The 120,008-nt window shown below is 32.9% G+C and overlaps 5 protein-coding genes and 1 pseudogene across 11 annotated transcripts; 3 read left to right on the top strand and 3 right to left on the bottom strand.

Moving 5' to 3' along the window:
* The first annotated feature begins 1,071 nt into the window (after window positions 1-1,071).
* Window positions 1,072-4,728, top strand: LOC148623978 (uncharacterized; annotated as a pseudogene).
* Window positions 4,729-18,036: 13,308 nt separating this feature from the next.
* LOC148623977 (uncharacterized) lies at window positions 18,037-22,277 on the bottom strand. Of its 2 annotated transcripts, XM_088566359.1 has the most exons (3): window positions 21,930-22,277; window positions 20,471-20,586; window positions 18,037-18,412 (listed from the first exon to the last, which is right to left on the bottom strand). In XM_088566359.1, the coding sequence occupies exons 1-3, from the start codon at window positions 22,003-22,005 to the stop codon at window positions 18,335-18,337; spliced, it is 270 nt and encodes an 89-aa protein (XP_088422485.1). In that variant the 5' UTR covers window positions 22,006-22,277; the 3' UTR covers window positions 18,037-18,334. The 2 variants fall into 2 exon arrangements, with proteins under 2 accessions (XP_088422485.1, XP_088422484.1); XM_088566358.1 differs by having other exon boundaries at window positions 18,037-20,586; window positions 21,930-22,242.
* Window positions 22,278-37,540: 15,263 nt separating this feature from the next.
* On the bottom strand, window positions 37,541-40,859 carry LOC148623976 (uncharacterized). The gene is made up of 4 exons (XM_088567476.1): window positions 40,664-40,859; window positions 39,730-39,929; window positions 39,072-39,165; window positions 37,541-38,938 (listed from the first exon to the last, which is right to left on the bottom strand). Exons 1-4 carry the CDS (start codon window positions 40,857-40,859, stop codon window positions 38,109-38,111), a joined length of 1,320 nt encoding a protein of 439 aa, XP_088423602.1. The 3' UTR covers window positions 37,541-38,108.
* Window positions 40,860-55,253: 14,394 nt separating this feature from the next.
* LOC148623975 (uncharacterized) lies at window positions 55,254-66,947 on the top strand. Its single transcript, XM_088566350.1, has 15 exons — window positions 55,254-55,420; window positions 58,011-58,122; window positions 59,132-59,243; window positions 59,700-59,782; window positions 60,249-60,369; window positions 60,669-60,738; window positions 61,193-61,396; window positions 61,608-61,752; window positions 61,968-62,075; window positions 63,659-63,808; window positions 64,099-64,260; window positions 64,968-65,255; window positions 65,707-65,880; window positions 66,377-66,499; window positions 66,820-66,947. Exons 1-15 carry the CDS (start codon window positions 55,400-55,402, stop codon window positions 66,933-66,935), a joined length of 1,989 nt encoding a protein of 662 aa, XP_088422476.1. The 5' UTR covers window positions 55,254-55,399; the 3' UTR covers window positions 66,936-66,947.
* Window positions 66,948-67,014: 67 nt separating this feature from the next.
* Window positions 67,015-96,175, bottom strand: LOC148623974 (uncharacterized). The gene is made up of 11 exons (XM_088566352.1): window positions 96,042-96,175; window positions 89,338-90,034; window positions 86,353-86,590; window positions 80,966-81,054; window positions 78,603-78,688; window positions 78,187-78,270; window positions 77,666-77,817; window positions 75,681-75,767; window positions 74,931-75,075; window positions 69,978-70,072; window positions 67,015-68,608 (listed from the first exon to the last, which is right to left on the bottom strand). Exons 1-11 carry the CDS (start codon window positions 96,060-96,062, stop codon window positions 68,377-68,379), a joined length of 1,926 nt encoding a protein of 641 aa, XP_088422478.1. The 5' UTR covers window positions 96,063-96,175; the 3' UTR covers window positions 67,015-68,376.
* Window positions 96,176-96,485: 310 nt separating this feature from the next.
* On the top strand, window positions 96,486-115,492 carry LOC148623973 (agmatinase, mitochondrial-like). Of its 6 annotated transcripts, none has more exons than XR_015919587.1 (10): window positions 97,117-97,339; window positions 98,556-98,626; window positions 99,519-99,636; window positions 100,280-100,464; window positions 101,788-101,885; window positions 104,757-104,859; window positions 105,293-105,437; window positions 106,900-106,994; window positions 110,349-112,295; window positions 112,331-115,492. XR_015919587.1 is itself a non-coding variant. In XM_088566357.1 (10 exons), the coding sequence occupies exons 3-10, from the start codon at window positions 98,612-98,614 to the stop codon at window positions 110,445-110,447; spliced, it is 858 nt and encodes a 285-aa protein (XP_088422483.1). In that variant the 5' UTR covers window positions 97,161-97,285; window positions 97,946-97,993; window positions 98,556-98,611; the 3' UTR covers window positions 110,448-115,492. The 6 variants fall into 6 exon arrangements, 5 of the variants coding, with proteins under 5 accessions (XP_088422481.1, XP_088422480.1, XP_088422479.1 ...); XM_088566357.1 differs by adding an exon at window positions 97,946-97,993 and having other exon boundaries at window positions 97,161-97,285; window positions 110,349-115,492; XM_088566356.1 differs by adding an exon at window positions 97,955-97,993 and having other exon boundaries at window positions 97,164-97,339; window positions 110,349-115,492.
* The last annotated feature ends 4,516 nt before the right edge of the window (window positions 115,493-120,008 follow it).

Below are 120,008 nucleotides of genomic sequence, written 5' to 3'. Positions count from 1 at the left end.
AAATCATGGCTGATGCAGGATTTAATTTTCGAATTGGACATCAAACGTAGCAAATTTTAAACGAGTTAGAGTCAGATACTCTAATGTAAGAAAAAAAAGATGTTGAAACACAACACATAAAACACGAAACAAAGAGAGAGATTTTTAAAATTTTGTCCAGAATTTATGACCCGCTTGAATATTAAGTCCGGTAACAATATGAGCGAAATCGCTTATACAGGAGCTTTGGAAATAAAATCTAACATGGGATGAACCAGTACCAGAAATGTTTAGAAACGCCTGGATCAATTCAACATCAGACTTGAGTAAAGCTACTCAGATTAAGTTGCCGATATATTACTTTGTTGTCAACACAACAAACGACATCGTTTAACATGTATTTTGCGATGCAAGCCCTATAAACTACGGAGCAACAGCATACATATGCAACGGAGAGATAAGCATCTCAGTAATGGTTAAAACAAGAGTAGCAGTGAAGAAATTAACCATCCCATCCCACAATTAGAACTTATAGCTGCAGTAATCGGATCGAGGCTATTGACACACATTAAAGCAACACTGAGTTGCAAGCAATTATTTTTCTGGCCAGATAGCCGCATAGTATTGAATTGGCTAAAATCGACAAAATCGCTTAAACTATTCATTTCAAACAGAATCAGAGAAATAAAAGAAACCACAGAATCACACGAATAGCGATAAATGGCCTACAGATGATAACCATGCTGATCTGATTACCCGAGGACAGTTTGTAGACGGTGACACATAGAAGAAAGGATCGTGCGAAATGGCCAGAAACGATACCTAGACATAATACCATAATGTCTGTTGTAGGAGAGGACGACTAAAATGATGAAAATGATGAGCCACAAGTCGATAATCAAAGGAGTATTGAGAGTATAATAGACGAAATACGAATCACCCAGGAAAATAATGCGTGTGATTGGGTAGTTCTTGTTTAATTGCCTACAATAAAAGACACAGCAAAGATCTGGTCAATTAACGACTGGCGAGTTAAATAGTGCTTTGCATAAGTTTATATTAGACTGCCATGAATCGGCATACGCAACGGAGATGGCGATACGTGAACAAGATACTTCGGAAGTGCGTGACATGCAGAAAAGTAATCGGAATACCGTACAGCTCACCCGTGTCAACAGCATTACTGGAAGTCACCGTTTTCCGTCACGGGAGTTGATTACACAGGTGCGTTATTCGTAAGAGATCATGATGAAATTTTGACAAAAGCGCATGTTCTGTCTATTTACATGCCCATCGACCACAGCATTTGAAAGTCGTTCAAAATAGGAGTGAACATTCATTCGTCCTTACATTTCGTCGGTTTGTAAGTCGCAAATCTCTTCCTAGAATACATATATCCGACAATGTAACAACATTCATCGCTGGATCAGAGGAAATTCGACGAGTCTGTGAATCCGAAACCATATGAGAGACTCTATCAACACACGGCGTGAAATAAAATTTATACCGAAGCTTGCCCATTGTTCGGGGGATTTTTGGAGCGGTCAATCGGACTTACTAAGACAAGTTTGAAAACAGTGCTTGGTCGAACTCAAATGAATATAGAGAGTTTACAAACAATCGTCACAGAATTAGAGATAATCAATATATTGCTTACATATCCATCTTACCGTATCCACGTTTCGACAAAGATCCGACGTACATGGAATACCAGTGCCAAAGACAATCGCGGTTAATTGAACATTTCTGGAAACTTCGGCGATCCGAGTACTTGACGCCTCTACGACAATTTCACAGAACAGCAGGACACAATGAACAATGTATTAGTGTAGGAGATTTCGTTCAAATTCATAATGAATCGCGACAGACCAACTGGAAAATCTGGATCATAACTGAATTGGTGCGCGGAAACGATGAATATGTGAGATCGGCGCGAATCCGCACAAGCACTGGCGAAACGTCGAGACCAATCGCAAAATTGTATCCATTGGAAGTGACACATATTTTATAGTTAGGTTATACGCTGATGCATTTTTACGTAGTACTATATCTATTTCTTTTCTATAACTATGACACTTATACTTCTCTGATTTGGGCGTTTTATCTACTCCTTGGATGGCTAGATATTTTCGATATCACACCATTGACGATACAATCGTTTTCAATGGCTTAGGTGTGCCTATGAATATTTCTTTATTATGTTGGCCTTGGAAGATAAAACATGATGATCTTTGATATTCAGTTCAATGTGACTTGTTGAAAAGTAATATGGAATAGGCATTGGCTATAAGCGAGCAAAGCGTTTCTTTTTTACTAGATACCAATATTATTAAGTGACAAATCGTAGCAGAGAACGTTTATTCTCTATGTTTTGGTCGTTTTACCGGTATCTTCTTGGACGGCTAGACATTTGCGATATCACATTATGAACGATCTGATATGAACTAGTGATAAAAAATTCGCCGTTATGATATTGTGTATCATTTCATATAAAATCTGATTGGTCAAAAGCGACGTTGTGTTGTTTCTAACAAGATTTTTTTTCAAGATTTCAAGATTTGTATTCAAGTTAACTCAGACATATTATATATGTAACATGAGCGTATGAGATGCAATAATAACATATTGGAATCATAAAAGAAAAGAAAATTAGAAAATAAATAAATAAATAAAATGATATAAAAAAAATTAAATATTCATATTACAGCAGTTATCAAAACATAATAGCAACTTTCATAATAAAAATTGCGAGTCTGATATAAACCTCAAATGATAATTTGGTAATAGCTAATTTCGATAATTTACGAAGACTTCGTGCTGACAAAAAAATGAAATTCATCACCAATACCGTTCCCACATAAGGTACAAACTCTGTTTTGTTTTGGAATATCTATATTTCTATAGGTATACGTACATTAGAAACTCTTAATTTGGCCAACCATATCGCATTATTAAAATTTAATCGGAGTAAGTATTTTTCCACACAAAATTCCCTTTAAAAATGTTGCAAAAAATTGTCCCTTAGAGAAATCAGAGATAGAGCTGTTCCAATTTGAAATAAATCTAACTGATGAAACTTGTTTCAAATACACTTTCTTAGGGATCATATCAGTTTGGTTCAAAATTATGTACCAAAGACCAGTATTGTTCAATAAAGATTTGATGCTCTTGAGCAATCTTGAATCGATCACTTATTATAACATAGACATATGTCTATACAATAAGCTATTGAGTTTTGTATCATAATTCAAGATTCTATTCCAATAGGACAGCATTTTTATAAAGTTGTTCTCCCAGCACTAGACGGACGATCGCTTGACATTCCGCCAAGACAGATACAGAATGACTAGCGACCAAAATATTCCAAATGCATTATAGAGAAAAAATGTTTAATAATTCATGAAATGTGCAAATTACCGACTCTATTTAATTTCAACATCATAACAAACAAGTCTGTTAAAATTGATATTTTGTGATATTCAACTTGCCGATACAATTCGTTTCGGTCATACTACCACCTCGACCCTAGTCACTTCGGCCATAGTTATCTCGGCCACAGTACATTTCGTACATTTTAAAATATTGATCTCTGCTTTAAATATCACACCAATTTGTATAAAAAAACTCATTTAAGTAAAATAAAGATTGGAATAAAGTAAAAATTTATAAAATAAATGGAATAATCATAAAAAGAAAAACGGTATAATTATAGATAATGAGCTGATTTATTATCACTTAATATCATTTATGTCTTTGATGAACATTAACAGATAATTAATGAATTGTTATAAACTAATGAGGAAACACCAATTATATTAATGAAACAAAGCAGAAAATTTATGGACCAATAAATACCCACACTCGAAGAGCAAGTACAGCAAAGTAGCGATAGAAGACACACCTTATAAACAATAATGGTAACAATATTTATAGCAATTCATATCATGTGCTTTTATAAAGTATTGTTTTACGGTAAAACCACATTACAATAAAAAATATATATTTTATTGATATAACTTATATTGAGGGCCTTTTTTTATTGTTAAGGTATTTGACAGACTTAAGCAGTTGGTTACAGATTTACGTGTACAAGCCTTCTGTCTGGACTTTGAATCAGGTAGGTGTTTTAATACAGGTTTTTAGCAACTTCTTGTTCAAATTTAATTGATAAGGACTATCGTAAAGGAATTAAAAAGAAAGAAAGAACTTAGGCTTAAGGCAACTGTATACGAGAATACGTTCTTGATATATTTCGCCTATTTCAGGTTGACACAGACGCTTTAATGGTAAAGCAGGTGGCACCCACCTTCACTTTTACAAGATTGTGCCACTTTTTTTTCAGAAAGAAGCTAAGACTGTCACCATGTTGCACCAACTTGTAGGTGAACAGCAAGTGTCTCGCTACTAGAGAGATACTTACAAGAACCTTCAAGGCCGCCTGTCATCTCGTTGGACCAATAAACAGCATCAACACCAGAGACTTTCTCAGGGCAGTGGGGAATTTGTATTCTCCAGCCGTTCCGAATCCAGACCACTTTCCGATTCAGACTAAAGACTTGACTTTGACGTAGTTGTGTACAATATGACATTGTTGAATTAATTATTGCAAGTTTAAGACTTGTTGGAATGTAGTCAATAACACTAGTATATGTTTATTAAGAAAGTATACCTGTGCCAACTATGACCTCTTGTATTATAGTGCTTAAATCTGTTTTTGTATGGTTCGAGTCTGCGAATGGGTTTTTGAGCATGTGCATTTTTGTTCTCAAATTGTGCCTAATATAGTGCTGAAAAGAGCGAGTGCTGTTTGTGTGTTTTTTTTCGTCATTGTTGTATTCACTTTATGATGATTAAAATACAAGAAAATTTGAATGTTCTTACTTAAATATTAGTATATTATTCCTGCCCTTCGATCACTAAAACATTGGTTATGCTATAGCATAGACCTGTAATTTAATATGATACAGTTCAATAAATGCACCGAAAACCGTACATCTGAAATCAGTTTTACCTAATTTCAGCCCAGTCTACAATAAAAATTCTTGAAATCACCAACAAAAACTTTTAAAATCAACATACAGGGTCCTCTTAAATATGTGCAAGAGGTATATTATTTTACTCCACATATCATTCTTTACAAAGATTTACCGTTTGTATTTCATCGATTCCGTATAACATAAGACACTTTTTAACTCTAATAAAACTACTTCACCACTCAAAAAAAGACGACAATCATAAATGTATTACATAATGAAACCAATTAAATGTTAATTAACCAATGATATATTAATTGAATACATATTGAAAACCATGGCTGAAACGACAATGGCCGAAATGACTAGAAAGCCAACTTGCTAACCTGGCAGTCCGGGTAATATTTTCGTTCCACAAATTTCTCTTAAATATATTTTTAACGATCCTAGGGTCGCTTATGATTTTGACCAAGGAACCAGATTAGCCAACTTGCATGCATGCAATCGGAACTGCTCGGCATTTCCTCTACACTAAATCAAAGTGCCGAGGTACTGAGTCAATGAAGACCTCAAAGTAATCAAAAATATTCATGTAACCAAATTGTAAGCTGAATAAGCCGATCAAAACGAGTCCTTTTAAAGAATAATAATTTATTTTAATGCATTGCATATTTATGCAGCCCGTTTATCAATGTATTTTTGGATCTTCTTTTATATTATTGCTTTTGGTATTTCTGGCCGTGTACAACTATGACCTCAAATTTCTTAACACTTTACACTAAATCAGCATTTCTTACAAAATATGAATTTCACTGAGAATCACTGACTATCAATATTCGATGAATTTTCAAAGTAAGAATGGATCCACTCTTTAAAATTTCGGTTTGGAGATGCATGGAGTAGAAATGAATCCCGCAGACTGGAAGAAGTTGAACATGGGTCTAATCTTAAGGGAGAAATGAGCAAAAAACTTCTTCTTGTTTGTGCTCATTTTGATGTGGAATTTTGTTGTAATATATTGAAACTAAAATTTATCTTTGCCATTTATGTTTAGATTTAGCCCTGGGTTTAACTCGTCGAAACTGTGCAAGTATTTAAAATAAATGATTACCATTCTCTATGATTTTTTTTCAATTCACACAAGTATACAAAGTCTTGTTGTAAAAACTAATATGCAGTTTAAAGATCTTTAAAATAAAAACAACAGTTGCTAATAGATTTGAGCAATGTAAGATTCCAATTAAGTTGGAAAGTCAATGATATAGAGATGTGGAGATACAGGGAATATGATGTCTTTATCACAAATGCACTTTGAGCTTAAATCCATCTTTTTTTCTCTCTAAAACAAAAAAGTTACTGGTTAACCCATACCACTTTATATGATGAATCACTAATGCGCTAAAGCTGAGTGTTTAGCCTCCAATAATGCTTGTGCATTTCTTTTATTTTTTTCTGCATGATTGTTTCACAAATATATATAAGAACTCTTATGTTTTGCAAGTATGTAAGTGCTAGGAAATCAGGCTTCATGTTTGTAGTTTTTTATTAAGAGATGTTGACATATAAATTTATAACTGCTTCATGCTACACATACATGCAACAGCACTTGAGATTCATTAAAATTTTTTCATGCTTAAATAGTGTCCAAGTAAAGAAATGGTCTGTTTTACTTTTGCCTTCTTCTCACTTCCTCTAGTGAAACTTCTAAGCGATAACCACTGAAAAGAAATCAAGGAAAAAAAATCATAACCGTGTCTGATCTATGCAAAATGTTACAAAGTAAATTCATTAAACTATGCGTATATTTTAACCATATGATATGGAGAAACCTCCTCTTGTTGGGAAATATTGTTACATGTAAATATAATTTTCTGCAAATCAGGCAAAAATAAATATTGGGTGGTTATAACAGTCCAAGGTTTTTACTGGTTTTTAAACCACCTGGTCAATATTCCCCCAGTGGTCAATACTGTAAACAATATTTCTGTCATTATTCACAGTTTTTGTCCTACTTTAAGAACTATAACTATAGTATATATCTACTATATTTCAGTGTTCTAAGGTTTTGTTCTTAAAATATCTCTATCAGCTGTATTAATTAAAAAAATAGACATTTCTTCCTCAAAAATAATTCAAATTTATCTGAAATAATAACACAACATACTATGTACAATGTATTTCAAGAGCACATCTTTGTTTCAATAACTATTAATAACAGGTAACACAAGTAAAAGTAGAACAGATTACTTTTCACCTGTCGTTGTTAAAACAAACATCCCCTCATAACCAGGAAGATCATAAAAAGTGGTTTGAAGTGATCAGTTTAAAGCAATAAATTATAAAGTCATTTCATTTACATGACAAAAATCTTTTAAATACAGAAAATGGAAAGCTTGCTAAGGATATTGCTTTACTGCTTCTTCCATGTATGATTTTAGCTAACTGTTGATTTAGAATGATGTTTGGACCCCCATTTCAAAATTATTGTATTACTATATTACAAATATCATAATTTCATGCATGAAATCCTTAAGTTAACTGATACTGTACTGCATATGCCAGTAACCATAGTTAGAGTACATGCACATGTATTTTTGCAGTTTTCAGTGTACAAATTTCTTGTTCACAGACATACAAATATTAACTGCAAATTTTGCTAAGAAATATGACTACACTGTTCTACACTAGCAATAAAAAAACAGTATACCTATCACTAGTTCTGAAAATTTTAAATAACTGTGTAAATATAAAGTATATGAATAAATAATACCTACAACACTTACCTAGTACTTTGAACATGTAGAAATGTCCCTGAAAATCAGCTCTTAGGAAAGGTCTACTTTTGGTAGCCTTGATATCCAACACATTTTCAACACAGGTACTTGGGGTCCGGATTTTTTTGCAATATAAGAAAAAAATACGACATCATACATTATAACAGCTGATATTGCACTTATACTATCCATATGAAGTGTTCTGGTATATAGGACGTAGAAGGTTCGCAACTCCGTCATCAAGTATTCTGTTTTCATCACAACATCGATGGGGTAACCCATCATTTATATATTATTAAAGCATTTGCGTGGTCTAACTATCGCCTAAGAACACTGAAAAAATCCCTTTGAATTGAGTACAGCCCCATTTCAGTGCCAATTACACATTTTCACTTTCGGAATTTGAACAGCTTAGAAATTTCAACATGCTAAAGTGTTTGTAATCTGAGACTACTTTAGGAAGTTTGCAGTCATAGTCTGGTGTTAAATGCAATTATTTCAGCTTTTTCTAAATCACGCATCGAGCATGAAAAGTAACCCGGTATGGAAGTATTTGGAAGTTCCCAACAGAGTTAGTTTCAATCCATATATTCAATTAAAAATGTCTAAAAAATTATGTAACTAGGTTATAATAAAAAGAAGAAGAGATATTTTCGTCAAAATATTCCTCTTGCACTCATCTGTAACAGAATGACTTTTAAGCCAAAGTGGACAAAAAAAATATTAACTATTTTATTTTCTTATATCAGAAAACTATGCCTTAGTATTAGCATAAACCTGTAATTTTATATACAGGTCTATGGAATTAGAAATTCATTTTTATTACAAGAAATTCATTTTCATATTAGAAATTGATTCTTTAATATTAGAATTTCTGTATAATATATAGGTTTTTGTACACTTTAGCTCACTACGCACAATGAAAATGTTCTTGTAATATAGAACCATCACCATGCAGTGCATATCTGTCTTGAATAACATGAAATACATTCTATGTTGCTGATTGTTTTACGTTTTGTCCAATACTGGTATCTTTTGAAAAAAAAATCAAAGTGAAGAATGAAACCACCAAGAAATAAACCCTCTATTATAATAACATAAACAAATAAGTAAATTGAGATGCATGCATGCATGCATACACCAAGACACACATACCACTGTGTCTATAACTAAAAAAAAATACAAAGAACGTATTTCCTGTCTTAAATGGATGGGACTAAGTGGACTGACAAGGAATTTCCAAAGTTTGTTCACAACATCTTAACACTGACTGAGGAAGGAGATTATCAAATAATTTTCTAAAATAGAAAATAAAATTATTTCTTTGAAATATCATAACTTGACAGATAAAATACCTCTAGTGGCATGTGCATGTATTCATTATCTAGATTCTAACGGGTGGAAATATTCTTCCCAGACAATTTATTCTCTTGGTATTTTTTATTGCTTTAAAATACAACAAAAAATGAACAAGGTGTTTTACAAAAAAAGAAAAAAAAAAGAATTTAAAGTAGACACTTGCCAATTGATATCTTGTGACTGATTTTGCTAGTCAATACATATCAATATTAAATAAAGAACTGCTGTATAAGTGGTTTACAATTTTATTATTTATTACTAACTTAATTATTCAACATATTAATTTGCTGAAACTTACCATTTTTACTGCCTGTTAATTGTTTTCCAATGGGATGTAGGGTAAAAATGGGGAAATTTGGACGTGGATGACAAAAGAAGAAATGATTTTACAGGATGGCACGAAAATAATTTTGTTTTGAAATTATTCTTCATTTTATATTTGTTTTATGAAAACTTCCTAAAAATATTTTGTCCTATTTCCCCTTTGTCCGGATTTCAAATCATTTCCCCATGTTTACCCTACCCTTAATGACAAAATAGAAGGGATAACATACATTTTTGTATGTACATACCAGTTGTTGAAGGTATATTACAATGTAGGTAAGGTATAAATCGTAGCAGGACATGAATACACAATAAGTATCATGGAAAACATTCTTACTTGTATTTCCATGTGCAGTTTCTGAGCAAATGAAAAAATATAATTACTAAAAAATGCTAGGTTAACTGAGGAGAGAAAGGTTGAGGTATTGTTTTTGAATAAATATGCATGCTCTGAAGTCTAACTTTTGGCAAAAAAAAAAAAAAAAAATAGTAATGCACAACACAAATGTAAAATTATAACCCAAAATTTAATAATCTTAAAACTATCACTTACCCCAAAGTCTTTCAAAATTGCAAATACAGTTTACAGCTATCATGGCTATGTCAGGATAAATCTTTGTATGGTATTTCACATTGGATTAAAGGAGAAAGTCCATAATGTTTCTATTCTGTGTAAAATATTGTCATGTTTTCTCAAAGCAAAACAAATAGATGGGCAAAAAAGGGGAGGGGTAATTTAAATACTTCCAAAAACCTACTCAGGATAACCAAGTTAGATTGGAGTGAATAATATGTAACTCATTTCCAACTCTAAGTTTACCATACAAAGCCGATTCAGTGGAATTAGAGTGCAAATACACGAGAAATTTTAATGACAACATGCTTTTGGGTAACTTCAGAAGCATTCCCTTTCAGATCTTTAAGTTCATTGGTCTAGCTATCCGGAAAACCCCTCTTTTAATAGATACGACATGTGCAATTCTGTCAGCTTTTCCATTGGCTCAAAATCAAAACAATGAAATCTCGTTCTTTGACAGGGGGACTTTCTATGCGTTCTTTTTCCTCATTGGTCCGTCTGAAATGTTTTCCGTCACGTCATTTAGCTGAAGAATTTATTTTCGTATATGATTCATTTTTTTTTGTTTACCTATTTTCTAATTGATTTTGATTAATTTAATGATTCTTTGAAGCAGGGGAAACGTCAAATTTTCCCGGAAATTTATCGCCGTCATTTTTAGAGTTATCTACTAATGGGTCACTGCAAATGAGATAAAAGCATTTCGGGGTCACGGAGGCACTTTGGTATTCGACTGAAATATTAAAACTATAATTTTAGAATCGGATCAATCAAATTCCAGACAGCTTCTTTCGCCTAGTGCCTCCGAGGTTTTTCTTTTGTGTAACTAAAAAGCCTGATGAGTTCCGATTGGCATGCATCGCATGCGAGGCTAACCGAAATAAGTATCAGATAGGCCTGCAGAAATTGGTCTAGAAAGTTAATTCAAAGTGAAAAAAGCCTTTAAATTGATTTAAAATTAATGAAGTTTATAAACCAAGAAAAAAATTTTAGGTACAGACCATTTTCTTCTCGGGGGTGGGGGGAGTGACTGGAATTTTATTTTGAGTTAGAAATTTTTTTCAGCGAAAGTTATAATTTTTATTTGAAAATCTACATTAATAAGTAATAGGGGAAGGGGAACTACAAAAGCTTATTCGGGCCACGTGTTCTTAAAAAAAAGATAAAATAATTATTGCGTTAATAGAAAAACTTTGCAATTAAACGAAATATCTATTGCTTTTAAACGCAAAACTTTTTGCATTTATTTGAAATGTCTTGCATTTAAACGCAACAGATATTGCATTTAACTGCAAAGGACATATAAAATATGTCATTGTCTTATCTTTAGATAACACAATTAATTTCATTATGGTACAGACAAATCTTATGTTAAATAATATTTCTAAGACCAAGAATCATAGAGGACATATAAAAATACCATGGTTTTATTTGTAGTAACCTTGAAAAAGACCTTGAAAAAAGTCTTAATTAGGAATACAAAAGACGTCTTGATCTGAAAATTCCCTACAGAATATATATATACTGTACTGAATCAATTTATATCGACCGTTTGAATTTTAAGGCCTCAAAAAATCGTCAAATTGCAAAAATATGTGGAAAAAGCATGAATAAAAGGAAACTATAGGGATCGAATTCAAACGTATCTAAACACAAGCTTATTGTTGTAAATGGTTAATATTGAACTCTGATTTATTTTTCAATTCACCATTCTGATTACGGTCAGACATTGAATAAACAAATAACAAAATTCGCGATGCATCGTAGCATGCACTGCATCAGTTTGCAAAATATTCAGGTTCAATGATTGTTTGTTTACATGGAACACATAGATGAATTAACGCTAAACACCCAACATACTGCATAATTGAACTACAAACTATTAGTTGGCCTTTCCCAGTTTCTAAATTGTCGAAACTGTCTATCAAATCATTCAAACTTAAGCCACAATCATTGAAATAAGCCGTGCCCTTAGATACATGTCCCTCTCAACTAGCTTCATTTCATAGTTGATAAGCTATATAGCTCAAGTCTACAAGTTATCGCATAGACACATATGTGTCCTGTAAAATTGCTTACTTTCTGGGCACCTGGTTTCAGAAACACGTATATTAACATAAACACCAGTCAGAATAAAATTTCAACAATTTTGGTGCAGGAAACACTCGCCATGCACTTTTAAGGCCCCGAAGCACCAACAGCTCTATCATTATAAGACGTGGCCATATAGCCAAACAGAATAACTATAATTACAAAAAAGCAATATCACCAGACCACAGACTAACGCCATTCCTGAGAAATGCATTATCGAAATTCCTATGCCATCATCTAAAAGCGAAATTTCATTTTCAGTGGGTGATAGATCAGGATGGTTTCGGAGGTTATGCTACCCTTTTGTTAAAAGTTTAGCAAAAAATGAGCGGTAAATATTAGCTTGGAACAGGGAGTGTAGTCCTTGCCTGCCGCCTGAAACCTCTTTCTTTATATAAGTTTCTTGAACGGAACCACTGCCCCCTTTTGGTAAATTCTAGTATATGGATCCGTCAGGTCCTGCATGAATTTATGTCACATATGAAGACAACCCTTCCAATTGGCACTCTTTTTCATTTCCATGAGCGATGACTATTAATAATCTCGCATGGTTTTTATTTCTAGCTGAACATCAAATAGTTCATTATGCGTCTAAGAATTTTGTACTTCTAGGCGACATATTGAATATGATATAATAAACGATTGGTTTATTCGGGTAAATGCATAGAAATTAACAGATACTGGTGAGGTGAGAGGTCAACTATTTTTAGTTGGATCTTTGCTAATGCAAACCAAATTAATCATCATATTTAGTTCGCAGTAAAAGTTGTTTATTGGGTTTGTTTATTGGCGTAAATAACATAGAATTAAATATGATAAATTAAAAATTCCTGTTAAGTGGATCTATCTATCTGCATAGGAACCTTAATGGGGTATGCCAGTGGAACTATTTTCCTGTGGCAGTGTAAGGTAATTTCAGATGCTAACAGGCTTTACAAATCCAAAGGCTCTTCGATCTAAATTGTTAAAAATGTTGTAAAAACGCCTATATTAAAGTTCAATTATCTCGAAATTAAGTTCGGTGACCTATATTTTTATCTTTAATTTTACAGTTTGTTCGTTGAAAGGTCATTTTTGAGAACAAAAATAGAAAAAAATCTATCAACACAAAGTATTAGGTATAATCTACCCTAATAAGACAATAAGCGTCTACGTTGCATGGTCTTCAGGAAGTGTTACTACAAAAATAAGACCATGGCGTCTACGTTGCATGGTCTTCAGAAAGTGTTACTACAAAAAATAAGACCATGTCATCTTTTGTATGTCATATGAAGTTCATGGTCTTATGGAAATATAAGTAAAAACGAGACAATACGTCATTTGTAAGTCCCATAAAGTTCAAAGGTAAACGGAAATATTAGAAAAGATAAGGCAATGGTATTTTTTGTAAAAGAAGCCATGCTCTTATATTTAGTAATATACCTTTAAGACCAAGAACCTCCAAGGACATACACAACATACCATGGTCTTATCTTTAGTAATATTTCCTTAAGACTGTGTACTGAAAAAGACATAAACAAAGGGTCACAGTCTAATATTAATATTTCCATAAGACCGCAACCTTATAATACATACAAAAGAAGTCTTGATTCTTTTCTTTAGTGATATTTCAAATAGACCATGAATCTTAGTTACATACAAAAGAGGCCCTGGTCTTACATTTTGTTATTAATCCTTTATGGGCAGATATATAAACACAAAACGCCATAGTTTTATCTTAAGTAATAACAACTGATACTGTGCAAGCAAAACACAAAAGTCACCAAAACCGGTAAATGGTCGGTTTCAGTCAACTACTGAAGCTTTAATGTAATGTTTATTTTAGAAATCAGTTTTCATTGAAATTCATCAATTTTGAAATTTTGCCGATTTTGGCGGCCATTTTGAAAAAAATGGCGGCTTTCTAAAAAATCGTTTTTTACACCTTTAATGTCATATAATTAATGCGTATCACTAATTTTTTTAGAATTTATTTTCATTTTTCCGGGTTTTGTTTTGGTGGCCATTTTGAAATCGGCGGCCATTTTGAATTTCCGGAAGTTGTTTGCACATTCCCGGAGCATGCTTGATTTTTGAGCCAAGTTTGGTATGAATCTAATAAACGGTCTCCGAGTAATCGTCCGGAAATCGTCCGGACATCTTTACGTTCAGAAGAAGAAAAAAGTAAAAAACAAGAAGTTTTGCGACTTTATCATACATTTTATTGCACACAGGAAAGTCGATATGGTATTATTTTTTTTTATAATTCCATTACATCATAAGCCTTGCATGACATAAAAGACGACATGGTTTTAACTTTAGCAGATTGTCTTATCTTTAGTAATTCTCATCATTTTACAGATTAGTACCCATCATTTTGAATATTGGTTTCCACAAACGCTTCAAACCCCTTCAATCAATACAAAACAAAGTATTGTCAGAGGAGTCTAACCCATCAGCTCTTTAAATGAAGCCAGAGATAATATACCAGATGAAACTATTAATATTTGAATATTTTTATGGTGACAGTACCATCTCTAGGTGGGCAACAGTTCAAATTTATACACATGTATCATGTTGCGCAATCCGTTACCGGGTTTTACAACATTCTATATTAATCATTAAAATAACTTCGATTGACATAAAATTTTCCATTTTTTTCTGCTCTCTAGTGGTGCATGTAATTTCCAATGACGTATGTGTTGTTTTATATTTGACCCTGTTGGATCCATTTATGAGACCTGTACTCAGGTCAATATTATCGACATTAGCAAATCTTTATCTTGGTGAGTGTTATATATACTGTCCTGCTGAAATAATCAATTGAATCGATCGGTACCCTGATGAATTTTCAATACAAGTTACGGTATACCACCATTATGAAACATGTGTCGCGGTGAATGCCATTGATTAGAACCAGTTGCTCGAATTCATTAGACTGGAGAAATTATAAACTAGGTCCCGTAAACATAAACTCTGCTAAATGTTGTGTACTTTTGTATATCAAGTCCTAGTGAAACCATTTATTACACCAGTACCCTGGTGAATAGTGTATTCTAGGTCCCGTTAAATCCATTTAATAGACCTGTAATCTAAATTGTTGACGTAACCCCCTCCATTTCTTTATACTTCCATTTTTACGAGAGATAAGACTTCGTTGATAAAATGTGTTTATCAAGTTTTCAAGTTTTATCATATATTTAGATTAAAATATAACTATTTTGTTTAAGCATTACAAGTCTTTGTTGAAATCCTATATTGTCTACCCTATATCGCATACCCTATATCACACCTCCAGACCTAAATCGCATACCCTATATCACACCTCCAGACCTAAATCGCATACCCTATATTGTACTCCTTCATAGACCTGAAGTATAATGGTTAAAATATATGATATCATGAACATGACATGTTAAAATCTGTATCACATGCTGTATGATTTAATCCTCATAAAACGGATGCAATGTTGATAACACGTAAAAATGCCAGACAAAACCACCCTCTTTTACAGATGAATAATTCTGTTTTTCAAGAGGTCAGCAGTCACAAGCATCTCGGTATCTACTTCTTCGACGACGGTTCCTCGAATAATCATGTAGATTATATCATTAAAAAGGCATACAATAGGATTATATCCTACGACGTGAGCGATTGGTTCTGGATCGTTTTACACTAGAAAAAATATATATGTCGTTTATCAGACCGATCTTAGAATACTGAGACATTGTGTTGGGTAACGATTACAAATCTTGATTAACAACATCGAGGGAGTTCAAGTAGAAGCCATGCGAATTGTTACAGCTGGTACCAAATTAACATCGGTGGACGAGTCATATTACGAAACCGGTTGGAAAAAACTCTCCGATAGGAGAAAAAAACAAACTTGTGATGATGTATTGGATGGTGAATGGTGATACCCCCGAGTATTTGAGTACCCTTGGTGCCCATTGCGCGGGCTAACATCCATGACCACTTTACCGGCAATCACATAACTCAAACGAGTGACGTACAAGGACGTCATTATACTCCAATTATTTTCTGCTGTCCACTATCAAAATGTGGAACGACCTTCCAGTCACCACTCATGATTCTAGGTCTTTGAATGTATTCAAAACGCGAATTAATATTTCGAACGATCGTAAAAAACCAATGTACTATGATATTGGTAGTAGATCCGGTCTAGCACGCCAGCAGTCCTCTAAATGAGCATCTATACAGGCGAGGTCTGGTGGGCAGTCCGAACTATATCTCTGGACAAAGAGGAACAAACAGCCATTTCTTACTCGAATGTTACAATTACTCAGAGATTCGACGTAACACTATACATACTTTGAATTTTCATATCGATAATGACATTCTTCTCAAAGGGTCTGATGCATTTACTTAAGAACAAAAAAAAAAAAAAAAAAAAAAGAAACAGATTTATTCTTAAAGGTGCAAACTTACGTTTTATAAAGTAAACGATATGTCAATGCTTAATTGTATATTTCCATATATCTCTTTGTATTGTGTGTTATCTTCTGTGCATTTCAACTCCTAAATATCCTTTTTGTATACTTTCCTATCTATCCCTTTTCAATTTCAATACACATTCTTCATTCAACCCTTACATCTCCAATAAATAGTTGGATTAAAGATACATATATAAGAGCATGCTATTATTGTCTTATGATAGTTCGTTGTTTTTAGGAGACGGATTAGCATAAGCTTCAGTTTGTTTCCGAATCCTTGTATTGTATTATAATATCGTTATTTCATATATTGATCTTTGAAATAAAATATGTTTAAACTGACTCTTTCATAATACTTTAAGTTTACGTACCATTTTTTTGGGGGGTTTAATTTTCGATTTATAGAAAACCATCACATTATGACTTTAAGTACATGTTATTGTGTGTAAATAGTTTATGAACTGTACGACGGGTCCGTGAAGTCTACATTTGTAAAATCAGGTATGTTTTATTCATGTACAAAAGTACATAAAGGGTAACCCGGTCAACTGGCTTTTGAAATCAAAACACTTGTATAAACATGAAAAAAATCTTAACTTGACAAACCTTTGATTATTTTATTCAGGTTTCTGTGTATATGTGCATGTACCTGTATTACTCAAGATTCTCCCTCAGTATTATTTCTACATTGGAAATGGTAAAATTTGATTTTCAACGTTTGATCTTTAGCATAAGTGGAGAAATAGTTTAGGAAGTAGAAATGAGGTTGTACTAATCTTCTTTTCTCAGCTCGTTTTATTATGATATTGTACACATATGTGCATATAAGTTAAAATACATTGCACATGCAATGTTCTTTAAAAATAATTGTTTTATAGCCATAGTGATGTCAGATGATGTTTTCCTTAGAATATTCAATAGACATTGATTTTGAATTACACAGTTAGATTTACTGTATGATCATAGATATACGAGTAACAACGTACATTCAATCAACAAATGCGGGCATAATATACAACAATGTAAAAAAAACCAAAACATTTTTGATGATTTTTGTAAAGTATTAAAATAAATGTCTACTAAAGTGAAATGGTCAATTCTTAACGTGACATATCAAGTTCAAAGCGTCCATGCAAGTACACCTTCAAGAAAGAAGCATTGTAATATGTATATGACTTGTCTTATGGTTATGGCAAGCCATTGTGGAATTTGTTCAACTTGTGTAACATTATAACATTTTTTTGCGGTAGTCAACAATAGTCCGTTCATAAAGAACATCTTCAGAACGCTGATTACGTGTTCATATCTTGAACAGTCTACAAGGAAAAGGAAACAAATTATGATCTGAAGATAATGTCACCCGCTGTAGAAGCAAAAGCTTTATCTGTATTACAGTAGGCTGCTATTCACCTTTAACTTAGGAGGAAGGACATTATTTTAGGAAACTTTAGGATGTGATAGAGTTAGCATTAAACTTTACACATTTTTTGGTTATCGGCGTATCCTACAAAAGTACAAGTCAGTCGGCCAGCGTCTCCATTGGATATCTTTTATTTCCAATAAAAGGAAAATTCAAAAAGCATGACAACAAAATACACATGATAAACATAATTGTGAAACATAATAAAAAGATATTGGTAAAATATGAATATTATTATCACCAGTAATACATATGCCAAACACAGCGGAACAAGATAACGGACAGTGTAGTCCATACAACATAAAGTAAATATACACGAAACCCTAAAAACAACACATTTAATATATTTTACTTTGATACTCTTCACTCTTCTTACGTTAGGATTATTTAAAAAAAGACTTTCCTTACAATTTTGATGTTTTTTTTAAACTACGGAGCAGGTTCGCATAAAATTGGCAGATAGGCTGCAGTGCTGTAAACATCTGAAAGAAACAGACAGAGGATGGTTCAAAATGCTGCAGGGAAACATCAGTACTAAAATTTGACGATTATTGAGTTTTGCAATATAATACAATATTTTTTTACTTGCATCACACTTGAGTAATCTAATGTAGGGTCGGTTTCAGTACTTTTCAGTTGACCTAAGTTGGTGGATACATATTTTGTAATTTGGTATTTTCTGTTTAATGTTAGCACAGTTAATACTTCTGGATTCTCTTGGTGACTTATGGCGATTTTCGTAGTCAGAATGTATAAAAAAAATGCAAAAATGGAATATGGAAGATGTGTCAATTTAAGATTTTTTCCGGTTGGGAAGAGTTATATTTTTTTCGTTTTACTCCAAAATCCGAAGTGTTACCACAACTTTCTGTGCACCATTGTAAAGCTGAGACATGTTAATACCTTTATTTGTCAATTTACTTTGGAGAAAGTGAAAGTTCGAAGAATCAAAAACATAAAATGGACTTTTGCCTCAACGAGGTATAAAAAGTAGCCGAAAAATACAAAAATCTCCAAAATATGTCTTTCTGGGGAAGACGCGTCAAAATCAATATCAATAATAATATACATGTAAAACTACTGAAAATCAATTTGTTAATACTACGAAATTCCATCATTTTTGATATGTTTTTCAGTTTGTTTGTTTCTTGGAGTTTAACGCCCGAGCAGCAATATTTCAGCTATATTCAGGCGATGAACATGAAGTGGATGATAAAATGGACATGAAATGATGATGAAATGAAAAATGGGATGGGACACAAGGATAATGGGGTCGAGAAATTTTGATTGCAACTGGAAATAGGGAGAGGTGGGTAGGGTCGGGCAATTTAGCCTGTGGTGGAGCCCTATGGTTCCTACTCCATGGTGTATAGACTATGGTCTATCAGAAACAAATTGTTTCTAAACAATATCTGTATATCGGAAATAAAATATTTTAGTCAGCGTATGGGACGTATTTTCTTTTAATCTTGGTAAAAAAAATCCTGTCTCTCAGGCAACAATGGCGCATTAAGTCAGAATAGTCGTTAAAAGCGTAACAACTGAGAAATATTATCACCGTATTTAGGGGAAGCTTGCATATAACTGTAGGAATAAATTGCATTTTGTTTTTGATAGTGACTTTATCACGGTTCATATCAGGTTTATTTTATTATTGTACCTTATTTTCAAGACATTATAAACATCAGCTGCATAAGAGAATAATTTTTAACATAACAGCAGACGATACAAATCCCGCATGTAAGGATGTAGCAAACATCTTACTCGTGGATTTAGAAAAGTAAAGTATTGATTCAGGATAATTTTCAGTAAATTTGCGTACACGTACCGCACTTCATTTGTATATTTCTAAAATATTGTTTACAGATTGTATACAGCTTTCATTCACTATCAGATTAAATTGAAATGTATCACACATTTGCCATCAGCATAACAAGCAAGTAAACGGCAAGTAATTCTGCATTACAACAATTAATATTTCTGCAATTGATTAGTTTAAATGAGCATTACTATTTTAAGGCACTACATGTACATTGTTTCTTCTGGTACATTTGATACGCTGTTTTGTGATTTTTTTCATGTTCTTAATGCCTAATAGTTTTCTTTTCATAGTAATGGGGTGGGGGTGGGGGGGTATGAATACTACAGAATTCGCCAACTTTGAAGTACATGTATTTGAAGACATTAAGAGATAAAACAGTATTTTATGTCAAATGAATCTGAGTGGTGATGTATAGTTCTCGACCATCGAACTACCACCACTAAACGATATTTATCTTGAATTGGTCAATTTTTGAATATAAAAAAAAAACTTTTGTACTTTACATCATGTATGGACACTGAGTTTTACGATATCAATCTTTCTTAGTTTTTTTGTTATTTGAACATCTACACATATCAGAACACAAACATAAAGCGAACGGTATTGCTATCATAAGTCCACCAAACAACCCAATTACAGCTGAAGATTTTCTGTTATCTGTTGCTGATATTTTCGTATTTGTGTATAACTTGGTCTCTTTTGGGTCAATCTTAAGTACCTCGTGTAAACTATCCGTTTCATCCTTTAAAAATGTGACAAGCTCTTTTGCAGTCATATTGGCATACACTAAATAATCCCACGTATTTCCAACCTTTGAGCATGGACACGAGCAATCTGTAAAAAATAGATAATACCATATTTCTTTCTAATCAGTACTTATTTTTTAATCATTACAGAATAGTTGAATTCCACACGAAAGAGATAATTTGAGTCTTGACTTAACCATATACTCATTTCAATCGTACGAAGGGCATTCCATAAATCTTCACAGTATCCAACTATTACAGGAACAAACAATTTATAACAAGTATTAGCTTTTCAAATAGGTATCTGTCTGTTAGCTTAATCCATTGTTGAGAATAAAATTTCAGGCAATTTGTATTACAAAACTATTAGTCTTTTACTGTATATTAGATTTTTTTATACAGTTTTGGTAGTAAGTCACTTTGTGCTCAAAATGACCCCAGCTGATGGTCTCAAATGAACCAAGATTGATCAATAAAAATATCTATAAACATAAACAAGATAGCTCTGTCTTTTAAAGTTACTTTCTCCTCCAAGTAAATTATAGCACTTCTTTCACTATTCTTTTTGAAATGTTCAGGTGTGCCTAATTTAAGAATTTAAGAGCCGCCACCCCGTGCCTTGTACGGATTCCCATCCACATTTCAGCCAAACCAGCGACCTGACCAATCAGCAAACTTTTTTTTTATTTTCCCAAATGTTACCCATGTTACGCGACTGATTATTCATCCCGTCCCGGTTGCGACAAGAGACGGAAGGGAGATCGACAAAACTCAAATAAATGTTTGAGAGTACACGTTTTCACACCTATAGCGCATCCCGATTTTCTACATATTATTACTCCGCTAGCTTATAGACTCTGTTATACAGGAGCGTGAACACTTTCAAATCCGAAGCTGTTTCTGGTGTACTGTACTAAAGGGCCAAATTTAGTAAATGTAAAACTTTGAAATAGCGAAAATACCTTCCGTTTCAGAAGCATCGAAATATATTAAAACATGGTTATCTAATTAGGGGTGAAATAGAAGAAAATATGAACTTCGGAAGAAAAAGATTTTTTTAACCACACACACACACACACACACACACACACACACACATACACAAAGCGCCTGATTTGAACATATTTATCAAATACATCCGAGTCACAAGGCAATAGATAATTTTATTCTCAAACTATGACCCATGCCCTTATAAAACAGCTCACAGTATGAAACAAAATATTTACTTAGAGCATACCAACATTATAAAACTGACATTTCGAGCATTCTAGCACCAACCATTTTAATCAGCGAGGTGGGGCGACCTGGGATAAAACGGTTTCAAGTTTTAGCAAGAATGGTGTAAACGTAAGAGAACCGCGTTTTATCGCAAGATGATTTTGGGTAATGCTTTTACTCACCGTAAGGTGATATGTTAAAAATGCTACTTACCGTTAGAAGATGTGATGTTAATAACATTTGTGAGTCCAAATAAAATATAGAGTATACTTTCCAACATATGTTCCATTCGAGCTTCAAATCTTTAAACTTCATACAAATAATGAAAAAAAAATCAATTGTTTTATTACATGAAGAATCCACAGTCGATTTGATTTGAAGATATCATTTAAGTTAAATAAAGAAAATATTTGTTTGTTATTCCATATGTTAACCTTAATCACAACAAAATTTTGCACACAAAATTTAATATCGTCCTATGGGAAATATTCACTACATTCAATATTGGAAACCTAAAGTACAACTAGTTAATGCTGTTTTTAAATATTTAGAAAGAACCAATTGAATTCATTGATTTAAATTGCTTCAAGAGATAATGTTACCATCATATTTCTAAACACCGCACCCTAACGTGACTATTAATATACTAATTAGCAAGTAGACAGAGGAAATTTATGACGTAATTTTCATTTAAGGAAACATGAATAGTGGTTCTTCCTTGATGTTAGTTTTATTTCTGCGACGATTGTCATTTAATGTATAGTAGTCATTGTTGAATAACATGTAAACACATTTACATTTTAGGTGCTGCAATATTGCGTTGTGTGGACCACTTGTAATTGGATAAAACAATTCTAACGAAGACCATAAAGGGAAACAACATCCACCGTTGATAACAATAGTTGTAGAATCAGTCTATTATTCAATAATTTGACCTTGACAATGAGACTATTATTATTCAATAATTTGACCTTGACGATGAGACTATTATAGCTCAGTCAATGAAGACGATACACTCCAAGTGTGCACTTTCAAACATTTGGACATGGAGTCGCCACCGAAAAGTGTGTACATTTCAATAATTTGAAATGTACAACGAAAAGCCACTAAGATGTTGCCGAAATTAACCGACAAGAACTATCGTGCGAAGAACGACTCAAAATACTTAAACTTCCAACGCTAAAATTCCGTCGACTTAGAGGTAAGATGATTATGACCTATAAGTTATTGAACAATGTTTATGACAATTGTACAACAAGAGGATCGTTGAACATAAGCACAAACTCTACTAGAGATCATCCCTTGAAACTGTTAAAAAATCGATGTAGATAACTACTTCACCAACCAAATAGTATGTATCTGGAAAAGCTTACCTTGTTCAGTTGTAATAGCCAAAACACTAATACACTCAAACGACGGCTAGACAAATACTGGAATGAGCATCCAATGGTGTATGATTTTACTCTGGACTATAACGTAGCACATTTTCATTTGGTGATGAATAGAGACCACTATAGAGGTTATGAAACCTGCTAAGGCCAATCATCAATAGGTATCAATATGTAAATACCCTTTGCCATCAACAAAAGTCGATTGAAATAAATTAAACAGAACATCATGAGAGGTCAAGCCCCTTAACCCCCCCCCCAAAAAAAAAAAAAAAAAATGTCGACGACAAGAGAAAAGACACAAGACTATATATCAACGACAAGGGAAAAACGCAAGGGTATACATTACAGAAATACATGTACAAACGTATTATTTACGAGGTACCGGTGTTGAATTAACTGTTCCTAAACATTTTGGCTATGGTCGAGAAATTCAAATATATTGAAAACCCAACTTAAAAATTCTTCCCCCTTTTTGTCAATATTCTGAATTTATTGGTCGTCGGCGACTGGGATACCGGAGGTGTGATAATGCCACATGGAACCGCCAAAATATGAAAACATTACGCGGGCTGTTCTCTTTACCTTCCTCAATTTCCACCTTGCAAGGTTAACGTAAGTATATCGCTCGGCCAACGATCATCAAATTATCCACACTCTAATATCAAGTTTAATCTGGGACTGATAAAACAACAGTTACTCAATTATAGGTAATCCCCGGTTTAATATGTGATGCTTTATTTTTCGTAAGACATGGAAGTATTATGATATTAGCTTTTTTTGTAATATTTGTTGAACTGCAATATTTCTATGATTATGAACTTATTTTGAACTATTTAAATTTTGACTCAGCGAGCAGGACTATTTTTTTCGAATTAACCTGACGCAGATCAAACATTCGCAAGCACGTGAAAAACTCAATCGAGAAGATTTTGCTTATTTCTCCCCCTTAATGAAAATGTCGGGAGTTTCTAACGGATTTGTTGGACCCGCAATGTTCACTTTTTGAGTTGTAAGTTTGTAAGTATATTGCTTATGTCTACGATTACAAGATGGTTCCTGTAGGTTTGAAAGTGTTCGATACAAACATTTTTTACTTAAAGAGTTTTAAAGTTATACACATTGTATAATAGGTGAACCCAATACCGGTGGTCAATATACTAAGCCTCCGATAAAAATTTACAACAACAATTGATGGACATGGTTTGTTTCTATACACGTAGCCTATTTCTCTTCTAATAAATGTTCTTACCTACTTAAAGAAGGATGAATGACAAGGGTCATCAGTCGCCTTTTTTTTGTTTAATCTCAATCCGGTACAAGGTTAAAATTCTTGGTCATGCGTGCATTTAATTATCATCAGATTTCACTGAGGAATGTCTACTACATAAGGGTAACAACAAAATTACCGAACACTAACCCAATCCATAATTGACAAGTCCATAATAAATTTGGCAAAATAGATATTACACCACTGGAGCAGCTGGTACCGCACTGGTTATGACTTGGTACAGGCGTTTCAAACGAAATGGTGGGTTAAATCTTGGCTTTACAGCGCGCTTAACCTTCCTCCTTTATTGCGGCATGAATATACCACTGCTGATTAAATAGCACTTGCATGCTATTGTGTCATAATCGGTAAATCAGCGGTCACATCAGCACAAAGAACAAATTACAAAAAAAACCCCAAAAAAACAAACAATCATTACTCATTATTTTAGAAGAAACTGAGTATTTTTCCACTAGGGACTGATATCTAAAAAAGAAATTGGTAAGAGACCTTTTGAGAAGCATTTCTTCATACTCCTGATTTCGGAGTCTATTATACAGATATTTATGGCGTTCAAGGAAATCAGAGTAATTAGTACTTGCTTTAGCGTAGCGAATCAATTGTGAAATATAAATCACCATTTGCAGGAGATGAATGTATATTGCTGCACGGGTAAGGACAACTAATAATATTTAAAATTAAAGTCGTCTCTTTTATCATAAATCTTAGTGCTGAGGTGACCACTGTTTCTGTAGTCTATCTCCAGTTCTGGTGGATATATTGAAGGAAACCTTTTACCAAAAGAAGGGTTGTTGATGGACAATACATATTCAATATATCTGTATGTAAAGTGAAAGGATTAAGCTTCTTTTATAGTTTTATTCTTTACGAGATTCTGAAGAAATTCAGTCTCGTATGAATAAAAAAAACCCAAATCAACTAGGAGAGGGGCACAGTCAGTGCCAGTTGTATGCAACTTGTTCAAAAATATCTCCTCCAAATGTGACAAATATGTTATCAATGAGGAAATCAAGCATATTGCAGCAGACCATTAATCAGTTCTGTATATTTCATTGTAGGTTGAAAATCAATATCAAAATTTGAAACTAATTTTGAATGCATATACGGATTTTTAAAGTGTACAGTTAATCGCAATGGCGAACTTATAAAAAATAATAATAAACCATATATGAAATGTTGATCTGATTTGAAAATGTCGGTAAACACCTCTTGACCTGACCTTGGTAGTTTTAGATCATCACAATCAGGCCCCTGTTTTTTTTAGAAATTTTTTTTTACTACATGCACAGAAGTAAATCAATTAGGAAACAAACCTACATGTAACATTAAATTTAAAATGACAAAATAAAAGGAGGCCATGTGGCATATTCATCACATTCAGTGGTTGATCTTGAAATAAATTATTTCTATATAGCCAACCAAACTTTTCGAGCACAAAGAGTCACCATTTTGACCTGCTGATGCCATTCCCGCTTTGTATTTTCCAAATACTGCTGAATGATTTTTTACATTTTGATTGTATTAGAAAGGGTATTCAAGGGAACCAAGATTCTAGCGGAAATAAAAAATCAAATCATCCAGGGACAAAGACCAGACATGGAAAACAGACAAACACAACAAAGAACATAAAGTAACTAAAGTAATAATACATAGTAATAAAAGTAAATGTGCGACTCAGACTCCACTAAACTAAAAATTGGGAGCATGGACCAAGTGCACCGGTAGGGTAAGCGTCCTCTGCTTTTCTAGAAACACCCGCAGTGTTGCTCATGAAAAGGCAAGTCCGGGGTAAACGAAAGAGGAAAGGGAAACTATGACATGTTGAACAAATCAATTTTCATAGTGCAGATGGATACACGGCAACGACCCACGAGTTCATGATGACGACCATAAAAATTCCGTAGTGATAACTTCAATCTTGTAGCAACATAACCCCATTCCAGAGGCCTAATTATAAGAAGTCTAGCGCGATACAAAAAGTCTGCGTAGTTACGGCAAGCTCTGTCATAACGTTCAGAATGAAAAGACAGTCATCACGTTTGTTGTAAAGCTCGGTCAATAATTTTCCTTTACCATCGATCTCTAAGTGTAGGTCAAGATATGATACTGACTTTACAGTGTCTGTAGTATCATTTAACTCAAGTTCTTTGGGGTAGATGCGATGTATCAAATCCCCGAAACTAGGGTTGTTTAACGATAACACGTCATCTATATAGCAGAAACTGAGATTAAAGGATCTAGCGAAGCCATATTCTTTCTTTTGGATCAGATCAGCTACAAAGTCAGCCTCATAACAGTGAAGGAAAAGATCAGCAAGTAGAGGAGCACAATTTGTTACCATGTGAATGCCGACCGTTTGTTGAACAACATGTCCACCACACTGGACAAATATATTGTCGATTAAAAATTCAAGCATTTTGTAAACATCTTCTTCTTCAAAGTGTCATATATCCTTTCCTCTTTCGTCTACCCTGGACTTGAAATTTTATGAGCAACTTGGCGGGTGTTTCTAGAAAAACAGAGGACGCTTACCCTACCGGTGCACCTGGTCCATGCTCCCAGTTTTTATGGAGTCCGAGTTGCTCATTTGCTTTTGTTACTTTGTATGTAAGATTTTAGTTACTCTATGTTCTTTGTTGTGTATGTCTGTTTTCCATGTCTGGTCTTTGTCTCTGGATTACATTCTGTTAATTACCGCTATAAGCTTGGTCCCCTTGGTTACTCTTTCTGTATATTTGGAAGATGATTTGGAATTATTTTTTACAAAGTATGAAGAATCTCTACCAAGAACTATATATTTGTATCTAGGTGTACCATCTTTGTTGGAGTAATAACGATGTAGAATGTTTTTAAGTCGGCATTTTAACTGAGTATGGGGAATAGAAGTATACAGTGTTGAAAAATCATAGGTTTTAATGCTATTATATTCTGATAATAATCTTGAATTGAGGGTCGCCAGAAGATCCTCCGAATTTTTCAGGATCCATATTGAATTAATACCACTACGGGAGTAACAGGTGTTGCGGTAGGAATGGAGATCCTCTTAAATTGTCATATTCCCAAATTTGTAATCCCTATCATTTTTGCTGACCAGTGATTTGAATGGACTTAAAGTTAGTTGTTTGGTTAAGGCATGTAGATGTGGATTCATCCACTTTGAAAAGCAGGGGTAAATGGTATGCTACTGTCGTCATCACACACCTGAGTACATGTACAATCATGTATGTACGTACATGCTTCTTGGATTTTGGCAAGGTTTTAACAAATCATAAGTAGTAGAAGTAACTATCAGGTTTATAAAATGTATGGAATGTAAAGAAATAATAAAACAATATACATGTGTATTTAATCAGTATGCAAATGTTTATCAATATAGTTCTTTTTCAGTACATTTTCAAGATATACCAGATACATTCATTTAGAATACAGATAATCAAGTATGATGCAGGATTTTCATGACACAGTAAAGTCACAGTCAATTACGTTATAAATTCTACGTCCATGAAAATGCATGGAAAATGTGATGGACATCAAAGCACCCAGAAGTAGACCTTTTATAAAGACTGATTTTCTGAGACATTCATACCAAGTAAGTGTTGAAGGTTTACATTATTTGTACATATACTGTGTATGTACAAAATGATTTACAATTTTGAAACCTTGTGAATGGTCTATTGTAAACATTGCTAGTGCAGAACAGTAGTCACATTTCTTTACAAAATTTGCAGTTTACATTTTTATGTCTGTGAACAGAGAAGTTGCACTGAAAACTGCAAAAAATACATGTGTATGTACTCTAAATATGGTTACTGACATAGGCAGTACACTATGAATTGAAGATTTATACTTGAAATTATGATATTTGTAATATACTAATATCTATTTTGTTTTCGTCTTTACAATGTGACATTATTCCCCCATATATTAATCAACATACAGGAACTGATCCAGACATTTTGAAATGGGGGTCCAAACATTATTATAAATCATCAGGTAAGCTAGAATCATACATGGAAGGAACCCTAAGGCAATATTCTTTGCAAACTTTCCATTTTCTGTGTCAAGGAGAATTGTGTCTGGTACTTGAAATAACTTAACATTTAAGATAAGTTACTGTTTTAAACTCGTCACTTTAAGCCACTTTTATGATCTTCTTTCTGGTTGTGTCGGAATGTTGTTTTAACAATTAAGGTTGTTAATTGACCACCTGTCAGCCAGATGAAAAGTAACATGTTCTACTCTTACTTATGTTACCTGAAATACACTTAAAGAAAGATGTGAAATAAAGTTTTGGTTATTATTAAGTTATGTTTTATTCAAGATATATTTGTTTTATTTTAAAATGGATGTATATTTGTTTCTTAATTATCATTGCTGATAGAGTAATATTTTAGAATACTGAAATATAGTAGCAATTTTATATATATTTACTTTTTTTATTGATAGGACAAAAAGTTATGAATGATGACAGAAATATTATTATTTGCAAAATTTCAATTGACCAGCACTGCCCACTGTTGGAATATTGACTAGGGTGGCTAAAAAACTAGTAACACTAGGAATGATTACAATTTATAACAACACAACCTTGCCAGGCAATGATTTGCTTATTTTGCATGAAAATATATGCGCATGTAACATGTATACACTAGTTCTTCTTTTTAGTGGTCATCACTTAGATGTTGTGAGAAGAAAGTAAAATTGTAAACATGTGCTCAGACACTATTTAAGCATGAAACAAAGTGTTGCTCAAGTGCTGGTACATATACATGACTTTCGTATGTGTAGTATGAAGCAGCTAAAATGTATACGTTAACATCTCTAAAAAAAACATGAATCCTGATTTCTAAACACTTCATATATTTGCAAAACCTAATTTGGAAAAATAGTTGTATTTATTATTCCAGAAAATAACACAAGGTTCTTGCCAAATATTGAGTTTGTTTATTTTAGAAGTTTGCTAGATATTTTTAAAACATCAGCATTAAAAAAGCTCCCCTTAAAGACATAATGAATAGACATACATGTACCAAGACAAGGCACTTAAGAAAAAAAAATAGTATAAGCTGTAGGCACCTGATTTAGGTGTCTCACTCATCTTTTTTTTTAATTTAACAAAAAGTTTAGGAAAATGTCAACTGCTTGACAGTATTCATGACCCTTATTATAATACTATATTGTCTTCTCAAAATTTAATTAAGATAAAAGAGTTACATATAGAGGTCCATGCTCCCAGTTTTTAGTGGAGTCCGAGTTGCTCATTTACTTTTGTTACTTTGTATGATTTTAGTTACTTTATGTTCTTGTTGTGTATGTCTGTTTTCCATGTCTGGTCTTTGTCCCTGGATTCCATTCTTTTGATTACCGCTATAACCGTGGTTCCCTTGATTACTCTTTGTAATATTAAACATACGTGTACTTGTGTAACAAACATGCAGAAAAAATGAAAACAATGCACATACATTATTGAAGGTAAACTGGTATAAACACTCAATATTAAGTAATATTGATTCATCATAAAATGTAGTACTCATGAGGTTTGGATTCACTAGTAACATTTTTTGTTATTGAGAGGAAAAATGATTGATTAATACTCAAAGTGAATGTGTGATTTAGAAATAAATCATATTTCCTGTATTCACCATATCTCAATATCCTTTCCAACTTCTAACTAAATGTTTGATTGAACAGTTTCGACAAGTTCAAACCAGGGCCTAATCTAGACATCAATGACAAGGACAAGTATAGTAAATTCAGATTATTTTGATAAAAAGCAGTATTGACATTTTTGTCCATTTGATCTACTTTTGTATTATGAAACGTTTCCACTGTCAATAAAAAATGGATAATTGTGCACAAACAATGATAAGTTTTTGTTCATTCCTCCCATAAGATAAGAGATAGGGCCCTTGTGTAACCACCACTAGTCGGCGGGATGAACTTCTTCTTCATGCATCTCCAACCCAAAAATTCAAAGTGTGGATCCATTCCTTTCGTTATAAAATTAGTGTTCAGTTGTCGTCATTAATCAGTGGATTTGGCTCAAATAGTTTTGTTTTGAATCGCAAAAATATGTTACACTTATTGAAAATATATCTAATCTTAATAGTCAGTGATTTCCAGTGAATTCATATGAAGTGTAAAATGTGGAGAATTTCTTGGACATAAAAGTACACGGCCAGTAAAACAAGAAGCGATAGTACAAAGAAGATAAAAAAAATACTCAAATAATAGTATAAATATGCATTGCATTAAAACAACTGAACATTCTTAAAAAATGACCGGTTGATCGGTTTATATAGCTTAAAATTTTGGGTTGCATGTATATTTTGATACATTTAAAGTCTTCCTCAGCACTTTGATTAAACTTGATTTGTAAAGGCTTTATACCATACAATGTCTTATCGATACTTTGATTTTTGTAACATATATCTAAACCTACTTTATACTTTTTATACTACAGAAAATTTACCTAAAAGATAACACCAGGTTGTATTAGACCATGTATATTCCTTTGTTAAATGTACCACAATTTTCTTATTGGAGTTTGGGGTCTCGAAAATACCGATTAACTAAATATATTTATTGGTAATTTGGACGGCCATTTATATTGTTATAAAATACCATACTTAACTAAATGACGTATGAATATTTAAGTCGTTTTTAATATTTGATTATAAAACTTAATGCATTCCCGTCTCACTACCAACTAAAAAAATATATAATGAACATATCGATATTAAAACATGATCATGATCCGTTCAAATTCAATTATTTCAAACAAAACAGCAATGTACATAAATCACCAAATAATGATCGTAAAGGAGCCGGCCAAGACTATTTTGGATTTTGAACCATTGACTTGATTACTAGTCCAATAATAAAATGGCAATTGGTAATAGAATATTGCTTAGCATTTCATTTGTATTTTCAGAATTTCTAATTTTATCCTGAATTAATTTTATTCATGGGCCTGTTAAACAAACGTGTCTTAAGACTAAGACACGTCTTAGGATGGTCTCAGGATAAGTATTTGTATCCTTGTCCTAAGTCTGTTAATTGAAAATGTCGAAAGTATCATGAGCTCGTGGAACGTTATGGTGTATCCATCTGCACCATGAAAACTGATTTATTCAACGCGTCATAGTTTTCCTTTCCTCGTTTGTCTATATAAATAATTTTTTTGTTTGTGCTATATATATATGTATACATCGTTGGGAATTTTTCAGGCCCTTCTATAAGTTTACTTATCTTCCCTGTATCAATTTGATCCGATGGAGCAGTGTAGCGAATAGCGTCGTCACATTCTGAGACATTTGTATAATATTGATTTGTTGTGACATGCATCATTAATTTGATCCTCTATCCTACATAATAACACCTAGATGAACTTTCCCGTACTACCATACATCGTGTACTAAGTTACAGCCCTAGATTAATCCTACAAGGAGGAATGACCTGCCCAGCGAAAGCTATATTTTTATATAGCCTAGAAGGCCGAGTGGTCTAGGGCGCTGGACTAAGTGTAGGCGGTGTTGCCATAGATGTCACAGCGGTACGAGTTCGAGTCCTGTGGAGGGAACGAACTAACATCGTTGGGAGTTTTTCAGACCCTTTTATATATATATATATATATATATATATATATATATATATATATATATATATATATATATATATATATATATATATATATCTAAAAAAATATATATATAAATCTAAAGGATTGTACAACGATACCGATAAAGATGTTGATACACTGTAATAAAATAAAATATATGATGATCAAATAACCCTCTTCTGTGCCTTAAATATACTGAGTGTGTATGTAAGTTTCTTTTACAGTAAGATATCCACATTCTATTTTTAATATGTGTGAACTACTTGTCAATTACATTACATGTTCAATTAATCTCTTTTCTCAAACATTTAGTTTCTATAATGACGTAATAACATCTTATGACCACCATAAGAATATTTTATTACGATGGTCTTAAGGCATTTTGTTGTAAAACTTAAGCTCCGTCGTGTGGTAAGATTATCCTGATCTTAAGATAATGTCTTAGGATATTTTTGTTACACAGGCTCCATTTATGTATTATTTTGTGTCAATAATTAATACAATTATAATTTAGTAGACATTTAGAAAATGCATTAATTATAGATTAATTAATGAATATGTTGAATTCAAATCTAAAACAATAATTGCTTAAATTATATGTTGGAAATAATTTATTGTTTAACATTGTTTTGGTGTTTGAACGAGTGGTGATACTACCTAGGAATTATTGATAACTGGACGTTTTAGGAAGGATGCTTTCATCAGGAAGGGAACTAAACTAGTTTATGTTTAGTTTAGGGAGTACGAGATAATTTTTGAAATAAAAAGGTAAGATTGAAATTTTAAAGAAATAAAAAGCCAGGATAGTCCTTAAGGGAAAATAAAAAGGCAGGTTCTATCATTCTCCTAATATTTTTTTTAAATCATATTAAAAAAAAGAAAAAAATTGGCCGTTTTGCGCAAGAGAAAAAAGGCAGAACCTAAATTTTCTCAAAATAAAAGGCAGGATATATAATTTGATCCTGGTCCCCTAAAACAATGAACATAATTTAGACATAATTAAAAGATCAGGTCACACATTATTGTATGGATATAGTGATAAATATCAAAGAGACAACAACCCAACCGGGATGACAAATGTCAGTTCAAGGTCACCCATGGTTCTTCAATGAGTGAAGATGAGTACAGGCCACAAGACAACATTATACACAGGTACGGCAAAATAGTTGCCCCATATACTCCAACGACATAAAAGTAAACTGAAAATGAAAACGAAAAGAAAGTAATTAAACGTTACATAAATAAACAAAAAAGAGCTGCTAGCAGTTAATTAACATACCAACTCCAGACCTACAAAAGGTTATGCCCTAATCGTATGTATCATTCCCTATTCTTCCAAGCGAGGTTGAGAATCACGGTACATCATAAGTGATACAGTAAGGACACAACCCGTGTCATTACGAAAACTGCTTTATATATTGTGTGTTAGTTTCTATATAAAGACCGTATGAGCAAATCCATGTTAATACCATAAATGCTATCTTTAACAATTTGACAACAATATCATAATTATATATCCCTGAAGAGTCAGCCATTGAGCTTTCCGCGCTTTTATTACCATAAAATATAGCGTGGAGATACCCACACATATTAATTGTTTACACGTACATCTGTATTTGAGAATGAATTCCTTGAATCAGTTGCAAAAATTAGTGAATGTTTTTTTGAACTTGTGATGTCGAAAACCTTGATGTAATTCCTCGTTTATATAAAATTACAAATACGAGCAAATCGAACCAGTTATGATACATTACACTCCATGAGACATTTAGGTTTCTCGCATGCTAGAAGCTCACCAACCGCACAATTGACGAACGTTCAAAGCGTGTGCTTAAACGTGTGCTTCGAAAGTATCGCATTATTACGCGAAAAAAAAATTTTAGTCTACGAAAATAAGTTCAATGGGCTTTCGTAATTAAGCATGCAAGGTTTCGATTTAAAAATCAAATTTAACTCTGACATTGATGTCGTTTTAAAAGCTTTAGTCTCATGTCATGCATTTTTGAAAGCCTAGAAAACTAAGTGTTTTATTTCATATTTGAATTTGTAACAAAACAGATTAGGCAATTGATCGCTCCATGACAACATTCAGACCATTGCACTGAATACCAATATCAATAATAGTCGTAATTTAATGATACAATGTTGGCATTATGTATTGTTAGACAGTTTAAATCCATGTTCCAAAGCAAAGTTAACATGTTGTTAATATATTTCATTTAAAAAAATCGGTGGAACAACTAATTTGATTTTTGGATTCACACGCTTTGTTATCTTAATTTTAGTGACTTATTGCAAAATGAAAATAATTAGGACAATGTGTCAGAGACAACAACCCTATAATAAACAGAAAATATACAGCAAAAGCAGTCTATAATTTATGGTAGCAGAATTTATCCACACCGTGTCTAACCCCTTTCGCATGTTTTAGATTAATGTTTTTCTAACGCCTCTGTTGTTTAATTGATGGTAATTTTCTGAGAATCTATATAGCAAGGTTGCTTTCGACCAATCAGATTTTAATGAAAATGTGAAACAATCATACAACAACCAATCGCAATGGTAGTCGCTAATATTGTTAACACCTTCATGCATTCGTAATTTCAGTACTTAACATTCGCATATGATTTATATAATTATATACTACTACCCCACGTTATGCTGCGGATCGGTGCAATGTTTGCCGCCATATCTTAATAGTCAAGCTTCATACGGGATCAAAATGTACGCCATGCACGTGTGTTCTATGTGTGGTTTTTGCTTGTATGAGAACGGAAAATTTACATTAAAAGGTGAAATGATTAGTTAGCATTGAACATTACCCAGTTATCGATTCAGACACCGATGCTCGTTACTAATATAGGTCGTATACATTAGCAGCCCGCAGACGATATTTATAAAAAGCCAAAGATCGCTAAAATTTGAAAGAACTTGTGGAACGGAAACATTTCCCGCAATTCCTGGTAACGAGTTGTTTTGACTGAAAAACATTCGGGTCATCGCGGTTACGAAAGAGTAATCATATCTAGGGAAGCCAGATTCTAGCGGAATTTACCCGATTTTAGAGCATATCGCATTTGTGCAATTTCAGATGTTGAAAGCAATTTTGCCAAAATCTGTGGCATAGACTATTTGACGATTAGCTACTTTGGAGACTTCAGTCTTTGCTTATATTACTTGTCCGTATACTATTTCCCCGTGATGTGATATGTATATGTTTCATAATGAGTGAATTTTGAACAATTGGGCGGTACACCTCACCAGAGGGCTGAAAACATGTCTTTAAAATGGTGTTGCATATAACAGGGGGTGGGTGGAGTTTGGGGGGGGGGGGGTAGGCGATAACATATAAGAGAACAATTGCTTTTATAACATATGCAAAATCGGTGTTTTTAACAAAATACGCCATAACGCAAATTATTTGGCCGTCTAAGAAGAGAATGAAACAACCAAATCAAAGAGAAACGAAACTGCACATTTATGTCATGACAAGTACCGATTTGTAATTTTTTTTGTCATGTATTTATCAGGATCATGTGAATGACATATCCTTACGTTCTAGCACGCAGAAATTTAAAATTATACCGACGGATTTAAAAAAAAAAAAATATGCATATGGTTTGAAACGTATTGCCCGGAGCAATGTAGTCTACATTTTTTTTAAAGAGTTTGATAGTTTGAGGAATAAGACAGCTTTATTTTTCTTGACTGCATGAGAAAGAATCTGAAACGTCGGTGGCATTTGAACTCCTTATATATAAAAATTAGTTACATATCCACTTTCTAGTAATGTTAACTTAAAAAAAACTTTTCTTCTCCGCTATATGTATAATGTATTTCTTCTTAAAATATAATAACCTAATTATGTAACTACGTATTTGCTAAACAGGCCCCTGAAATTTACGATGCTCTCAAATGAAATTCCACGTTACCATGAATGTTACCTTAGCTTAAATTATTAATTGTCTGATATATTGTATAGTTTGCAGAGATATTTTGCTTTGCCCCATGACATTTGGAGATTGATATCACGTTTTCCAATGAATACTCAATGAACTACAACCAGTGACTTGTACTATAACAAACCATTCGATAAATCAAATAAAACCGTTTGTTATTAAACATCGAGCACATTGGTCAGGGAGAAGCTATTTAAGTTGCCAATGTACTATACAATAGTTCACACAATCAAAGGCAGGTCTCGAATTCATTTGGTTTCCTTTTTCCACTACTACTCAACCAATTGCATTGGATGTTGGTGGACCATAGGCCCCGGTGTAATCACCTACACAGTAGTCAGACTTGTCTGAACACGAAATAGTTATAATTATAATAGTTTTAAATATTTACCGAAATTTGCCCAAGCATAAAATTCCCAACCCCTAAAGTCCATATATTAACATTGGCTTCAACAATGCAGCGCACAGAGAAAGCATGTCCATCTTCGGTAAATAGTAATCATTGTTTGAAAGAGTAATCAAGGAACCAAGATTCTAGCGGAAATCAAAAGAATGCAATCCAGGGACGAAGACCAGACATGGAAAACAGAGTAACACAACAAAGAACATAAAATAACCAAACAATACATATAAAGTAATAAAGGTAAATTAGCAACTCGGCCTTCAATAAAAACTGGGAGCATGGGCCAGAAGCACCAGTGGAGAAACGTCCTATGCTTTTCTAGAAACACCCGCCAAGTCGCTCATGAACGTCAAGTCACGTCAAGCAGATGATAGAGGAACAAAGACTATGACACGTTGAACAAACCAATTTTCATTGTGCAGATGGATATACCGTAACGATCCATGAGTTCATGACGACGACCATGAAACTTCCTTTACCATCAATCTCTAAGTGTAGGTCAAGATATGAGGCTGACTTCACAGTGTCTGAAGTATCCTTTATCTCAAGTTCTTTGGAGTAGATGCGAGAAAAATCATAGGTTTTAATGCTATTGTATTCTGGTAACATTCTTGAATTGAGGGTTTCCAGAAGGTCGTGCGAATTTTTAAGGATCCACATTGAATTAATACTACTACGGGAGTAACAAGTGTCGTGGTAGGACTAGGGACCCTCCTTGACAACTGTGAGTATAGAAGTTAAAAATTTGGAAAGAGGTTTGGTGGTACACTTAGCAGATCCAGCTATGTAGCGTTGTGTGTATGGATTCTTGTGGAGTTTAGGAGTCCAGTACATAGACCGTAGATCACAATCGTCGTCGTAGGTAGAGATACCAAACGAGGATAGCACAGATTTATGCTTTCCGACTATCTCTTCCTCGGAGAGTGTGGTAGCAGTATAGATCTTATTACTGTTTTCTACGTCTACCTATGATAATAAAAATTGGATGTAGTACGTTTTGCAGCCCAAAACAATGTTTAATTGGGCTTTGTCTACTGGTACAACATATTTATCATATATACTAGTATTATATGATCGTTTTTCTTCATATTAACCTTTAACACAAACTGGTTTAAAGAGTCTGTGGAAACCAATATCCAAAATGATAGTTACAAGTCTGAACAATGATGAGGTAGGTTCAGAAACAGGAGTGTCAAGACTTGCTTTGTAAAGGTAGTGTAGTACAGTGAGAGGTATAGAATACATTTTAGTTGGAATGTGATGAAGTCCAAGAGGTTATGTATTATAAAATATTGCTAATAGCGCATATACTTTAGTATAAAAAAGTATATTGATTGATAATGTAATAGAAATTTTAAATTAATATGAACTAAAATTAAACTCAGGATCTTGAGATACACCTCGTACAGTTGAAAACACTGTACTTTTGCATTACATTGGCCTTTAAGTGAGTGGATATCTTTCTCTTTCAGTAAGTTGGTTTTTTAAATATTGAGTTTCAAAATGGCAAGGATAGGTGAGTTATTGTCGAGAGTTGTATAGATTTCAATATTTACAGGTTTTACAATAGTTGTGAAAAGTATATCATACGTAATAAGAGGACATATTGCGAATTTGTTACGGTCTAAAAGGTGAATACAATACGAAATAAAGAAAGAAAACCACATACTGCTTTGTGTCAGAGTCAAGACATAGAAATATTTGAAGTAGCCTCTACGTTTTGTACGTTTTTATACTGGACTTTGATGATTCAAAATAACTTGCTTTATGTCTGAACAGACAATTAATAAAATAGGTACACATATAATAATGCTTCCCAAAAGACCAATTAAAATGGACGAGATTCGATGATCCCTAACTGATTTCTTCCTATTCTTGAAATAAGTTGTGTTTTTCTTGTTAACGGTCAAGTTTTTAAGGATCTCTTGTAGATCTTCCTCCAGCAGGACTTGTAGGTCCTCTCGTGTAATATTTGTTTCCCTCAGATATTCCCATTTAGAATTGCTCTTTAAACATGTAAAACAACGACAAAAGCCTGACGAAGTATTCAAAAGCAATGACAGTGTGAGTGTTTTTCTCCATTTTGTTGCAGGAGTGGACGATTTCCTTGTATTTTCTCCACCAGTGAAACTTGAAGATTGACCCAAAGCCGGTATATTTAAATCTAGATTTGAATTTCGAGATTGCGTATTGTTCAAAGAGGCTTTATATTCCATCGTTTCGTACTTTGGATGAGTGGTAGACTCATAATTTATCATTTCTGGAAAATCTGCATCTTTAAAAGTATGAGAATTAGGCTGAAGGGTTTCTGTCCCTATATTTATCGAATGAGCTGTTTTCTTCATTTGATCATTGGGTAAAATATTTTTTGAGTCTTCGAATTCCAATGTTAATCTTTCAAAATAAGATTTTGTCTGAAATAAAGTTGTAACTATCGTATTGTCATCTCCATTAGGTGGTCTGGTGGACGCGAAAGACTCCTGAAGCCCATTAGAACTGCCACTTATATTAACTCTATTACTGGTGTTTGTTGCTCGTTGTTCGACATTTATAACGGGTCCTGAAAAAAGTAAAATCATAGTCAAAATATAAAATTTAATTTTGATACAATTGATATAATCGTTTCATTTTCATTTTTAGTCTGTTTTAGAATGGGACAGAATACGCAGTAGAAAGAACACATACAGTATTACCTTCAAAGTAGTTGTTCCATAGTAGCATCGCAACCCCATGAATCTTTCCAGCATAAGGTTTGCTTACCTCATACGTTCGAGCAGCTATATTTAGCTATATTCAGACGATGAACATGAAATGAATGATAAAATGAACATGAAATGAAAAATGGGATGGGACACAAGGATGATAGGGTCAACAAATTTTGATTGCCACAAGATAAAAAAAGGGATGGGTAGGGTCGGGCAATTTAGCCTCCTGCGCCGGCGTGCAAAGTTTCCTACTCCTTTCGAATACCACAGCAGGGTTCTTTAATGTGCGAGGAACTTAGTATCTTTCCCAACACGGTGCACCACTATGGTTTGCGGTCAGGTTTTCCGTATTATAGCCTGACAACCCCAGCATGTAACACGCCATGAGTACCCCATTCCACCATCTGGGGCACACATCCCATTTGCTCTGTGGGCAGAGCGCCTAGCCCTCGGCTAGGTTTCTGAGCACTATTTAGTCGCCTTTTACGACAAGCTTAGTTGCTGCTGCAGGCCTATTCTTTTGACTCCCGGACCTGCACGGGGCTGATGTATGCCATCCAGGATTTAGGCAAATGCACTTTTACCTATTTTTCTCGTTATTCATCTGCTACTGCATACTTTTTCAGAAATATGATTCAGTGATTGCAGGTGTTAGACGGACTATTGTGTAGCTGTAAAAAGAAACTTGATAGTTTCTTGAAGTTACCGTTTGAGTACCAGCATAAATATAACCCTTCGAAGCACCGATACACGTAACGAGACATCCTACTGTGCTTGGAAAGGAAGGGTAACGGTGGATGAGTGTGTAATTGTCGTCATTCCAATAACATCCGTTGTATGTGAATCCTACAAACAGAAATAAACATTTTGTGCACTTCGGGTTTAGTTTGTAACTCCCTCCGGGAACTAATTTCACTCAGAATTAATTTTGACTGTTAAATTCACTGTGGGTTACGTGCAACTTACTTTTTTTGTCATAATTATTTGAAATGAATTGAAAATGTCTTCAATGAATTAAAAAAATGTCTATTAAATGTTATGTAATTTTGCAGTGAAATCAAATTATTAAGGTGTTGGTTGCTGTTTCCGCATATTTATACCTTTCGTTTCCGCATGTTTTGCTAATTATGATTTGTTTATATATATTAATACAACAATTATATACATTTGATTTTTCATTTTTTAAAAGTTAATTTAACACTAAATGCACTATATACATATGCGAGAATCTTTATGCATACCTATCATACAGAATACACTTTCCTCTCTTTCAGTTTCAAACAAAAGTGAACAAGGTCCATTTCTACGGAATATTTACAAGCATTCATTTTTTTTCACATCTAGTTCATATCCGGCGTGAGTAAAAATCTGACCAATTGAGCAAATGACTAAAGAGTCTGGTAACTGTCTTGTGAAATTTAAAGAAAAACGCGTGTACAATTTCCTTCGGTAAGTCTACTATCATGTTAAATTTCAAGTATATAATTTATGTAATTATTATCACATTTTACTTTCTAAAAAAATTGATTACACACAATAATTGTACGAAGTGCTATGTGTAAATAGCACATTTAAATTACTGGTAAAATACGGAAACACTTTTGACGAACGTGATGACTTTCCAGTTGTAACTTCTCCTTTCTCGGTGGCAATATACTTACATCTCCAGCCTATGAAGTATATATCATACAGTTGATTATACACAGATTTTCTAAGTATAGTACGGATACTATCCAATAAACTTAGACATATATGTACAGCTTTTGTTACTGTCATCACTATATAAGTTTTATGGTCATCATCACATTGAATCCCCGATCTGGAGTTTCTATCTCACAGATAAAACAACTTATCCTCCTTTAGATTTCACGACTTACTAGATTGACAACCCATCGAAATTTACACTTAATTAGGTGACGGTTTCTGGCAGAGCAGGACATTTCGGGAGTACCTATTCTGATGTGGGATTAATATTTTGTGCGTTTTGTCTTGCATCTTCAGTTTTGAGATGTAATTGTATTTTATACTAGTATCTATATTGTGTATGTTCATCCTTCCTGTTTTCATGTTTTGTCCATGTATGTGGATTCTGATGTCTCCGAGCTGTCCTTTTGTTTCGATTCTTCCGTATTATTTTTGTCGATATTAACACAAAGTATTAATAAAGATAAATATATCGGAAAGATCCCGTCTTGCATGCTAGAAGGAATGAACATTCAAAAGCTAAACATGGGCAACCAGTCGCGTAACATGGATAATATTTTATAAAATAACGGATGCTGATTGGTCAAGTCGCTGGTTTGGCTGAAATGTGGATGGAAATCCGTGCAAAGCACGGGATGGCATCTCTTGAATTAGACACACACGAGCAAAGGAAACAGAAAAGAAGAAAGAAGTGTTTTAATATACTTAGAGGAGAAAGTAACAGAGCTATCTTGTTTATGTTTAAATATATTTTTGATGAGAAAAACTATAAAACAGGTAACGGAGATATACGGAATCGACCGAAAATGAACGATACAGCAACATTTCGTGTGTACAACTATATGAAAACAGATCCTAATAGTTTACCATCAGAATACCAATAGTTTCGTTATAAAAAAGTCGCATAAAATTTTATTCTAAACATTAATTAAAGCAAAGAGACGGCTAGCCTTTTTGAAAGTACATTACTTGTGATGACTTCAAGGTAAACAAAACAAAGCTAGGAACATTTTCTAGAAAATAAAGATATTCATTGTAACAATGATTTGGTAGCTTCGCTTTGTCTCCATACTGTGTACTATTTTTGTAAAAGCATCTTGTTTGAAAGATCACACCGCTTTTTTTTGTTGGTATCACATATATAATAATTACACATTAAACGTCTTTATGATATACCGCAAACTAGTTAACGATGGAGTGATTGGCTATCAGAATTATGTAATGACACTATGTGTCCCGTTACGGTTGTGGAAATGTATTCTTAGGATTGCTTTGAAAGATGTTGTTCAAACTGTGGCGTAAAAGCCTTAAAATTTAGCGAGCCTGAATTTAATGTGGCTTATAATGAACCGAATTAATGATTAAAAGTACAAAGTGGCAAAATGATTAATTGAAAAAAAAACCATCATTTAAAATCTTCCTAAATGTGAATGTATAACTATTAACGATTTTTTAGAACTATATGTGCTTTGCGAATGTCAAAATTAAATCCAATTATTTCCAAAGAACTGAACTATCTTCTAATGTTTCACTGATCTATATACATTTTTTTTTTTGGAAATACACGGAATTTCAAGTTCACCAGAGGAACCTAATGTAGTATACAAACATTGTTATGTAATATTCCCATACGAAAAACACGATCAGCATTTTGTTGATCATGCACAGAAACTGATATCCGAGTTTCTAAGATCTATATAACACAAAGCTATAATTATGCAATGGGTGTTAAAGTCAATACAAAAGAGCATAAGTGTTTTGAAAAGCTTGTGAATTCAATTGACAACTTCAGATATTCCAAAATTGTTTAAAAAAATCGAAAGCAGCCGCGGAAAATGGCCTCAAGATGCTACAGGCGGTACGTTGAAAAATCAGAAGGACGTTGCTGTACTTAAATGTGAAGTATAGATTCGATCTACTGCTGATCTTTTCAAATTTGCAGAATACAAACTTGAGACACCTAGTAAAAATGTAATAAAATGCCGTCTTTTACGATAAAAACCTGTAACCTGCAATACCGATGAGAAGAACAAACAAACACAAATAAGAGAGCAACCATTTGATTTTCGGATGGGGTTCTATGGATAAATGTATCCAGCCCTTTCAATGTTAGATATGTCCCGTTACAAAGGTTGATATGAACACAACTATGATATCTCATGCTCACATTTCCATAAGTTCGTGCTTGTATTGTCACTTGTACTGAACATAACACCATGTACTGTAGAATACTTACCATTAACTTCATATTCAAAAATTCCAATGAATGCACATATCAAAATTAAAAATTCGAAATCAGAAAGATTCATGTTATAGTAATCCGTCAATTTTGTATCAACTGTGTTCTGATTATACGATTATATAAATGAACTTTACTGCATAATCTATTTTGTTAATCAGCCCGAAGCCAAACGTTCGTATTCAGCGGCTTAGTTGTTACATTATTAAATATTCTTATCAATTAGACAATGCTCTGGAGCCTCTGGAGCCGAAAAATTAATTATCGAGTAAATATAATTTGTCGACTAAAAAAAACCCAGGTTCTGCTTTGTTTATGTGTATAATTGGGCACCGTCAGATGTGACTTGTTTCTGATGAATGGTATGTAATGAATGTCTACGCATATATACCATGTACGCGAAATTCATAAATTAACCGGTCCAAACACATCCTTAAGACCCTCAGTATCGTGATCTATATTGGTTAAATATATCACGTTTTTTATTAGCCACAACATTTACAAGAGCCGCCAGATTTGACTGAGGTCAGATGACTATGTAATGTGATAAAGGTTATGACACGAGTCAACCTACATTCATTTTGTTGTATATCAAACAGTTATCTTTTAAAGAAAAAAAATTCATATTAATCAAGTGATGTATGAGACTTCACCATACGATTAGTTTAAGCTGAACATGTAATGTTTTATTCTTGTGTCTGTCGTTTTTTACAGTTGACTAATGTAAGAAAACCGCTTAAATTGTTGTTTTCAATGGACTCGTTACCAAGGGAACCTATATGCAGACATTATTTTATGCTTTTGATAGTGTTACAACTTCAGCCAGTTTTTACACGTTATTACATCCCCTATAAATATTTTGTATTATTTGTTCAAAATATTATCTTGAATTTGTTCAACTTTGAAATGATTATCTTGCATTTTCAACTTTGAATCATTAAAATCTTGAAAAACAACAAATTTTCTTGAATGTGTACGTTATAACCCTAAAAATTTAGGTATAATGTTTTTAACAAATATAAAATTTGAGGATATGCTGTCAATTTGGCGTATGGAAAGACAGGCCGACAGAACGAAATCTTTATTGCTGTGAATAGAAGCATTTCACTAATACTCTTAATCATTTTCAGATATATGGTTAAATAACAATAGGTAACATCTCAAATTTGTGGCCTTTCATCTTTTTTAGAGTTTGCATGTACCTTGGACTTTATTATATAAATATATATGTATCAATTTTTCTATGTTGATCCAAGCCGGTGACCCAAGGGGTCATATAGGAGTCTTTGATTGATACTGCATGTGATACAGATTTTATTTATATTCATGAAAGAAATAAACCATTTAGTTGGAGTCATGGGGTTGGTATATATGTTTTTATACGTTTAATTAACTTTCTTGTTTTGAATTTTAGGCTGTGCTTCTAGGAAAATAGTGTACAATGGAAATTAAGTGCACACTTTCGTGATTAAAGTGATGGAACTATACAATGAAGTTCTTTATACACGTTTGGCTGCAATTTTTTTTGTTTTAAGTTCACACTCTGTAAAATGTTGAATTAATCACTCTACAGGCGTTTATGGTTTGGATTTCTCCACACCAAATATTTCGCCAATAGTGCGGCTTGAGCAAGCTTAAGGTGAACAAAAGGCGACAGCATATCCCGAACCCCTTTCCAGATTTCTTAATAAAATAAGTAATAAGATAAATTATCAAAAATGATTGCTTGTTGATTCGTTTATCATGCAACGTTCATTGGTGTTCCTATAATGTTTTAAAAGCTGTCTACATTTTATATCTACTCCAGCCTATGTCATACATTTATTAAAAATGATTAAATTTCATTTATATCATATCTTTACATTTGTATGGAATATTGTACGATTATCGAGAAAAGGAAGGTTATGGGTCCACTTCCTTAGCCAAATTTTTGTGCGAATACCCTTCCAAAAGATGCACAATTTCATTCATTTGTTTTATACGACAAAAACCTGAATCGACTTTCATTATGTAAGTTGAGATTATACAGTTTACTGTTATATGAAAAAATAAACTATTTATGTCATCGGAAAAATTGCATGTTTTCTGTCGAACCTGTTGATTATGATAACCGTTACTTTATGTTTTATTGCTATGCTTGATGTACAATCCTTTAAATTCTTCATTTAAAAGTAAATTCGAAATCTTTAGATGCAAATGTCCTATACAGGAATTATTGATTGTCAATACTACACGAATAAGATATATCAGTCATTATTTTAGCATGCTACAATTGTATTAATAAAGATGTTTCTGTGAAATAGAAGGAACATTTTCTGAAAAACAAATAAAAAAAGAATCCTACAGCTTAGGTAGACTGACGACATTCGAGAAAAAAATAGAATCCTACAGCTAAGGTCGACTGACATTCGAGAAAGATCCTGTAACCATCCTACAGCTGAGGTCGACTGACATTCGAGCAAAATAGAATCCTACAGCTTAGTTCGACTGACATTCGAGAAAAAATAGAATCCTACGGCTTAGGTTGACTGACAATCGAGCAAAACAGAATCCTACAGCTTAAGTCGACTGACATTCGAGAAAAAAAGAATCCTACAGCTAAGGCCGACTGATATTCGAGGAAGATCCTGTAACCATCCTACTGCTGAGGTCGACTGACATTCGAGCAAAATAGAATCCTAGAGCTTAGGTCGACTGATTTTCGAGAAGAAATAGAATCCTACAGATTAGGTCGACTGACATTCGAGAAAAAATAGAATCCTACAGCTCAGGTCGGCAAATATTCAAGAAAGGTGAATATATATTCCAAATTGTTTTTTAAATATTTTTTTTTCAAAGCTAAAATTTAAATATAATGTTTTATTTTTATCGAAGAAAATCAAATATATCATTGCAGCACCTTAATAAGAAACTAACCAATACAAATAACATATTGACAATTTGGATTTGATTTACAAGTAAAAAGCTCACCTTTTCATCCGAAACGAATTTTATGCTGTACTCATTTTTATCCGGCAGTTACTTTTTTTCTGGTGGGTTTTAAATTCATTTTACATATCAATCTATATTTCTTGTACAAAAATGATAAAACCTTGACGGCATAAAGTGTAAAGATTGTTATATAATTAAGATAACTTGATGAAATATGATTTCTTATTTTAACAAAAAATAAAGGGAAATTTGAAATGTTCAATCACTTATTGCCATGTAATTATTTATACAGTGGACAATATCTTTGTAGAGGAACTTTTTTAACTTATTACTTAGATCCAATCATGTATATTTAGCTGGTGTGCAAATTAGAACTTACGTTTATAACCAACATGTTTAGTTCTAACGAATTAAAAAACATACAACTACAACGGTTTAAACCATATGATGATTCAAGGTTTTCTTTGGAAATTCGTGTGTAGATGCTTTATACGAACAAAAATTGATTCATTGATATAATACCGGTAGACATATGTTTTCATATGTTTTAAAGGAGACATGACACATTTTTTTTCAATTTTTGGTTTATTTGATTTATTACACCTGATATATATCATAAAAACGTTTAATTGAAGATAAATTGATTCGAAATCGACGATGACCCAAGTCATACGAATTTTAATTAACCACGTGGTCACGTGACCGTGCTATGTCTGTTTATCAATTCATAGATCGAGTGGTTGAAATGCGTGGGGCTTCTGCACTTTTTACGTGATTTCTACAACTGAGAGTGAAAATATTTTAAGTTTTGCCAGCTAATATATACTAACAAACAACTTCGAGAAGAAAATAATAAACAAAGACAGAAATATTTAACTATTGCATGTGCGAAGACTAGAATCCACAGAGAGACGGCATCACTTCTTTTCGAAGGTTACATAGAAATATTTCATTATGTGCTGTCATGTTTCATTGAACTTTTTACTTAAAGTAAATTAAATCATCATTTTAAGATTTACACTAATCCGATCTCGATCTTCAATGAAAATATTGATTTCACCCCTTTTTACGGAACGTTACTCCTGACAAGTATACTAGTACCCCGCAAGTACAGCTATAATACGAACATTTTTCATTTTTTTTTTTGGTTTTTGATAATTTTATTTGAGGACCCATAAAGGTTTCGTGCAAAAGCTTCCTCGTGTTCTAAATCTTTTTTTGCTAAAATAAAATATTTTAACTGACCTATAAAAATATTGTTACCAGGAAAGCTCCCTTAAACTCACCTAGGGTCGCCTATCATAAATTGTGTATTGTGTCAAATTCTCCATGTAAATTGTTTTATTTCAAAATTCGTAAGACAAAAGAAACGAAATTATATTTCAATTTTCGAAGTCATACACTTGCGTCGACAACTGTATTGCGAGGCACCGAACCGTGTAAAGATAAAAGAAGCCGCCCACGCTCCCTCTTGGCCATAATTTAGTTTACCGGGCTTGTTAATATATATAACCCAGCGGCAAAGGAAGAACGATACACAGATTATAACTATTTATTTGCACCCCTCTGTTCAAGTCCTGAAATAGTGTGCAAAGTAGTTGTGTTTTTCGCCACGCGGGGATGTATACCTAACGAAAATGAAAGCTGACAGAAAACGAGAACTTTGTCTTCTTACTTTCTAAACACGATTATCACACTCATACACAGATCATTTGGCCACTCGGCATTACATATACGAGCTACTTTTGAAGATTTAGTATTTTTTTCGGGCACGTGTATGCATTTTAAATGCACCCAAATGGAGATTGAGAACTAATGACGTAGCACTTCCATATACGATTAAGTGGGTGTTACTTCTGGTTTTCATTTATGCATAATTATGTCGTCGTGATAAGACAATGTATATTTTTCTTGACATGAATAGGCAGACATAAATAAATCATTCTAACTTTATTTAGCGATAACCTGATGAGAAAACATTTGTTATACTTGTATCTAAACATACTATAGTTTTTATAAATATTTTTTCAGTGTAAAAGCCCGTCTATTCGTTCCAACGGAACTTAACAACTAGAAATGGAAAACATTAATTAAAATTTATGTTTCCATGAAACGTGTAGAAGTCGCCTCCCGTTCCTGATCAGTCTTTTGAGAAACATATCGTCAATGGAACTGCTTATAATCAATCGATGCAGCGTAAAGAACCTGGATATCAAATTTCATCGAAATCGATTAACTTTGATTTTTTTTATCGTGGTAGCGGCCTTTTTGAAAATGGCGGTCGATACGTAGTTAAAATTATCGACTGAGCCGCAGATTATTAATCGCGGCATCTTAAATAACCTAGATATTAATTTTCATAAAAATCTGACAACTTTAAATTTCGACCGCGGTGGCGGCCATTTTAAAAATGTCGACCGACACGTTGTTCCGATTGCGAATTTACCCACACATTATTAATCGGGACGGTTCAGAGAACCTAGATATCAATTTTCATCGAAATCGGACAAATTTGAATTTTCGACGGCCTTGGCAGCCATTTTGAAAATAGCGGCCGAGATGCACGCTATTTTTTGTCGGGATTTTGTTTGGACTATTAAGCTTAATATATACACCAAGTTTTGTCAAATTCTGATCAGCAGTTTTCGAAATATTCGATGTTCCAATTTCCGGTGTAAAAAATGGGTATGTTCAGTTCGGCGGCCATTTTGAAAAAAAAATTGTGGAAGCTGGAAGAAAAAATTTGGAGTTCTGCATCCTTTGAAGAGTAGTTCTAACTTCATGTGAAGGTTCATCTGAATCAGATGAGCCGTTTTTGAGAAAACGTGCGGACAAAACAAGGAATTTTCATGACAGGAGAATTAAAATAATAATATTTAAAGTAAAAGTAATAAGAAACACAGTAAAAACAATAAGTCTCCGCCACTTCGTGGTCGGCAACTTAACTAGTGACAAAATTCAAGAGTAACTTTTTAACTCGGAACTTAAATTGTCCGGAACAAATATGCGATGTTAGACTCGAAGGAATTCTATGTGTTGGACACCGCCTTAAACCATGTAAAGAGATGGTTCTAAACTTACGAATTATTTTGCTTTTATTCTTAACTCTTATACACTAAGAGGTGTCTTATATTTTGTATCATCATTATTTGTACTCATAGTCAGACAAACATTATATCATAATTATTGATTCAAATATTCTACGCGTAGAAACTGTGATCAAAGATTGAATGTATTATTTTTAACTGTTTCATTTTATGATATTTCAACATATTATCTTCAGTATTAATAATATATTTAAAATAGATTTGGCTAGTTCGGTCTAACTTCGGAATTAAATGAGGACGTATTGTCTGAAGACAAATTCTATATACACCCTTGAAGAACTCTAAGTAAACTGCTAATATTTTTTTTCAATTTTTTAATTTTAGTTGATAAATTTCTAAAGCAGAAAAGTTTTCCTGTGAAAAGAAAATTTGCACTGTCATCACCTGAAATAAATTTGTATATTTACCTGTAAGAAATTAACATTTGATAAGAGAAAATTTAGTTTTGAATGCTTGATGTGCTTGGATGGTTAGCAATGCAAGCATGCAGGTCATGCAGATATTCAAAGTATGCATCATCTCACACCAATCCCCTCTGTGGCTTAAACTGGCGAAATTCTATTGCACCCACCGTATTTGTAAGAGTAATGAATGGAACCAAGGTTATAGCGGTAATCAAAAGAATGTAATCCAGGGACAAAGACCAGACATGGAAAACAGACATACACAACAAAGAACATAAAGTAACTAAAATCATACATACAAAGTAACAAAACCAAATGAGCAACTCGGACTCCACTAAAAACTGGGAGCATGGATCAGGTGCACCGGTAGGGCGGTAGGGTAAGCGTCCTCTGCTTTTCTGGAAACAACAGCCGAGTCGCTCATTAAAAGTCAAGTCGAGGGTAGGCGGAAGAGGAAGGGAAAAGTACGATACGTTGAACGAATTAGTTTTCATGATGCAGATGAATACTTAAGGAATACATGAAAACTAATATTCTTTCAAATGAAATAGTTTATTTGTAAAAGGAATAGTGTCTTCTTTTCTATGTATTAAACAAACGGGACCCATCACTTTAATTTCCTGTTTCTATACATAATCCGTTAAAGATAGAGAAAATTTAAAGAAAAAAACATTTTGGATATCAGATATATTCTGTTATTAGACGTGGCAAAACAATTGTCTATATCCAATGTTAATTTCAAGGAGAAACATGCCATTTCAAACGAATAAGATTTTTTTGGCATATATGGTTGCATTGTGTTTGCCTTCGTCACCAAAATGTTTTATTTTGTATTTCATTTTCACCAAAGACGTCTCTTCATGTCTTCTTAACCCTATGAAAAAAGCAGTACTTTTGTGTAGAAATCGATCATTTTGTTAAGAACGTGATGAAAATTGAAGATAGGAGTCGAGTTATTGTTTAACGGTAAAGAAAGGGTTTAATTTTACAAGCTTAATGCGTATAATTGAACATGATTGTAGGTCGTTCCCTCATTAGATTTGTGTTGAGGAAGTACATAGAACTCGATAATTCGGTCAGTGATATTACAAACAAACCATTGCATACAATTCTCAAGCTAAACCGCATGTGCAACAGGATAAAACACTTGTTAAACTAAATGAAACACTTACTATATGCACTTATATCATCATGAGGTCATGCGGAACTGCTGTGTCATACTCTTATGATAAACACCACATCACATGAAACCGTAAACATCATTAGGCATCAAGACCATACATCAGATGTTCGGAAAATGTTAAAAAAAAAAAAACAAAAACAAAAGCAAAAAAAAAGAAAAAAAAAAAAAATAAGAAAAAAAAAAAAATAAAATAAAAAAAAAAATGGCTAAATCGACAGACTCATTAAGACATTTTTATTGTATCTCCGATTTACAAAACATCTTAATTCCTAGACATAAGTTAAATCCGCGACCTATTAATCTTATGTCTAATGATGTACTGCAGGTTGTTTTGTCTTACAATTGAGTTTACATACTTGATGTGAACTGTTAAACGTACATTAATTTTGAAATGTACATGTAAGAACAATTATCCCCCGCGTATTGGCCTGGTTACGAATTTTAAATTATAAGTTTTTTTTAACATGTTATCTTCCGTTATAGAGAGTGCTGTTCATTGGTACAGGCAACGTTAATGAAGTTGTTTTGGCGAAACAGTAAACTTTTGAACGTTTTTCATAAATAATCAAAAATACACACATTAGGTTAAACAGTATTCTTTTCTTTAATACTCTTTAATGACCAAATAAAATAATTAAGAGAGCATCTTGATCTATATTAGGTTACTTAAACATGTTGTTTATACAAATACATAACGTTTGGGTTTCTTTTATGCATATACATTTAAAGCTGCATTAGCTGCCAAATTTGTTCAGTTCTGATTCTACTGAATTTTGCTGTTTCAATGAAATAAGTCTGTAGTAATGCAATTGAAGCAATAAATGCCGATAATACCTACAGAATATTGTGAAAATAACGTATTTTAAATCAGAGAAGGTCGATAGGTCTGATCTAATTATTTTCACCATTATTTCCGAAGATTGCAGACAGGACATTCACCTGGGTTTAAAATACTTTAGGGTGCACTATACAGGCATTGTTTCGCACACCCCCGTCAAATTTTGTAAAACTTAAAATTAAAAATTAAAATTTGGTGGATATATTGTTTAAGCATTTATACATAGACCGATATAATATATGTAATGTAAACAGGTGTAATTTAAATGAAGAATGGTATCCGGAACGTTTCAGTCCTCAGTCGTATTAGGTTCTCTCCTTAGCATTATGTGGCTGATTTTCAAAATATCTTTTTTCGCACGAACTTTTGGAACTAAAATTGCGAGAGAGTAAAACGAAAAAGGTTTTATTATTTTTCCCTTTTTCCACCTACCCCGCGCATGTTTTCATCCCGTGGTAGTGTCTAAGTGCCTGATATTTTATAAAACATAGTATTTGGCTGTTACTTTTGGAAAGACACCCCTGACTTGTACTAAAACTCAATGATATTTTTTTTTCAGTATGTTATCATGGCTACTGGAATTTACAACAATAATCACTAAATTACTTATAAATGACTTGAACATTCACACACCAAGGATTTCAAAAATATGCAGTTTTTAAGATAAAACACTTAAAATCTCTGTGCGGACTGCCTCAAGACAGCTTATTTCAACAAAATGAGACGACATTTTCAGAAATGACCTAACTGTACTGTACTACCTTAACCTTGGTAAAAAATAACAATAACGGATACACAGGTACGCACGTGTCTAGTTTCATTTCATTTCATCTATTTCTTGATTAGTTTTCAAAAAGATTTAATGCATTTTATTTGTGGATATCAAATGAAATTATACAGGAAAAGTACAATTTAGTAGATATAATTCAAAATTAAGGCATATTTCAACAGAAATAAAAATTTACGAATATGACAGCTAATGCAGCTTTAATATTTTTTGATAAAACGCATAAGTGGTTTCCAACAATTATGAATGGAAAAATCAATGAAATTTGTGAAATTTGTTAAGTCGAATCCTAATGAAAAAAAAAAAAAAAAAAAAAAAACAACAACAAACCAAAACAAAACAAGACAAAAAAGAAAAAAGAAATAGTTGTAAACAGAAAAAAAGAAGAAGAACTTTCTTATTTTAATAACTATCAGTCTTAATGAGGTTAATGTTTTACTCATAAATAGTAAATAAGGAAGACACGTATATTTCTAGAAAGGCAGAGAACGCTTACCCTACCGGCGCACCTGGTCCATGCTCCCAGTTTTTAGTGGGGTCCGAGTTGCTCATTTGCTTTTGTTACTTTGTATGTATGATTTTAGTTACTTTATGTTCTTTTTTGTGTATGTCTGTTTTCCATATCCGGTCTTTGTCCCTGGATTACATTATTTTGATTACCGCTATAACCTTAGTTCACTTGATTACTCTTATAACTTAGTATAGACTCTGAAATGATGTATTCATTTATCTGAACAGTGTGCTTTATTATTAAAATTCAGGGAGAAAACTCCATGTATTCTTTCCATTGACCTGTCTTGACCATAGGGACCTAAGGTCATAAGTCAGATCCATTCAATGGCCAAAATTTGTCCTGAAATGTTGTTTTAGCGATTTTTTACATTTAAAATGTTTGGTCATGGATGATAAAATGTAAAATAATGTTGAAACAAGTTTTGCTCATTTAATGGATCTGAACTTATACCCACAAGTCCCTGTGGTCTTGACATTATTGTGTAACTATTTTAGAGAAAACAACCTTTAAGATTAATAAAGAATTTAATGCATTCACGTATTCCTAAATGAAAAAAATAGTCAAAATGCACTATACCCTTATATTGTATCAATTGCTCATTGCAACATTTTATTATGAAAAAAAAAACTCACCATGCTCTAAACAACTTTCAAATGATGACCGTATGATAAGCCAAATAATACCATAAATATACTTATTGAGTACCATAAATTATCTGCACACATGCTGGTTTTTAAGCATTGTAGGTTAAAACATACATTTGCCTACACAATGCATTAAATGTCTCATAAAACTTGCAAATAATGCACCCTTAATTTTGATATTTATTTGCATGTAAACTTGAAATTTAATTGACAGCATAGTTTAAAGAGTTTATTTTATATTTAAATTAGATATTAATCTAAATTTAATGTCATTGAAATTTGAAATTTAAAACAAATACATTTCATTAAATTACAAATTTAAACAAAAACATTTTTTTTAATATGAAGGTTATTCTAATTTAATATTGCCCTTTAAACTGATATTAAATCTGGGAAATTATTTGGTCAAAATAAATTGGGGGTAAAATGTAAAATAAATTTGAAATTTTCTACTACATTTTGCACTTTATACTTCACAACGTTTATAAAATGTTAATTTAATTTCAAACTAAATGCATCATTCCATGCAGTGGGTATGTCTAATGTGCATTACAAAAGATTCAAACGAACAACGGCTAACTTGGAAACAAACGATTCATTTGTTCACACTGATCTTGTCAAAATCAGGTAAAAATAAAAGTCAGGCCTTTTTGTGGCTGTGGATTTACATTAAAAGTTTTGGTACTATCGTGGTTTTAAATTCAAAAGGAAAATGTAAATTTAAAAGTTCAAGAAAATTTGGAATGTGTTGATCTTCTCCTGTTTTACTAAAAATATAACGTAGATACAGTGGTGAATATCTGTTAAAACTATATCTTTGTTTTGATACATCCACCACTACTAATTATTCCCAAATGACGTAACATTTTGCACGTGTGTTTGTGCAGTTTGTTTTCTCAATAAAATCATCGTTCAAGGTACCGAATAATTGAATTGAAGTAGGATATCATCATGTTGACGTGCACTGACTGTCGTAAGCTTCGTCGCGGTAGGAACGGCAGCAATGATTCTAACAGATTTCAGTTCTAAAGTATAATGGATGGAAACATACTCTGCCATTCATAGTGTACCCATAAAAATCAAGCTTTTTCTGTGCATATATCTGTGACATATTTGCCTCTTTCGTGCGTTATAAGCATGGCTAAATATAGTAGTAATTTTGCAACGTAACCCTCAATCATCTCATGATCTTATAATTTAAAACTTGCGCGAAATAAGGCATTCTTACAATGTTATCATCATCTAAAGGTACACGTCACTAAGCTACCGACTCAACGGCGTATACAATGCAGTGAACGTCATTGTTTTAGTCATTTATAATACTTAATGTACGTGAAATGAATAATTGTAAAATACGACTTATTTAGTATTGTCACCTTAAAGGCGTGACTTCGATGGATGAAGAGGGCAATGGTAATTACTGTAGTCGATCAAATTATTTTTAGTTGTGATTCACAATAAGTTAGACCTGTTCTTCCTTAAGAATTTAAGTATAGGTATTTTAGATTCATATTAATTTCAAAAACCAATTGGTTTTACAGAACTAAAACCCTTTTTGGAACCATGACTCAGCTCCCACGATAAATTGTGCACTTAAAATATGATAAACGTCAATGAGAAGTCGTTCATATTTGGCTTTATTCTCAATCAAAAAAGCTTGTCAACCACATGCTGAAGAACACCGACTATTGTCATCCATATGTCTTTTCATTTAGTTCACAACATCGGTAAAATGATCAATTTAATTACATGATAAAAAGAAAACTATCAACAACGTACTATCATCTACAGTTTCCTTCCGTTTTATCATCACATATCCCACACAATTAAGACTGTACCTGAAGAAAGGCAGTCCGTATTTAGTGACTGTTTGAACTTCCTGAACTCCAATTAGTATATAAACATTGATAGATATTCAAAGTGGTTAAACTTATTAAAGATTGTTGTGATTGTGGACTGTTCAAAATGCGGACAATTAAACTGATAGTAAGTATTAATTCATTTATATTTAGAAGATGCAAGTTTTAGGGTTGTTAATTATGTAAGTAATGATTTCAGACACAGAAAAAAAACAACGGATATCTTAACGTTCTGCTTACTTTGGTGGTTTCAAAGAACTACTGAAAAATGGAACAAAAACATTTATTTCATTTAAACCTTATTTTACTTTTATTTCTTACTGCTAATGTATTCCATCGTAGCTTAGAAAAAGCCAGTGAAGAACCCCCTGTAAACCGTCATTTATGAGGATTAAAAAAAGAACGTGTTCTATAGAATTCCAGACATCTCTGATGCAATTTATTAAAGGCGATTATACCGTGAATTAGATTTTTGTATTGGTAAAAATAATATCTTTATTCCGAGGAGTTTCTTAAACTTGATTAATGCAAAATATCGTGAAATTCTTGAGTAAGACCAATAAGACCATTGAAAACCAAAACAATCCAACGTTTACCTGCTTTGTCTTTCTTTACCACAAGTAAATAAACTAGGAGATGAAAGATTTTGATGTTTTTGTAATTTAGTATTTTTCAACATCATGCCGTCCCTGTACACGATTTTGATTTCCTAAACGCTTGTCTTAGCTAGCTTTTTTCAAGATTCGAAAGCCATTTTAATTATCTTTCTTTTTTTTTATTTTAAACAGACGGCCAAATGTCTGATCAAATTGTATTATGGCAGGTGGTCGTGTGCCTTGTTAAATGCGATGAATCATATATTACTGTAACAAAACGCACTTATCTATCATGTACAATGATTAGCATGTCATTAAAAGTGAACTTTAGCAAAATACTACACATTCGAAGGGCATTCGATGCATTGCGACCTACAGTTTGTTATGCAAATATTAAAGTAAAATTCAGCTGCTTTAGTGAATTAAGTCTCTGTCTGGTAATTTGAATGAGTTTTGTTTCCGTCAAGAGATTTAAATGAACTGAGTCAGGATCTCTGTCCGTAGACGTTAATGTGATAAGTGTATGCCAATTAAGGAGTTAAAAAACTGCTCGGTGAGACAACAAGTGGATGAAACAATATCAGAAAAAAGTACTTTGTCACACCATTAAAATTCTAGAGTAGGTTTAAGTTTGTTATCTTTTTTAACCAATTGAGAATATTTTATAATGAAATACAATGTGACACAACTTTTTAAAGTTCCACCGCTTTAGGTAATCTTATTGAATACATCTAAAAACATTTATATGATCATGTAGTCATATATAGTGATCATGTGCGCGAAAAACTCTTAATTAATTGTCCCACATAATAAGTGCTATTATTTAATAAATTTTTGCGACTCTTATACTATATAAATTGATTAAGATCTATACAAATGCAACCATTGAATCGATGCACTAGGAAAGATAAGTATTTCAACAGAAAGTTTATCTAAATATCGGCCTGTGATTAAATGCTCAACAGAATTATACATTTTATGCTTAAGAAAGTAATGGATTTATAGTCGTCATTATGAACTCGTGAATCGTAACGGTGTATCCATCTGCACCATAAATACTGATTTGTTCAATGTGTCGTAGTTTTCCTTTTCCGTCTACCCCGGACTTGACCTTTTTATGACCAACACGGCGGGTGTATCTAGTTTTCAGTTTTTAGTGTGGAGTCCGAGTTGCCCATTTACTTTTGTTAATATGTATGTATTATTTTGGTAATTTTATGTTCTTTGGTGTCTGTTTCCGATGTTTGGTCTTTGTCCCTGGATTACATTCTTTTGATTCCGATAGAATCTTGGTTCCCTTGATTACTCTTAATATGGATTTCTGTGTAGCCATTTAAACGAGAATATCAATAGTTGCTTTATTTTTGAAAGTTTGTTCATTCTTTTTAAGATTTGTTAGATTTTTTTTTCTTTTCGGGGCTTAATTTACGAGAACAGAAATAAGATTAAAGCTTATAAGATTAAATGAATATCTATAAATTTGGTATATTTGATTGGATAAGTAAATATTTAATTCATCAATTCATACTTTGCTACAAAACACTTTGACATCGTCAATAACTTGCAAAATCTGACACTTTATTGGGTTTCTTGATGTTCAGTTGAATGAAGCGTAAGAAAAAAATGCCATTCTCATTTCTTTGATACTTTCACACTAACTACTAAGATTTTAATGTATAGGTGCTTGATTACATCTGCTGATCCCAAAAATAGTGAAATTGTGGACATGGTATATTTACATGATAAATTTTCCGATGGCTTTTTTTTAAATTCCTTTGTTGTTTCATGTTTAACTTAGGTCGTCATGAATATATACCCAACCCTGTGTAAGCAACTTCTGAAATATCAGAATAGATCTAAACCATGTTGAAGCGAGGTCTTATACGTTTGTCAGTAATGATTTCTGCATGGCTTTAGAATTGGCAGAGTATAAAAATATTAATAATCTTGCTATTGGTACATATGTGATCGTTTGTGTCATAGAGGTCCTAGATCATTAAGGGGAATACAGACTTTTTTTTAACAAGTATGATACATGTACATACAGTACAAACATTAAGACCTTTTGAATACGTGTCTCACACATTTTACAACCTTGTACAATAATATTTTCTGTTTTAGATATGTGTTGCTTGCTGTATGTATACCGTCATTGCCCAGAGGGACAGAACTGATCTCCCAAAAGATTTAACATTTGATCAGATAATACTTAGAGCCATGGGAGGCAGTAACAGTAGGTCCTTTTGCAACTACTCAGTGGCATGAAGCTAATTACAATTTATATACATTTTTAACAAAGCATTAATTTTGCTCTGCTTTTGCTTTGTTCAATAAAATGTTATGATTCGAAAGTTTTATAATTCCTATGGACGTTCAGGCTCGCTGTATATGCACCTTTTCATGCAACCTTAAAACACTGACTCAGACGTTATTGAATTAAAAAAATGGAAAAAGTTTTGTGTTTTGCTCATCTAAAATTGTGTCACGTTATAAAAAAATCAATTTTAAGGCCCGTAAGCACTGAGCGTTAACATAAATTCGAATTAAACAACACACTTCGCAGGGTATTAATTTGATCACAAAATGTTATTTCTCCATTGAAAAAAAAGTTATATATAACCAGAAATGTTAGAACGTCTCGACCAATATCGCGATAGTCATTCTGGTGTTCTTTTTCTGTGTGTGTGTGTGTGTGTGCGTTTATTTTACCTTAACCAAACTGGTATGGGTTAAAAATTGGTATAGGTTTAACATCGCATTTTACAATTACTTTTTATTTTTCCTTTTTATTATTTAAGTTTTTATTATCATGCTACGTTTTAATTTTAAAGCTATAACTTTTTCCATCTCCTGGGTTCTCAAATCTTTAACACTAAAAAACTAACTACCAAAGGGTAGGCCAAAATGAGGAAAGAGTAATCAAGGGAACCAACGTTATAGCGGTAATCAAAAGAATGTAATCCAGGGACAAAGACCAGACATGGAAAACAGACATACACAACAAAGAACATAAAGTAATTAAAATCATACATACAAAGTAACAAAAGTAAATGAGCAACTCGGACTCCACTAAAAACTGGGAGCATGGACCAGGTGCACCGGTACGGTGATGAAATTACTAAATGCAGAAGTGTCACATTACCTTATTCAGCGGCTATTAAAAATTTATAATACGATGTTCATTTATATTGATGATACATTAATCAAAATTATCTTATTTTCCAAAAAAAAAAAAAAAAAAGAAATTGCTGCAAGTCTTACTCTACCAGATCCAGACAAAAAATTGGCTGAATTGGATATGATGTTGACAAATAAACAGTATGAAGCCTTGTATGGAAACAAAACTGGAAACAGGTACACATATTTTGTAATAAAGTTTTACAAAATGTAGTTGGTAGTAAACATGACAGTTGTAACTAATGTCATGTTTTAAATTATATTGTAAATAAATGAATTATAATGATAAAAAAAATCTGACTTATAAGTTTGATCATTTGATTACGGAAAATCATTCTAAAAGTGTTGTAAGATAAGAAAAGCCTTCATTGTAAACATTGTATATTTCATACATAAAAGGGATTAATCTGCTCCATGTACATAGTATCATTCCTTGATTAACTATGTTTGTATATTCATTTAATTGAATACTATTATTATACCGGTATTCATTTCATTTAATACTTATATGCCATACACGATATCCGTTATGGTTCGTGACGTCTATCGGAAGTAGTACATCTACCATATAGGATGAGTGAAGTATCACCAGACGGAAGTTGTCAGTGACTGATAACTAATTGTTTTATTTAGGTCAAAGAGGAAGGCAACCAGTGATGCGAGTGTATATTGGCCGAGCGGACGTGTCCCATACAAATTTGCACCCAACCACTTTAGTAAGTACGCGTAGGACTGTGTAACCTTAACCACTTTTAATCTGTCACCTAAGGATACGTTCTGTTTCAGGAAGATTTAAATTGTTTCATTTAAATGTTTAATGAGAAGTAGAATTAACACTGTTAGTTTCGACAACTTTTCGTTTTGTTCATGGTTTGGCATGCTTTACTTCTTCTTGCGATATCTACATTCAACTTGTATGACCTTCAAACCTAAAAAAAGTTTACTAATACCTTTGCTGTTTATATCTGTGTTTGGATAATGATACAGGCAAGGAAAGTAAAGTGAGTTACTGGAATTCTTTGTTCGAGGACGCCATTAGTAGTACCAATCCTCGATGATATAAGATAAGCAGGTAACGGCACAGTACCAATCTTCGATGATATAAGATAAGCAGGTAACGGCACAAAAACAAATTATCAAAATAACAAACCCAATGATTTATTTTAGTTTGATTTTTTACAGGTGCCTACGAACAATGGATGATAAAGGTTGCAATGAGGGAGTGGGAAAAATATACATGCGTTCGATTTCACGAAGCTGGGTCAACAGATACCAATTATGTTTATTTTCAGGACGGATTGGGGTATGTCTCGAAGAACGTTTATCAAACTTTCACGTCATATCCTTCCGATGTTTTCCTGCGGTTAATATGTTTACATTTACATTTCATTAACCATATTTGTTCAATGTTACAGTTAAATACATTTCGAAACAGGGTTTTTTGCCAGTGTTTACCGAAATCATGACCAGTTGTTTTTAACAGTAATGATAAAAAGAGACGTTGTTGATGTATGTTAAATGGTCAACTTAAGATCATTCACAACTAGCAAGTTTGTAGTTTAATTGTTTTATATGATTAATATATAAGTTTCCATCTTGTAGTTGTAATTCCCAGTTAGGGATGGTTGGCGGTAGGCAAGCTCTGAACCTCGATAAAAGTGGTTGTAGATTTGTAAGTATAGATGAGTGGATCAGGTAAATCTGTAACATTGGCAACAGAAACACGAAAAATACATGTTTTTATATGTAAAAAAATTTTTTTTTTAAATAAATTCTATAACATACTTGAAAAACGTGACTCATGTTGATATTTATAATATTATGCAGATATATTTTTCTATGCATCATTGCATTAGGATGATAATCATATAAAAATTACATTTGTTTGCATCAGGTCAATATCAGTTCGGGGACGCTGAATTCGTAAAAGGAGTAACTAGTTTGATGCACATGTAATTTTCATATACAAATGTATTACAATACTAATGTGAAAGAATGAGATACATCTGCAAAATAATATTTCCCTATTTCTACTTTTCCTTTTTGTTTAGTATACATGTGAAATATCAACTTTGATTTTAGAAACTAAAGTAATTTGTTTGGTCTCAATTTTTTTTTAATTTCAGAAAGGTTTATATTTACATGAGATTGCTCATGCCTTAGGAGTTGTACATGAACACCAGAGACCTATCCGAGACGACTATATCACCATTGTGTATGAGAATGTAGAACCAGCAATGCGGATATGGTTCCAGAAATACAATCCTAATGCAATATCAGGCCATAATGTTCAATACGAATACTCTTCTGTGATGCACTATGGGGTAAAAGTAAGTTTTTTTTTCTGTGACTTTTATCGTCTAGTGTAATAATTTGGCAAACTAATAAGAATTTCAAGTCAGGAAATGTATTTTAAAAGTTATGTATTAAATAGTATTATGGTTCCCATCCAGATTTATATGTGTTTCAGTTGATGTAATGTATGCATCTTCGAAATGTCCTAAACTACCTATATAAATTGATTATGATAACATTTGATAGGCGTTTTCTGGTAACAACTTACAAACGATTCGGGCTAAACAAGCTGCTAGGGAGGACGAAATTGGTCGTGTTTATGCTAAAGAATTGTCGTTTACTGACGTGGAAATCGTAAATAGAATGTACCAGTGTGTACGTACATCACAAGGTATGTGGTTTATCAAACTATAATTAATAGAATTAACGGTCCACTATTTTTCAACTTGACGCAATATTGTTTACTCTAATATAGGATACGATATGTCGACTTTTCTGAAGGCATCTTCTTTGTTTTATGAAAATAAAGATAGATTTTGTATTTATTTACTTGAACAATTTACTTGTGTTGTATTTTTAGCAAAATTGATTTATTTTAATTTCCAGAATGTGAAGGAAAGGTTTGTGAAGGCAGGGGTTATCTAGATCAAAACTGTAATTGTATTTGTCCAGATGGATCTCGTGACTGCGAAAGAGGAACAACACGAGATAATTGTAAGTATTTTTTTTCAAAAACAAGTACAATTGAAATAAAAGACAATTTAAAAAAATTAAAAAGGCCAAAATTGAACCCAGACAATGCCAATATAGAAATCTGTATGTAAAAAGCGACAACCAATAAACAAAAAACATATACAGAACTCCGTCTGTAAAAGTGACAACATGCAGAACTCCGTACCGTACGTAATTAGCGACAACCAGCAAACAGAAACATATAGAACTACATAAGTTATAAGAGAAAATATGCAATCAAAACATTAATGTCAACATATAGATATAACTGACAACCAGCAACTCAAAGTAGAACTCCCTATGTTATAAGCGATAATTAATCAATATCATAAGAACTATCAGCGACAAAGGGCAAACAAAAAGTGAAATAATCCCTTATGTAAAAAGCAACAACAGTCAAGAGAACAAAATGAGATAGAATCCCGACTTTAATAAGCGGCAACGGGCATACAAGAAAAGACAGAACCCGGTTTTAAATAAGCGACAATGGGACAAACAAAAAGAGACAGAACCCTGTATGTAATATACGACATCAGGTGAACAAGAAAGTGACAGAACCCCGCGCATATTAAAAAAAGAGAAAGAACCCTGTTTGTGATAAGCGACAACTAGCAAACATAAAAAAGAGACAGAATCCTGTTTATGATAAGCGACAACAGGCAAACAAAAAAGAGAAGAAACTCTGTTGATGATAAGCGACAACAGGAAAAAATGATAAAGAACCCTGTTTATGATAAGAATCGACGGACAAATTTTAAAAGAGAAAGTACCCTGTTTATGATAAGCGACAACGGGTAAGCAAAAAGAAGAAGAACCTGTTTATGACCAAACATATAAAAGAAAAAGAATTCCTTATGTAATGCGACAACCGTCAAGGAAACAAAATGAGACAGAAGCCCGTATGTCATATGGGAAAACACGGAGACGAATAAAACAGAAACCTGTATGTAATAAGCGGCAATTAGCAAACAAAAACACATTTATGTCTGTTGTAAACGACAACGAGAATACAAAAACATATATAACTCCATATGAGATAGGTGACAACCAGCAACAAAACATACAGAACCTTATATGATATAGGAGACAACCAGGAAACAAAAACATACAGAACCTTATATGATATAAGTGACAACCAGGAAGCAAAAACATACAGAACCTTATATGATATAGGTGACGTCAGGCTAATAAAAATATACAGAATTTCATACGATATAGGTGACAACCAGGAAACAAAAACACACAGAACCTTATATGATATAGGTGACAACCAGGAAACAAAAACATACAGAACTTGAATGTTATAAGCAACAATCATCAAGAAAATATACACATACAAATGTTATAAACGACAACCAACAAAGAAAAATAAATATGAAACTTCCTTTTCTGTAAATGATAACCAACAAGTAATTCTCTATGTTATGTAAGAGATGCATCATCAACACGCACACACACACCTGATAACATACATGCGGAAGTCAATGTTCTGCATTTGGAAACTGAGCAAGCAAGATTTACTGTGCAAATATCTTTCATAAGGTTTTCATCTTTTATTTCATCAGCATGCAACAACAATGCTCGGACGGATAGAGAAAACTGGCAATGTTATATATGGGCTAGGCAAGGTGAATGTGAAGCTAACGCTAGATTTATGTCCAGTAACTGTGCAAGGGCCTGTGGACAATGTGGAAACGAGAGGAAAGATTTGCCAGGTACATTGATTTTAAATTAATAAAGTATAAGCTCGAATTATATTAATACGATTGAATATAGAATTGAAAATATTATTAAAATATTATTTTTATCATAACAAGCTAGAACATTGTTATACTCTGCAAATACAATTGTTACTTCTATGTGCGGATTGTCATGGTAAATGGTTTTATTCTTAATATTCGTTTTGCTTTGCATTGAAAGGCATTAATAATATTACTTTAAATCATATTAACGTTTAAGAATGAACTTAAAACTTACCCCTTCAATGTTCATAAATCAATTATAGATTCACAGAACCTATGCGTAAATATATATGATGATGATGTCTGTAAGAAATGGAAAGATGAGGTAGGAGATTGCAGAGTAGCTGAACATTTCATGAAAGTATTCTGCAAAAAGTCTTGCGGTTATTGTGATGACTATAATCTAAACCGTACGCCACTATTAAGTAAGTAATATACACTGATAACACACACACAAAACCAACTATGCGAGTCGATTTAAAGTAAGAATATCCCTATCAAGAATCATTCAATTCAGTAGTACAAGCAATTTCTTCAACTATTTTTGCATGTGCTGATTTTTTATGCTCCGTCTATTTAGCAGAAACCACGGTTCCTGTAATTCAATATTTAGCGGAATATTTCTGCGACAGGTCATTCACAAATGTACATCATTATAAAGTCCAAAGTTTCTCAAACACTAATCTGATACTTTGCTGCAACCAAAATTGCTAACTACATACAACTCATTACAGCGAAGATTATAATCGTCTTTTTTTTTTAAATCACTATAATAATGGAGGGGGGCGAGAGATTTGCGACGAAACTTTTCACTTTTCCACTATCATTTGCATGAGCTAAATGATTCGAAGTTGCACACAAGTGGAAATAACCAAAATTCCTCACAGCATGTCACGTTACCATATTAACGAAAATACAACTTGATAACCTTGGTTCCCTTGATTACTCTTTAAGTCATTGGGAGTGGGATGGATTCGTCCTTATGCCTTAATATATATGCTACACACATACATATATTCTCAGGTCAAAAATATTATAACAATATTATTTTAAGAAAACTGTATTACAATATATGTGCATCCAAGTACTAGTCATTTAGTATTTAAATAAGCTTTTGTTATTCTATTCACAGCCCAGTGTGCAAATGCTTATACGAACGACACAGCATGTGAGAGATGGGCAAGACAAGGAGAATGTATAATTAATCCACGTTGGATGCCTTTGAATTGTAGAAAAGCATGTTTCACATGCGAAGTCAATGATAGAGGACAAGAGACTACACCGCCGTTTTCCACTCCAATTAACCCAGGCTCAACTACTCGCAGCAGTAGAACAACAAGACCAACAATTAGGACGACAAGAAGACCTACGACGAGACCTCCTACCATAACTACCCAGATTACTACTAAGAGGCCAGTAGGTCAGTAAAACCTGCACTTTGGATACAGTTTTTTGTGATGTAAAAAAGGGAACAAGACTAATTTCATGTGAGAAAAATAGTACAACCAACGGGCTGACACATTTTTTAAATATCTTGGGATTGGAAAAAGTTAAAAATGAATACTATGACCTACATCTACCGGAAAATAAGTTCTGATCTTTAGTCCAGAGTGTTCAGTACAGTGGAAAAAGAAAACATTTTCTGGTCCTTAACTGGTTGAAATATTTTTTCCGATCCAACAAAAATAACTAGGCCCTCAATATTAAAAAATGGTCATCCACTAGGATGACTGAATACTGAATAATCTTGAACGAGGCCAAGACATAATAATGGATTAAATTTCTAACTTTCACAACTGAAACCATGAATATAGATGTGAAAATTGCTTTAGAAATGCATGGGTATGTATATATATTATTTGATGTTACAGAGGATTGTGTAAACCGTTATCCTGACAAAGACTGTGACGTGTGGGCTAAATATGACCATTGCAAAATTAATCCACTATTTATGGAAGCTAACTGTATGAGATCATGTAAAGTTTGTACAGATACATCAACTGGTAATACAGGAGGCGGGGGTGGAGGTGGTAACGGTGGAACAGGTACAACTTATCCTAAACCAATAATACATTCTAGATTTTTTAAGCAAGGTTGTATTTTGCTTAACTGAAAAAAAAAATGCATTTCGATTTAAGGTCAATCTTTTGTGACACGTATTATGATATAACTTTTGTCCATCCGTTCACAACTACAATATCCCCCCAAAAAGGGGGAATTTCAAATGATTTTTTTAAATAGAATTTATATCTCATTAAAGGAAGACCCCTCCCAGTTTTTGTGATTTTGTGATTTTTCATTTCAAATTTATAGGACATTTTAATGTGCTTTTATTTATTGTGCCAAATTAAACCTACATTATAATCGTTAATTGTCTCTATGGTATATGTGTAAAAATTGATTTCTGTTAACAATTATTCATTCATGTTTCAAATCCAAACTGAAACAGGGTTTCTATAAACATTTATCATATAATAAAATAAGATTTTAAGTGAAGTGTAATACAACTTAGTCGGCATTCTATTCCTTTTTTTCCCAAAGATGACTTAAATTGTGTCAACAAAAACAGTGACTGCCAGGTTTGGGCAGACCATCAACACTGTGTAATTAATCCTGGATACATGCTGAAATATTGTATGAAATCTTGTAGGAGTTGTACAGCAGGTAAGTTGGATAGTGTTATCAATCTATAAAGGGTTAGTACTGGTCCGACACAATTTTTAATATTCAAAAGAATGAAACATAAATTCAAAGAACCTCGAAGTCTTGAAAGTCAAATTTGTCGAATGCACACTAAATCCATAATTGTTATTATTTGTTGTTGTTTATAACAAATTATAAAGATGAACTTTATCAAGTATAGTAACGAAGCAGTACCACAATTATCAGGGTGAGATATCATCTCTACTTCTACTATAAACAGGACAGAGTTTGACATACATAAGTGGCACCGGTGGTTATTTATAAATACTTTTTTATTACAGGGTTGAAGCAAGCAGCCCAACAAGTGATAGCAAGTTATGAGAATGGAGGAACAACTGCTTGTGGAAGTGTTTTAAGTTTGTTTTTTATGCTATTTATTTTAATTTTAATAAATTAACTTTTTTTGTTATACTTTTAATAACTGATGTACTTACTGACACAAAATCATGTCCATATAAAAAAAATTGACCCTTGCACAAAATAAAGTATTTTATTCAGCTTAAAACAAAACTATGCTAAAAAATATCGCAGACCAAATATATCACAGTCACACAATTTTCACAACAGAAATATCACAGTACTTACAAAAATATAAATGTAGTCTTTCACTCATTCCTAGTTTCTTTAAACATCCAAATCAAGATGCATAACAAAATAATTATAATTGTGTAAAGGTTCAAGTCCTATAGAATTCACAAATTAAAAGTAATATATTCCTCATATTTCAAGTGGATAGTTCTGTCTTTGATATATATATGTATTACATATGGTGTGGTATTCTTTTATTTTCATTGGTTATCAAGGCCACAAGATATTCAGGATATTCAGCGTACATTAAGCCATATTTCTATTTAAATGTATAAGGATGCTATGTTTCTATTTTAATATAAATTGACACTATGTTTCTAAAATTAGAAATGGATATAATCCATTCAAATTGCTCAGAAACCTAGGTAGCAAAGAACTTTTTAATTTAGTTTAACAAGCTGCGCAGGACGATGCAAATCAAAAAAGAAAAAAAAAAAGAATTTTCCAGCCAAAATTTCAAAATTATTTGATTTGGATGAAACTTGGTTTTTAGAAAGTGTCTGACATGCCCAGTCAATATTTTGAGATTTCAAGAAGATTCAAAAGTTGCCATGGCAATTGTTTTTTTTTTGCCAAATTTCCAAATGCTTTGTCTTAGATGAAATTTATTTTTAAGGTGAAAATGACAAACTGAATTTGAATATTGAATACACAAAATGAAATATCATTTCTGAAATGCACCTTTTACATTTGTTATAAATTACAGAGTTTTTCTCAGTCAATAAGTTTTAAATGGATCCATCTGAATATAAACTTAATAACTCCATATATAACAAACTGACTTCTTTAAAAGTCCATTATTGATAAATATGTATATATACATAGATATAAATCAATATTTAGTATAAACATTTATCTAAAATAACACATGACCACCATTTACACAATTCTTTGAAAGCTGTTAGGAAAACTTTTTAAAAAGCTTGGTTGTTAATACATGGTTCTCTTAGATGATTTACATATCATACAAACAGCTTTGTTGAAAAAGTTTCTATAGAACAAGAATTATCAAACTAAAACACATTTACATACAAAATTTTGCAATGAGTATATACATAAATTAAAGTTAGTTTCATGATAAGACTAGGTTGAGCAAAAATGTTTTAAATAAAGCAGAAGAAATATTGAAGGAACTAATCATTTCTATACATACAAAAAATCATTCTTTCCTCACACACAATATTCCTATACTTTTACATTTTATTATCTTTCAATCATACATTCACTCTCCCTTTTATCACATTTTTACTTCAAAATTCTTCTTGCTCTTCCTCCTCATCATTCCCATAATCCCTTTCTTGTACACCATACAACACCTCTGATAATGTCTCTTTACTCATCTTAAAATTTTGTAAACATCCAGGAGAACATGCTCTGAAGATAAATGGCAGGTTCTTTATACCATGCAGTTTACTAACTGGTCTGATAATCCTTAACCCAGGTCCGTACAGGGCACCTTGGCAACAATCACATACTGATCTCCTGTTTAAAATATATCAAAATAAAATTAGAATGCCATTTGTCAACAGGAAACATTACTTGGTACCATTAGTTTTTCAATTTTCAAACAGTGAATAATATATTTGAATTATCGTTCACAAACACTGAACTTACTACTGGGCCCACTCCGAAAAAAATCTGAAGAGAATAACCCTCACAAACTTGTCAGCCATTGGGTCTGCTTAGGTAAGAAAAGGTGGGGAAAACTTAAGCCCTATTACTAACCAAAGTTGCATTTTAGGCTGTTACAGGTAATACTTATGTCATCACTAATAAGGTAGCTTCAATCTAACATGGAACTGACTGAAGTTTGAGAATGTTCTGAACTTGGCTTGATAAAAGAATCAAAGAATATTAAATAAAAATAAGTTATTGACCCACTGACATGAACTCTGAAAGCTTTTAAAGTGAACAAAGCATTTTTTATTGTCTACAAATCAAAGAAACCTTTCTAAAGCGAATGAAAAATATTCCAAAAACTTCCCAAACTTAGCACTTTCTAAGTTGACCAGCAAGGCAAAAAAATATGGAAATCTTCAAACTTTAATTTCTAAAACTCCCTATAAATCAAACACATTTGAATGATTCCTTGGAGTTTGAGCTACCAATGTTTGACTGCAAATACTTATAAAGATAAAATGAACAGATAAACAGACAGGTGGACAAAGTGCTTTCTTTAAATCCCAAAATTGTTTCAGTAAGGTATGATGAATAGAAATTAAAGCAATAAACCACCACAATGTCATGACATTTGATAGAAGCCATTTTGAATTAGAGCATGAAAATAGAAAAACTATCCTCAATTTTATAAAAAAAAAAAGGTCAAAAAATCGAAACATGCAAAATCAAAATTTTACGGAAAACAAATAGATGCCCATGACCAAGAATATCTCAAAGTTCTGTGACCTTGGCTGAAAAAAAAGTTAAAGCACGAAAACAGATAAACTACCCTGCTTTTTATGAAAAAGTGCCAAAAATGGAAAACATGAAATTTTATAAAAAAAAACAAAAGGGAGCCTATGACTATGGATACAAAGAATATCCTAAAGTTTCTTGGCATTTGCTTACAGCGTTTTCAGAGATCAAAAACCGAAAAAAACCGCCCCCTTTTTTTTAAATGTAAAAAACCCTGTAACTCAAATACTACCGTAAATGTTCAAAATTAATGTGAAATTAAAGGCAGCTTTCTCCCATCATTAGAGCAATTGACTAAAGTTTTATCTAAATGTCTTAAAGCATCTTGAGTTATTGTACAAAGTGTTGACAACGAACGGACAGGAGTATACCATAGTATACCATATGTCATGTCAAAATTGACATGACTATGTATAATAACATTTCAAAAACTTACTGAGCCAAAACATTGTTGACTGATTCAGGATAATTCTCTGGGTGCATATGTAGATCTGAATTATACATCTCTAATGCTGCCATATCTATCAATCTCTGGAATTATTAATCAAATTTCAGTTTTACATATCAGTCAACATAAAACAGTACATTTATGTATTTCATAACTACAGGCTCAAGAGAGGCTCTCACCTGGTTAACCATTTGCTTATTTGAAAAACTTGAGGAATGAGACAGGCTAAGTTAAAATCAACTTAATTGTCAAATGCAGGAAATGCTTTTCATAGCATTTTCATGACCTAAACCAGAATTTTGCTAAAGGCAACAATTTTTGAATTTCTTTTCAAAAACCTGTCTTATGACCCCTAAGTTCCATTTTTAGTATAGGCAGCCATATCTATTCATGGATTAAAAATCACAACAGTTATTTTGAGCACAATACACTAAAGAACTATTATTCTTATTTTCATTCAATGATCTTAAATGATTTTAGAGAAGAAGATTTTCAAAGTTGTACATGTGAAAAAAAAGTAACAAAAAAACTGTTTCAGTGCCATCTGACCCCTATGTTCTATTTTTAGTAACAGCAGCCATGTTTTTTCATGAATCAACAATCCCAAAGGTCATTTTGTGTGGGATACCCAAAGGAAAATAAATGCCAACTTTCATTGAATTCTGTGCAATGGATTTTGAGAAGAAGATTTTCAAAGTTGCACATGCGAAAATACAAAAAAAAAAAAAACTATTTCAGGGGTCGTAACTCCTACATCAGTTGACCAATAGTTTTGAAAATTTTGGCATAGGTCTGTCTCATGATGTTGAACAATATTACTCATTTGCTAAAGGCAACGGTTTTTGAGTTATTTGCAAAGAACTGCCATCTGACCCCTATGTTCTATTTTTAGTAACGGTGGCCATGTTTTTTCATGAATCAACAATCCCAAAGATCATTATGTGTGGGATACCCTAAGGAACATAAATGCCAACTTTCATTGAATTTTGTGCAATGGATTTTGAGAAGAAGATTGCACATGCGAAAAATGCAAAAAAAACCTGTTTCAGGAGCCATAACTCCTACATCAGTTGACCAACTGTTTTGAAAATTTTGGCATAGGTCCATCTCATGATGCTGAACAAAATTATCCTATGCCAGATATTTGCTAAAGGCATTGTTTTTTTTAGTTATTTGCAAAAAAACTGCAATCTGACCCCTATGTTAAATTTTGTTAAAATATTTTTTTTTTTTTTATTGAAAAAAAGTGTGAAAACTTGAATTTCAGTAAATTCAAGGTCCATAACTCAGACAAAAATTAGCGTAGCAGAACAAAACCTTAACTTGACCTGTAACTCATCAAGATAGATTCACATACCAAAAATCAGTTCAATATCTGCAAGCATTTAGAAGAAAGTGTGGAAAACTTAAATTTAACTAAATTCAAGGGTCATAACTCAAGACAAAAATTAGCTAAGCCGTACAAAACTTAAACTTGATCTGTAACTTATAAGGGTAGACTCACATAACAAAAATTAGCTCAATATCTGTAAGCATTTAGGAAAAAAAAGTGTGGAAAACTTAAATTTTGATAAAGAAGAAGGTTTGGTTATGGCCTCAGAATTTGAAATTTTTCAAAACTAAGATTATTATTGATTTTGTATACATAAGTGTTTACACCAGCTAGTTCAATAAGATTTAGGCCAAAAGAGAAAAGTTGCCTAAATGATGAAAATCCACAAAGTCTCAATATTTCAGCATGTTTCTGACGGTTTTTGTGAAACACGAATGTGGCCGCAGGCGTGTTTATTCTTGATCTTTATATATGTTGTGTAGTATTGTAAGATACAACATATATGTCAATATTTTGGATAAAAATGGATGGAGCCACTCCCGTTCAGACCAAAACCATCGAAAATATGTGCAAAAATGCAATAAAATGAAGATTTCACTAATATATATTAATTTTGACTGCTATTTGGTCAAAAACATTCATGATATCGGCAAGATCGGCTGAGATGTATTTTCTACCACCATTATCCTTTCAAATAAACTTACTAGTATAGACCAAAACAAATCTTTCAAAAACGTTGAATACTGGGGCCAAAATAGGGCCTTACCGAACCTACTCCTTTTTCAAAGTTCAAGGGCCATAACTCAGACAAAATTCAGCAGAGCAGAACAAAACCTAAATTTGACCTGTAACTTATAAGACTCCAATACCAAAAATCAGTGTTTAGAAAAAAAATGTGGAAAACTTAAATTTTGGTTAATTCAAAGGCCATAAATGGGACAAAAATCAGCAGAGTGGAAAGAAACCTAAACTTGATCTGTAACTTATAAAGATAGACTCACATACCAAAAATTAGCTCAATATCTGCAAGCACTTAGAAAAAAAGTGTGGAAAACTTAAATTTTGGTAAATTTTTCAAAGTTCAAGGTCCATAACTCGGACAAAAATCTGCAGAGGGAAACAAAACCCAAAATTTGATCTTTATCTCATCAAGGTAGATCTACATACCAAAAATCAGCTCAATATCTGAAAGTGTTTAGGAAACAAATGCGGAAAACTTAATTTTTTTTCTGGACTGACAGACAGACAGACGGAATGCAAATCTAAAATTCCTTCAGCTAAAGCCAATAGGGGACTAACAATATTTAAGACACATTCAAACAAGATGCTCCCAGAAGCCTGAATCATGCCACTGGATCTTTTTTTGCCATTCAAAGGCAATAACTCTAACAAGGAGTTGTCCTCCAATTTTGATCCAATAGGAATTATTTCATCAATCAAAAGTTTTTTTCTTTCCATAATAGTTTTCAACATATTAGCTAAAAACTGCAAAAACCTCAATTTTTCTCCTGTCAAGGACAATAACTTTTACAAAGAATTGTCCTACAACCTTGACATAACAGAGACCTTTGTAGACCTTCTCATATGGATCATTTCATCAATTGAATGTTTTTTTTTGTTTTTATCTATTATAGTTTTCAAGATATTGGCCAAAAAAAACCCCCATCATTTTTAGCTTTTTAAAGGCTAACTCTTTCAAGGAATCGCCCAACAATTTCGACCCAAAGGAGACTTTTGTAGAGCTCTTCAAGCTGAAGAAGGATACTCACATTTATTTTCCAATATCTCTTAAAGGTTTTGAGACATATGCAGAAATTGGTGACTTGACCCATGTGGTTCAAAAAGAGAAATGGCGGCTATGTTTTACACTTGATCTTCTTAACTGATACAAATTTTAAGGTAGTTTGGTAATAATCCACTGAGTTGTTTCAAAGGAGAAGATTTTTAAAGAAAAGTTAACAATGGACGACAGACGAAGACGACAAAAACAAAAGCCAACAAGTAATGACAAAAGGCAGCTCACTTGCACTTTTAGGCCAGGTGAGCTAAAAAGGGGGAAGAAACAAATAGTTTACTATTACACAACACTCCGAGTGGAATGGTTCTCTAACACTCAAGTCGGACCTGAGTGAAACTTGGTGTTACACTAACATATGGAGTGTTTAACACCCAGATTCCACCTACCAACACTGACCGTTTGTATATTGTAATAGTCGTAAAATTCAATGAGGCATAACAAGAAATTCATTGTAAGATACAATGTATATTCTGTTTGTTTTTTTAAGGTAATCTTGAGAACTCCAGTTAGGATAAAAATTTCGTCATGTCATTGAAAATTCGGCATTATATATATTTTTTTTATTTTGTACATGTTTATCATTTGTTGATGTGTTATTTTTTATTTACAGCTACATCCAATGAGTGGGAGAAATCATGTAGAAATATTACTTTGTATTTTTATCAAGTAATAATGCAATCTTTTGATATTTAAATTCTGCACTTTTAAATTGATAATTAGATTTGAGTGATGGACTTGTAAAAACAGTCTGGTGACTCTTTTAGTTTCTGATAGTTTTAATAATTGAGCGGCTTTTCTAGAGGTGAAAGAAACTAATTACAGGTCCCAAGACATCTATATAATGTGTACATAAGAACTGTTAAGTTGAAGCCCTTAATCAGGACTGCAAACATTTTCAGTAATAATTATAAGTTACAATACGATGTCCAAATGAGGGCAAGATGGCGATGTGTGTCTGGTCATCAAATGAACCTCAATTAATTATAACCCAGTACAGGACTGATATGAGTTTATATTATACTTCATATTAAAGTTTAGAATTTTGATTCAATAAAAGGATAAGTGGTATTCAAGTATACCACCCTTCCTTTGAGTATACCATCCTTCCATTGAGTATACCACCCACTCCGACCACTGCGCAGTCCATTATTACTGTACATTTTCTAATTTCTCCCCAAAACAAAAACACTAGACGACAATTACAATGAAGATGCAATTAATGAACTTATAGCAAACAAGGACACCAAAGAAACCCAGCGAATTGTACAAAGGGGAGTTAAGACATTTCGCCAATTTTTAATCAGTAAAGACATGTCTGAAAACTTTGAAAACTTATATTTAGTATAATATAACACATACTGCCTGCAGTTGAGGGTGGTATACTGGATCACCACACTCAGGAAAGAATATCGCCCTCGACTACGTCTTGGGCGATATTCTTCTTTCGTGTGATAATCCAGTATACCACCCTCAATTGCAGGCAGTATGTGTATATGATCAACAATAAACTGAAATGTCTTTTTTTACGATTTTAATGTTATATTTGATAATCGGTAATACCACACGCTTATAATTTCAACTGCTGTTTTATTATGCAGACAGCTTAGATTACAGCTGGACAAATCAACTATTGATTCATGATACTAGTATAGATTTCGGTGATTGGATAAAAAATTTTCACAAGTCCACCGGACTAAAATTCAGAACATAATGGAAATGCCGGTACAGAGAAGTAAATTAGTAATTCAGAATAAAAGAAAAAATAAACGAAGCAGGCTATTTTGTAGTTTGCTATTCATCATAAAATTACCTGTGGTTGATTTTGAGTATTTTCTTTCCAAAACAATGGATGCATGAAATTATTCTTCACATTCAAATAATCTAATTCAAGACCAAGTGCTCCACTTGTCATAGCAGGTAATTGATTCCCTTCAAGATTCAATTCTCTTAAGCACCTAAAAAAAGCAGATGCATGAGTTAACATCCAGTGAAGTGATTTATTGAAATTATAATCCTTCATTCAGTATTTGAGACCTTTCTATTCAGGATCTCTTACTAGAAAATTAGGATGGAAAAGAAATGATTTCAAATGGAACAAGATTACTATCTGAAGTTTTATGCCCCTTAATCCTGGGCAGTCATATTACTCTTAAAACAAAATTTGTTGAATCAAAATGGTGGTGTAGTATGTACATTAATAATTCATAACAATACATTGTATAAATTATGGAACCCATCACATTAACTCCTATGTTATTATGAATGTGTTTCACATTTTTTGGGAAGTTTTTTTAAAAAAATTCTTACAGACTTCAATATCATATTAGCTGTAAAATTTTAAAAAAATGATGAAATAGCAATAGTTATCAATGTTTTATATATCATTTTTTACATGTTTAATATTAGGTAAACTTTACGCAGTCATCCTTTTCATATTGTATCATTTACAATTAAGTCATTTTAATAGCTTGTATTGCATTCCTATCAGAATGCATTTTTTGTCCTTTTTTATCACTAAAATACTTTAAAAAAGAGATATATATAAACATATAAATCATACCTTGTCAAGTTTTTTATTTCATTTGGTATAAAAGTTAACTTGTTGTAAGATATGTCTAAATGTTCTAACTTTGGTAATGAGAACAATCTAAAAAAAAACAGAAATGATAATCTGTTACTTATACAGTGCAAATATAAGGGAAATTCATCTTAAGATAACTTTAATGCTTTCCATTGAAAGGACAATCTCAATTCAAAACTTTTAAAAAAAAAAAAAAAAAAAAGGACATTAATGGAACATTAAGTGATACCCTGCCATGGTATGGTAAACAAGAGGCTCCCATGTGCCTGAATGGCTCACCTTGTTATATTTTGTCTTTCAAGGGCAATAAACTTAACAAAGACTAGTCCAAAAGTTTTGACTCAAGAAGACTGGTAGGACTTACCATAAGGATCATTTCAGCAATTGAGAGTTTCTTTCTATCTTTTATAGTTTTCAAGATATTGGCTGAAAACATAATAAAAACTCGTTTTTCGTCTTTCAAGGGCAACAACTTCTACAAGGAGTCGTCTGACAACTTTGATCCCTTTGAGACTTTTGTAGGCCTTATAATAAGGATCATTTGAGCAATTGAAAGAATTTGGCTAATTTTAGAGATATAATAAGTGAAAAACTACCGTCTGACCCCTTTACAGACTTTATTCTATTTTTTTTTTTCTATAGCAGCAACCATGTTTTTTGACAGATCAAATATTTCCAATCCGACTGTAGCAGGATACCACAAGGAACATTCATCCTAAGTTTGATTCCAAATGGTCAAGTAGTTTCATAGGAGAAGATTTTTGAAAGAAATAACATTAAAAAGGCAAAAAAATGTTGAAAAAGGGCAATAACTCCAACATGGCTTCACAGATTAAAATGAATATTTGAACACAGATAAATCTCCTCATGCTGAACACTTTTAGTCATGTCAGAATTGACTAAATCTAACAGTTTTGGAGATATATATGAAAAACTACTGTCTGACCCGTATGTTCTGTTTTTAGTAAAGGCGGCCATGATTTTTCGACAGATCAAAAATACCAACATCAAGCCTATGCAGGATACCCCAAGCACCATTCCCAACATGTTTGGTTCCAATCGGTCAAGTAGTCTTAGAGGAGAAGATTTTGAAAGAAATATCATTAAAAAAACTAAAAAAAAAAAAAACATCAAGAAGGACAATAACTCCAACATGGCTTCACAAACAAAAATGAAAATTTGACCACAGATAAATCTCTTCATACTAAACACCTTCACCTGTGCCAATATTTGGCTAAACCTAATGGTTTTGGAGATAAATGTGAAAAACTACTGTCTGACCCCTTTTTCTATTTTTAGTAATGGTGGCCATGTTTTTTGACAGATCTAAAATCCCAACGACTGATCTATGCAAGATACCCCAAGGAACATTCACACTAAGTTTGGTTCCAAATGGTCAAGTAGTCTCAGAGGAGAAGATTTTTGAAAGAAATAACATTAAAAATAGTAAAAAAATGTCAAAAAGGGCAGTGACTCCAACATGGCTTTACAGATTAAAAAGAAAATTTGACCATAGATAGACCTCGTCATGCTGAACATTTTTAACCAAGTCAGAATTTGGTTAAATCTAACAGTTTTGGAGATATATGCGAAAAACTACTGTCTGACCCTATGTTCTATTTTTAATAATGGCGGCCATGTTCTCAACGTATCAAGAATCCCTGACAGATGATGATGACGGATGCAAAGTAAGCTAAAACAGGAGAATGACAAAATGTTCAAAATGGCCTTACTATAGAAAATTTAACTTAACCTGTATTTCATTGTAGTAAACAAATGTGCAAAGTTTTTTTTTAAAAATTCATTGATCCATTCTCAAGTTATCATCTGGAAACTGGGATAGACAGATGGACAGAAAGCTCTTTGGAGGGTATCACATTATAACTTGCCAGTTTCTGTGTTGGGCTGGGACATAAAAAGGTTAATATTATATGAGAGTAATGAAAAGTATTGCAGACACTCACCCTAATGGCAAAGAAGATAACAAACAGAAAGAAACCACAAGAACTTTGAGGCTCAGTAAGTTGTTGATGTCTGGAGGTAATTCCCTTAAGGGATTATTTCTCAGTTTTAATACCTCAAGTTGTCTAATCCCTAGAATTTCTCTTGGAAACAACTGTAAATGATATCACATTGTTGATACAAATATATACATAGAAATATAGCATACATCACAGAATAATAATCTTTACTTCATATCAATTTTATTATAAGGTATTTATTAAATTGTAAATGATCCAAGCTTTATTACCAAGTAATATTATCAGTTCAAATGTTATCACTTCAGTCATGAAAAGTGATTTTTTAATAACTGCTTGAGCCTATTACATGTCAAGCTTCTCAATTTATTGTTTAAAAAAGAAGTTAGGAGAAAATATTGGGGAACAAAAATTGTACAAGTAAAACAACTCTTCAATGTACAGTAGGAATTAAACCTCTTAACATTCTGTGACAATAACTGCTAAGATTTTCAAGATATACTTACAGAAAAATCATTGAATGATAAATTTACATAGGTCACTGTCCTCATTAAAGGTGCAAGGTCAGGAACTTGTGCTATGAAATGTGCCTGTAATAACAGAAAGTTTGTTTTTTAAATAAAAAATTGATAAAGCAGCTTACTTGGTACAAAGTTTTAGAAATGTTTTATTTATAGTAAGAATTAAGTTCCTACAATCTCCTAAATAATCATTACTTTAAATACCTTAAATGATACAAAAGATGTAAAAACAGTCTACAAACAGCTGTTCATATAAAATCCTGAATATGTCAATTTTTGTAATAGTTAGGATTGTAATTGGAAATTAAAGAACATTAAAAAAAATGTCAGTGTAGAATTAAACCAGGATTTTTAATTTTATTTATGAATTGCTCAATAACAATGAATCACACCAATATTACCTTTAAACTGAGGATTTTCCCACCATTTATGAGACAGTCAAGAATAGCTAATTCTGCAGGGGAAATAACCCCATCACCTGGGGCAGCTGAAATAAAGTTCAGATATATGTAAAGACTTTAAGTAGCCAGTAATAAAATTGAGAACTAAAATTAAAAATGGTAAACATAACCTTATACTAAATAAAATCATTAAACTGGGTAATTGTAAAGGATAAAAATGCTTGTGCAGCTTGAAACAACCCCTGAGGATGAACCCTGGAAAGTTTGGGCAGGTATGGATACATCATTCAAGCTTGATATAACTTAGAATTAGAAATGTGATAGAGTATTCAAGGGAACCAAGGTTATAGCGGTAATCAAAAGAATGTAATACAGGGACAAATACCAGACATGGAAAACAGACATGCACAACAAAGAACACAAAGTAACTAAAATCATACATACAAAGTAAATTTGACAATTTTGACAAGAATCAAAGTAATCTTTCATGGCCCCTTAAATACTGCATCAGAACTGTCAAAAATTCCATATTGCAAGTACTAATAATAAGTCTGTTTCCCAAAGTTAAAAACATTGCAAAAATATCTGAAAGTAAAGTGTTGTCCCAAAGATTTTGCACAATTTACCTATTTGCATTTTCTCTTTATATGAACTCCTTCCTGAGAAAATCATTCATTTTGATAGAAAAAGGGCAAAAACTCCTACAAAGATTATCTAATTACAATTCCTCTCTATATGGAACTCTTTCTGAGTTATAAGCCAAAACCAAAAAAACTAATAACATCAAAAGAGTTGGTCTTAAATACTCAAGTAACATAAAAAATAAACTAAAGGTGAAAACAAAACAAGACATACAAAGGCCAGAAGTTCCTGACTTGGGAAAGGCCCAAAAAATGTGGGGAGTTCAAGTACTTTGACGTGATCACAACCTTCCACACTTAAAATCTTGCCAATGTGGAAAAAATATTATACAATTAAACACTCTAAAAAATCAGTTTGAAAAGGTCGGAGTCCCTTGTTGCAACAGAAATAAAGAAACTGAATATAAATAACACAAATGTACAAACTAATGTTTGTTTGTTTGTTGGGGTTTAACGTCCGAGCAGCAATATTTCAGCTATATTCAGATGATGAACATGAAAATGATGATAAAATGAACATGAAATGATGATGAAATGAAAAAGGGATGGGACACAAAGACAATGGGGTCGACAAATTTTGATTGCTACTGGAAATAGGGAGAGGTGGGTAGAGTCGGGCAATTTAGCCTCCTGTGGCGGAGCCCTATGGTTCCTACTCCGGGAGAATACCACAGTAGGGTTCTTTAACGTGCGAGGAACGTGGCATCTTTCCCAACACGGTGCACCACTATGGTTTGTGGTCAGGTTTTCCGTATTATAGCCTGACAACCCCAGCATGTAACACGCCAGGGGTACCCCATTCCACCACCTGGGGCACACATCCCAGTTGCTCTGTGGGCAGAGCACCCTAGCCCCCAGTTATGGTTCTAAGCACTATTTAGTCGCCTTTTACAACAAGCTTAGCGCTGCTGCATGCCTATTCTTTTGACACCCAGACCTGCACGGGGCTGTACAAACTAAGGACTACTAGCAGTTAACTGACATGCCAGCTCCAGACCAGTTTAAACCTATGCAAAGATATGTCCCCATCAAATGTAAAATCTATCCCAATTCTTCCCATGCTGGGTTGAGGATCAAGATATGTCATAAGTCATACAATAAGGACACAACCCATGCCATGCCAAAAACTGCTTTTAAATATTATTTTAATTTCTATGTAAAGACCCTATGAGTGAATCAATGTTAATACCAAAAAAAGCTACCCTTAACAATAAATACATTGTATCTTCATTATTTTCTTTTTTTTTTAAAGTTGCGGTTGGGCTTAAGATGTAATGGTAATAGGGTTTGTAAGTCTCGTTCTGGTTTCAGTTTCCCTTCCGGAATTTCTTATGTAGAATGTATTGAAATCCAAAGACTGATCTGCATTTTATTGTTTACTTCCGGGAAATTGTAACGCTGCACTCACAATGCAAAATCTTCTATTTTATGCTTTTCATAATATTTTTATAATGTAGAACTAGATATTTGTCATTTTTTATCAGTATTTCTACACATAAAAAATTTTGCCCTTAGTATTGAACCCATTGATGTGTTAATGACAAATCTCCATGCATTTGAATGGTAGACGAGGACCCATTCTCATAAAATCACAGAGTCACGTGACGAGACTTACATACCCTATTCTTATCTTGAAAAACTACATAAACTTTTTTCATTATATGAGGTGTAATATGAAACCATCACAAGGCATTGTGAGTTAAAATATGTGAAAATACTAACTGAAAGGTGATCTACTCCTCCCTGATCCCTGGAAGTATCTAGATCTAGCTGAGTGGAACATAGTGTCGACACTTGGTACTTCAGTTTCTCTGCAAAACAAGGAATTAAATTTCATAACCATTTACCAAAATATGTCATATTAATGTAGTAGTAGACATGGCATACAAGATTTAAAGAGATATTGCTAAAGTATGTAATAAAAGGCAATAACTCAAGATAATATGTTTTAAGCTAATTTGTTAACTAACAGCCTATAGGATCCCACTTCCCATTTACAGTGCTATCGCTGCTTAATACCAGGCTGAAGTTTTTATTCTTTCCATACAGTGTTTACCCTATAAGCCTTATTGCTTGTTGTGCCTAGGGTTTTAAGATTTACCAGGGCTACATACATGAAGCATCAAACGGACAACCATTTTTTTGTGTAATTGTAACAACCGATAGTATCCTGTGTGAAATACTATCTACAGGAAAAAAATTAATATCAAATTTAATCCCGGGATATTTTATGATAGTTAAATATTTTCCATAGCTACTAATTTGTTTCCATACACAAACCTTATGATGATTAAACATACCAGTGTCTGAAAGAAGAAGCGTGATTGTTTATGCAAATGATATGAAAACTGAATAAAAACATTATCTTTTTGTGTCAAGTCAAAACAACAGTATGAAATGAATAATGGCAAATTAATTAAAGGATTCAGAAACTAGACTTAAAATCAATCTATCTCCTGAAATTAATGTTGTCTTTTCCATACACACAATTCCTATGACTTTGACTACCTTTAAATGTTATTTTCTCAGATGTATTTGACAGCTGCAATAGATTGGAGATTACAGTATTATGTTTGACAAATTGTCATCATCAATATACATGTAATTTTCCCTAACCCAAATATTATTTATCTACAACAACACCCAAGGTAAAAATTGTATACAACACTTATAGCATAGATTTTTCTAAAAGTTATACTGAGGCTCTCCTCGGCGTCATATGATATTTTGACCCCAGCTAAATATTGACCCCTCCTCCCAAGTAAAAATATCATAGCAAAATTTTGACCCCCCTTGGTATGATAAATTAACCCCTTGGTGCAATCAATTAACTCCTGGTGAGATATTTTAACCCCCTGCTGCAGTATATTAACCTGCTGTTGTGATATTTTAACCACCCTGCAGCAATAATTCCCTGTTGTGATATTTTAATCCCCCTGCTGCAATATTGTAACCCCTGTTATGATATTTTAACCCCCCCTGCTGCTATATTTCAAACCCCCTGAAGTGATAAATTAACCCCCCTGTTATGATATTTTAACCCTCTGCTGCGACATATTAACCCCCTTCTGTGATAAGGGGGGGGGGGGGTATGTTAAAATAACCATGGGGATCAATATTTCGCAGTCAGAATATCATATGACACTGGTATGAGGATGTTACAAGAGAAGAGATGTGTCAGAAAGATAATGCTGCCTCAGCCTTCAATATCAGTATGACCAGGACAAAGTTTAATTATTATCATGAGAAGTTTACAAGTTGAAGGTGATAATTTATAGATCACTAAGTTTTGAAGACAGATGTCCATCAAACAGGAGGTTGGTGCATCAATGAGAAAAAATACCAATGTAATACAACCCATCATCACATTCACCCCATTATCCTTGTGTCCCATCCCATTTTTTATTTCATCATCATTTCATGTTCATTTAATCATCCAATTCATGTTCATCGCCTGAATATAGCTGAAATATTGCTGCTCGGGCGTTAAACCCCAACAAACAAACAAACAAACATTCCTTACAATTTAATATTTTGGCAAAAACTATGATAAATTAATATCAATTTATTCCAATACACATGATTTTTTTCAGACAGGATTATTTCATTGAAAGTAGTCCATTTAAAAGGGGCATGGTATAAAGTTCATGACCTTGTTTATTGATCAGGTGATAGGAAAATTTTGTATCCAAGATAAAATTAAAAATAAAGCATGTTTTCTAACGGTAAAAACGGTCATATTAAACTATACCTGTACCAAAAAATTACAAAATATCCTTATAAGTAGAAAGTAAATCTAACTTCTACCTATTTGTAAAATGCAATGAAATTCAAGGGCTGCTCTGGCTTCAAAAATTCTGTCGTCAGAAAATTCGCCGGCTGCTAATTTTTTTTGCCAATTTTCAGAATGGGTGCCAAACAAAATTACTCTAAAGTATGACAGTTTTAAGTCTACTAATGAATTATCTTTGTCAATTTATCATTACAACCCCTTTATTCATGACATACATGTACATGTACCCAAGATTCACTCCTGATGCATGTATAAAGTAGGTTTTTAGCTCTAATCTTAGTCAGGATATAAAACCATTAGTCACTTTTCATATGCAAAATAATAAAGTAATACTCTAGAAACAGGTGTTTTATTTCTATCAAGGACTTTATATTACTATGCTCATATAGGCCCTGATTTTAAAACATGTTGACCTTTGTCATTTGTGGTTTTATTTAATTTATCTCCAAATATAATTAAATTTTGTATTAATAAATTTTCAACAAACTTGATTCTTTTTTCAAGTGATAAAATTTAGACCATTAATTGTGTCCCCTTTTAATTATCCTTGTTCTCTTATATCTGAATATTAGGACTAAATGCCCTCAGTATTTCCTTAATTAGATTTTGGGAATCCCCATTCTATTTGTTTACAGATTTTCCTGCCAAAAAAGACACATGGCAAAAGTATAAACAAATCAAATTTCTTTTGTCAATTCTTACATTTCAAAGTACGCACTCACTAATGGGATAATCATTGTTAACTGGGCTTAATCTATTCTGTTGTGAGGTAAATTTGTTTCAAAATGTATTATATTTAACAGGGCTGTGAAGCTTGCATGCAGCCATGTGCACATGTCCATGATTGTGTTTACCTTTGACCAGATGATTTTGATAGGCTCAATGTTATATTTACATCTGATTGACACCTCCCATGAGGATATTGTGAGTCATGTCATCTGGTCTAATTATTTTTGATTGGCTTCAGTGTCAATTGTTTATGATAAATTAATTCTGGGTGTCAACAATATTATTTAATTAGAGAATATCTGTTGCAGACAAACTTCCTGTCAATTTTAATATACAAATCCTAGGTGCAAAGAAAATTGCCAACTGGTTATATTTGTTGCCAGATCAAATAAAACATCGCAAATTGTGGCATTGGCAAAGACCAGCGTGATCCCTGTGAAACTGGAAAAGAACAACTTTCATTTACCAAACCATACTATTTGTCTCATTTGTTACTTCCATTCTTTATTTCATCAAAATGGCTGACTGAATGTTGTAAACTAGTTTTTATTGTTTTTATTGTGAATGAGGTGTGAACACAACGCAGGAACGTTACATAGAACGTTTTGTAACTGGAACATGTAATACGTCCATGACGTCTTTAATTAGTTGTTATGTTGAATACATATAAAGCTAATGTAATTTGCCTTCATCTTTATAATTGCCTATATTTGTTTTGCGTTTCACCTACAATTGTAGGACTAGACAAGAATCACAGAGACAAGGATATTGTAATATGGAGGAAATTCAGAGGTCATCATTAATATGGATTAAATACTGCCAGAAACAAGCATATCTGGAAGAATACCTTACACTGATGAGAATACAAAAACCAACAAGAATTTTACCGAGAATGAAACAGTTACAACTTTATATGGATGAAAACTGTGTTATAAAATGTAGAGGACGAATGCAAAATGTGCCAATACGGGAAAGTGCAAAAGATCCAATTTTGCTGCCGCCAAATGAACCATTAACGATACTTATAGTGGAAGAAGCTCACGAACAGTTACTGCATTCCTGAGCAAATTCAACAATCACACATGTATATAAGACAAACTATATGGATACCTTCAATAGGCCAGTTTGTCAAGACACTGATAAGAAAATGTGTTACCTGTCGAAAAGTTAACGGACCGTCTTATCAAGCACCAGATTCACCACTGCTGTCAAAATTAAGACTACAGGAGGCACCACCTTTTATTGTTACTAGGATTGATTTTACAGGTGCACTTTACTCAAAGGATGAAAATGGTAACGTTTTAAAGGCGTAAAAGTTTAATATAAAAGGATAGAGGAGTTTATTGGTTACTCATCTTCCAAAGACCTTTTGATGACCTCTAATATATGCTGGTGGGTTTGTTGCGTTTCACCCTATCCATTCTTTTTTCTATTATAAAGTTCATTCTCAATGGCATTATCTAAAGCTATGTTCACACTGCCTATCGAATCCAACCAATCTTCTAGATTTATGGTAAGAATTAAATATGTTAAAGACTACTATCTTGCTACTACATGATTATATAAGATCACAACTCCTTTTCGACCTTGATCTAGCCCATGCTTATGATTTTAAAATATTTATACGTATTTAAATTATTCGAACAAAACAAACCTATTTGTTCATATATGATGCATGGGGATTATTTTGACTTTGTCTAATAGTGGCAATTACATTTTTGTGAATTGTTCAAAAACTTCTCTGATTTTCCTTTTAGTTAACATTCTGGTGAATTAAATCGATTATGCAAATCAGAAAAAGTGAAAGGAACTTTAACGAATTTCAGGACAGATTGGCCCTTGATGCTTAACAAGCGAGCTGAGAGACAATCTAAGATTCTAACACATTTCTGGAAAAGGTGGAAAAGTGAATATTTAACATAGCATAGAGAATTCCACAAATCATCAGGGAACAACAATCAGACGATCAAAGAGGAAGACGTGGTACAAGCACACGATGAGACACCTAGATCAACATGGAAGTTAGCCATTGTGACAGAATTAATCAAGGGAAACGATGGACTTGTACATGCAGCAAAAATACAGACTAAGAATATTGAAACTATGAGACCAATAGTAAAATGTATCCTCTTGAAGTTACATGTGATGATGAAAACAGTAAAACTTTTGAGCGACTGAAATGTAATGCTAGTTGTTAAATCTAAAGTGAACATTTCGAATAGAAAAGAGAATGGACTGTTTAAATATAATTTGTGAACATAGACTGTTTAATTTTGTGCAAGTGAACAGAAATATCTGATTATTTTCATAGATTTAATTTCAAGATTTTGAAAAGAGACAATAATTTCATTTTCAGGTGAAATTGTTATAAATTTAGTGATTATTTACTTTTTGCGGCCCCCAGAATATTGTAAATGTCGCGAGAACATTACGCAGAAAGTTTTGTAACTGGAACATGTAATACGTCTATGACGTCTTTGTAATTAGTTGTTATGTCGAATACATATGAAGCTAAGGTAATTCGCCTTCGCTTTATAATTCCCTATAGTTTTCATTCATTTTCAATAAATGATTGTAAACAACTCACTGTCTGGTTTGTTGAAATGAACTTCTAGTTAAATCTGTCTCCTCATCTTCATACAAAATAATTTCTGTGTGAGGTATATTTGCTTCATTATACTGAGGACTGTACTTTTTCAGTGGTCGTATCACTGACTTAACATCCGTACCCATTAAATCTCTGACATGTTGTTTGATCATGGCAGCCATTTCTATAAGCAGTTGTCTCTGTGGAATTCTAGGTTCTGTCGGTGGAATATTTTGATCTACAATAAAAAAATGTACATCATTTCATAACATGCAAAGATGACCAAAACAAAGCAACATTGTGATGATTTGTTTTCAACTAAAAAGAGGTAGGGGCTAAAAGCTTAAAATGGCACCAATATAAAATTCCCTTCTTCTGTTCTAAATATTGTGCATATTGTGTGCCATTTTTTGTCAAATTTACTTATATAAATGACAATGTTTTCAATAAAAAAGGGGGTGCCAACCCCCTCTAGATCCTTCACTGTATGTTTTGCATATTCTTATCATACACATTACACTTGTATATCTAAAACCAATATTTTCTAGGAACTCAATTTCACACAAAAATGAAGAGCTTCGTGTAGCGCAGCATGATATAATTGCAGCAATGTGGATACAAAATCAGGTTTTTGACACACTTAAGCATAGAGCCTTACAGTACATTATGGACACAAGAACACGATATAGCACAAATTTCAAATTCAATTAAAAAATTTTTGAAATCCAACCAAATATAATAAAGAGCTGAGCTTTAAGCACATGATACGCCCATTGCCCTTTTAACTTGTCCTTATGCTTTTAATGAATTTATATGATTAACTAGAAATACTTTGAGCTCTGTAAAATACCCCCCCCCAAAAAAAAATGTAAATAAAAATTCACAAAAAATTAGCCTTTATCAAGGCTACCTCAAGTTCAATTAAGTCTGTTGTCTTGATTTTTCACCGGTACATTTCTATCTCGTTCAAAACACACTTTTCTGAAAAGGTTACCAAGTACCTTCTATATATACTAGTCAATCATCATAACAAATGGTACATTTTCAATGATTTTTCAATGAATAAAATTTCCTTGGCCGTTTCCACCTTTTTAAAGAGTAAAACTTCATAACACGGAAACATTATATATGCATTTATACAAATAGGAAGGGAACTTATTTAAATAGATATGAACAATTCACCAAAGTTTCATAAAAATTAGTGAAAGTGTTTTTTATTATGTGCAAAAACTTGAAAATCACCCCTTTTTTAAGTAAATAAAAGAACAGCATTCCAATGTCCCCTGCAAAAAAAATGAGGAAAACTTTAAATTCACTGAAATTTTCTAAGTTAAAGGGCCATAACTTCCATAAAAATCAATCAACCATAACCAAAGTCGAACCTAATCTGTAACTTCTCATAGTAAGACTACAAGCAAAATATAAAACCAACTGGTAAAAGCATTACAAAAAAGTGTGGAAAACTGTAAATTCACTGAAATTTTCTAAGTCCTGGGGCCATAACTTCCGTAAAAATCATTCAACCGTAACCACAGTGGAACTTAATCTGTAACTTCTCATAGTAAGACTACATACAAAATATAAAATCAATTGGTAAAAGCATTACAAAAAAAAGTGCAGAAAACCATAAATTCACTGAAATTTTCTACATTGTAAGTCCAAGGGCTCTAACTTCAGTAAAAATCATTCAACTGTAACCAAAGTCGAACTTAATCTGTAACTTCTTATACTAAGACTACATACAAAATCAATTGGTAAAAGCATTACAAAAAAAAGTCTGGAAAAATAGTTTAAATCTAATTTAAAGTCCAAAGGTCATAACTTCCATAAAAATCATTCAACCGTAAACAAAGTCGAACTTATTCTGTAACTCTTCACAATAAGGCCACATACCAAAAACAAACTTATTTGGTAAAAGCATAACAAATTTGAGTTATTGTCTGAAGTGTGGACGACAGACAGACGCACAATGGCATACCATAATACATACCCTCTTAGACGGGTAAATAAAATTGGTGATTTTTTTGGGGTGTGGTCCCTTTCAAACCTTGCAACTCAAAAAACATAAGAGATAATGTATCTGAAATATGATTGGCATGGTCCAATTTTGTACTAAAACATTAAATATAAGCCTACCCTGTAAAAATTCTTAAAAACAAAATTTCAAAAGGAACAGATTGACATCTGAATTATAACAACAGGAATCAACAATGAGCTTTTTCTATCAGTTATAATGGTAACAGGCATTTTCCCCATTTTAGCCCCTAATTTCCAAAATGGGGCAAAAACCTCTGCCATATCCCTAGCATATAACGTCATGTTACATGTATACTGCTGAAAAAGGGCAAAGTTCAACATGCTAAAAGTGTAAAACAAAAATTATCAAACTTCTCAATAATAGCCTTAGAAGGTGCACAACTTCAATGTGTATAGAATCACTGTGCATAATACTATTGGTTTAAAAAATCTTTGAGTTACAGATTACACAAAGTAAGTATCATTCACAAAATACATGTAAAGTGACAAAAAGTTCACAGTGGCAAAGTTCAACATGCTTAAAATGAAGGAAAGAGTTTGTCAAACTTCTATTTTAGGTTGCACATATCTTCAACATTTGTATTATGGCTGTGTAAAGATTGAATAGTATTGATAAAATACTTTTGAGTTAAAGATTACTCAAAGTAGGTACCGTTCACTAGGTAAAGTGACAAAAAATGGCTAAGTTCAACATGCTAAAAGTGGTCCATTACTTTGTGAGTTACAGATTACTCAGGTACTCCTAAGCGTGATGGACAAACAGACAGACAGAATTGAGCAGTACTAGACCTCCATTCACTATAGGATGGGCTAGTAAAAATCAAGCAAATAAAAAGTTCATGTGTGCAAAGTGCTTAAAACAGATGTCATTAACTCCTACAAACATTTTACATGGATAGTGTACATAGGATTATATCTACAAGTAATTATTTACCCAGTACAGCTTACCTTCTGGTGTAAATTCTTGAACATGCATAGATGAATTATTCTGGCTGATATGCTGATCAGCCAACAGTTTTGTCAATTTTTTATAATTATGCTTAGAAACCATTGCCTCTCTGATTTTTGGTAGTGGCATTTTTAACTCTTCAGCACATTCACCAACAAATGTTTCTAGAGTAAATGCAGGAGGTTGGTAATAATGAAACTCATCTTGTGGATCACCAGGTGGGATAAAGGGCACTTCACTGTACCGCTTGGGTGCTCTGGCAGGAAAAGAATCAGGACCTCTTGGTTTAAATGGCTTAATCAGGGATTTTCCATCAACATAAGTTCCAAGACTAGTCCTATCTCTATATAAAGGGTCTAATACATATTTTCTATCTTCTCTATTAACATAACTGACATGGCTCAAAGGAGAGCCATAGAGATGTAAAGTTCTTTGACTTATTCCTCTTCTTGGGTTGGATTCTGAAGGTGGTGGTGATATCAAACTGGGAACAGCACTTGGGGGAGGTGACTGGTGAAATGAACTATAAGTTTCATATTCTTCATTCTCAAAATCATAATTTTCATAAAATGGTCTCTCAGCAGGGTCTGGTGATGGTGGAAATGGTATTGGAGGTAGCTTTGGTGCTCTAGGTTTCCTTAAAAGTTTGAAACCCCCTTTTCTTTTCTTAGGTCCATCAGTTGATGACTGTACCAGCTGTAAATGAACAGAAATAATTAAGCTAGTAAATTTCAACAGCATTTTATTTCACATATGTGGAATATATACATTTCTCAAATAATCATTGTAGTCATTAATCAGCCGAAAATCTGATTACGTGTAATTTAATTTAATCAACTACTTTTCAAAATATCCTATAATTCTGATTACATTATGATTACAATGGAAATATTAAAGCCTCAAATGGTGTCTATGGATAATACATCATGTCAACAACAAAAAAAGAGTCAACTTTGCAATGAAGTTAGCAATCTAAACCATCATCTTTTTCGTTCACACTTGTCTGAGAGCTCGGAGAATATTGAGAATGCTTATCACTATTTTTATATATGTCCCCTTTATACCAGAGAGCGTGCTATATTACTAGATGATCTCAGGAACTATCCTGATCGATTCCCCATTCTTGATTTCCTTTTATGTGGATTGGATAATCTGTCTCCGGAGGAGAACACACACATCGCAACTACTGTTTTACAATATATATCAGACACAAAACAATTTGATTAATAGACTTCAGTCTTATGATCAGATGTCCATTAATTATAACCTATAATAATGCTAAGGGTTTGCTTTTTGTATTTATAATATACGTGGTATTGTTGTTCCACATTCTACTGGCTGCTGCTCCTCCAACCTTTACATTCTTCTTTAATGTAACTTAGAATAATCATATATTCCTTCAAAACTATGAATATAATATCAAACATCCAAAATTTATAAAATGATTTAAAAGTTCTAGATTTTATCATTTTGATAAACTACAATTATTGTTCATTTGTCCAGAAAAAATATTATCCTGTTCAATTTTAGCAATAATATCTAAAACTAAGTATACCCCTGGTGGCATACATAATATATGCTGTTTTATACAATTATGCTTATATTCATTTATACTGTAATTGAACATGTGTAACTTAAAATAATGTTTAAACATTTCCCTTTTAGTGCATTGTTGGTCGATCGTGCTGTTTAAACAATTATTATTAATATTTGATATTATATACTTTATAGTCCATCTTGTTTTGGGAGATGATGTATATAGGCATAGCCTGTTATCCAATCTCTTTGATTTACTTCAAGTCAATAAAATATTTGAAATTGAAAAAAGAATAAAATGATTGTTAATCATTCAATGCTTCTTTGTGTAAATTTTTCATTTGTTTTTTTTTCTTATTTTATTGTGAAGATATTACAATGTTCATTCAATACCAACAAGTAAAAAATAATCTAATTACATGAATTCTAATGAAAAAATGTTTGTAAGAGCTATCAAAAGATCATATACAATTGATAAGAAGTACAAAAGTAAAACACAAGGGTATATTGAATTTATCTTCTCATGGCAAATGCCCTTGGCGAAAAAACTGACTGACTGCCACTATGCAAAGTGAGTTCATTTCATGATTTTAAGCTGTATTTGTGCACAGTGAATGTTTAACGTTATTGTGGAAAGGGGATCAAACTTGTCAGGCCCACCTTTTTTGGAGAATTTCATTTTGCCTTAAGATGCATCAGAAAAAGTCAAGGCACAGTGAAAACATTGCACAGCTACACAAATATGTTATATATGGGCATAGTAAGACAACATTTAACTTCCTGACAAATCTGAAGGTAAGGATTTTATGTATTTGTTTAATAGCGTCAATGGACCAACTATCTAACATGCAAAACAAATATTCTGATGCCGAGTTTTTAGAAAAAACCTGGTCCAGGACACTCTTTAAATAATTCCACTTGTTTTAAGATTATGTTATCATGATTGTAAAGTCAGATTCATCTTAGTGTTAACTAAACAAACAAGTCTTCATTTGCAGATATATGTATATGTTTAATGAAATATTTCCCTCAAACGTTGCTACTTGGGTGATTTTTTTTTAAATATAAATATGGAATATACATGTAGACTATTTCAAGAGACCATCTACAGAACATTATAACATTCCTTGCTTATCTCAGAAAACAAGCACAAAATGTCAGAGTGAAATTGAAAAATATTCAATTTTTACCAAAAGGATGATGACGATGTTCATCAAATAAAACAAGAAATCTGTAAGTAATGGCTCACTAGTAATACCTTTGCTTTCTATCTGTATGGCCTAAAATGTGTAACCTGTACCTGTACCAAAATATTATTTTGCCAGTTTCTTCATTATTACTTGCTATTTGCCAGCTGAACATTAATACACATTTACAAAATGCATGATGGTTTGGCTAGAATTAATGCTATTTAAAATGTTTGTCGAAAAAATGATTTGATTTGATTTTCTGCTTTCGAAAGGTCTAAAATGTGTAACCCGAAATTCCTGACACAAAAATCAAAGTCCGGTATTTTTGTTATCTTTAGTAATTTTTTGCATATTTGACATAAGAACATCATAATACAGTATTATCAAAATTTTCATCAACGATTAAAATTGCATCAGACTCTGTTTATGAGACTGTTTTTCATTCTGGATAAAATTGTATCCATTCTTTGCTGGTACAGGGATTGACGTTAGGTACAGTGCCGAATTTTAACTCAATCACTCTTTTTTTTTAAAACAATATAAAATCTTTCAAAGCCTTATCCAAAGTCTTCATGATTTTAGGAAAAACATAAAATTCGGACAGGACAGTGAGAAATATACAACATATATTCTGTGTCCTAGCAGATCAGAAATATGGGTGTGAGGCTAAGAAACAGGGTTTTCGTGAGGCTTTGTTGAGCCAAAAAGTAGCCCTATTGTGCCTCTAATAACGGAGCTCAGAGTAATATCTTAGCGGAAGTATGAGTATGCAAATCTCTGCCAGTCTGCCCATTCATTTTAAAATAATACATTCGGGAGAAAATGCTTTCTGTATTTTTAACCTAAACATTTTTTATAAATGTAAATCACTTTAAAAGTACTTAAAAATTTTTTTTTGGTAATTTAATGTAAAAAAAATTATCCTTATACAACACTACAGTTGCAGGGCTGAGGTGTTCCTTTTTTGTGTAACTGGTGACATACTTTTCTGGAGAAATTGTCGACAATAGGCGCTGAAATGAGTTCGTAAATCTGATTCATTTTGGAATTTATTTCGTGAAAATCACATATCACAATAAAATAAATGAAAACGGTAACTGTTTAACACCTGGATAAAAATATCTACAAGTCATGTCCAATGCTTTTACAGTGTTTTCATTAGGAACAGGCTGGAGGCCAATTTGCATGCTTCAAACACCTGTCTGACTGGTTCAAGTGGAAAAAATACATATCATTTAATTAAAAATGAATAAATTTGTCCTGTTCAAATTTTTATTTAACCTTTTAGGAGAAAAAATAGCGAAAACACTGCTTTTACTGTATCATTACGCCACGAAATGAGTCAATCATGCATGGAATTTGGCGGTGGATGTATGCAAACATTTAGATTTGTGATGTTCAACGTCACACCATAAAATATTGTGTTAACAAGCTGATTTGACTGGGTCTGAGAGATCTGAGATGAGCTGAAGGACTGAGAAGTCTACATTGGAATGGGGAACGAGAGGGATAGACCAGTATAGGGTTACAAAGTAACATAAAAGATACTCAGACACCATTTGTTTATGCATCACATAAAAAAACAAGTCACTGTTTCAATATTCCAACTATTTATTTCCAATGAGGAGAAATATTACATGCAGAAAACGCACAAAATATAGGACTGATTTTCTCAGCCACATCGACACGGAGGCCGCCATATTGTTTACAGTTTCCAAGGCAAAGAGTAGTTCTGACGTGGGAGGAGCTTATTCTGAAAATTACTGCCCAATATGGATTTACAATATTGGCAGAAAATGCATCCTTTGCAAGATAAATAGTCAATAAATACTTGGGTACAGTAACTTCTGGTTACACATTTTAGAACTTTTGACTTCTGAAAACCGATCAAACAAGAAATATCAGAAATATACACATCAATTTCTTGATGAAAATGAATTGAAACAGACTTTTTCAGATCTCATGCAATGGTTCTTAACATACCATAAGAATAAATATTTTAGCTTTGCCAAAGCCTGTCAAACGAAATCGAAAAAGGACATCAAAAGATATAAAAAGCTAAAAAAGGAAGCCAGTAAAGCATGCAAGAAAGCCTACAACAGCTACTTGACAAACATTATATCACCAGACTCAACATCCAACCCAAAGGAATTCTGGAACTTTATTAAGAGCAAATGTAAAGAAAGCAGTGGAGTTGTACCATTGAAAGATAGTGATGATATCACGTACTCAGAACCATCAAGGAAGGCAGACATCCTGAACAAGCAGTTTTCATCCGTTTTCAACAGTAACGAGGACACAACCAACATCCAGAACATGAAATCAAGACCCTGACCTCCAATGAAGAACATCAACATTACAAATGAAGGTGTCAGGAAACTATTATCTGGACTTAACATCCACAAAGCATCTGGCCCAGACATGACACACTGTGAAGACCACCAAATACTAATTGACACCCAGCATGGTTTTAGGAAACGAAGATCCTGTGAGACTCAGTTGATCTGTACCGTCCAAGATCCAGTCAGAAACATCGACAACCAGAGCCAAACAGATGTAATCCTTTTGGACTTTTCAAAGGCCTTTGATAAGGTACCCGATGAGAGACTTCTATATAAACTTCAACACTATGGTATCACTGGTACAACATGTAAATGGATTAGACACTTCCTCCATGATAGAGAACAGAAGGTTGTCCTAGATAGTTGTTCCTCCAAAACAGCGCCAGTATCCTCAGGAGTGCCACAGGGCAGCGTCTTGGGTCCCTTCCTGTTTCTTCTATTTGTTAACAACCTGCTGGAGTATGTCAGCCATTCTGAAGTCAGATTGTTTGCAGACGACTGTATACTATACAGAATGGTGTCAACGCAAGCAGATGCAAGTAAACTGCAAGAAGATCTGGATGCACTACAGCAACGGGAAAAGGATTGGCTTATGGAATTCCATCCCCAGAAATGCCAAATTCTACATGTAACAGCAAAGAGAAAACCACTGAAAGAACCATACACCATCCATGGCTATCAGCTAGAAGTAGTAGAAACAGCAAAGTATTTAGGTCTGAATATCCACCATCTGATGAATTGGAATGAACACATAGATCAAGTCCCCAAAAAAGGCAAACTCCACCCATGCCTTCCTTCAAAGACACCTGTATGCCTGCTCTAAGAAGACCAAGGAGCTGTGCTACACTACATTGGTGCGACCAATCATGGAATATGGGAGTGTAATATGGGACCCTCAAACAGACAAGAACATCCGCAGTATTGAGTTGGTACAACGCAGGTCCGCTAGATTTGTATATGGCGACTACAAAACGACAAGCAGTGTTACCACCATGCTTACCAACCTGAGTTGGACAACACTCCAGGAGCGTAGAGCCCAAGCCAAGGCCGTTATGATGTTCAGGATTGTCAACAATTTGGTAGAAATCCCAGCTACATATCTCACACCAGCTGCAGTGAATGTTTGAGGCCACTATCAGAGATTCTTGGTGCCATATATGCCAGATCCTTCTGTTAAGTAATTCTTTCCCGACTAAATCAGAATCTGGAACCAACTTCCTCAACAAGTGATAGCCTGCAACTCCTTGGAATCGTTCATGAGTGAGTTGAAATCCACCAGTCTGAGATAAAGAATACATCCTCGTTTATAGCTGCACTGTAAATATGGATTTTAACTTGCACTTCTGGTCCTTCCAGCACCGATCACTTTTGTATATAGTCACCAAAAAGTACGAGGATACACCAGGTGGTGATTTTGTACTCAAGAAGAAGTAGAAAACATTATTTGGGTACGGGGAAAAATTGGTACGGGTACGGGTTACACATTTTAGACCCTACCCTTTCTATCATGATATAGGGAAATATCATGCTTTTCCAGCAAACAGGAACTTGGAAGTAGATGTCATGTGAGTATATTGTGCACTCCACAAGACAACATCCCTTCTTGAACAGAACAAAAAAAAATATATAATTTACCGATGGTTCAGTATGCGCCATTTTGACGCTGTCGCCATGAAGACACGAGATTATCGCGAGAGTTTACAAGAGGAGAATTGGATATCCTGGTTCCCGGGACTACGTTCCAGGTATTAGCTACTAGCAATACACTCTCACGAGTTATGGTCTCAGTATCTTATTAATTTTCCCATAGACTTTTACAGTGAAGTGCATATTTTTAGGATTTTTTAAAAAATATGTAAATTGATTCAATAAAACTATTATATACCAGCTGAAAGTTGGTACACATATACAAAATGACATGATGGTTAGGAGCTAGAATTAATGTTTTTTTTTAAATGTTAGTCGAAAAAATAGATTTTATTCGATTTTCTGTTTTCAAAAGGTCTGAAATATGTAACCCGAAATTCCCGTACCCAAAATCAAAGTCCGGTATTTTTGTTATCTGTACTAAATTATGGCTTATATGACATTAAAAAGTCACAATATATCAAAAATTTTCGTTGACAATAATTAATATCGCATCAGATTCTGTTTATGAGATTTCGTTTTTCATTCTGGATAAGATGGTATCCATTATTTGCTGGTACGGGGATTGACGCTAGGCACGTTACGGAATTCAAACTCAATCACTTCTTTTTTTTAAAAACAATATCAAATCTTTCAAAACTTTGTCTTAAGTCATAAGATGAAGTTTTAACCTCTTAATAATTTTAGAAAAACTTAAAATTCGGACAGGAAAGTGAGAAATAGTCAATAAATAGTTAGGTACGGTAACTTCCGGTTACACATTCGAAATATCAGAAAAATATATATCATTTTCCTTTGGGTACGGGTAGGGGTTACACATTTATAGTCCCTACCCACTTCCGTCCGCAGACTGGTTCCCGATCGCAATATTCAGTATGTTACACACATATGACAGCGTTTATTGACCTCACTGTTTTTCGTCTTGTTTTGTTTATTGTGCTTTACTATACCCAAGCCTTAATAGTAATATTGCGTGAGAGTGTATTGCTAGTAGCTAATACCTGGAACGTAGTCCCGGGAACCGGGATATTCCGTCCGCTACACTAAAAAAAAAATAATAAAAATGGGTTCAATATTTAGAACGTCGGCTAATATTTGTGGTAAAAACAAACGATTTTTGCAAACATGCACACCTCTTCGCAAATTCAACGAACCTTTGTCTGGACACGATATGCCAAGAGCAGGTGGAATAGCCTCAATGATGCGTTTACCGATACAAACAACGGCAGAAGGTAAAGATACATGTACTTCTCTGACAAGATTCAGACCAAGAAAAAAATACCTATGTAAGTAGTCCAAATTAATATGGTGTAGGCATTGCCTAAATCAGCCAGTACCGTGAGCTTTACCATACATTTTACACCACACTCTGTGCGAGACTTGTAAAAAATATAAAGGATATTGCAAAGGGGGGGTCGGTGGAGTCGACCCGGATAAAATTGTTGCTTTCGCAAGTGCAATGTTTTTATTTATATTTAAGCAGCAAGCAAATCAATATTTCTATTTGAAAAGCTGCCTTGTTAATTAATGTTTTTTTTTTTTTCAAATTAATGAATAACTTAAAATTCCCCAAAATTCAAACCCCATCTCTTTTCCCTCGCTCTCAAAATGGTCAATAACTTTATAGCACTTTGCAATACTTTACATTTTTTATCCCTTAAGAGCATCTCTGGCATCATCCATTTCAGTTTTGGCCTGTCAGATCAATCTGTACAGATAGTGGAAATATTACAGTTTTCCACAGATGGTGGGAATATTTTACACATATCATGTAACGTAAACAAAATTCAGATGACAGCTGCAAATTCCAAACAAGAAAATGATTTCCTTTCCTATCTTAGAAAAGCTATGCTTTGATTTTGATAATATAATCAGTTATATTTTTTTCCGAGGTTTGTTAGGTTCTTGACAACAGCAACAGTAGAACAGCAGAGATACATGTATGTACATCCACATGTTTCCCGAAGTGTGTTATAAACATAGCATTCACTTCTTTAAATAAGTAAAACAAATTAGAAAAAGACTTGAAAACTATCAGCAAAAATGAATTTATTTTTACTGAAACATAATTTTAACCTGTATTTTTTTATTATTTTCAATCAAAAATGATTTAAAGAAATTAAGATTTTAAGAAATGATGAATTTCCCCGTAAGGACAGTCACTCTTTGTTATTTCCGGAACATGACTTTTTTTTGTTAGTATATTGGGGAACCTTAAGGGAAATTTAGAAAGTACACGAAATAACGGTAGAGCTCACACTGCTTCGTGGCACTTGTTATTATGCCATCTTGGGAGGCTAATTTTTGGGTTTTTGATCCTTCAGGATCAAAATACTTTATGTTGCTGGTCTATCACTGGAACTTCCCTACCATTTCTGAACACTACACAAAAATATGGTCCAAATGTAATTCCTTTTATATCATTCAATACATTTTTTTAACCAGTAAATAAGTTTCTGGCAATTATTCAGCTCAATAATATTCTATTATTTCTGCAAATAGATTTGAGATCTAGTCTTCCCATCAACTCAAGATTTGAGGGACTCTTGATATTATATATGAAAAATGCAAAGGTATGATCACAGTTTTATTTTACATCATCTAATCTCCAAAATTTTGTTCATGCTACAATTTTCTAAAGAATCAAAAACTGCTAGTGCTGGCAGTACTTTGATTATTTTGCTTGGTTACCTCCATTTGAGGCATTATAGTCAGATTTAAAAAATATCTCACCAAATGTCATTATCTGGAACTATGTACATGTATTAACATGCTATAAAACTAGGATCTGTACAGTGTAGGTGCAAATGTACCTAAGTAGTAAAAACCTTTATATTTTTTATTTTTTCAAATTTGTTTTTAATGGTTTGTGTAGTAAACACATTCCGACTTTAATAGTGCTTGTCAAAAATGGTAAAAAAACCCTTAAGGGTTTAGGAACAAAAAAAAAAGTTTTGTAGATTGAGCAGAAACACAGGTAACTTTTTAGACCTCAGGTAAAAGATGTGGGCAAATGAAAAAAAAAGACAAAATGCTTTTATGCAGAGATTTTATTGCATTATCAAGAATTTATATCTCATAACCCCCAGAAATAAACATTGAAGTGTTTTTTAAAAGTTGTGTAACTCAGAATAACATACAATTTAACAAGTCAGTAGTCAAGTTTAACAATTTTATTTACATGTCCAAGATATACTGATGTTAGCATTGCTAACAATATGAAGGTACAAAAGAAAGTGAATGTACTTCACGCTTTATTCACACCAACTATACGTACACTATACATTTGACTTATGCATTCCAGGCCACTGGCCCTTTTGAGAAATCTTGTATTTTTAAAAAGGTATCTATAATAAATTATAGATACATGTATCTCATAAAGTGTATTACTGTAGTATTGTACAGTTTATATGACATCTCAATAAGTCTATACATGTAAGATATACATACATCTTAGGACTGCAGGCATGTTTTGTTGGAGTACCACTGGACATTGGAACATCTAACAGATCTGGTACCAGATTTGGACCAAGACAAATCAGAACAGAATCAGCTCTTATAAGGAAATGTAACACAGCTACAGGTATTTTGTGAAACTGCAACACCAACTATTAACACACTTTTGTGCAGAATAACTAGTTGTTTGTTATTAATTTTAAATGATTGATTTTACACACACAAAAAAAGAAAAAAATTGGGACAATGCTGACTGTTAAGGTGCAATTACATGTAGCTTCACATGAAAATAACACAATGCTCTTATATTTTCAAAGTAGTACATTCTAACTTCAATTTATGATAGCGCATACAGTATTTTAAAAAAAATTAAGCTGAATGTACAGTTAATTCTTTAACAGTTTTCAACAAAAAAAATTCCAATAATTTTGTTGAATAACATGACTATCAAAATTCCTGGTGGATAGTTCCCACAGAAAGTTTTTTAGAAGCTCAATGCATAATAAATTTGAAATCTGCATTATTTTCCAAGTCTGTTAATAAAAATAAAAATTTCGCTATCATAAGGGAACTACCATTTGATATTAATGTGAGGAATATGATAAAAATTGAAATAAAAAGACAGGATTGATATTTTCAAGAAATAAATAGCCAGGATAGCCTGAAGGAAGTTTTTTTTTCACAATTTAAAAAGGCAGGATTGAAAACTTGATCCTCCCTTAAATATCAAATGGTTGCATCCTAAGTCATACATTTGTTTGATTTTTAAGGTGCTTCTCCTTTTGAGTCTTTCCAAGTAGCTGATGTTGGTGATGTGAATTTGAATCTTTACAACTTACCAAAAGCCTGTGAAGACATAAGGAAACACTTTAATCAGATATTACAGACAGGGTGTATTCCCCTTGCTTTAGGGGGTGACCATACAATGACTTACCCTATATTGCAAGCTATCAAGGTACAGTTTGTTTTCTTGTAGTTGTCAGTTTTTTCTTTCAATACTGTGTGTTGTACATTGTTTTATCACAATTTTTTAAGTTGACCCATCAAAAGGAGGGAACATATTGTTTTTTTTTACTACAACGAACATTTCACAATTTTACAAAGGTATGCCTCTGTTGTCATCAACATCATTTTTAGTATCCATAGACACTTTGTTTTTGTTGTCGGATAACTTGGAGATTAGTTGATGTATCTTTATAAAGTTTAAGAGCAAGATCCCATTCCACAAAAGGAAGGTTGGTAATAATTTAGGGGTTATTGGTGTTATCAGTAAGGACCAAGCATGATATAACTTAACTATAATGACCCAAATGATTAGGGACTAATGAGCCAAATAGTTCTAAAAATGAAAATTTTTGTGTAAGGCATACATGTATGAATCTATGGAATTTATCAAAAGGTTCCATAACATGAAAAGAAAGTTGGGATTGAGTCTTTGCATTATCAACCTAGGAGTTTGATTATTAAGGGCAGAAAAGGGACATAACAAAAATTCCTTAGAATTCCAAACAATAAAAATATTAGTAATAATAATTAAAATTATTTATTCAATAAAATATTAAATATTTTCATCGTATCAAATACAATGTATGCAAAACAATTATACATACGTTTATAGACAAATTGTGATTAATTGCAAAAACAAAAACAAAAAATGTCTGTATGTATTTCTGAAAGTAAAAATAACTTCCAAATAAAGGTGTATGGATAATAAGACCTGGTTTGGTATCAAGCAAACTATTAGCAAATTTATTACTGAACCCAAAATAAAATCAAAGGATTGCTGGTAACGAGGCATTGCCACTTGTTTAAAAGATAAGAGGAGGTACATATATTTCTTTTTGAAACAAGTGTTTTTGCTATAAGGCAACTCTGTCAATAATTTCACAAATATAAGAAAAACAAAAAAAAAAAAAAAAGTTGATATAGAAGTTATATTCATGACCAATATTGTTTTTTTTAAATTAAGCGCAAAGGATACTTTTTATGATGTCTTAATTTTCAGTTGAGATGCAATTACTGGGTTGGAAACTTAACTTTCAGGTTAAATTAAATTTATGTCATATACAGCTTGTCAAGTGTGTATTAAAAAAATATTGTAGTTTTTGATTTTTTTTTTGTGTCAAAACGTTACTTATGTGTTATTTTGTGCTCCTTTCAATTAATTCAACCTTCACAGAAAGGAATGAAATAGTTTTTGAAAAAGATTTTGATACAAATCAAATCATATCCCACTATTTAATCCTTAAACTGATAATAACTACCATTATTTGTACAGGAAAAACATGGACCAGTTGGAATGGTACATATCGACGCACATTCTGATACTAATGATTTAATGTTAGGTGAAAAGATTGCCCATGGTACTCCATTTAGGTATGATACATAAGATTGCCCATGGTACTCCACTTAGGTGTGATACAAAAGATTGCCCATGGTACATGTACTTCATTTTGGTAGGATACAAAAGGTTGCCCATGGTACTCCATTTAGGTATGATAAAAAATATTGCCGTAGTACTCCATTTTGGTGTAATGCAAATGATTGCCCATGGTATTCTACTTAGGTGTGATACAATAGATTGCCTATGGTACTTCTTTCAGGTATAATACTATAGATTTCCAATGGAGCTCTGTTTAGGTATGATACAATACATTGCCCATGCTATATCATTGAGGTGTGATCCAAATATTGTCCAATGGAACTCCATTTAGGTATAAAATATTGAAATGCCCATGGTACTCCTTTTAAGGTATGATACAAAAATGTCCATGGTACTTCATTTAGGTTTGATAACATAGATTGCCAGTGGTGCTCCATTTAGGTATGATATAATAGATTGCTTATGGTACTACATAATGTTATGATCCAAATACTGTCCATGGTACTCCATTTAGGTATAAAATAATGGATTGCCCATGGTACTCCATTTAAGGTGTGATACAAAAAGTTGTCCATGGTACTCTATTTAGGTATGATACAAAAGACTGCCCATGGTATGGTAATTAAAATTACCCATGATTCTCCATAAAGATGTGATACAAGTTAGGCCATGGTACTTCATTTAGTTGTGATACTTAAGATTGCCCATGGTACCACATTCTTTTTAGGCAGAATATAATAAGTCAACCATAATTCGTAGTAATTAGAAATAAAAAATTGACATTGACAATCAATGTTTTAAAGAATCATAAAATCAATATGTTTTCTCTAATGAAAAGTTTAAAATTTTTGAATATTTGTCAAGTTATGATTTTTATAAAAAATTAGAAATTAAGAAAATTATTTTGCATGTACTTATTATTTTTTTTTCAGAAAAAATGTTTTACTTTATGTCTTAGTATACATAAAAATTCAGGTGCTAATGAAAAGCCAAAAACTTATCTTAAAATTTACAAATGTGAATTTACCAATGAATTTAATGAGGTTAAATTCTTTAAAAGTTTATATGCATAGTATTAGGAATGTATTAGTTTTATGAAGTTATTACTAAAGTGTTAAGTTTTTATAAACATGGAATCTACTATACTAGCTTCAGTCTGGCAACTGGGTCCATTTTGGAAGTATAGCTTCATACTTTTTGAAACTTGACTGTTTATTATAAAGGGTATATGAACCTTCACAATTGTGGTGTTGAAACTGCTTTGTTGTGCTGACTTTCATGGTTGCTTTCATAAAAATATTGTTTCTTGCTGTATATGCACATTATCATTATCTCTTCTCTTTTTGTAAGTTTTCAAATATTGGAATGAGCTTCTTTGACTTTGAATTATGTTGTTATCAAAGTGCTCATAGTAGCTGATCAATTGTTTTCATTTGAATTTTGTTCAGCTCAGTAATTACTTATAGTATCAATAAATTAATTAAAAAAACAGTTGATGAACATCAGAAATAATAAAAAAAGGCCATTGGTAAAAAAGAAACAAAGGCAAAAAAAAAAAAAACAACTAATTTTACTACATTAATGAAATACCAAAAATACCAATTTATAGATCTACATATATAAATTTTATAAATTTATATATACATGTAAGATTAAATTGAAATTAGCACTAGTAAAATAAAATATTGCAATGATTTCTGTGTTCAGTGTTCTATCAAAACATTGGTATATGTACCCCTTTTTATGAAATTTTGCAGTATTCCAAATTTAAAAATACGTAAAACATCGAGGCTTCATTCCTCGCATTGCATATGGTAGAACCTCTCGGTGATGGATTTGACTTCCTCGTTCGATATATTTGGTTATGAGTACTTCTTGTATACAACTAATATTTTGATTATGGTCTTCCTACATATTTGATTTTAATGTTGCTGATGAGAGGTTACTCCTTGAAACACGTGTACAGCATATCGAAATTTACAATATATAAAACTGGTATATTTTGCATTTAAGAACCATTGGGTCGATACCACTGCTGGTGGACCTGAGGTCCACGTGGGTATTCACCAACCCCGTAGTCAGACTTGTCTGACCCTGAATAATGTCACATATTATCTACCCCTTTTTATGAAATTTTGCAGTATTACAAATTTAAAAATACGTAAAACACCGAGGCTTCTTTCCTTGCATTGCATATGGTAGAACATCTCGGTGATGGATTTGACTTTCTCTTTCGATAGATTTGGTTATGAGTTCTTCTTGTATACAACTAATATTTTGAATATGGTCTTCCTACATATTTGACTTTAATGCTGCTGATGAGAGGTTACTCCTTGAAACATGTGTACAGTATATCGAAATTTACAATATATAAAACTGGTATATTTTGAATTTAAGAGGTTTTGGACTTTGAACAATTAGCCAGTCAGCAGTTAATAGAGCCTCTTGTGACTATTTTGTTCAATCAAACAGGACCAAAAGAGGTTAGCTTGTAAATGCACAATTATAAAAGTTCAAATCCTGTATAGATGTTAAATAATTTGGCAATTTACAGTATTATCTGCAATAATAACCTTTGACCATGAAGCACTTCTGATGCTCAGTGGACTTATTTTGGAGCCGTTTACAGCTTGCTTTATGGTAAGGGTTTTGCCCATCATTGAAGACAGAGTGGTGACCTGTAGAAGTTTAATTGTTGCTTGACTTTTGGTGGATGACTGTCTCATTGTCAATCATATCTAATTATCTATTTTTATATATCATTAGTTGGTTATGATGTTCAGGTGAGTGATTGAGTGTCTTATGAGCCTGTAGTAGTTATAAATGTAAATTTTTTGGAACACCATTATCATGTGTTTTTGTAGGCGAGCAGTAGAGGAAGGCTGTTTAGATGGTGATAAAGTCATACAGATAGGGTTGAGAGGCAGTGGTTACAGTACAAGTGATTATGATTGGGCTAAACAACAGGTCAGATCATCAGCTAATTTCATAATAGTTCTGTTTTTATAATCAATAATCATAACACAGCTTGTTATACCCTTTTGTATTTTAAATGAATAAGTACATGTATATACTATAGGTATATGGTATAACTTAACTACCACATTTTTCTGCTGTTGGAAATGTCAGAAAAGTTTTAGGACATTACCGGGATAAAGACAAACTATGTCAAATGTTTTCTATTTGTTGTCCTCGTAAACCTTAAAATTTTATAAACCATGATATAAAACCATAGCAATTACGGATGATACATTTAGCAACATCATCATACTGTTTTGAAAAACTCTAAGGCTGAAAATACCATTTAGTGACCTATTTGTCCATCAAATGGCTATTATTTGAAATTTCTCATTCATTTGACAATTGTAATATTAGTAGGTTCTAATTTCATGCATTTTAGGGTTTTCGTTGTGTATTAGCACATGAGTGTTGGTACAAATCATTATCTCCGTTGATGGAAGAAGTACGCCAAATGATGGGCAAACATCCAGTTTATATTTCCTTCGATATTGATGGACTGGATCCTTGCTTTGCCCCAGGAACAGGTAATCCTTTTAACATAAACTTCACAAGTTCACCTATACATTTTATATTTATCATAAATCCTTGGACAAGTATATATTGCCTATAAATTGAGATCTCTCCAAAAAAATTAAGTTTGTTACCTTAACATTATTGGCAGATATAGTGTATTCATATAACAGAAACAGCCTCCTTCTGTCATAGACAGTATACCTCTTTCAGCTAACTTGACCTGTAAAGCACCAACCATTTTTATACTGGGGTGTTGGGGGAGCTGGAATTTTTTTTCAGGAGCAGCCTTACTTAAAACTATTTATTTGAAAATCTACATTGTTAAGTAATGGGGAAATATTGAATCTCATTTTTTTTTGTCCATGGCTGAGTAAAAACATTATTTTTTTCTCTAATTTGAAATAATATTATTGTTTTTTTAATAATCCCAGCCCCTTCCTCTAAGTATAAAAATGGTCGGTGCGTTGTAAGTAGTGTGGCTGATGTCATGCAGGAAGCAGAAACTTCCAACCCTTAATGAGAAGTTGTTTCACTGTTTTAATTGAGTTCATACTGTATTGTTATCTTTTCTGTATGTACTCTTTTAGTTTTATTTTCATTTTGGGTGATATGTTGTATGTGTATGAGTCGTTAGGTGCATCCCACATTGTTTTTGTCCACTGATTTACTTATGCTTATTTGCTGTGTAATAATTACATTCACAGTGAACCACACAAGACAAAAAAGTACATGTACCTATAAAATCAGTTTTTAACACTATTGGGCACAAATGTTTTTTCATAGACCCAAAATTAATAGCAATCAATATGCTCATATCACAGAGTCCTAAAATCATTTTCCTTTTAGTGGGCATTTTCAAGTTAGGATGAGTTCCCACACTCTCTTGTCTTTATTTATCATAAAATCTAATCCAATCAAGGGCATATGGGATAAAACAGACAATTTACGAAATTGGAATTTAATATCACCAAGACATTTGTGGAAAATGATGGAGGTATTCTCCCATGCTATAAAATTCAACATTTTACAGAAAAAATGTGATGTTATGCTTTTTCCTTATGAAACTGAGATTTTATCCAATCATGACAGAAATTCGTAGTATTTTACTTAGTTTAAAAAAAAATTGTGATGGAGCAAAAAAAAAAATCTTGTCTGAGAACAAGTCCCCTGTCCCCCTTAGGATTAAAAAGGTCGATGCTTTTTTATATAAACATTTATGAATTGACTGTAGCAAACTCTACAGGTTGGGGAACGAGAATCTTTTAAAAAATCAATATTCTGCAAATCCTCAGGGTATGAATATATTGTCTTAAAAAAAAGATAAAATAATCTCAAGCTTACTGTAACAAATTTTCTAATGCAATATGCATTGCTTGAAATATCCAGTGAGGCTTTTTTTATCTTACATGAATTAAAGTAAGATTGCACTGTAATGATCCCTTCAAATAGTTACATAAGTTGTATATTATACAGGTACCCCAGAAGTTGGAGGGTTGACAAGTGTCCAGGGGCTAGAGATTGTCAGAGGTTGTAAAGGACTTAACATTGTAGGAGGAGATTTAGTGGAGGTATGCATTGCTCTAACATAGTCACTGTCATACAAGATTATTTTAGCATTGTACTGACCACAGCTACATGTCTGCACACTTTGCATTGTATGAAACAGTTATATAAACATGCATTTAGATTTAGATATTGAAATGCAAGGCAATGAAAAGGACAAATAAATACCAACCATATAAATATTGCAAACTGCATTATGTTGTACACACGTTTCCAGGAATAATCTCTTACCAGTAGCATTAGGACCAAATACTTATGAAAATTCAAGATCCAAAAATAAAGTCTTGACAAAATAATTGTAGTAAACTTAACAATTCTGTATAACACTCAGTATTTAGAAGACCAGATACGATGCTTGTGCATACACAATCTGTGCCCAACAATTCTGTGTAACGCTGAATATTGGAAAGACCAGATGCAGTGCTTTTGCATACACTATCTGTGCCAAAAAACTTCTGTTACTTCATCAACATGTGACTATTTATATTGTAGTAATATATTTCTTTGCAAAGTTTAATCAGCCGTAGGAGCTAATTAAAAAAAACCCACTTTTATCTGTCAAATAACATTTCAAACTCCCTGACCACTACCTTGAGGATTTTTATTTTGAAAAAATCTTCTGTTATCAAACCAAATAGTCAATGAATCACCAAACAATTGGAGAATTGGGAAATGCTTTGAGCGAAAAGTTTAAATCCCAGTAGGATTCTTCAAAAAAGATATTCCTGTATTTCATGTAATCTCTTTATGCATAGGTCATTTATTTGTATATCAAAATTTTCAAGATCTTCATAGTTTTTCTATTTTCGAAACATTCAAGGACGTTTACAAGTAGTTTATTTTTTTATCATTAGAAGTGTACCCATCATATGCACATTTATGTAGTGGCTATATTTAAGACATTACATCAAACTTATTCTCTGACACTGAATAAGATCATATAATATCTTTCCATTACAATACATCTGTTGAGAATTGCGGGACTTTTTAACGTCGGCATTACGCAGCACCGCACCCGAGTACCATATCCAAATTCATATGCACGTTCAGGTCAAGAAATATTGCAATCAAGTTTACAGGCAAGTCAAAATCATAGACTACCAAAGCTAACGTTACCCGAGTTTCACGGCGATATATGTTAGAAATGCATTATTTTTGGGAATCATTTGAATTCACAATTCACAAGAACCACACGCTCACAGATATTCAGAAAATCTCATACTTGAAATCGTCATTGAAGTCAGAGGCAGCCAGTGTAATTTCAAGACTTACCATGACAAATCACAATTATAACAAAACTGTATAACTTTTGACAAATCGTTATGGTCAAACTCACAAAGTAACAAATGCATACGTAAGAGCTCTATTAGATATGTCATCTCCTGACGAGTGTTTAGAAAATATTAGATCATTTTACAAAAAATCTGAGGCATACATCAGAGGACTTGAATCGCTAGGACAATGTCAGGAAATATTCGGTTCACTGTTGATCCCGTCATGCTAAGTAAATTACCTCAGTATTTTAGAATAAATATAACTAGAGAAAATGGTAGCCACAACTGGATGATAGCAAAACTCAGAGATTCGATTTCCAGGGAACTGGCAATTCAAGAGTCGGGTAAGACTGACTACAGTTACTCAAGTCGTATAGTTACTTATACAGCAAATTTCGTTGCTGGCGTCAGTAAGAATTATGACAAAAATAGCACATGCAAAACCTCAAAATTCGTAAATGAACAAAACCATTAATCAAAAGAAATGTGTATACTGTGCACAACCATCATTGGACTGTAGAGACATCACATACAATGAGCAGAGAGTCACATTCATAAAATAAAAGAAGTGATGCTTCAATTGTTTCGGTGCATACAAAGTATCAGAGTTTAAATCTAGATACGACTGTAGGAATTGCCATCGTAGACACCATACATCGCTTTGTCAAAAGGGAAAGAACATAAAATCAGAATGTGAAAACAAAGGAGACAAAAGTAAAACTTCAATGTATTATACATCAGCTACATTAGAAACAGCTATTCTTCTGTTAAAAACAGCCATAGCAGAAGTCACATTTGACAAGAATCAAGCCGAAGCAAATATACTTTTCGACGAGGGTGTTCAAGGTTCATTAATCTCCGAAAAAGCTAGCAAACAAACTTAATGCCATAAAATAGAAGGAACAGAGTAATTGAATATCACATGGTTTGGAGACAAAGCCAAGGATATTAGAAATCATGACAGAACTACAATACTGCTTAGAGCAAACAACAGAGAAGTCATAGCTATCAAAGTCTTAACTGTACCAAACATCGCATCACCACTCCAAAATCAGTGTAGGAAACTGACCCAAAATTTGCATTATTTACGAAACTTATCATTAGCACTAATAATATTAAGCTCTATCATTAAGATTGAATGCTAACTGACGTGGAGATTCATTTTTCTCCCCTAGGCCACTCCTATGCACATTTTGCCATTTGTGAAAAGTTCTGGTTGATTGTCAAACCTACTGGAGACCACATGTTTGACACTCAAGAAGATAGATTACAATTTAGGTCTTGCAAGTTGAACAAGAAAAAAATAACATTTATATGTGTGTGTGTGTGTGTGTGTGTGTGTGTGTGTGCGCAGTGAATGGGGAAGGTGGACAATATGTGGACAACGAGTAATCATTGTCTATTTGTTTTTTATTGGTTATTCAGTTAAACACATACCAACAAGTTCTTGGTGATTTTTGTCTGTTTAGAGTCTTGATTAATCAAGAGAACCAACATTCGAGCAGAAATAAAATCAATATTATCCATTGATAAATACCAGACAGGAAAAACAGACACACAACCCGGTAACAAAGAATATGAAATAACCAAAATAACGCGTACAAAGGAACGTAAACAAGAGCAACTTGAACTCCTTCAAAAACTTGGAGCATGGACCAGGTGCACTCATAGGTAAGCATCCTCTGCTTTTCTAGAAACACCCGCCAAAGTGCTCATACACTGTCAATGTTGGAGTACATGTAGATAAAAGAGGCAAACTTCTGTAGTGGTGACTTCAATTTTGTAACAACATAATCCTGCTCCAGAAGCCAAATTGAAAAAAAGTTGTTACTGCATTCAGCATACTGGTTCTTTATTGTTATGTTCCACACCTGTATTTTTTTGCCAAAGAAAGACCGTTGTATTATAAAACAACTTCTACAAGTACTCATTTAATGTAGTTCTAGAACAAATTCGCTTTGAATAGTCGCTGATAATGTTTATCACATTGTTATGAAAGTAGCAGGTAAGTATGGATAATTGGTTGGTATATAAACCTTTTATTGGCCAATATAAGTACAATGTATATATTTAAATATATTACAGGTTTCGCCACCTTATGATACTACAGGCATGACAGCCCTAGTTGGTGCCAACTTGCTGTTTGAGATGTTATGTGTTCTTCCAGGTGTGAAGTATATGTAATGACTCCTGCTGTCACTAGAAGGATCTATACTACTGTATAGGTCTTGAATGTAAACTAAACAACTATTTGTGATTTTATAGTTCGGTTTGATCAGAAATGTTTTTCTTTTAATGTAATTCTTATACATGTATTTTCTAAGAGAATATTTTGAGTAAATATTTTTTACTATATGCATTTATGTAGATTATATGATTGACTGGTATTGCGGCATTGATATTACAAGCACGTCAAATAACTTTATATGCAGATATTTTGTTACTATTGTTTCAAGGTTAAATTTTCAGGAAACAACAAATTAGATAAGGATACTACAGACACTGTGAAGTCAGCCTCATATCTTGACCTACACTTAGAAATCGATGGTAAAGGAAAACTATCGACCAAACTTTACGACTAACGTGATGACTTTTCATTCAGAATTGTCAACTTTCCTTTTGTCTATGGCAACATCCCTTCGGCTCCTGCGTATGGAGTGTTCATGTCACAACTCATACGTTATGCCAGAGCTTGCCGAAACTACGCAGACTTTTTGTATCGCGCTAGAACTCTAACAAATCGGCTTCTGGAACAGGGTTATGTTGCTACAAGATTGAACAAGGTTGCTACAACACCATGAAAACTGATTTATTCAACGGGTCATAGTTTTCCTTTCCTCGTTTGTCTACCCCGGACTTGACTTTTTATGAGCAACTCGGCGGGTGTTTCTAGAAAAGCAGAGGACGCTTACCCTACCGGTGCACCTGGTCCATGCTCTCAGTTTTTAGTGGAGTCCGAGTTGCTCATTTACTTTTGTTACTTTTGATGTATGATTTTAGTTACTTTATGTTCTTTGTTGTGTATGTCTGTTTTCCATGTCAGGTCTTTGTCCCTGGATTACATTCTTTTGATTACCGCTATAACCTTGGTTCCCTTGATTACTCTTTGATCCCATTACTGTTAGAAAAGAATAAACTGAAAAATTTCAGATCTATCAGTTACTAACGATTTATTTTGTAATTAAGAATATAACATAATGAATAATATTTTAAGAATTGATAACTTGATTAAGTGCTAGTCAAAAATGGGTTGTTATTATACGAGATTAAAAGTAGTGGTCGTAATATGATATGATGTTGTCATCGTTGATTGCGTCGTTGGCACTGTTGTTGTTGTTGATCTTTTTTTTTGAATGTCATAAATTTTGATATATTTTTAGTTGCTGCTAGAGAAAGCTTTTAATTTAAAATGAGGTGACTGACCCATGCCATTCTGCAAAAAGGGGCCAAAGGGGGGTAAAATGTGTATTTATAATTTATTTAGAAGGTTTATTTGTCATTCAATTTTATCAATTCTGTTTTTAATTTGTTAATTATAAAATCTGTTTTAGCAACATTTAACAGATTTGAAATAGCATTTAAAATTTTCAATCAATAGGAGGGGGTACAAAGTTGTTTATTTCAGGTGCTATTTTTTTTCATTTGATTCCTGGTGGAAATCCCTAATTGTATGTATGAAATGTTTAAAATGTTAAAAAAATAAATCGAACTTGCAAATGTTGCAGCGTGTCCTTCTTTGACCGAAAACCAAGCATTATAGCAGCATTAAATAGGAATAAGTATAAAAAAAACTATGGAAGGGATTAAACCAAACCGTATTTTCTAATTTCAATTTATAAAAAGTTCAGTATTAAAAAAAAAACTTGGAATGGTTTTTTTTCTTGACGTTCTTAAAGAAAGCCCAAACTGATTTGGTAGTTGTTGTAAACCTGATTGGAATAAAAATAAATTGAATAGTTACCGGTATCCTTCAGTTTCTGTCTCTATTTCATAGGGAGTTGTCATTCAGTTTCTACCTATGTTATGTGTAGAGTTTCCTTCTGTTTCTGTCTCTGTTTCATGAAGAGGTTTCCTTCAGTTTTTGTCCATTATTATTATACCAGAGTGGTATTCCTCAGTATCTGCCTGTCTGGTGGAGAGTAATATCTGTTTTATAGAAAGTTTCATTCAGTATCTGTTTTTGTTTCCTGGAGAATTTCCCTTAAGTTTCTGTCTGTTTCTTGCAGAATAGTCCAGCAGTTTCTGTCTCTGCATCTTGGAGAGTTACCTTCAGTTTCTGTCTCATTTTTCTGGAGAGTTACCTTCAGTTTCTGTCTCATTTTTCTGGAGAGTTACCTTCAGTTTCTTTCTCCGTTTCGTTGAAAGTTACCTTCAGTTTCTATCTCTGTTTCGTGGAGAGTTGCCTTCAGATTCTGTCTCTGTTTCGTGGATAGTTATCCATTATCCGTCTCTGTTTCGAAAAGAATTTTCCTGCAGTTTCTGCTTCGTGGAGAGTTACTCTTCAGTTACTTTTTTATTTTCGTTTTTAAGGTGCGAGGAACGTAGCATTTTTCCCAACACGGTGCACCACTATGGTTTGCGGTCAGGTTTTCCGTATTATAGCCTGACAACTGAGCACTACTTAGTCGCCTTTTACGACAAGCTTAGTGCTGCTGCAGGCCTATTCTTTTGACACCCGGACCTGCACGGGGCCCTATATTTAATGTGATCTCTTCATGTAAAGGAGTAATCAAGGGAACCAAAGTTATAGCGGTTGTCAAAAGAATGTAATCCAGGGACGAAGACTAGACATGGAAAACAGAAATATACAACAAAGAACATAGAGTAACTAAAATCATGCATACAAAAGTAACAAAAGCAAATGAGCAACCCGGACTCCACTAAAAACTACCAGGTGCACCGATAGAGTAAGCGTCCTCTGCTTTTCTAGAAACACCCGCCGAATTACTCATAAAAAGTCAAGTCCGGGATAGACGAAAGAGGACAGGGAAACTATGACACGTTGAACAAATCACTTTTTGTAAAGCGTCATTTATTTGTATATCAAAATATTCAAGATCTTCATAGTTTCTCTATTTACGTTTACCAGTACTTTATTTATTTTTTAGTATTAGAAGTGCACCCATCATATGCACATTTAGATATTGTCACTCATTCTCTGACACTGAATAAGATTATTTGTTTGCCTATATATTTCTCAATTATTTTATATTATAATATCTTTCCATAACAATACGTCACACTTTAAAGCTTAGAGGTATTTAGTGATCTGGATCTCCTATGAAACTTTTAGGGAATGATTATTAGATAATGTCAATTTGAACCGGTATTTTTTTGAAATTTCTTATCTGAATTAATAATTAGAATGATAATTAGAGAACACCATTGATCACCTGTTATTTTAATTTTTGGATAAATTTAGTTTTGGGGTTTCTATTAGCATAACACGCAGTTTGCCATTTACTCAAATAAATGGTAGGGTGTTCATATTTTGTATACTATTTCTAGTTAATATATTTTTACACCCCTCGCAAACAAAGTTTTGGGGAATATAAAGGAATCATTCATCCTGTCTGTCTGCCAAACCGAGTGTCCAAATTTTTTGTAAGCACAACTCCTCTTAAACCATTTAAGGGATTTTGATGAAACTGTATAGAAAGATTGGGAATCATATTAAGATGTTAATGAAGAAATATAGTTACTGTCTAGGGATTTCAAAGGGAAATTACAAAACTTAAGACCTTTACATGTTAAAACCTGGTAAGCACAACTCCTACTGAACCATTTTATTGATTTTGTTGATTTGCTATTGGAACATTGGGCAAACATGTAGATGTGCATGAAGGAATTTGTTTTACTGTTGGGGACTACAAAGAGAGAAAGTTGACTGTACTTGTTTTACTTGACTTATATATGTGTGTAAACTGCATTCTATGAGCTGTATTGGCTTATGAATAATTTTAGTTCCCTTATCTAAATTTTTCCCAATCTGTCCATTATTTGGTGATCAACTGACTAATAATATTAAGCTCTATTATTATGATTGAATGCTTACTGACTTGGAGAATCACTTTTTGCCTGAAGTCACCCCTATGCACATATTGCCGTTTGTGGAAAGTTCTGGTTGATTCCCCAACCTACTGGAGACCACATGTTTGACATTCGAAAAGATAAATTACAATTTAGGTCAAGCAAGTGAACAAGAAAAATATTACATTTATGTGTCTATGTGTGTGTGCGTGGTGGATGGGGAAGGTCTTTATGTGGACACGGAGTAAACATTCTATATTTGTTTTTATTAGTTATTCAGTATATAACACCATGAAGAATATTTTAAACATTGATAGCATGATTAAGTGCTAGTGAAAAAATGGGTTGTTATACGACAACCGTCGTAATATAATATGATGTTGTCGTTGTTGTTGTTATTATTTATTTTATTTTATTTTTGTTTGTTTGCTTTCTTGTGATAATGTTAGTTTTAGTAAACCGAATGTCATATAATATATTGTTACTTGCTGCTAGAGGAAGCTTTTTACCTAAAATTGGAGTAACTGGCCCCTTCTATCTTCCAAAAAGGGGCCAATAGGGATAAAATATGTGTTTATTTATAATTGATGTAGAAGGTTTATTCCTCATACAATATTAACAATTTTGTTCTTAATTTGTTTATTGTAAAATCTGTTTTGCGAATACTTAACAGATTTGAAATAGCATTAATCATTTTCAATCAATGGGGGCCAAAGTTGGGCCACACCCTAAAAATCATTTTCTTTTATTTCAGGTACGATTTTTTCATTTGATTCCTGGTTGAAATCCCTAATTGTATTTTCAATAAGTATTGGAATAGTTCTTATAGTTTTTGAGTAACAAAGGGTCAAGGGGGCCTAAGGTTATTTTTTTAAGAGATTGCGTGCATAAAAAATCATCTGATTTTGATGATTTGTTTTTGTTAATTGTAGATTTATGCTTAGCTAATTTACTCTATCATTATCGTATTTTAGATATCAGGTTATAAAGTGATCCACGAAAGCACCCTTAAGCATAACTTTTTACTGAAATTGAATTTCAAAATATTGTACAATATTGTATCCAAACCAGTAGTTGTGCCCAAAATGAAGTGCAATGGAGTAGTGGTACAAGTACATATATTCATGTAAAATCAGTGGTAGTAAAAATAATGTATGAAACATTTAGAGTGTTAAAAAATAAATCGAACTTGCAAATTATGCACCGTGTCCTTTTTGAACAAAAACTAAGCATCATAGTAGTGTTAAAACAGGAATAAGTATAAAAAAGCTATGAAAGGTTTTAAATCAAACTATATTTTCTAATTTCAATTTATAAAAAGGTCAGTACTAAAAAAACTTGAAAATGTTTCATAGAGCGTTATCATCCAGTTTTTGTCTCTGTTTCGTGGATAAGTATCCTTCAGTTTAATTTGTTTCGTCAAATAACTGATTTTATTAAACCCATTGAGAAATTTATAATTTGGGAATTTTTGAATTTCCCGCGTCTATGGGTGCCACCATGATCGGTTGAGCTTTGACGTCATGAAGTCCGTTTGTAAAGTGTAAGTAAATAGGTAATTGATTACGATGTCTGAAGAAATCGCAAATTTGGGACTTCCCCCTATAATTTCAGCCCAAAATAAACAGAAGAAGAGATTGAGGCACAACATGTAAGCAAATGTCAGACAACATTGACGAACAACGGGATTTGCAAACAGAAGACTTGTATGTTAGAGGAAAATCTAATGGCTACTTCCAAAGAATGATCATGTTGCCGGTCAAAAAAACTTAGAATATTTCTCTTTTATCATTTGTATAATCGTAAGCTTGACAAGACAACATATTTTGGTGATTAGATAAACAGGATCGTAGAAATATTTACGGAATATTCCTTGTTTACATATTATTTGTAGTACTTGCATCAGTACCAAACCGACTTAGTGACGTCACTAGCCAATCGGAAGCTATCGGTTAAAATCAATAAAGTCTCCTTATGATCTTCCTCCAGACAGGAGAGTTCTGCAAGATGGCTATCTACATATATTTCGAAGATTTCGAAATTTGCAAAGCCTTGAACATTTTACAAAAGCGCATTTTGAATTAAAGGTTATTTATTTTTGTTTACGTGGGTATGATTTATCATAAGAGCCTAACTAAGTGCAAAGGTTGTCTTTCCCTTTAAATATTACCGCCAAAGTTTGTCTCTGTATTTATTGTTTTATTCATTGGCCCCTGAGCGCTTGTCTCTTGTGTCTCCTCTCTAACCGTATTTTCATGTCTAGTGTATATCATTACTTGTTTTTGCTCTATATGAATTTGTAATTTTGTAATTGTAGGGTCAATACGCGTTTGAAACCTTGTCTATTCTCCAAGACAAAATTATACTTCAGGTTGGAAACCAAATATAATTTTACCGTCTAAAAAGGGACATTCTTCTGCTTGATTCTTAGTTTCCTTTATAAAATTTCATGAATACAAAATAAACAGGATTCATCATAAACGACGACAAAAACACACACACAAATAGACATTACGATTCCTACGGTATTAGTGAAAATCCCATATGAGAGACAGACTTCCGTAGATTACAAGTTCCATCATTGCCTGACGTCACGGCGTCAAGCATATCTAAGGTTTAATACGACTTCCGGTTTTGATCTGTTCCCTGGCAAAAATGATTTAAAGCAAGAGTCGTGTAAGAATTTGTAAAACAGTAATCAAACCGATACTGATCTCATCAAAGTATGTAAAACCAGTTCAAAATTAACAGAATCATATGACGACATACGAATGAGTAATGTGTAGGCGAACTCTTTTTTTGTAACATGTGACTGGGCTAAGGGTGAATTGGATTACAAGCGAAAAGTATATAAAAACCACGGTCGCTATTTCACTCTAGCTTGTCAAATAATTCGGTTCCAACTGGCCAGTCCGGTTCAATCGACTTTCAATAAAGTGTTCAATCAGCTCAAAACCGGCGTGCCGGTAACAGGATAAGAATACGGAAAAGTCCTGTGACGTTCCGATAAAAGCGTATACACAAAATTCGTAACGTATTAAGCAATAAAAGTTAGTTCTACAGCTAATTCCCCTTTAAGCAATAAATGCTTATTTTCGTGCGCTTTTGTCAAAGATTGTTTGCATCAACATTCATAAATTTAAAAAGGAAGAATAGGTTAGATGCGAGTTTTTATAGAAAATATAAATCAAGATATGGTCAAGATATGCAATGTATTTTGTGGCCTTGATTTCATTGCTGACATTAAAATTCCCATACCCACTTCACTGGTTCAATACCACCTAAATATACTTGGCTATTTTACACATAGTGGATATATACATAATTTTCATCGCAGTTTTCTCAGCAACCACATGCAGTAGAGCTTAGATATTCTACGGAATGTTTTATCTTACTTCCTGTTTACGGAGTACTTATGTATTGTACATTTAGGTGGACAATTTTACAGGATGTTTTATCATATAGTACTATAGTGTATATACCGTTTTAATGACGCTCAAATACCTTTTGTTTACTGAATAAATAGAAAGCAGACAACAACACTTCCCTGGAAGACTCCATCTTGTTATGTATATATGTACACATGTGTTTTCTACAGGTAATAAACGCTTAAATACTTAATTTTATATTTTTATATTCCTTAAACAAAAGGATGATTAATGCAATATATTTAACAAGAATTCAATCAATATAAAGAGAAAGGATATGGAGAAATGTAACACAAGCGACCAAAAAGTCGCAGAAAATACAACGAAAATTCAATTGATGGTTTCCACTAGGTCTTCATCATGTGATACCACGACTAGTAGCAAACGTGAAATCTCCGTTACAAACAATTGACAATTCCACAGTCACTTCTTGCTAATTGCTATATACAGATATAACCTTCGTAGACTGGCCTACATTGTCCCCAAAATTGAAGTCACAAGACCTATATTTCAAGGTAAAATGGTTTTTCAGTTACATGTATGTCAATTGTAATGCTATAGGAACAATATTACATCTGACTTGATTTCTCAGATAATAGTTGCACTACCATCATATAGTGTGTAATAACTATCAAACAAAGAAAGCCGAGTTGACCTACATATCAAGCTTTATTCATCCTTAAAACATAAAACTTTTCTTCCCTAGAATGTCAGCATCCCACAAAGAGAGATAACGTTGACCTATATTTCATGCTTGACTGACTCTGGTTGAATAATGTCCGACTTGCTTCTTCAGCAACTAGAACTTATACCACGATGTAGCTTTATTATGTCTCCCTCCACTTTGGTGGAGAGACATGTTCTTTTTCGCCTGTCTGTGTGCCTGTCATAAATTTTGTCAGCACAACTCTTCTGAAATCAACTGGGCAGATTTTTACGAAACTTGGTATGTAAGCTATTGTCATCACTTTGCGTCTGCCATCGGCAGCGGCGCTGCCGTAAACTTCTAGTTTGTATTTCAAAAACAATTTTTAATTCATTATGGTATTAAGTATATCAGGTCTTACAAACAGAAATCCTACAATATTTTTTAATAGCCAGATACACCTAAGCATGTACTTTTATGCTGAACAACTGGGATCATATAACCCATTCTTCATGTTTGATTGACTGGTAATTTTTGCAATCATATCGATGTAATGTCATTTTTTTGTGTCCTACCCGGTTTCTCAGATATTAAGTATGCTACCACCACATTTAAATTGATGAGTCTGTCAACATCCCACCTAAAATAGGTCAAATGACCTACATATAACACTTCATTCACAGGGTCAAGCTTAGGTCTAGGCAAATTGTTTACATGGAGAAGTAATTAACTACCACATTAACCATACTTTGAATATTTTCTCTCAAGAAAGTATCAAACATACTTGTACACCAGATGAGAGCAGCAACCAATAGTATCACAGAATTATTAGGGTTCGGCCACAAAAACAGGCAGTCGCCCCTATTGCTCTGTCTGTCCGTCTGTTCCAAAATCTTGTCCCGACTGTAACTCTTGTTTTTTTTAGATAGGCTTTTGATATTTGCATGATGATAGATTATCTTAAACGCAATGTTGCGTATCATTGATGATGACCTTTGACCTTAAGGTTAAATTATTGATTTTTACATAGTAATTTCTTGTCCGGAATGTAACTTTTTTTGTCTAATGAGATAGGAGTTTGATATTTTGCATGTGGATAGCTCAACTTAAGACAAAGTGTCGTGCAGATTATGTGTCGCATACTATAGCTGATTACCCTTAGTTTTTAACTTTGACCTCAAGGTCAAATTATTAGATATTCCATTTCTTTTTTATTGTCAAACAAGTGTGGACACAGAAAGAGCAAGTTAGTTTTGTCTTGAATGTGTTTGCATCGGCTAGAAGACAAAATGTTGTGATATTAAACAGCAATTGACACCTGCGGGCTGGGGCACTTCTTTATAAGGGGTGCCGCTGTGATTCTGTAATCCCACTTTATTCAAATGTAGGTTTGTTCCTCTAAATCTGGACTCTAAAGATTTTTTTTTATTTTAGCTTAACAGAAACTAACATTGTGGTATCTATTAGTTAATAGTACATTGAATAAGAATATTTCTGTACTAAATATTTAAGTCCCACAAATCTGCATAGCTGTCATAGATTACATGAAGTAACATGTATCAGAACTTTTCTTACATTCATGTGTAAAAAAAACAAAGCAATTAAGTCGTACAATTTTCCCGACATTTTGTATCTTTAGGA

This window comes from Perna viridis, chromosome 2 (genome assembly GCF_037379345.1).
Source record: "Perna viridis isolate PV_CMFRI_1.1 ecotype Kerala chromosome 2, ASM3737934v1, whole genome shotgun sequence".
NCBI lineage: Eukaryota > Metazoa > Mollusca > Bivalvia > Mytilida > Mytilidae > Perna > Perna viridis.
The sequence above is the reverse complement of the archived record's forward strand: the minus strand, read 5'-3'. Positions and strand labels throughout refer to the sequence as shown.

Excerpts from the sequence above, each read along its gene's own strand:
- LOC148623977 (XM_088566358.1), bottom strand. The coding sequence starts at position 22,005 with ATGGAACATATGTTGGAAAGTATACTCTATATTTTATTTGGACTCACA. Across the intron at positions 20,587-21,929 it reads TAACATCACATCTTCTAACG|ATTGCTCGTGTCCATGCTCA; the intron begins GTAAGTAGCATT and ends TATTTTTTACAG.
- LOC148623976 (XM_088567476.1), bottom strand. The coding sequence starts at position 40,859 with ATGACAGTAACAAAAGCTGTACATATATGTCTAAGTTTATTGGATAGT. Across the intron at positions 39,166-39,729 it reads CAATAGTCCGTCTAACACCT|CTAAATATAGCTGCTCGAAC; the intron begins GCAATCACTGAA and ends GTCTGAATATAG. Across the intron at positions 38,939-39,071 it reads ATGGAACAACTACTTTGAAG|GACCCGTTATAAATGTCGAA; the intron begins GTAATACTGTAT and ends TACTTTTTTCAG.
- LOC148623975 (XM_088566350.1), top strand. The coding sequence starts at position 55,400 with ATGCGGACAATTAAACTGATA. Across the intron at positions 59,783-60,248 it reads ATTTGCACCCAACCACTTTA|GTGCCTACGAACAATGGATG; the intron begins GTAAGTACGCGT and ends GATTTTTTACAG. Across the intron at positions 60,739-61,192 it reads ATAAAAGTGGTTGTAGATTT|AAAGGTTTATATTTACATGA; the intron begins GTAAGTATAGAT and ends TTTTAATTTCAG.
- LOC148623974 (XM_088566352.1), bottom strand. The coding sequence starts at position 96,062 with ATGGCGCATACTGAACCATCG. Across the intron at positions 70,073-74,930 it reads ATACTCAAAATCAACCACAG|AGATTGATAGATATGGCAGC; the intron begins GTAATTTTATGA and ends TAATAATTCCAG. Across the intron at positions 68,609-69,977 it reads GTCAACAATGTTTTGGCTCA|GAGATCAGTATGTGATTGTT; the intron begins GTAAGTTTTTGA and ends TATTTTAAACAG.
- LOC148623973 (XM_088566353.1), top strand. The coding sequence starts at position 97,117 with ATGGGTTCAATATTTAGAACGTCGGCTAATATTTGTGGTAAAAACAAA. Across the intron at positions 100,465-101,787 it reads CTATATTGCAAGCTATCAAG|GAAAAACATGGACCAGTTGG; the intron begins GTACAGTTTGTT and ends TTATTTGTACAG. Across the intron at positions 106,995-110,348 it reads TAGGAGGAGATTTAGTGGAG|GTTTCGCCACCTTATGATAC; the intron begins GTATGCATTGCT and ends AATATATTACAG.